The 144,179-nt window shown below is 42.8% G+C and overlaps 2 protein-coding genes across 2 annotated transcripts; one reads left to right on the top strand and one right to left on the bottom strand.

Moving 5' to 3' along the window:
* The first annotated feature begins 39,910 nt into the window (after positions 1-39,910).
* ZDHHC17 (zinc finger DHHC-type palmitoyltransferase 17) lies at positions 39,911-104,535 on the top strand. The gene is made up of 17 exons (XM_063446981.1): positions 39,911-39,991; positions 55,989-56,095; positions 58,312-58,434; positions 66,942-67,019; positions 69,022-69,166; positions 71,643-71,707; positions 73,161-73,323; positions 74,076-74,201; positions 77,398-77,540; positions 85,206-85,308; positions 90,482-90,604; positions 91,869-91,931; positions 95,610-95,703; positions 96,205-96,288; positions 97,261-97,418; positions 97,969-98,063; positions 98,852-104,535. Exons 1-17 carry the CDS (start codon positions 39,914-39,916, stop codon positions 98,988-98,990), a joined length of 1,887 nt encoding a protein of 628 aa, XP_063303051.1. The 5' UTR covers positions 39,911-39,913; the 3' UTR covers positions 98,991-104,535.
* Positions 104,536-105,926: 1,391 nt separating this feature from the next.
* Positions 105,927-142,909, bottom strand: CSRP2 (cysteine and glycine rich protein 2). The gene is made up of 6 exons (XM_063446982.1): positions 142,786-142,909; positions 117,906-118,024; positions 109,439-109,607; positions 108,154-108,286; positions 106,903-106,996; positions 105,927-106,225 (listed from the first exon to the last, which is right to left on the bottom strand). Exons 2-6 carry the CDS (start codon positions 118,015-118,017, stop codon positions 106,149-106,151), a joined length of 585 nt encoding a protein of 194 aa, XP_063303052.1. The 5' UTR covers positions 118,018-118,024; positions 142,786-142,909; the 3' UTR covers positions 105,927-106,148.
* Positions 142,910-144,179: the final 1,270 nt, after the last annotated feature.

Genomic DNA, 144,179 nt, shown 5'->3' with positions numbered 1-144,179 from the left:
TCAACACCATAAAGGAGAAGAGTAGTAGTGGATGCATGGAATAGCCTTCCGACTGAAGTGGTACAGTTTAACACAGTGAGGGAGTTTAAGAATGCGTGGGATAGGTATAAGGCTATTCTCGATACAAGAGACTAATGAAATTATTCATAAAATTGGGCAGACTAAATGGGCCGAATGGCTCTTATCTGTCATCACATTCTAAGTTTCTATGTTTCTATTCCATGGACAAAAGGACATATGCAACATATGCACAAAGACAAGCCTGCATATTCATTTACTTAAAAAAAAATTCAGGCAATGACAACCAACTTTTATTTACAAAGCAACACATACTCATATACAGGAATAGACATACATATTCATGCACAAGCACAAACATTTATTTAAAGACAAATTCAGACAATTATGCAAAGACAAACATTCACATACCCTCACACACTTCCTAATGACAACTTTAACAATATTTATTCAGATAAAAAGACACACCCATGTTATAAAAACAAACACATTAGTGGTAGCATAAAAACATGATTTCGTTATTTTCATTATTGCCAAATAAAATACAGAGTGCCTCCACCTGCAGAATTCACACTTGGCATGCTAGAACCACCATTGTTTTCCTAGACATATGTATTTTATATAGTGTTCATTTTATTACAACAATAAAGTCTGTTCTTCAAATTTACCTTGTTATACTGATGTTGGTTTGTTCTTTGGATGGGTTTTATTGCCAGGGCCGTTGCTAAGTTTAAAAAAATTCCTATAGATTCAGTCCATATTATATCTCACATACACCTTCCTAAGCACTACCGGGCAGTTGTAGTTATGGTGTCTGAATTTTCCTGCTCCCCTTACAGGGTAAGTAGTCAAACTTTTTGAGATTGTGCCCAAAAGCTCCTGCACTGAACCAAACCAGTATTCCAAGGCTTAGGTCATTGGTTGAGAGTGCTCACCTTACCATCTCAGCCAGCGGGATTAAAAAAGTGGAGTTAATGGAAGTTCCTTCTATCACTATTTAAGCTGCAAGGGCATTACTAGCACCATAACTACTGCAGCGTACTGTTATGGTGCTTCAAATATTCCTTTAACCCCTTAATGACGAGTGACGGACGACGTCCGTCACTCAGGGGATTGCCATAACGACGAGTGACGGACCTCGTCCGTCACTCGTTAAAATTAACCCCAGATAGCTGCAATCGCGGCGATCGCGGGGTTAATGGTGCTCCGGTCTGCCTCTGTATTAGAGGCAGACCGGGAGCACCGACTCGCGCTGCCCCAGCACATGTGCCCGCTCTGACAGCATGTCAGAGCAAGCGCATGTGCTGTGTATACTCACCTTCCGCCTCCCTGCACTTCTGGGTTCACTGTGAAGTGCAGGGAGATGGATCTTCACTGATCCTGCCCCCTGTGAAAAAATAAATAAAGTTAAATTAAAATCCCACCCCCCTTTAACCAGTTTAATAAAAAATTAACCCCTTCCCTGCCAATTGATCACTGACTACAGTGATCAATTGGCAGGGATTGTATTTTACTATGATCTGACTTTCCCCTGAGGGTTAATTCTTTTTTTTTTAACCCTCAGAGGTTAAATTTATTTTATTAATTAATTTAAATATTTTAAAATTATAAATTTAGCTAGCTGGGGAAGGTGGAAGTTAGTGGGGAATTGGGGGATTTAGTGTCATGCTAACTAGGGGTTAACGTTAAAAAAGTTTTAAAATAAGCTTTAAAAAGTTAAAAAATTAAGTTTAAAAAAGTTTTAATAACGTTTAACTAAAAAATAAAAAACACCCCCCTTTACCCAGTCCAAATAAAAATTAACCCCTTCCCTGCCAGTCGATCACTGCTTACAGTGATCAAAATACAGATCACAGTATTATACTGTGATCTAATTTTTTTTTTAACCCCTGACGCTTAACTTTTATTTATTTTTTAACCCACAGGGGTTAAATTTATTTAATTAACTAAGTTAAATATTGTATAATTAAGTATTTTGCTAGCTGGGGTGGGTGGGAGTTATGGGAAAATTGAGAATTTACTGTTAGTGCTGCTTACTGCTAGTTAGGGGTTAACGGTAAATAAAAAGCTTAGAAAAATGTTAAATCTGTAAAAAAAAGGTTTAAAAAAGTTTAGGAAACTTTTCAAAAATGAATAAGCAAAACAAAAGTTTAAAAAATAGTTTTAAAAAGTAAAAAAAGTTTTAAAAAGTTAAAAAATACATTTAAAAACGATCATTACCACTACACCTGGAACAAACTAGAGAAAAATTTATCCCACGCCAAGGTTCAAAATATGCCTTTTGAATTACCTCAGGGTGTATTATTTAATAAATAATATGTGTTTGTGGGGAAGTTTCAATAACCAACCATCTAAACTACTCCAAATTGGAACATGGACACAGCATAAAACCTCAAAGTTAGAACAAAACTGAATGGCTGCGTCTCAAATGTGCCCCTTCAACATCCACATATACCTGGCAAAGGTACATACGGGGGTATTTTTGTACTCAGCAGACATAGCTGAGCAACATATGAATTATTATACAGTGGTAGTACACATAAGGTTTGCTAAATATACTGTGCAAACTCACTTTGTGTGTCAAAAAGGCAGAAAAAAAGCTTATTACCACTACACCTGGTACAAGCTAGTGGAAAAATGATCCCACGCTAAGGTTCAAAATATGCCTTTTGAAATACCCTGGGATGTCTTCTTTAAGATATGGTATGGCTTTATGGGGTATTTAGATTATATAGCCTGGTAAAATACTCTAAAATGGGACATGGGCACAGCGTAAAAATTTAAAGTTTGAAAAAAATGGAATGGCTGTGTCCCAAATGTGCCCCTCCGATGTCCACATATACCTGGCAAAGGTACATACGGGGGTATTTTTGTACTCAGCAGACATAGCTGAGCAACATAAGAAATATTATACAGTGGTACTACACATAAGGTTTGCAAAATATACTGTGCAAACTCACTTTGTGTGTCAAAAAGGCAGAAAAAAACGCTTATTACCACTGCACTTGGTATACGCTAGCGGAAAAATGATCCCACGCTAAGGTTCAAAATATGCCTTTTGAAATACCCTGGGGTGTCTACTTTAAGAAATGGTAGGTCTTTGTGGGGTAGTTTGAATTTAAAACCTGCAAAGATGCTTGGAAATTGCACATAGGCCCAGCGTCAAAATTCAAAGTTCGGTAAAAACTGATATGGCTTGGTCTCCTATATGGCACTGTAGCTTCACAAAATAGTGCCAATGACATTCATTGGGGGTGTCTTTTTACTCAGAAGACTTAGCTGAGCATAATTTGGGGGTTTTGAACTTAGTGGTACATATGAAATATACAAAATGCCCAGCAAAAATGCAATCCGTATGTAAAAAAATTGCCCAAAATATTTTTTTACCACATACTTTGGCATATATTGGTGAAAAAATGGGGGCATGCTAAAGCACAATATGCACCTTATGAGATACCCTGGAGTGTCTACTTTTACAAATGGTAGGCCTTTGTGGCAGTGGCGGATCCAGAGCCTGATCTCGGGAGGGGCACTTGTAGATTATTTAAATAAATAATCCAGACACAATAACCACTACAGCTCAGTGTAGTGGTTATAGTGCCAATAATGCCAAGACCCCCTCCCAGAGTAAGTAGTCAAACTGTTTAAGAACTGTTTGACAACTTACCTGAGGTCCTCTGGGAAATGGGGCTGTAGTAGGGCAGAGGAGCAGTGGTATGTGTGAGTGGAGCAATGTGTGAGGGGTGCAGTGTGTGTGTGTGTGTGTGTGTGTGAGGGGGACAGTGTATTAGCAGTGTGTGTGTGAAGGTTGCAGTGTGTACGTGAGGGCGGCAGTATATGTCAGGGGTGCAGTGTGTGTGTGGATCAGTATGTGTGTGTGACAGTTACAGTGTGTGTGTGTATTGCAGTGTATGTGTGGGGCAATGTATGTGTGTGGGGGCAATGTGTTTATGGGGGGCAGTGTGTGTATGTAGGGGCAATGTGTGTGTATGGGGGGCAGTGTATGTGTATATGGGGGCAATGTGTTTATGGGGGGCAGGGGCAATGTGTGTATATGGGGGCAGGGGCAATGTGTGTATATGGGGAGAGGGGCAATGGGTGTATATGGGGGGCAGGGGCAATGTGTGTGTGTGTGTATGGGGGGCAGGGGAAATGTGTATATGGGGGCAGGGGCAATGTGTGTATATGGGGAGAGGGGTAATGTGTGTATATGGGGGGCAGGGGCAATGTGTGTGTGTGTATGGGGGGCAGGGGAAATGTGTGAATGGGGGGCAGGGGCAATGTGTGTGTATATGGGGGGCAGGGGCAATGTGTGTGCGTATGGGGGCAGGGGCAATGTGTGTGCGTATGGGGGGCAGGGGCAATGTGTGTGCGTATGGGGGGCAGGTGCAATGTGAGTGTGTATGGGGGCAGGGGCAATGTGTGTGTGTATTGGGGCAGGGGCAATGTGTGTGTGTATGGGGGGCAGGGGCAATGTGTGTGTATGGGTGGCAGGGGCAATGTGTGTGTGTATAGGGGGCAGGGGCAATGTGTGTGTGTATAGGGGGCAGGGGCAATGTGTGTGTATGGGGGGCAGGGGCAATGTGTGTGTGTATGGGGGGCAGGGGCAATGTGTGTGTATGGGGGGCAGGGGCAATGTGTGTATATGGGGGGCAGGGGCAATGTGTGTGTATATGGGGGGCAGGGGCAATGTGTGTGTATGGGGGGCAGGGGCAATGTGTGTGTTTATGGGGGGCAGGGGCAATGTGTGTGTATGGGGGGCAGGGGCAATGTGTGTGTATATGGGGGCAGGGGCAATGTGTGTGTGTATGGGGGCAGGGGCAATGTGTGTGTATATGGGGGGCAGGGGCAATGTGTGTGTGTATGGGGGGCAGGGGCAATGTGTGTGTGTATGGGGGGCAGGGGCAATATGTGTGTGTTTGGGGGGGCAGGGGCAATGTGTGTAAATGGGGGGCAGGGGCAATGTGTGTGTGTGTGTGTGTGTATGGGGGCCTGGGGCAATGTGTGTGTGTGTATGATAAGAATATAACAATATGCACCTTATGAGATACCCTGGAGTGTCTACTTTTACAAATGGTAGGCCTTTGTGGCAGTGGCGGATCCAGAGCCTGATCTCGGGAGGGGCACTTGTAGATTATTTAAATAAATAATCCAGACACAATAACCACTACAGCTCAGTGTAGTGGTTATAGTGCCAATAATGCCAAGACCCCCTCCCAGAGTAAGTAGTCAAACTGTTTAAGAACTGTTTGACAACTTACCTGAGGTCCTCTGGGAAATGGGGCTGTAGTAGGGCAGAGGAGCAGTGGTATGTGTGAGTGGAGCAATGTGTGAGGGGTGCAGTGTGTGTGTGTGTGAGGGGGACAGTGTATTAGCAGTGTGTGTGTGAAGGTTGCAGTGTGTACGTGAGGGCGGCAGTATATGTCAGGGGTGCAGTGTGTGTGTGGATCAGTATGTGTGTGTGACAGTTACAGTGTGTGTGTGTATTGCAGTGTATGTGTGGGGCAATGTATGTGTGTGGGGGCAATGTGTTTATGGGGGGCAGTGTGTGTATGTAGGGGCAATGTGTGTGTATGGGGGGCAGTGTATGTGTATATGGGGGCAATGTGTTTATGGGGGGCAGGGGCAATGTGTGTATATGGGGGCAGGGGCAATGTGTGTATATGGGGACAGGGGCAATGTGTGTATATGGGGGGCAGGGGCAATGTGTGTGTGTGTGTATGGGGGGCAGGGGCAATGTGTGAATGGGGGGCAGGGGCAATGTGTGTGTATATGGGGGGCAGGGGCAATGTGTTTGCGTATGGGGGGCAGGGGCAATGTGTGTGCGTATGGGGGGCAGGTGCAATGTGAGTGTGTATGGGGGCAGGGGCAATGTGTGTGTGTATGGGGGCAGGGGCAATGTGTGTGTGTATGGGGGGCAGGGGCAATGTGTGTGTATGGGTGGCAGGGGCAATGTGTGTGTGTATAGGGGGCAGGGGCAATGTGTGTGTGTATAGGGGGCAGGGGCAATGTGTGTGTATGGGGGGCAGGGGCAATGTGTGTGTGTATGGGGGCAGGGGCAATGTGTGTGTATGGGGGGCAGGGGCAATGTGTGTGTATGGGGGGCAGGGGCAATGTGTGTGTATATGGGGGGCAGGGGCAATGTGTGTGTGTATGGGGGGCAGGGGCAATGTGTGTGTATGGGGGGCAGGGGCAGTGTGTGTGTATGGGGGGCAGGGGCAATGTGTGTGTATATGGGGGGCAGGGGCAATGTGTGTGTATGGGGGGCAGGGGCAATGTGTGTGTTTATGGGGGGCAGGGGCAATGTGTGTGTATGGGGGGCAGGGGCAATGTGTGTGTATATGGGGGCAGGGGCAATGTGTGTGTGTATGGGGGACAGGGGCAATGTGTGTGTATATGGGGGGTAGGGGCAATGTGTGTGTGTGTGTATGGGGGGCAGGGGCAATGTGTGTGTTTATGGGGGGCAGGGGCAATGTGTGTGTATGGGGGGCAGGGGCAATGTGTGTGTGTATGGGGGGCAGGGGCAATGTGTGTGTGTATGGGGGCAGGGGCAATGTGTGTGTATGGGGGCAGGGGCAATGTGTGTGTATATGGGGGGCAGGGGAAATGTGTGTGTGTATGGGGGGCAGGGGCAATGTGTGTGTATGGGGGGCAGGGGCAGTGTGTGTGTATGGGGGGCAGGGGCAATGTGTGTGTATATGGGGGGCAGGGGCAATGTGTGTGTATGGGGGCAGGGGCAATGTGTGTGTTTATGGGGGGCAGGGGCAATGTGTGTGTATGGGGGGCAGGGGCAATGTGTGTGTATATGGGGGCAGGGGCAATGTGTGTGTGTATGGGGGGCAGGGGCAATGTGTGTGTATATGGGGGGCAGGGGCAATGTGTGTGTGTGTGTATGGGGGGCAGGGGCAATGTGTGTGTTTATGGGGGGCAGGGGCAATGTGTGTGTATGGGGGCAGGGGCAATGTGTGTGTGTATGGGGGGCAGGGGCAATGTGTGTGTGTATGGGGGCAGGGGCAATGTGTGTATATGGGGGGCAGGGGCAATGTGTGTGTGTGTGTGTGTGTGTGTATGGGGGCCTGGGGCAATGTGTGTGTGTATGATAAGAAGGATTTTTTTTTAATTTGTGTGTGTTTTTTTTTTATTTAATTAAATAAATGTTATGTCCCCCCTCCTTTCTTACCTTTACTGGGAGGAGGGGGGACATCTTTCGTTCCCTGGTGGTCCCAGTGGGGTTCATTGGTGGTCCCAGTGGTAGGACTGAACTCTAGCCCACGCTCCAGGGCTAGAGTTCACTCTCGCGAGATTTGTAGCGTTGCCTTTGTAACCGCGGCAACGCTCCAAATCTCGCGAGAGGAGGACCCGGAGGAGCTGCTGGTAACAGCTCCCGGGTCCTCTCTCCCTCCCCTGCCGGTCGGCTGTCAGTAATGTGCCTGCGGACCGGGGAGGGAGATCACTGATCTCCCTCCCCGGTCTGCAGGCACAATGCAGGGCTGGCACTTTGGCAATGTCAGCCCTGCATTAGCCGGCAGGGGAGAATCTCGGGGGGGCAATTGCCCCGTTGCCCCCCCCCCCGATCCGCCACTGCTTTGTGGGGGGTTTTTGAACAGTCAAACTGTTATAATACCCCAAATGGAAGCATAGGCTCATTAAATCCGTCTTTCAAAACTCTACTGTGAATACTGAAAAGGACAGGTCTCCTGTATGGCACTGTAGCTTCACGAAATAGTGCCATAGACATACAATGGGGGTGTCCATTTACTCAGAAGACTTAGCTGAGCATAATTTGGGGGGTTTGACCTTAGTGGCACATATGAAATATACAAAATGCCCAGCAAAAATGCAATCCGTATGTAAAAAATGCACAAAATTATTTTTTACCACATACTTTGGCATATATTGGTGAAATAATGGGGGCATGTTAAGGCACAATATGCACCTTATGAGATACCCTGGAGTGTCTACTTTTACAAATGGTAAGCCTTTGTGGGTTTTTTTTGAACATTCAAACTACTATGATACCCCAAATGGAAGCATAGGCTCATTAAATTCGTCTCTCAAAATTCGACTGTGAATACTGGAAAGGACAGGTCTCCTATATGGCACTGTAGCTTCACAAAATAGTGCCAAAGACATAAAATGGGGGTGTCATTTTACTCAGCAGATGTAACCGAATACAAAATAAAACGTTGTACAGGAATAGCACACACTAACTTTACAAAATACACATGAGAAGTTCTTTGTTATAAGTTTGTGTGCCAAAACCCCCAAAAAACACAATTTTACTCCAATATTTAGCAGAGGTTGGCGGTGAAATGGCTACGTAGAAAGTGTCAAAACAACCTTAGGTAAATAGCCTGTGGTGTCTACTTTATATAAATATATACTTTTGTGTGGCAATTTTGTTTTCTTTTATGGCTATTAAGCTTACAAGACAAACATACCAAATTCTAAAATCACCCACATTTAAAGTTTATTTTACTCCTTGTGCTTTGTGACCTGTAACTACCAAAAAAAACTGAAAATCCCAGACACATTATATATTCTGTAAATCAGAACAACTAAATGAATTTATTTTTAATTACTTTCCTTAACCTGCACTAATTGTGCACACATTATTATTGCAAAAACTGTAAAAAAAACTCAAATTTTTTCTTTTTTTTTTTTGCATTTTTCTGTATTTTTTTTATAATAAATAAGCATTTAAGTATATATGTTACATCAAATTAAAGCCCTTTCTGTCCTTTAAAAAACGGTATATAATATGCATCGGTGCAATAAATTAGTCAAATGCAAATTGCAGTTGAACGCAAACAGCAAAAAATGCTGTTGTCATTAAGTGAAAGACAAGCTTCTGAAGCTCTGTCCTTAAGGGGTTAAACCCTTTTAGGGCTGGGGTATGGTTAGTGGATTTTGGAGCAAAAAAGTGCACTGCATATCTCAGTCACTGAACGGGTTAAGCTCTGCAGGCTGTTGGACTATGTCTCCCTTGTTGTAGTCCAGTGGGCAATAATATGCACATATTTGCTACAAACTTTCAGGGTTATTCACTACAGTAGTTCTTTAAAGTTAACTTCAAATTTAAGGTCAAAATAGCCAAACTGGAAGCATAGCTGACTTGGAGAATTTCCATTTAATCACTTTGGCCTCAAATGTAAAATTCACTTTGAATTCCCAGTACTTTTTAAATTCATTGATAACCCTGAAAGGATCCATACTCATTGGCTGCCTGAGGACCATCTGTGTTTCATAAAATTATTATCAGCGCAAGATACCACACATGTATTTGGAGTAGCAATGCAAATCATAAATGTTTCAGGAGAAATACCCTTTAGTTACATACAAAGTCGTTGTTTTTCTTAAAGAATATCACTATATCAGAAAACATTTATGTTTTTTTTTTTGTTTTTTTTTTGTCAATCTGATTTTTATTAAGGCATATAGTATGGGGTACAGAAGAGAAGACGGAGGAAACGTTTAAGCGAGTTACATTATAGGGTTGGTACAACAATACACAAAGTTAAAGTACATTTCCAGATTTTCAATGCCTAATTTTTTTTTTTTATGTAGCGTAGTTAAGCTCCAATTTGAAAATACAAGCTAAGGATCGTAGGATCCGGATTAGTATCTCGCTAGGTTATGCTAGTCAGGCGACAGGTTACACATAAATAAAAAGAAAAAAACATTAGTTACTTATGCTAGGTACATGCTAACTTCAATATGCAAGCAGGTCTGGCTAGTTCAGCGTTAGTGGTACTGGTCAGGTAAGTTTAGCAAGGAACAACGAGTTTGTTACCGTCTAGGCATGCATATGATATTTCTAGGTTCTTCTAGGTTTAGAAATATATTTTGTGGATTATCGTTTAATCGTCAAGCTAGGACAACAACATTACTATCGTGTTATTAAAATTAGGTAGTCGCTGTGAAACAAAGTTAAATTAGAAGTGGTCAATAACATAGATACATTCTTACATGAGTGTCCGCTTCATGTTATGTTATAAACGACTTTGTGTTGTCAGGTTGAAAATGCCTATATAAAAGGTAGTGTAGAGTGTCAGTCGGTCTTAGTGACTGGCTAAATAGGTAAAATTAGGGAGCGTGGCTCGTTTGCCTTTGTCATGCTGTTGGGCCGTAACATGGGTCAATATAGTCGTGACAGTACTGTAAAGCTAGCACTGCGTTCATCGATAATATGTTCAGTGCAGCCGGGGGTACCTTGTCATGTGTATTAAGGTTATCTAGTGCCATACAGTGGCAGTAGTCAGTGGGTAAACTGATCTAGTACTGTAGTTAACCTTCCCCGGTACCCTCTATATTCTATGTAAGTTCTGTGTTTGTCTTTTGCTCCTTCCCAAGTGCCATTGTGACAATGATAAAACGTTCATATACAAAGTTAGCATTAAAGTCGTTTGATATTCGCGTGTACATATTGTATTTTGTGAAGTTCTCGGATGTTTTTACACCTGTCGTGTGACTGTTCGTGTGTTGCGGTGTTGTGAGGCGGTGTCAGTGTGCCTTCTCGGTGTCATATACTCTACCCGGTCGGTTGTATGCTGCGCCTTATCATTATAGAAAGTGTGGGCGACTGTTGTGTTTGGAGTGGTCGTTGGTCTGCGGTGCTCGGTATAGGGTGTCTCCAGTTGGCAGAGACTTGTGTGTGTGTGTGTGTGTGTGTGGGGGGTGTCGCTATAGTGATCCCATCTCTTGTCGGGGTTCCGTAAGGGTGGGTGTGAGGCCTTCTCGGAGTTGTTGCGACCTCCCGTGTAGTGTAGTGCATGAGTGTGTTGGTATGCGTCTGACCTGTGTGCATTGAGTGACCTATGTCCCCGTAATCTTTGTGGGTGTGCATTATGCCGCATCAGTGTACAAGTGGGGCATTGTAGAAGCAAACAAAGTTAAATAAACTTAACGTTAACTGATAATTTGTGAACGGAGTGTTTTTAGCTAGAGTTCAAATTTTGCCGGGTACTACTGTTCCCTGTTAGTGAGCACAGTTTTTTCAGGTTGGGGCTGCTGGTCGTTCGTTGTCTCTCGGGGTGAAGGGCGCCGATCTCTCCGGGTCCCAGGCATGTGAGCCCGAGGTAGTCGCTCTTTCCTCAGCTGGTGCAGGGAGACCCGTAGCTTGCAAGTACGTGGTTGCTTCTTGTAGGTTGGACAGTCTCTTCGTGTTTCCGTCTTTGGTGACTAGGAGGGTACGTGGTAGTGCCCACCGGTATTCCACACCAGCGTTGCGGAGTTGGCTGGTCACTGGGCCCATCGATTTGCGCCATAGCATTGTGGAGCGGGTTATGTCTTGGTAGAACGTTAACTGCGCGTTTTCAAAATTAAGCGGTGTTTTGCCCCGGATTGCTGTCATCATTTGGATTTTATCGGTGGTCGAGTGGCATCGGACTATCACGTCCTGTGGTGCTCCAGCTGGTGCTTGGCGTGGCGTCGGGATTCGGAAGAGGCTCTCAAAAGTAAGTTTCTTTGCCTGCGTGTGTGGCATTATCGAGGTGGTGAGCCTCCTGATGTAGTGGGGCAATTCCGTTAAGGTAACAGAGTCAGGGATGCCCCTTATCTTAACATTAAGGCGCCTGTGGCGGTCCTCGGATTGGTCTGTTCTAGTTAGGAGCGCGGTTTGGGATGCTTGCAGTTGATTCAAGGTTTCTTTTATGTCCTGAACCTCCTGTCTGAGCTCCAGGATGCCATCCTCGGAGGCCTGAGTACGGACTATAACCGCTGTGATTTCCTTCTTGAGTAAGTCCAGATCAGCAGCATGTAACTGCCGCATTTCGTGTAGTAAGTCCGCTATGTCTTGTTTCGTGGCCGGAGTTTGGTTGGGTACCAATGTCTGCTCCACTATGTTCAGTTCGGACTGTGTGGTGTGAGTGGGCCTTTCTGCTGGTCCCTCTTGTGCTTTCGGGCCCTCAGATTGCCCCTGAGCCGCCATCGTGGTAGCTGGGCGCTGTAACATTGCGCCTATGTCCTGGGTGTCTCTGGTTGTTGTCAGGGGGGCTTTGTGGTTCTTTTTGCCCATGACTTCGGTAGGCTTTGAGGCGTGCAGGGTCTGGTGTGGAGGGGAGTATAAGAAGGTCTCCGGCCACTCCGGTATTTCCCACGAGGCCCGAGCGCTGCGCGGCCCGGAGTAGGCCCCAGGCCTCCGGCGTGTCTTTCTGTTGGGTTGCGGGAACAGGAAAGGCATCGAATTGTAGCTCCCGATCGGGTGTATCAAGATAGGTGGCTTTCACTTTCCGTGGCGTATCGGGTGCGGTGAATTTCCCCGTCTTTTGTTCTCCGTTGTCGGAGCTCTAGGTAGTTGCGACCATTCCGTTTGAGCGCTTGGCTCCGCCCCCCAAAACATTTATGTTTTCACTCCAAATAATTTATTGTACTTTTTGCTATTATTAGTTTTCCTTCTTTCTTTTTTTTAGTAACAAACAGACTGACAAACTCACTGTGGTTTTGAACCATTACATGTTAGAGCACATGGGGGCTATAGATGCCCCACAGATGTGCTGGTGGGTTGGAAAAAATACTGCTGCTTGAACTTCAACTTATTGAGGGCTTGGCACGACTCTCTGTGTGTATAACAATAACCAAAACATAACCATAAATTAAAACTACTAAAATGTAAAATCTGCTGTCTATCTGCTAATGTGCAGCAAGTGCTGCGATAACATTAGGCCCTTCTTATAAGAAAGCATTGCTTTCCTAGGGGGATTTTACAGATGCTGGATGTCCTCATGCAGAGTGTGAGAACATCTAGCGTCAGTTAGGTGCCTAACAAGCAGGAAGTGCCTCTAGTGGCTGCTTGATTGACAGCCACTACAGGCAGACTTAAGCCTGCAATATAATTATTGCAGTTTATCAGAAACTGCAATGATTTACACTGCAGGGTTAAGGGGACAGGATCATTGTACCCAGACCACTTCAATGAGATTAAGTGGTCTGGGTGCCTGTATAGTCCCTTTAAATGTTTACAGAAATATATATATATATATATATAAAATACTTTTTTAAGATGTAAAGATATAAACATATTTTCTAAATATATATCACTTATTCAATTACTTGTTTTAGTCTACTTTCTACAATTATGTACTTCAGCTCACCTAATCATGACACATCTTCGGCCTTAGAACAGCCTATGAAAATATCCAACTATAAGTAAATGAGATTGCATAAGAATGAATGTGCGCTAGCAGTGTTATGGTTATTCAATAAACCGGGAATTGTGGAGAAGCCAACCAGTAAATAACATATTGTAGTCCAAAATACCTCCGTTGGAAAAATAGACATTTTCCATGATGGCTAGTTAGCTGAAAATTTGAAGTTCCCTGGTCAATTTCTAACGTTTGTTGGTTTAGGAAATGACCGTTTGTCATGGTGTTGATGAACCACATAATGCATTGTGAGTGATGTCACCTCTGGCTGTGCTTTATCCTCTGTAGTGAATAGTGTGAATGACACTGTACTGCACTGGACACCCTAAGCTTAGGGTAGAACCAGGGCATGCATGGCTGAGGATAGTGGGACTTATGATTTAGGAGGCAGCATCACGGTAAGTATTTATAACTACATTGTGTATGGGTCTATGTGTACACATGTGGTTGTGTGGGAGAGCGTGTACGTATGCCTGTTGCTGTGTTTTTTGTAGCTGAGTATTTGTAGCTGTGTTTGTCTGCATGTATGTGTTTACGGCTGTGTGTGAGAGTCTATCTCCAAGTGTTTGAGACTGTGTGTGCTGAAATGAGCGTAAGTGCGTGGAGCTGTGTATATGAGTCTGATTATAAGTGTCTGCAGCTGTGATTAGTGTGTACGGTTGTATGTAAATGTGTGCATCTGTGTATGTGAGTCTGTGTGCAAATATGTATGGTTGTGTATGACAGTTATCTGTCTTAGGCACTAGTCCGGCCACTCTAAGGACTGATACATGTTCCTTTACTGTTTCCTATGGGTTTGTGTGTTGCGGTATCTCCATTCCTGACATTACTACAGGACCATGGACGCTGAAAACCTAGGGTATCAAATTGCTTCCTGTGGGGCACTAATGGAAGATATGGATCACATGATGGATCAGTTTGCACAAGTGCTGCAATCCATCCTCATGGTGACTCCGTTACAGATGGCTTGTCTCCAGCCTGAGAATCCGTCTCCTCAGGTGGCAGCCCAGGTTCCTTCCCATCCTGTTTCCTCTTCTGCTCCTGTTATGCACCTCATGTCTTCTCCACATCACAATGGGAATCCAGTGTTTTGCAGGGGCTTCCTTAATCTAGTTGTATATTGAAATGCTTCCCTAGACATTTCCTTCTGACATAGCCAAGATTGGCTTTATCATGAATTTTACAACATGACAGGAGGCTTTGTATTTTGCATAATCTCTCTTTACTAACTCCACCCAGCAGCAAAGAAACACATAGAAAAAAAGAACCAATCACAAGCGAGTAGGATGTACATATAGCATAGTGACCTCATCACTTCCTCTTTCTTTGCTGCTCCATCAAGCAGACAGGTCAGAGTATTACTCTTCTCCATTACTTTGTATTTCTATTGCCTCTTCGGGACTGTTTTGGGATTGTATTTTAATAGGTTTTGCTATTTGTTTTGCTGTGCTTCTATGCTATGGGCATCTGGGGGTCTTGCTATGTTAATTTAACTTTTACCTTATTCTGGGTGCTTGGCCCTCTTCCCCTTTTTTATTTCTCTTCTCTAAGGGTCTCAAGGAGATTTTGGGCCTTGCTGGGGCATACTTCCTACCCTCCTGCAGGTTCCGCCGGTTTTCCAGGCGTTTGTTCCCCTTCCCTCTGGCTCTCCAGTAAATCCCGGCATGACCGTGGCCTTTCCCCCAGCGGCTGCGCCGCACTCTCCAGTTTGGTGCTGGCTGGACTCGCTGCCCCTCGCGATCGATCTGCAGCGGCCATCTTTAAGCTCGCATCTCGCGAGATTACAGGCGGCCATCTTGCTTCACCCACTAGCTGCGGTGGCCATCTCTAATCTCGCGTCTCGCGAGATTGAAGGCGGCCACCTTGCTACACCCGTGCACAATGATTTTGGTGCTCGGGAGTAGCTTATACTTGTGCTGCCAGCTTAGCCTTAGCTGCACTCACAGCTCAGGCTGCTCTGACACAGGCATTGGGTCCCAAGTTCGAATCCAGGCACAGGTAAGTATTCTAATCTGTTCTATAATTGCAATGTTAATGTTGCATTACTTCCCTGGCTAGGTCGTTACTACTTTGTCCTACTGAACAGAGTCAGACTATTGCAGCTGCTGAACAAGATTCCCAGGACATATGGCTTAAAGAGATATACCCTCTTGTTCTCCAGTAAATACGGCTTAAAGAGGTATTACCAGGACCTTCGAACATCTGTCTGAACACAGATCGGTGCACTCTATATGGCCGTGACCCACACTTCAAGGGGTCATACCCCGTGCACCTGGGGTGAACCACTGCTATATATACGCTAATCTATTCTGCTGAATAAAGAAAGGCTATATTAGCCTCTGTTAACTACTGGACACAATTTTCAGCATGTGGCGAAACCAACCTCGCCACTGGGCCCTGGAGAAGCCTGTTTGCTAGCCTCCTACCTACTGACTATGGCCCCTGGGTTATTTGGGGCATATTGTACTGTATATTGCTGCTACTGGCCCTTTTAACAGCATCTATGGACATATTGGGACTTTTGGGACTACTGTCCCTTTAAGACTGTGAAGCATATTCAAGTGTACTGCCTGTAATATTATATATGTATTTATAGATGTGTTAAGTTTATCCTGGGTGATTTGTATGCAGCATTCTGATTGTTCGGTAGAATCACTCCATTCAGTATATTGAGTGAAACTACCGAACAACCAGACCACCCAGGAATGAGTGTGCCTCCAATTACCGTTTGCAACAATGTTGCAAACAGGTAATTGGCAATCAGTGCAGTGTGGTCTTTGTCCTCTGGGTGGCCGCCATTCGGGAAACAAACACGTGGCGGCGGCCATCTTAAACTACCGAACAGCGGTGTTTTGCCGTCGAGTGTCTGGAACTAAAATCGGACACTTGACTAGGCAAACACCGCTGAGACCTCCATACTTCCAGAAATTCGTATGGAAACTACCGAATGACCAGCCGTTCGGTAGAAAGAACCCCACAAACAAGGGAATTCATTCAAACCCTCTCCAGGCTCTATAACACAGGCAATTCGCCTGTTTTCATTCCCTTGTTTGTGACCGACCGCAGGGCCAAAATGCATGGAACTGTTTTCGGATACTTTACCCATGCGGTCGGTCAAATCTTTGGAACCCCATATCTCACGAACCATTCATCCGAATTACTTGAATTTTGGATATGTTGTCCCCCTGAATAAGGGCTATCCAGCGATGCTGGATTTAAAGGTGTACCCCCGGGTTTTGGGGTACATCCAGAACTTGGCTGGAAAAGTGTACCGGATAATTGAGTTTAATGTTATCTGAGGGGAGGGGATGTGTGGGCTGAACCATGTATGTGATTGGTAATTTTATGCCTCCCCCTGGGTGTGGCCTGTATGTGGATTAGTGTAATAAAAGCCAGGCTGGATGAGCCAGTCCAGAGTTCCTGTTTTACCCTCAAAGTGATGTGTCGTCTCATTATTGGGGGAAGGATTTAATGTATGCTGTTCCAGTTGACTGCTAGGAGTACAAGCCGATTCGTATGGTTCCTATTCAATGGTCTACAGCATTCAGAGGCTTGAGAGGATTTATACGCTTCTCGGATTCGGTGATTATGGTGTCTGCCAGAGTGCTTGGAGTCCTCAGGAAGCGCTAGGAGCATCCATTAACGGAGGTACCAAGTCGGGGTGCCAGGTGATCCGTTACATTGGTGGCAGCGGTGGGATGGCGTCCTAGTGCGAGGTAAAGCAGCTCGGAGACACAGTTCGTTTGGATTACAAATTGAGGGCAACGCTAGCAGTCGTGCAGCGCCCCTGGGAGCAGACAAGTATGGAAGGTTCTGGCTCTGGAGATGATTGGCTGGCCGAGGTGAGGCAGCGAGTGGCCGAGTATGGGGATGATATACCCATGGAGACACGCCGGGTGATCTGGAACCAGGTCATGGCTGAGCGAAACACAAGGCTGGACCGAGAATTCCGGTTGGCAAAAGAGAGGAAGTATGCTCAGCAGCAGGAGCGGTACAGCAGCCGAGTAGAGGCTGCATCCGAGGAGGTTAGCCGTCTTTCCCTGAGGCGGCGGGAGGAACCCGAAGTGGGGGTCCTCATAGACTGGTCCTGTGAGGAACCACAACAGGCAGGTAGAGATGGGACCAAGGTCTCTCCACCGGGCCCTTACTCACAAATGTTGCGGGGCCTCACGGATTGGTCCTGGGAAGACCCACAGATGGCAGGTGGAGATGGGACTGCGGTCTCTCTACCGGCCCTACAGGGATGCTGGGCAGTCGGCCCAGATCCCCAGCGGCAGTGTGCGTTACAGGGAGCTGAAAGTGCCGTTCTTGCTCCCCAGCGGCAGTGTGATTTGTTGGGAATTGGGAGCCCAGTCTCCATTCCCCAGCGGCAGTGTGAATTGCAGGGAATTGGGAGCCCAGTCTCCATTCCCCAGTGGCAGGCTGAGTTACAGGGGACAGAGGTAGTTGGTCCTACCCCCCAGCAGCAGAGTGATATGCCGGGAAGGCAGTGTGAAGTGCAGGGAGAGGAGAGCAGCGTCCTCCCTCCCCAGCGGCAGGCTGAGTTGCAGGGGGCAGAGGTAGTTGGTCCTACCCCCCAGCAGCAGCGTGATTTTTTGGGAATAGAGAGCCCAGTCTCCGTTCCCCAGCAGCAGGACACTGAATTGGGAGGAGAGACAGTCGGTCTCCCTCCACAAAGACTGAAAGTAGGCATGGGAGAGGAGATTGTTACCTCCTCTCCCCAGCGGCAGATCATCAATGGGCAGAGTGTTCTAATGGGAGAGGAGATTGTTACCACCTCTCCCCAGCGGCGGATCATCAATGGGCAGAGTGTTCTAATGGGAGAGGAGCTGGTTACCACCTCTCCCCAGCGGCAGCTTAATGTACCAGGGGGAGACTGTAAGCCCCACACCTGTGCAGATGGGACCGTGGTCTCTGCACTTCCAGCACAGGGGGTAGGGACGGTCGGTCCTGCCCCCCCACAACAGGGCTGTTTAGCCAAAGGGGAGACAGTCTGTCTCCAGCAGCAGAGCTGTGTAACTAAAGGGGAGACAGTCGGTCTCCAGCAGCAGAGCTGTGTAACTCAAGGGGAGACAGTCGGTCTCCAGCAGCAGAGCGGTGTAACTCAAGGGGAGACAGTCGGTCTCCAGCAGCAGAGCTGCGCAGCTAAAGGGGAGACAGTCGGTCTCCAGCAACCAGGCTCCAACCAGACTACTCCTGTAGTAGTGCTGGCACCAGGGCAGAGTACCGCTGGTCTCTGCCCACTCAGCAACCCACCAAAACAGCCTACCAGTCCCCCACACAGCCGGGGTGAGGCACCTGGACCTGGACAAGTTTTTCCATTACTCAGGTGTAGTAACCATTCATTGTGGGTGGACTGTACTGCTGTTTCTGTTTTGTGGGTGGGCTGCTGGACTAACAAGGGCACTGACCGGCAAGAGGTCAGGTACCCTGTTAGTATGTTTGGAAAAGGGGAGAAATGTGGCGAAACCAACCTCGCCACTGGGCCCTGGAGAAGCCTGTTTGCTAGCCTCCTACCTACTGACTATGGCCCCTGGGTTATTTGGGGCATATTGTACTGTATATTGCTGCTACTGGCCCTTTTAACAGCATCTATGGACATATTGGGACTTTTGGGACTACTGTCCCTTTAAGACTGTGAAGCATATTCAAGTGTACTGCCTGTAATATTATATATGTATTTATAGATGTGTTAAGTTTATCCTGGGTGATTTGTATGCAGCATTCTGATTGTTCGGTAGAATCACTCCATTCAGTATATTGAGTGAAACTACCGAACAACCAGACCACCCAGGAATGAGTGTGCCTCCAATTACCGTTTGCAACAATGTTGCAAACAGGTAATTGGCAATCAGTGCAGTGTGGTCTTTGTCCTCTGGGTGGCCGCCATTCGGGAAACAAACACGTGGCGGCGGCCATCTTAAACTACCGAACAGCGGTGTTTTGCCGTCGAGTGTCTGGAACTAAAATCGGACACTTGACTAGGCAAACACCGCTGAGACCTCCATACTTCCAGAAATTCGTATGGAAACTACCGAATGACCAGCCGTTCGGTAGAAAGAACCCCACAAACAAGGGAATTCATTCAAACCCTCTCCAGGCTCTATAACACAGGCAATTCGCCTGTTTTCATTCCCTTGTTTGTGACCGACCGCAGGGCCAAAATGCATGGAACTGTTTTCGGATACTTTACCCATGCGGTCGGTCAAATCTTTGGAACCCCATATCTCACGAACCATTCATCCGAATTACTTGAATTTTGGATATGTTGTCCCCCTGAATAAGGGCTATCCAGCGATGCTGGATTTAAAGGTGTACCCCCGGGTTTTGGGGTACATCCAGAACTTGGCTGGAAAAGTGTACCGGATAATTGAGTTTAATGTTATCTGAGGGGAGGGGATGTGTGGGCTGAACCATGTATGTGATTGGTAATTTTATGCCTCCCCCTGGGTGTGGCCTGTATGTGGATTAGTGTAATAAAAGCCAGGCTGGATGAGCCAGTCCAGAGTTCCTGTTTTACCCTCAAAGTGATGTGTCGTCTCATTATTGGGGGAAGGATTTAATGTATGCTGTTCCAGTTGACTGCTAGGAGTACAAGCCGATTCGTATGGTTCCTATTCAATGGTCTACAGCATTCAGAGGCTTGAGAGGATTTATACGCTTCTCGGATTCGGTGATTATGGTGTCTGCCAGAGTGCTTGGAGTCCTCAGGAAGCGCTAGGAGCATCCATTAACGGAGGTACCAAGTCGGGGTGCCAGGTGATCCGTTACATTGGTGGCAGCGGTGGGATGGCGTCCTAGTGCGAGGTAAAGCAGCTCGGAGACACAGTTCGTTTGGATTACAAATTGAGGGCAACGCTAGCAGTCGTGCAGCGCCCCTGGGAGCAGACAAGTATGGAAGGTTCTGGCTCTGGAGATGATTGGCTGGCCGAGGTGAGGCAGCGAGTGGCCGAGTATGGGGATGATATACCCATGGAGACACGCCGGGTGATCTGGAACCAGGTCATGGCTGAGCGAAACACAAGGCTGGACCGAGAATTCCGGTTGGCAAAAGAGAGGAAGTATGCTCAGCAGCAGGAGCGGTACAGCAGCCGAGTAGAGGCTGCATCCGAGGAGGTTAGCCGTCTTTCCCTGAGGCGGCGGGAGGAACCCGAAGTGGGGGTCCTCATAGACTGGTCCTGTGAGGAACCACAACAGGCAGGTAGAGATGGGACCAAGGTCTCTCCACCGGGCCCTTACTCACAAATGTTGCGGGGCCTCACGGATTGGTCCTGGGAAGACCCACAGATGGCAGGTGGAGATGGGACTGCGGTCTCTCTACCGGCCCTACAGGGATGCTGGGCAGTCGGCCCAGATCCCCAGCGGCAGTGTGCGTTACAGGGAGCTGAAAGTGCCGTTCTTGCTCCCCAGCGGCAGTGTGATTTGTTGGGAATTGGGAGCCCAGTCTCCATTCCCCAGCGGCAGTGTGAATTGCAGGGAATTGGGAGCCCAGTCTCCATTCCCCAGTGGCAGGCTGAGTTACAGGGGACAGAGGTAGTTGGTCCTACCCCCCAGCAGCAGAGTGATATGCCGGGAAGGCAGTGTGAAGTGCAGGGAGAGGAGAGCAGCGTCCTCCCTCCCCAGCGGCAGGCTGAGTTGCAGGGGGCAGAGGTAGTTGGTCCTACCCCCCAGCAGCAGCGTGATTTTTTGGGAATAGAGAGCCCAGTCTCCGTTCCCCAGCAGCAGGACACTGAATTGGGAGGAGAGACAGTCGGTCTCCCTCCACAAAGACTGAAAGTAGGCATGGGAGAGGAGATTGTTACCTCCTCTCCCCAGCGGCAGATCATCAATGGGCAGAGTGTTCTAATGGGAGAGGAGATTGTTACCACCTCTCCCCAGCGGCGGATCATCAATGGGCAGAGTGTTCTAATGGGAGAGGAGCTGGTTACCACCTCTCCCCAGCGGCAGCTTAATGTACCAGGGGGAGACTGTAAGCCCCACACCTGTGCAGATGGGACCGTGGTCTCTGCACTTCCAGCACAGGGGGTAGGGACGGTCGGTCCTGCCCCCCCACAACAGGGCTGTTTAGCCAAAGGGGAGACAGTCTGTCTCCAGCAGCAGAGCTGTGTAACTAAAGGGGAGACAGTCGGTCTCCAGCAGCAGAGCTGTGTAACTCAAGGGGAGACAGTCGGTCTCCAGCAGCAGAGCGGTGTAACTCAAGGGGAGACAGTCGGTCTCCAGCAGCAGAGCTGCGCAGCTAAAGGGGAGACAGTCGGTCTCCAGCAACCAGGCTCCAACCAGACTACTCCTGTAGTAGTGCTGGCACCAGGGCAGAGTACCGCTGGTCTCTGCCCACTCAGCAACCCACCAAAACAGCCTACCAGTCCCCCACACAGCCGGGGTGAGGCACCTGGACCTGGACAAGTTTTTCCATTACTCAGGTGTAGTAACCATTCATTGTGGGTGGACTGTACTGCTGTTTCTGTTTTGTGGGTGGGCTGCTGGACTAACAAGGGCACTGACCGGCAAGAGGTCAGGTACCCTGTTAGTATGTTTGGAAAAGGGGAGAAATGTGGCGAAACCAACCTCGCCACTGGGCCCTGGAGAAGCCTGTTTGCTAGCCTCCTACCTACTGACTATGGCCCCTGGGTTATTTGGGGCATATTGTACTGTATATTGCTGCTACTGGCCCTTTTAACAGCATCTATGGACATATTGGGACTTTTGGGACTACTGTCCCTTTAAGACTGTGAAGCATATTCAAGTGTACTGCCTGTAATATTATATATGTATTTATAGATGTGTTAAGTTTATCCTGGGTGATTTGTATGCAGCATTCTGATTGTTCGGTAGAATCACTCCATTCAGTATATTGAGTGAAACTACCGAACAACCAGACCACCCAGGAATGAGTGTGCCTCCAATTACCGTTTGCAACAATGTTGCAAACAGGTAATTGGCAATCAGTGCAGTGTGGTCTTTGTCCTCTGGGTGGCCGCCATTCGGGAAACAAACACGTGGCGGCGGCCATCTTAAACTACCGAACAGCGGTGTTTTGCCGTCGAGTGTCTGGAACTAAAATCGGACACTTGACTAGGCAAACACCGCTGAGACCTCCATACTTCCAGAAATTCGTATGGAAACTACCGAATGACCAGCCGTTCGGTAGAAAGAACCCCACAAACAAGGGAATTCATTCAAACCCTCTCCAGGCTCTATAACACAGGCAATTCGCCTGTTTTCATTCCCTTGTTTGTGACCGACCGCAGGGCCAAAATGCATGGAACTGTTTTCGGATACTTTACCCATGCGGTCGGTCAAATCTTTGGAACCCCATATCTCACGAACCATTCATCCGAATTACTTGAATTTTGGATATGTTGTCCCCCTGAATAAGGGCTATCCAGCGATGCTGGATTTAAAGGTGTACCCCCGGGTTTTGGGGTACATCCAGAACTTGGCTGGAAAAGTGTACCGGATAATTGAGTTTAATGTTATCTGAGGGGAGGGGATGTGTGGGCTGAACCATGTATGTGATTGGTAATTTTATGCCTCCCCCTGGGTGTGGCCTGTATGTGGATTAGTGTAATAAAAGCCAGGCTGGATGAGCCAGTCCAGAGTTCCTGTTTTACCCTCAAAGTGATGTGTCGTCTCATTATTGGGGGAAGGATTTAATGTATGCTGTTCCAGTTGACTGCTAGGAGTACAAGCCGATTCGTATGGTTCCTATTCAATGGTCTACAGCATTCAGAGGCTTGAGAGGATTTATACGCTTCTCGGATTCGGTGATTATGGTGTCTGCCAGAGTGCTTGGAGTCCTCAGGAAGCGCTAGGAGCATCCATTAACGGAGGTACCAAGTCGGGGTGCCAGGTGATCCGTTACACAGCACTTCTGGCTTCACAGAATATCATGACAGTGCATTAATTATTGGAGGAGGTCTCTATCAGGCTGAAGGCCAACACTTAAGGGTTCATACAGGAGAGGAGTTTCAGCGCTCCCTGCTTCAAGGAATATCTCCCTCAACAGCAATTTTAATTGTTGGAAAAGTGATTGTTGGCCTCTATTGGAGCTGTGGCCAGCACTTGAGGGTTCATACCCTGTACACCCGGGGTGAGGCCCATAATATATGTGAGCCTACTATATATTCGGCTCTGTTAACCACTGTACAGGATTTTTAACACTTCCTGCTTGAAGGAATATCTCCATCGACAGTGAGCCATTGTGGAGAATACTCTATATCAGGGCTGTGGCCAGCACTTCAGGGCTCATACCCGGTGAGGCCCCTACTGTGCATGCTGAATGCTGAATGGAGGCATGCTGTTGCAGCCTCTACTAACTGCGGAACAGGATTTCAAAGCTGCCTGCTTAAAGGCATATCTTCCTTGACAGTGAATTAATGGTGGGAGAACTGATTGATGCTCTCTATCAGGGCTGTGGCCTGCACTTAAGGGTTCATACCCTTTGCTCCTAGGGTGAGACCCCACTATACGTGTGCTGCACTGTGCTGCTGAGCGGAGGCATGCTGTTGCAACCTCTATTTACTGGGTGAGCCCCAATCTATTTTATTTGACCACGATTCAGAGTACAACCTGCAGGGGTTTCTGTGAGCACTGCCTACTACTATGGTATGGTTTGCCCTGCATCCTGTACCTGCCTACTGGTTTGTGCCTTACACCGGAGTATCCCATACTACTATAAACTTACCTGCCCATTTCTTTCTGGGGGATCCCCAGGTAACTGAAGGTGACAGTGCCTTACACGCTACTGACCGAGAAGACACAGAAACGACGATGGACCCTACTGGTCACTGGCTGTGTAACCTACACATCCGTCACCCATATTCGAGAGACTGGTCCCCTCTTGATCACCTGGAGTCAGGAAAAGTCTCAGAGACACCCAAGACTAACTGCTGGACTCTATCAACCCTATCATGGGTGTAACAGATCGACGGGCACCCCGACTGGGTACCTCCGTTGAAAGATGATCCTAGCGCTTCCTGAGGACTCCAAGCACTGCAGCAGACACCACAACCACCGAACCGGAGAAGCATACGAATGCTCTCAAGCATATGAATGCTGTAAACTGCTGAACAGGAAAAGCATACAATCAGCTTACACTCCTGGCAATCAGCATACAATCCAGTTCCCCCAATAACGGGCCGACACTTCGTTTTGAGGTCAAGCAGAACTGCCTGTACTGGCACATACAGCCTCTTTTATTCACAATCCACAAACATAGTACTGCCCACGGGGTTTTGGAATACAACCAATCAATCCGTACAATACACACAGACACTCCCACACAAAATCCTCCCCTCTGCCTGTTATATGATTACTGAACACAATGGGTAATATAATTATCACAGGCAGAGAAATACAGTTTTATAAAACATATCAAAAGGACCCAAAACATGCAATAACCCCATAAAAATATCCTCGGAACCGGGGGATCTGGGTGAACCACATATCCAAAATTCACCCAGATCCGTTTAGTAGTTTGGAAGATACAGTTTAACGCAGATTCCGCAGAACATATACAGGCTATATGAAAAATAATTACTGTATAATGTGTCCCCTGTATAGTTTAAAACTACTGCACAATGTCTTTGTGCACTAAATACCGGCGAGATGGCACCGTGTAGAAAAGTCCAAACAGTGTCTGTGAGTTAAAATGGCCGTCATCCATTGTTCTCACCATGTGCTTCTGATACATGAAATGGTGGCCACCCAGTAACTCCACAGTATGTCCCCAGATGGTTCTTAAAGGGCCAGCAACAGCATAATAAAATACAATATGCCCAAATCAGTTCCTAGAAGGGCAATACATCCCAGGGCCACAGTCGCAGGGCAGGAGGCTGGCAAACTGGCCCCTCCAAAAACCAGTGGCGAGGTAACTTTCGCCACAATGGGTATGATGCCGGATGCCGCCAACACCGACCGGGAATAGGCTCACGATATTCGTCAATGGGCTCAGAGATGTTTCTGTTTTCGTCAGAAACCCCAGTGTTAGCCTCTCCTATGGGACGCGCATAGCAGCACTCCTCCGTATTGACGGATGGTTGGCGAATCTGGGCACCACATCATTGGGACACCAGGCACAAGGCACACCAATTCCTGAGGGAACTTATTACACACATTTATGGTCCCGTTGCCCTCATCAAGACCCAAACCTCCAGGATGAAGGTGGTATGTGGTTACCTCCATAAGGGGTGTTTTTTGGGACCGGTCAACAGTGGGGCTTGTCGCCAACCACTTCGGGGCAACTGACCCGGTACCCCACTATCACTAACTCTATTACCCATACAGAGTCAACCTCTGGTGCTCCAGATGATCGGACAGAGAACACAGAATGCACAGATGCGCTAGATACAGTTTTCCTCAGGGGAGCGCCCCTAGGGTACTATCGATTTACTTTCTACTACATCCACAGGAGATTCCATCGCATCTAGGTGGAAGGCATTTGAATCTAATAAGGACCCCTTTCGCGTAGACGACTGGCTTGCAAACCTGGATTTGAAGACACGTCATGGTGGTTGTTTTTTCCATCCCTCTTGGTGACGTTATCTAGGTTTTCTGTGACACGATCAACTTTGGCACTTCACCTGATCCCTCAGCTTGATTAATTACATGTGGGAAAGACGAGGCATTATCTTCCTGGACAGTCTCCTTCAGGTCAATTCGGGGAACTGAAGACTTCGTCAACACCCACGATTCTCCGAGGTCCGACTGGAACCATCATGTTTCGTAGTGGATGATCGGCTTTTAAGGATTCGTAAGCGACTCCGCCTTGCACATGAAAGCTTTCCCTCTTCAAATGTCTCTTCTATCCTCAAGGAATATTCACACGGTCCTCCACTGCAACACCGTGACCCTAAACGCATACCTAGAATTCTTCATGCAATACTTCACTATCCGTAGACTGGTAAAGAAGTACTCCATCTGTTGCATCCTACTACGGATGGACAGAGTCTGGTATACCATTCGCCTGGATGGAACCAACTCCCATCTTCTATCAGACATCATGAAAGGCATATTCAATTCCTGCCTTCCTCGCAGAACCCCAAGGTTGGACTGTCTCCCAGGGTTCTTCAATTGCCACAATGCACGACGGTGCCCAATGCTGATCGCACTCCGACCAACTGGGCCTCCCCGGGGGACGTATGCTTTCCCCTCCTTGCACTGTTTGCGAAAATTCTCCTTGGCCTTGGTGACAGAATCAACCTTGTTTCCTGGACCTTACAGGACTGACTGGTGAGGATCTCCTCCTTCTACATTCATATCCTACTATTTCTCACGGATCCAAAGGGAACCCACATCTTCTATTCCTGGAGGGTCGGCTGCCCTGGTGGCCTGGACTCTTTTTGGGGTTCTTGGCAGATCGGTGGACTATCGCAGGCTGCTGGGAACCTCTTGAGAGTCTCTTGGGCCGTGACGATGCTACCTCTCCATCTGGGTTGTTCTCTATTTTCTCTATGGGACTGGGCATCTGCTGACGGACTTTCATGCTTGGTCTGGTATGGCTTTCCGTCAGGTACCGGATGTTCGGGCGTTCGACGGAGAGGTTTCTTCTGTAGCCCCGACGTGCTAGGTCTCTCGTTGCACTTTAGGATTCTTCCTTACTTTTAAATTCTTTTCTCAGCGTTAAAAATGCAAAATACGAAGCCTCCTGTCATGTTGTAAAAGATTATGCTAGCTTTAGTGTACTAATAATCTTAATTTTGACAGGAGGCAAGTATTTTTCCTCCCTGCTTCGCTAACCCACCCTTTCTGTTCGTTTTCTTTGAATGTATCACGGGTCTAAGGTAGGTTTGGCTCTCATGTTTTGTGCTTACATTGATGATTGTATTTCCAATAATCTGGAATTCTCATTGGAGTTTTACATAATAGTTATTCAGTTATTAGATTGTAATTTACAATTTTCTTCAATGGAATGATGCATATGGTACATTACCTTGAGTTACATGTTCATGACTATGTGTCTAAACCTGTCACACAACCTCTTTTCAGTATGATTCGTCTCTGAAGACATTTGGTTGTTCGCGTGAAACTCTCTGGAATTTTAATCCCTCGGATTTGATTCGTCCCTGAATACTTTTTTGTTGTTTGTGTAGAATTCATGGGGAAGTTTGCTCCTTCTGTTGTTGAACTTAGGGGCTATTGTTATTGCTTGTTATATGTTTACTTCCGCTTGATGTCGCTTTCTGAAAGAGGAAGTGATGAAGTCACTATGTCTTATGTACATCCTACTCTCTTGTGATTGGTTATTTTTATTTGTGTTTCTTTGCTGCTGTGTGGAGTAAGTAAAGAGAGATTATGCAAAATACTCGCCTCCTGTCATTACTAAAATTAAGATATATTAAAGCTAGCATAATCTTCCATTCACTGGGAAGGCTTGGGCATGGACGAATTCTTTATGGGAATGGGATGATCTACTGCTGTTTGATTTCCCCAATTTCATGGTGACATTTAAGCATATATTTAGTCCCCCTTGGAGAGCTAGGAATACTGAGATGAAACCTATGAGAATTAAACCAAACTCTCAGTGCTTTACATAAGGAAAAGAATACCTTATGATTGTGCCATAAACTTACTCTCTGGTACTAAACCACCTAGGGGTAGGTTTTATTATCTCTCTATGAAGGAGAATCTAGTCATGGAAGACATCCAGAAGGCACTTCAAATTTGCATCATTAGATAGTTTTCTTCATTACCTGCAGGTACGGGGTATTTCTTTGTATCAAAAAAGGAAGGTGATCTAAGACCCAAGATAGATTACTGAAGTTTGAAGAAAATCATTGTTTAAAAACGGTTATCCAATTCCACTCATTACTGAACACTTTGACCATCTTCAGAGGTCCACAAAACTTGATTTAAAAGGTGCCTATGATCTGATTAGGATCAAGGTGGGTGATGAGTGGAAAACTGTTGGATCAACAGCAAAAACAAATATGAAAAAGGCTGCATTTGATGGACGCAAGTCTCTTTTTGGCTTTGTAACTATGTAATACTTGTAGTAGGTACTATGAGTACCTGGTCATGGTATTCGGGTTATGTAATGCAACTGCAGTGTTCCAAGATCTTGTAATATTGTAAACAATATATTTGTCAAACAAGTTAAAAATACAGACTTCTCACCAGTATGAGAGGTCGGTCTAGGAGAATAAAGGATAATCACCAGGATTAAGAGTGATGTTTAGTTGATAATCTGGTTAGTTTGAATATTATAGGGAAAATCCAGAAGGCTTTTTAAAGTCCAATCCGGTTTGGCAACAGTAAATCAGTCCATAGGAATATCCAGAAGAAAGGTCAAATCCAATCCGGTTTGGCAACAATTAATAAGCAAAGGAAAGAGAGTCCGAGAGAAGTGTCAAAGTCCAATCCGGGTCGGTAATAAGTAATAAGCAAATAATTTTAGCTGGGAATTAACTTTGAGGGGAATTGGAAGAGTCACGGGGACTTGGTAGAAAGGTACCTGTAGCATGGGGACTGTGCTTTCTCAAAGGTCCTCTCCTGGGTCTCCTCTACATTCTTGTGGGCAGTGGCGTACATATAGGGGTCGCAGCTGCAACCGGGCCCGTCACGCTAGGGGGCCCTGCCATGGATCAGTTTTGCACAGGGGCCCCATGGATTGTGTGTCCGCCACTGCATGTGGGTTCTTTTCGAGGAAATTGACATAGACAGAAAGGAACTATAGTAAAGGGAACAGTGAGTTTTGGGCTATAATTCTTGACCTGAAGGGTTCAAATATACCAGTCATGATTTTTACAGACCATAAAAATGTGTTTTATATCAGCGAGGGTAAAAGATTGAATTCTAGAAAGGCTTAGTGATATCTTATTTTATCACACTATAACTATGTGATTACATATACAGTATCTCACAAAAGTGAGTACACATATTTTACTATATCTTTTCACGTGACAACACTGAAGAAATGATACTCTGCTACAATGTAAAGTAGGAAGTGTGTCTCCAGACCTAAACCCTATTGAGCATTTGTGGGGCATCCTCAAATGGAAGGTGTGGGAGCACAAGGTATTTAACATCCACCAGCTCCATGATGTCATCATGGAGGAATGGAAGAGGCCACACAAAATATTGACACTTTGTGCCCAATTTGGACATTTCCACTTAGGGGTGTACTCACTTTTGTTGCCAACAGTTTAGACATTAATGGCTGTGTGTTGAGTTATTTTACAAAAATGTGAGGGTGTACTCACTTTTGTGAGATACTGTAGATCTGGTAATAGAAACATCAAGGCTGATTCCCTTTCCCAGCAACTTGATGCTTCTGACTCTGATGACCTAGACAAGACACCTGTTTTACCTCCGGAAAGAATCGTAGCTATGACCAGAACCGCTCTGTCTAGTAATTTACTGTAGAATATTCAGAGGGCACAAACACAGGCTCCCCCTGACACACCCAGAGGAAAACTGTTTGTCCATGTTGAGGAGAGAATTCATGTCCTTAAAGGAACACTATAGTCACCTAAATTACTTTAGCTAAATAAAGCAGTTTTAGTGTGTAGATCATTCCCCTGCAATTTCACTGCTCAATTCACTGTCATTTAGGAGTTATATCACTTTGTTTCTGTTTATGCAGCCCTAGCCACACATCCCCTGGCTATGATTGACAGAGCCTGCATGAAAAAAAAAAACTGGTTTCCAGAGAAAAGTTAAAGAGTATTATCACAGAAGCTCACATGCCGTAGCCTCCTGGAGAGGCTTAAAGGCTTGCCTACTGCCCACAGACTGTGGACCCAGTCCCCAGCTTTAAAATGAGGTATAGAATGTGGTGGTACACTGTGCTATTGTGAAGTTATTCTGTAAAATGTTGCACAGGAGGAAAACTTTTGAGTTCATTATTATATTGTGTAACTGATATTGTGTAATGTATCTTGGTGTCCAGCAGGTAATTACATTATCATGTCTTAACCTAATAATGTCCCAGACAGGATATGTTGTGCTATCATGAAATTATTGTGTAAAATAAGTTTATGTTGTAAACCTGTAGTGTGCAATGCATCTAGGTGTCCTGTAGTTAATTTAATTATCCAATACACCAGGGAGTGGCTTGCATTGTTGTGTGTAAGGGGTATAACTACAAGTGTTTTCCCTACAATCAACAGTTCTCTTGTTTTACCCAATACGACTGGTCTTGTCCACTATATTGGGGAATTTTACAAGTTACCATCACTATTTCTATAGCTCATAATCACTGTATGCTGCAGGGGCGGATCCAGAAGCAAATCACGGGAGGTTCAATTGTGGTAGGCTCTGGCGGGGTGAAAAGGGCTTTAGTGTAGGGAATAAGAGGCTGTACACATACGCAGCCACACATAGAGACGCAGAAACACAATAACACACAAATACAAACATATACTGTGACGGGACCAATCTCGCCACTGTGCATTGGAGGAGCCTGGTTGCCTGCCTGCTGCCTTTTGACTATGGACCGGCATTTAAATACTTTATTTTCCTATGCAGAAAGGTCTATTCATGTATTTCTGCCCTGGCGTTCGGTAGATTCTCAGATTTACTGAATTAACTCATTTAACCCAGATAGCTATGCCATGGAGCCTATTCGTGTAATAAAATACTTTGGCTCCATGGTGTGGGGATATTTATGGGATAATAATAGTAAACAGTTGAGAATTGCCCACTATTTCAATTCTCAGATCCCAAAGATCGTTATCGTGTAAGTGAAATGTATTCCATATAAATAAAATCACAATTTGTTATAAAAATAGATACAATTTATTGTGACATTTTAAATAATAATAATAAGTAACATGCGTGACAATAATCAATGAAAATTCAGTATAACATGAGTATGCAATACAATATGGTAATGTAAAAACATTTGTTCAATGGCTAACACAATCTTAATTGTCAAGAAGATTTATGACACTCCCCCAAGATAATAATTTTGGGCAGAATGGTGGCAAAAAAAAAAAATTAGATTAATTAAATGAAACCAGTATATTTACCAGTTAAAGAGATGTTCTCACTAGATGTTCTCAGGTAGCTAAGTGTCAAGGAATGTTTCTTTCTCACTCTGACTCTGCTTGCTTCTTACTTAGCCTGCTTCGGACTGCCTTGCATCCTTCTGCCTCCTTTTGCTTTCTCTGCGTTCTCTGCATTCCTCTCTCTTCCCTTTGTCTTAACTTTTAAAGGAAAATTCCCTAGGTGATAGACCAATAGGGACACTGGAGGTGTGGTTACCTTCCTTTTAACAATTTAAGTATTTGGTCTATAGAGGGCAGTCTCGTCCCACTAAACATACCTATCCAGGAAAGAGTTAACTTTTCCTGGTGGCTATTTTGACGTCTTTTACCTTATCTTTATAGTTGTCCATAACTTGAGTTTTCTGTCAGATCAAATAGTTTCTTTAAGTTTTGTCCAGACTATGTGTCTGGCAAATTCTGCTATAATTTCTAATATGACAGTTATAATACTAAATATGACCCTTAAATTACAATGGGACTCTTATACATTATCAAAAGTAAAATTAAATAATTTAATCTTCTCCGTCACAAATGTCTGGGTTTTAGAATTGATTATATTCCATTAGCATTTAGACAGTCTTCTTATCACTTGATTTGTTTATACTATGCATTCCTTTAGCTCTGGCAAAGTGGTTAGTTTTACAGAAAGGATAGAAATTTCGTGTCTCTTTGTTAACTTGAAAATAACAAAATGGAGTCTGTTCTGTTCAGATTGACTCTGACAATATACATTTTAATTTCTATCATAGCACAAAATGTCTGCCGATATAAATACCCTGACAATGGCAATTGAACTGCATGCGTGTGGTCTGAGCGCCATTCAGTAATAATGTGCGCTCAGAGCTAAGCTATCTGGGGATATGTTGCATGTCTGTATTTTATGTCAAAAATTTAACCTTGTGTATTTTATTGTATTTTACTGTATTTTGCTACCATGTGGCTAATGGAGTTTTGCCTCTGTCCTTGGAGATAATTGGATTACTTCCCAATTATTTTCAGGATAGAAGACTCTGTGGAACTGGTTTTGGGCAGAAAAGCCATGCTTCCTTTGGTCACAAAGGACTTCGATCTATCTTTTGAACCAATGGACCAATGTGGAAGATTTTGACATATGTTTGTATTTGGAGTATGCTGATTCTGAAAATGGAAGTTGTATGTGAATGTGATGCATTTTAAATGAATAATGTGGAAAAACTGTATTTTTCTGTCTGTGATAATTACATTACCCATTGTGCAAGGTAATTGTATCACAGGCAGAGGGGAGGATTTTGTGTGGGAGTGTCTGAGTGTATTGTACGTGTTTATTGGTTGTTTTCCAAAACCCTGTGGGTGGTACTAATGTGTTTATAAGAACAATAAACCCACAGCTCTGTCTGTTCCTGCTTGACCCTCAAAATGGAGCCTTGTCTCGTTCTTGGGGGGATCTATTGTATGCTGTTCCAGTTTGACTGCTAGGAGTGTAAACCTATTCGTATGTTTTTTCCTATTCGCCTGTTTACAGCATTCGTATGTTTGAGAGCATTCATATGCTTCTCCGGTTCTGTGTATTGGTGTCTACAGTAGCTGTGCCTGTGTCTCTGGAAGGGAAGATCTACTAAACGGCTTTTAACTCCTTTTTATGCCTATGGGTGCCGTTACATATAGCTACACAGACACACATACAGATACACGCATACCTACACTTACACACTCTGGCAAACACACAGATACACACACATTCACACAAAGACACACATACACACACTGGCACACAGATACACACACACACACACAGATAAACACACACTGGCACACAAATACACACAGATACACACACTGGCACATATACCTACACATACACACAACCCGTCACACACACACATACAGATGCTGGCACACATACCTTCACATGCACACACTGGCACACACACACAAATACAGCCTGACACTCACAGATACACACATACCTAAATATATACACACACAGATACACACATACCTACACACAGATACACATACACACATACCTACACACACACAGATACACACTGAAACACACATACACATACCTAAACATAAATACTGGCACACACACAAATTGCAATTTACATTTGCTACCTATCCCCTGCTTCCATACCTTTTGGCTGCATGGAGGTGACTTCCTGGGGCTGACTGTAGCTGATGGGAGTCTGAGCTGGCTGACTGCAGCGCTCCCTCCTACTCTCTAAATTGCTTCTTCCTCAGTCCTCCCAGCCCATGCACTTTGTATGCTGGGAGGAAGTAACAGTCTCTTCCTCCCACTCCCTGCTAACATTAAAGGTGCCCAGTCTGCCAACGTACTGCAGCACCGGACCGGGCCCCTGATGACTAAGCCATTGACTCATCTTTCTGTTGACTATTACCTCTATCCAGGAGTAACACAGTGACATTCATGACAGTGAATCATTTCAGTAAGATGGTTCATTTAGTACTCTTACCAAAACTGACCTTATCTGCTGACCTAGCCAATATATTTGCCAGTGAAGTATTCCTGTTGTACAGCATTCCTCAGGTTTTGTATCAGACAGGTGTTCATAATTTGTACCTAGATTTTGAAGGGGATTTATTTGCTGAAGTGGTAATCATGTTATCCTTTTCAACAACTGGGTGGACCTGTTTCCTTGGGCTGAGTTTGCTTGCAATAACTTGGATCATGAAGCTTCTGGTCACAGTCCTTTGCTAATTATGGCCTTCATGCAGCTGTTCTCCCGTCCAGCTCTTGAGTCCCCAGGACACGAGGAAAACAAAGCATCCGCCTGGGTATTTGAGGGCGGCTTTTTTTTTCCGCCCAAGGCAAATGCCTAGTTTACCTTGTGTAAGATATATTGTTGAACCTGTGTGTTTATGTGTGTACAGTGACAGACTCTGCGTGTGTTTATGTTTGCACATTGTGTGCTGTTACAGTCCCTGTGTGTGTGTTAATGTGTGAACACTGTGTGCTGTCACAGACGTTGCATTCCTGTGTGTATACTGTGTGCAGTTACACACATTGTATGTTTATGTGTGTCATTGCCAGAACCAGTATGTTTATGTGTGCACACTGCGTGCAATAACAGACCCTATGTAGTGATGTCGCGAACATAAAAGTTTCGGTTCGCGAACAGCGGACGCGAACTTCCGCAAATGTTCGCGAACGGGCGACCCGCCATAGCCTTCAATAGGCAGGCGAATTTTAAAACCCACAGGGACTCTTTCTGACCACAATAGTGGTTCAGGTGGGGGCCATAAAGATAATGAGGGGGAACCTACTGTCCTCCCCCTCTCCGGCCCCCACCCCTGGGCGGCGGGTGGGGGCCATAATGATAATGAGGGGGGGGACCTACTGTCCTCCCCCCCCGGCCCCCACGCCTGGGCGGCGGGTGAGGGCCATAAAGATAATGAGGGGGGGACCTACTGTCCTCCCCCTCTCCGGCCCCCACCCCTGTGCGGCGGGTTGGGGCCCTAAAAATAACAATAAGGGGGGGACCTATTGTCCCCCCCGGCCCCCACCCCTGTGCGGCGGGTGGGGGCCATAATGATAATGAGGGGGGGGACCTACTGTCCTCCCCCCCTGGCCCCCACCCCTGGGCGGCGGGTGAGGGCCATAAAGATAATGAGGGGGGGACCTACTGTCCTCCCCCTCTCCGGCCCCCACCCCTGTGCGGCGGGTTGGGGCCCTAAAAATAACAATAAGGGGGGGACCTATTGTCCCCCCCGGCCCCCACCCCTGAACGGTGGGTGGGGGCCCTAAAATTAACAATAAGGGGGGACCTATTGTCCCCCCCGGCCCCCACCCCTGAGCAGTGGGTGGGGACCATAAAAATAACAATAAGGGGGGACCTATTGTCCCCCCCGGCCCCACCCCTGAGCGGTGGGTGGGGGCCCTAAAATAAACAATAAGGGGGACCTATTGTCCCCCCCGGTGCCCACCCCTGAGCGGTGGGTGGGGGCACTAAAATTAACAATAAGGGGGACCTATTGTCCCCCCCGGCCCCCAACCCTGAGCGGTGGGTTGGGGCCCTAAAATAAACAAGAAGGGGGGACCTATTGTCCCCCCTCGGCCCCCACCCCTGAGCGGTGGGTGGGGGCCCTAAAATTAACAATAAGGGGGGGACATATTTTCGCCCCAACCCCTGAGCGGTGGGTGGGGGCCCTAAAAATAACAATAAGAGGGGACCTATTGTCCCCCCCGGTCTCCACCCCTTAGAGGTGGGTGGGGGCCCTAAAATTAACAATAAGGGGGGACCTATTGTCCCCCCCCCGGCCCCCACCCCTGAGCGGTGGGTGGGGGCCCTAAAATTAACAATAAGGGGGGACCTATTGTCCCCCCCAGCCCCCACCCCTGAGCGGTGGGTGGGGGCCCTAAAAATAACAATAAGGGGGGGACCTATTGTCCCCCCGGCCCCCACCCCTGAGCGGTGGGTGGGGGCCCTAAAATTAACAAGAAGGGGGGACCTATTGTCCCCCCCGGCCCCCACCCCTGAGCGGTGGGTGGGGGCCCTAAAATTAACAATAAGGGGGGGACCTATTGTCGCCCCAACACCTGAGCGGTGGGTGGGGGCCCTAAAAATAACAATAAGGGGGGGACCTATTGTCCCCTCGGCCCCCACCCCTGAGGGAAGGGGGGGACCCTAAAATTAACAATAAGGGGGGACCTATTGTCCCCCCCCGCCCCCACCCCTGAGCGGTGGGTGGGGGCCCTAAAAATAAGGGGGGACCTATTGTCCCCCCCTGGCCCCCACCCCTGAGCGGTGGGTGGGGGCCCTAAAATTAACAATAAGGGGGGACTTATTGTCCCCCCCTCCACGGCCCCCACCCCTGAGCGGTGGGTGGGGGCCCTAAAATTAACAATAAGGGGGGGACCTATTGTCCCCCGCCGGCCCCCACCCCTGAGCGGTGGGTGGGGGCCCTAAAAATAACGATAAGGGGGGACCTGTTGTCCCCCCAGCCCCCACCCCTGAGCGGTGGGTGGGGGCCCTAAATACAAAGGGGGGGGACCCTAGTCACCCCTCTCTCCCATCCAAAAAATTATCTCCCTACCTTAAAAATAATGAGGGGGGGGACCTTTAACTAAAAACCTGTAAAAAAAAAAATTAGATAAAAACAACTTACCATTCAATGTTTTCTTTCTTCTACAATCTTCTTTTTTCAGCCCCCAAAAAGGGCAAATAAAAAACCATAATAACCGACGCAATTAACAAAACAAACAAAAAGAAAACGAGCGCACAGAAAAAAAAAATCCATGTTCACCCATGGAGGGCTCCGCGACTGAGCTCTGCAGGGCAGCGGAAGGCTTATAAAACCTTGCCACGCCCTGCAATTAGGCTAAGAACACTCTGATTGTCTGGTTTAAGCCAATCAGAGTGCTCTTTGTCATTTTAAACAGCGTGGGAAAATTCCAAAGAGCTTTCCCACGCTGTGTAAAATGAAACAGAGCACTGTGATTGGATGGCTTGAAATCCATCCAATCACAGTGCTCTGTGTCATTTTACACAGCGTGGGGAAGTTCTTTGGAATTTTCCCACGCTGTGTAAAATGACAAAGAGCACTCTGATTGGCTTAAACCAGCCAATCAGAGTGTTCTTAGCCTAATTGCAGGGCGTGGCAAGGCTTTATAAGCCTTCCCCGCCCTGCAGAGCTCAGTCTGCGCGGAGCCCTCCATGGGTTAACATGGATTTCTTTTTTGTGCGCTCGTTTTTTTTTTTTTTTTTAATGGGTCGGTTATTATGGTTGTTTTTTTTTGGTGGGGGCCGGGGGGGGGGGGGGGGACAATAGGTCCCCCCCTTATTGTTATTTTTAGGGCCCCCACCCACCGCTCAAGGGTGGGGACCGGGGGGGACAATAGGTCCCCCCCTTATTGTGAATTTTAGGGCTTCCACCCACCGCTCAGGGGTGGGGGCCGGGGGGGACAATAGGTCCCCCCCTTATTGTGAATTTTAGGGCCCCCACCCACCGCTCAGGGGTGGGGGCCGGGGGGGGACAATAGATCCCCCCCTTATTGTTATTTTTAGGGCCCCCACCCACCGCTCACGGGTGGGGGCCGGGGGGGGGCAGTAGGTCCCCCCCCTATTGTGAATTTTAGGGCCCCCACCCACCGCTCAGGGGTGGGGGCCGGGGGGACAGTAGGCCCCCCCCTTATTGTGAATTTTAGGGCCCCCACCCACCGCTCAGGGGTGGGGGCCGGGGGGGACAGTAGGTCCCCCCCTTATTGTGATTTTTAGGGCCCCCACCCACCTCTCAGGGGTGGGGGCCGGGGAGGACAGTAGGTCCCCCCCTTATTGTTATTTTTAGGGCCCCCACACCTTTTTTTTTTTTTAACAGTGAGCAGCCACAGGCTGCTCACTGTTTAATAGACATGCCCCTACTCGCGGTATTGCGAGTAGGGGCACAATTTACTAATACTAAGTAATTTTTACTTAGTATTAGTAAATTAATAGGGGGCGGACCGAACATCGCATATGTTCGCCGTCCGTGGCGAACACGAACACGCTATGTTCGCCAGGAACTATTCGCCAGCGAACCGTTCGGGACATCACTAACCCTATGTGTTATGTGTGTCAGGGACAGAACCTGTATGCTTACGTGTGTAGTGACAGACCCTGTATTTATGTTTGTACACTGTGTGCTGTCAAAGACCTTGCGTGTGTTTATCTGTGTACAATGACAGACCCTGTGTGTGTTTATGTGTGTATACTGTGTGCTGTCACAGACCCTGTGTGTGTCTTTATATGTGTGTGTGTATGTGTGTCAGTGACAGACCCTGTGTGTGTGTTTATGTTTGCACACTGTGTACTGTCACAGACCCTGTGTGTGTGTTTATGTGTGTACAGTGACAGACCCTGTGTGTGTGTTTATGTGTGTACAGTGACAGACCCTGTGTGTGTGTTTATATGTGTCAGTGACAGACCCTGTGTGCTTTTTGTGTGTAAATTGTGTGCTGTCATAGACCCTGTGTGTGTGTGTGTGTTTATGTGTCAGTGACAGACCCTGTGTGTGTTTATGTGTGTACACTGTGTGCTGTCATAGACCATGTGTGTGTGTTTATATGTGTCAGTGACAGACTCTGTGTGTGTTTATGTTTGTACACTGTGTGCTGTCATAGACAATGTGTGTGTGTTTATGTGTGTATACTGTGTGCTGTCATAGACCCTGTGTGTGTGTTTATATGGGTGAGTAACAGACTTGTGTGTGTTTATGTTTGTACATTGTGTGCTGTCACAGACCCTGTGTGTGTTTATGTTTGTACACTGTGTGCTGTCATAAACCCTGTGTGTGTGTGTTATATGTGTCAGTGACAGACCCTGTGTGTGTTTATGTTTATACACTGTGTGCTGTCATAGACCCTGTATGTGAGTTTATATGTGTGAGTAACAGACTTTGTGTGTGTTTATATTTGTACACTGTGTGCTGTCACAGAGTACGTGTGTTTATGTGTCAGTGACAGACCCTGTGTGTTTGTGTGTGTTTATGTTTGTACACTGTGTGCTGTCACAGACCATGTGTGTGTGTTTATGTGTGTCAGTCTCTGTGTTATGTGACAGTGTGCAGTGCATGCAGTGTGTGTGACAGTGTGCAGTTAGTGTGACAGTGTGCAGGGCATGCAGTGAGTGTCTGACATTGGGCAGTGCATGCAGTGTGTGTGTGACAGTGCATGCAGTGGGTGTGACAGTGTGCAGTGCATGCAGTGACTGTGACAGTGTGCAGTGCATGCAGTGAGTGTCTGACAGTGTGCAGGGCATGCAGTGAGTGTCTGACAGTGTGCAGTGAGTGTGACAGTGTGCAGTGCATGCAGTGAGTGTCTGACAGTGGGCAGTGCATGCAGTGAGTGTCTGACAGTGGATGCAGTGAGTGTGACAGTGTGCAGGGCATGCAGTGAGTGTCTGACAGTGTGCAGTGAGTGTGACAGTGGGCATTGCATGCAGTGAGTGTCTGACAGTGTGCAGGGCATACAGTGAGTGTCTGACAGTGTGCAGTGAGTGTGACAGTGGGCAGTGCATGCAGTGAGTGTCTGACAGTGGGCAGTGCATGCAGTGAGTGTCTGACAGTGGATGCAGTGAGTGTGACAGTGTGCAGGGCATGCAGTGAGTGTCTGACAGTGTGCAGTGAGTGTGACAGTGGGCATTGCATGCAGTGAGTGTCTGACAGTGGGCAGTGCATGCAGTGAGTGTGACAGTGGGCAGTGCATGCAGTGAGTGTGACAGCGTGCAGGGCATGCAGTGAGTGTCTGACAGTGTGCAGTGAGTGTGACAGTGGGCATTGCATGCAGTGAGTGTCTGACAGTGGGCAGTGCATGCAGTGAGTGTGACAGTGTGCAGGGCATGCAGTGAGTGTCTGACAGTGTGCAGTGAGTGTGACAGTGGGCAGTGCATGCAGTGAGTGTCTGACAGTGGGCAGTGCATGCAGTGAGTGTCTGACAGTGGGCAGTGCATGCAGTGAGTGTGACAGTGTGCAGGGCATGCAGTGAGTGTCTGACAGTGTGCAATAAGTGTGACAGTGGGCAGTGCATGCAGTGAGTGTCTGACAGTGGGCAGTGCCTGCAGTGAGTGTCTGACAGTGTGCAGAGCATGCAGTGAGTGTGACAGTGTGCAGGGCATGCAGTGAGTGTCTGACAGTGTGCAGTGAGTGTGACAGTGGGCAGTGCATGCAGTGAGTGTCTGACAGTGGGCAGTGCATGCAGTGAGTGTGACAGTGGGCAGTGCATGCAGTGAGTGTGACAGTGTCAGGGCACTAGCCTCTCCCTCAGCTTCTCATTACCCAGCATGCAGCGCGATGCTGAATGCCAAGATGGCTGACACTATGGAGGAGTATGAGAAAGACGCTGGCTGCGTCCCGATCCTGCACCCCGAGGTGAGTGTGTGATCCCGGGCCGGGGTGGCTGGAGGCTGTCGGACCGGGTTCCCGGGGGCAGGGCCGGCCGAGGTCCCGGGTGATGGCAGTGGGATGCTGGGAGAGGTGGTTTGGGATGAGCGCGGCCCTCCCCGGGCCCGGGCACCCCGATAACGGGCGCAGTCCCCCCCCCCTGATACTGGGCTCAGTGTCCCCCTCCCACCCCTCTAATGGGCTCAGCCCCCCCCCCCGATAATGGGCTCAGTCCCCCCCCCCTGATAATGGGCTCAGTCCCCCCCCCCCTGATAATGGTCTCAGTCCCCCCCCCTGATAATGGTCTCAGTCCCCCCCCCCTGATAATGGGCTCAGTCCCCCCCCCCTGATAATGGGCTCAGTCCCCCCCCCTGATAATGGGCTCAGTCCCCCCCCCCCGAAAATGGGCTCAGTCCCCCCCCTGATACTGGGCTCAGTGTCCCCCTCCCACCCCTCTAATGGGCTCAGTCCCCCGCCCCCCCCTGATAATGGGCTCAGTCCCCCCCCCCCCCCCGATAATGGGCTCAGTCCCCCCCCCTGCTAATGGGCTCAGTCCCCCCCCCCTGCTAATGGGCTCAGTCCCCCCCCCTGCTAATGGGCTCAGTCCCCCCCCCTGATAATGGACTCAGTCCCCCCCCCTGCTAATGGGCTCAGTTCCCTCCCCTGCTAATGGGCTCAGTCCCCCCCCACCCCCTGCTAATGGGCTCAGTCCCCCCCCCCCTGCTAATGGGCTCAGTCCCCCCCCCTCCGCTAATGGGCTCAGTCCCCCCCCCTGCTAATGGGCTCAGTCCCCCCCCTGCTAATGGGCTCAGTCCCCCCCCTGCTAATGGGCTCAGCCCCCCCCCTGCTAATGGGCTCAGTCCCCCCTGCTAATGGGCTCAGTCCCCCCCCTCCTGATACTGGGCTCAGTCCCCCCCCCTCCTGATACTGGACTCAGTCCCCCCCCCTCCTGATACTGGGCTCAGTCCCCCCCCCTCCTGATACTGGGCTCAGTCCCCCCCCCTTCCTGATACTGGGCTCAGTCCCCCCCCCTTCCTGATACTGGGCTCAGCCCCCCCCCCTTCCTGATACTGGGCTCAGCCCCCCCCCCTTCCTGATACTGGGCTCAGTCCCCCCCCCTTCCTGATACTGGGCTCAGTCCCCCCCCCTTCCTGATACTGGGCTCAGTCCCCCCCCCTTCCTGATACTGGGCTCAGCCCCCCCCTTCCTGCTACTGGGCCCCCCCTGCTAATGGGCTCAGTCCCCCCCCCGCTAATGGGCTCAGTCCCCCCCCCGCTAATGGGCTCAGTCCCCCCCCCTGCTAATGGGCTCAATCCCCCCCTGCTAATGGGCTCAGTCCCCCCCTCCTGATACTGGGCTCAGTCCCCCCCCCCCTCCTGATACTGGGCTCAGCCCCCCCCCTCCTGATACTGGGCTCAGTCCCCCCCCCTTCCTGATACTGGGCTCAGTCCCCCCCCTTCCTGATACTGGGCTCAGTCCCCCCCCCCTTCCTGATACTGGGCTCAGTCCCCCCCCTTCCTGATACTGGGCTCAGTCCCCCCCCCCCTTCCTGATACTGGGCTCAGCCCCCCCCTTCCTGATACTGGGCTCAGTCCCCCCCCCCTTCCTGATACTGGGCTCAGTCCCCCCCCTTCCTGATACTGGGCTCAGTCCCCCCCCTTCCTGATACTGGGCTCAGCCCCCCCCTTCCTGATACTGGGCTCAGTCCCCCCCCCTTCCTGATACTGGGCTCAGTCCCCCCCCTTCCTGATACTGGGCTCAGTCCCCCCCCCCTTCCTGATACTGGGCTCAGTCCCCCCCCCCTCCTGATACTGGGCTCAGTCCCCCCCCTCCTGATACTGGGCTCAGTCCCCCCCCCTCCTGATACTGGGCTCAGTCCCCCCCCCTCCTGATACTGGGCTCAGTCCCCCCCCCTCCTGATACTGGGCTCAGTCCCCCCCCCCCTCCTGATACTGGGCTCAGTCCCCCCCTCCTGATACTGGGCTCAGTCCCCCCCCCTCCTGATACTGGGCTCTGTCCCCCCCCCTCCTGATACTGGGCTCAGTCCCCCCCCCTCTCCTGATACTGGGCTCAGTCCCCCCCCCCTCCTGATACTGGGCTCAGTCCCCCCCCTCCTGATACTGGGCTCAGTCGTCCCCCCCTCCTGATACTGGGCTCAGTCGTCCCCCCCTCCTGATACTGGGCTCAGTCGTCCCCCCCCCTCCTGATACTGGGCTCAGTCCCCCCCTCCTGATACTGGGCTCAGTCCCCCCCTCCTGATACTGGGCTCAGTCCCCCCCCTCCTGATACTGGGCTCAGTTCCCCCCTCCTGATACTGGGCTCAGTCCCCCCCCCTCCTGATACTGGGCTCAGTCCCCCCCCCCTCCTGATACTGGGCTCAGTCCCCCCCCCCCTCCTGATACTGGGCTCAGTCCCCCCCCCCCTCCTGATACTGGGCTCAGTCCCCCCCCTCCTGATACTGGGCTCAGTCCCCCCCCTCCTGATACTGGGCTCAGTCCCCCCCCCTCCTGATACTGGGGTCAGTCCCCCCCCTCCTGATACTGGGGTCAGTCCCCCCCCTCCTGATACTGGGGTCAGTCCCCCCCCTCCTGATACTGGGGTCAGTCCCCCCCCCTCCTGATACTGGGCTCAGTCCCCCCCCTCCCTGATACTGGGCTCAGTCCCCCCCCCCTCCCTGATACTGGGCTCAGTCCCCCCCCCTCCCTGATACTGGGCTCAGTCCCCCCCCCCTCCCTGATACTGGGCTCAGTCCCCCCCCTCCATGATACTGGGCTCAGTCCCCCCCCTCCATGATACTGGGCTCAGTCCCCCCCCTCCATGATACTGGGCTCAGTCCCCCCCTCCTGATACTGGGCTCAGTCCCCCCCCCCTCCTGATACTGGGCTCAGTCCCCCCCCCCTCCTGATACTGGGCTCAGTCCCCCCCCCCTCCTGATACTGGGCTCAGTCCCCCCCCTCCATGATACTGGGCTCAGTCCCCCCCCTCCTGATACTGGGCTCAGTCCCCCCCCTCCTGATACTGGGCTCAGTCCCCCCCCCTCCTGATACTGGGCTCAGTCCCCCCCTCCTGATACTGGGCTCAGTCCCCCCCTCCTGATACTGGGCTCAGTCCCCCCCCTCCCCCTCCTGATACTGGGCTCAGTCCCCCCCTCCCCCTCCTGATACTGGGCTCAGTCCCCCCCTCCCCCTCCTGATACTGGGCTCAGTCCCCCCCCCTCCCCCTCCTGATACTGGGCTCAGTCCCCCCCCCTCCTCCTGATACTTGGCTCAGTCCCCCCCCCCCTCCTCCTGATACTTGGCTCAGTCCCCCCCCCCCCTCCTGATACTGGGCTCAGTCCCCCCCCCCCTCCTCCTCCTGATACTGGGCTCTGTCCCAGCACCGGGTGTACTGGGGGCACCGACTGCCTGGGGGCCCCCTCACTGCCCTGCACCTGGCAAACAGCCCTCCTCTCCTGGGATTTGGCCTTGTTATTGGCCCCTTGTGCACCCTGATGGGGGCCCTGTAAATTATCACTGGGGGAGACCTGGATCATAATATGTTCATATAAACATGTCATTGGCTTGTCTTGCCACCCTACATGTTTTCAAACTACATTTCCCCTAATGCTCATCCGTTATTTACGTTGGCTGAGCATCATGGGAAATGTAGTTAAGAAACAGTCAGGGTGCCAAGTCTAGCCATCAGTGATCCAAAAGGACAAATCTTCCATGTAGCTTAATACTACAACTCCCATGAAGGTTAGCCTGCTTTTACAATGGCAGAGAATCATGGGAGTAGCAGTTCTTAAAGCATCTGGGGATATACATTTTGGCCATCACTTATTTAGCAGTATCTCTTGGTTCATGGCAGATGGCTTCCCAAGGTACTTATTGTTATCAGTCAAGGCCCTAACCCTCAGCTGTCATGGGGGTATTATTTTCTTAAATATAAGAAAGGACGTCCATTATAGGCTTTGGTGCATAGGAAATGTTTTAATTGTATGCTTCTTGCTGCCTCAAGCCACACTTTTATACTTAATTGATGTCATGGCCTTTTCACCAAACTGATCTCTCTTCCCTTTGTTTCGGATTGTGTTTTTTCTTTCTTACTGGGAATTCTAGTTCATAGAATAAACAGAAGTGAATCTGTTATTAATTAAATGTGGTGAAATCACTCCTATTGAATTTGTGGATCTGAAACTTTGTTGCAATGACAAACGTGATAAATGTAGGGAATAAGAGAGCCATTCTTCGAAACCTGTTTGCTACAATGTGTTCATCCTATGCCCCATAAAGGCATCCATCCATTCATAAAGAAATCTCATGTTCATAGATTATGTAAAATGTGCTAGGGAGGAACTGCAGGAAGGCTGTGTAAACAAATCCATTCATTCACCTTACATCAGGTGTACTGCTTGCACTTTAGACATTTTTAAATGTTTTTCATAGTTTGTTGCATATGTTAGTAATACATTTGCATTACTTTGAAAGTCATATATTTACAGTAAAGTGTTCAGTTTCTTCTAAATTTTCTAACATTGTATAGGTTGATATATATTTTAATAGAATAACAAAAACCAAGTAAAAAATGGCGCTGACGTAATATATGCAGTACAGTAAAATCTAAAGCAGCACTATATACTGTGAAAAAGCTCCACTCACACAAAAATAAAGTGCGCTGTGCCTTTAAGACAACAAGCAATTAACAGCCTATACAAGTGAATATTAATCATATAAATATCAAAAATACATAAAGTGCACTGTACGTTTAAATCAATAACTAAATATTATAAATATCACATACATGTGTGATAGCATAAGTGACTTGTGCTAATACAAAAACAAACGTTTTACAGTGCACTAGTGATAAAAAAAACCCATAAATATGTGAAAGATAGGGTCAAAATTAATAACTCACTTTTGAGAGAATTCTTGAAAATGCTTCTGCCAGTTTTTCTCAAAAGAAAAACAAAACAAAAAATTCATAGGGCAATATGCATAAACAATAAATATTGTGAATAGTGATTATAAACACTCACAAGAGTAGAGCAATTGAGTCTGCTCTGGACTATGTTGGCATCTCAAATAATGTATGTAGAAGCTTGAGGCTGTGATGAAAATGCAAATTCTTTATTAAATACTCCAATAATAAAAAGCAATTGCCAGGCTTGTAAGTCCTCTTCATATGTCTCCTCCTCACAACTGTAGCTAACTCCCAACTACTTGTGCCGATTATCTCCAGGCTCCAGGGGCTGAATACACTATCACTTGTTCCGGGAGGCGGGGCTTACGTTCGTTGAACGTAATAACGTGATGACGTGTTTCGCCGATGTGAACAAGTTATAGTGTATTCAGCCCCTGGAGCCTGGAGATAATCGGCACAAGTAGTTGGGAGTTAGCTACAGTTGTGAGGAGGAGACATATGAAGAGGACTTACAAGCCTGGCAATTGCTTTTTATTATTGGAGTATTTAATAAAGAATTTGCATTTTCATCACAGCCTCAAGCTTCTACATACATTATTTGAGATGCCAACATAGTCCAGAGCAGACTCAATTGCTCTACTCTTGTGAGTGTTTATAATCTATATTCACAATTAGTGATGTCCCGAACCGTTTGCCGGCGAACATAGCTTGTTCGTGGGAACATATTCGATGGTCGGTCCGCCCCCTATTCGTCATGGAGGTGGGAGGGTCTGGGAGGGAGGGTCTGCTGCTGATTGGCTGGAATGTGTCTGCTGACTGTGAGGTACAGGGTCAAAGTTTACTCAATGATGACGAATAGGGGTCGGACCGACCATCGCTTATGTTCGCTCGCCGCAAATAAGCTATGTTCGCCAGCAAACGGTTCCCGGCAAACAGTTCGGGACATCACTATTCACAATATTTATTGTTTATGCATATTGCCCTATGATTTTTTTGTTTTGTTTTTCTTTTGAGAACTTCTGGCAATAGCATTTTCAAGAATTCTCTCAAAAGTGAGTTATTAATTTTGACCCTATCTTTCACATATTTATGGTTTTTTTTTATCACTAGTGCACTGTAACAATTTTGTTTTTGTATTAGCACAAGTCACTTATGCTATCACACATGTATGTGATATTTATAATATTTAGTTATTGATTTAAACGTACAGTGCACTTTATGTCTTTTGATATTTATATGATTATTATTCACTTGTATAGGCTATCTGTTAATTGCTTTTGGTCTTAAAGGCACAGCGCATTTTATATATTTTAATAGGAATAGTTTATATGTAGTATTTATATTTGCTTAGCTATGACATTTAACTCATTTGTTTGTGGTTAATAAATTACTGCTGGTACAATGCAAAATTAGTGTGCAACAGTGATGGAGCTGGGGACTTGCTTGTTCCCTCCCCACCACCTGCTCCTGCCTTCATAGGTTGGCTGGTTAGATGGGGTAGTTTTATAGTGTGCGGTTTCTCCTATCTCAGCAGCTAGTGTGCAGCAGGCAAATCATTAATTGTAAATTTGGGTACTATTAGATTAGCTCCTAACCAGGAGCCAGTGTCAGTTAGAGTGCTCTGTTGGAAAGTGTCCCCTGATATTGAAATACATAATTGTGAGTCTAACAGTAGGCCAAAATGGAGACCTCCAGTAACCTGATACCTTTGAAATAATACTATAGTTGTAGTTTTGTCATGCCAAGGCTAATTTACAATAGCTTGTGAACCTTTTAGCAGCACATTTTTCAGTATTTATAATATAACAGACTGTCCAGAAGTTTTGTTTTGTCCCCCTTTTTATTCTACTTTTGGTGTAGGTAGGGAAACATTTATTCATCTTTTTCATGTTCCTTTTTTTTTATGAGAGGTCACAACTTGGGACACAAAAATATACATATAGTTTATACACACTTTATTCAAGATTAAATGTTAAAGATTTTTATTTTTATTTTTTATTAAAGGCACCCATTATATAAATATAAAGTCAAACACAGCACTACTGACAAGTGTGTTCTGGTAACTGTGCAGATTACAAAATTATTTGGTACCTGCATCAGAAGTGATGAGCCATTTGAGTTAAAACCTTTTCTATGCCACTATGTGGTCAACATTGTGTTTGGAAGAACGTTTAGGAGTGTCTGTTTCTTTTCCGTATGTAAAGCAGTCTGTATCTGAAAGTTTTCAGTCCCTATTATTATTATTATTATTATTATTATTATTATTTTATAATTTACATAGCTCCAGCAAATTCCATAGCACTGTACACTCAAACTCTTGTGAAGGAGAGCTGATGAGCCCCAATTGATGTTCTCTCAACTAAATTATATCTGACTTTAGTTAAAGGGACACTATAGTCACCTGAACAACTTTAGCTTAATGAAGCAGTTTTGGTGTATAGAACATGCCCCTGCAGCCTCACTGCTCAATCCTCTGCCATTTAGGAGTTAAATCCCTTTGTTTATGAACCCTAGTCACACCTCCCTGCATGTGACTTGCACAGCCTTCCATAAACACTTCCTGTAAAGAGAGCCCTATTTAGACTTTCTTTATTGCAAGTTCTGTTGAATTAAGATTTTCTTATCCCCTGCTATGTTAATAGCTTGCTAGACCCTGCAAGAGCCTCCTGTATGTGATTAAAGTTCAATTTACAGAGAAAGAGATACAATTATTTAAGGTAAATTACATCAGTTTGAAAGTGAAACCAGTTTTTTTTTCATGCAGACTCTGTCAATCATAGCCAGGCGAGGTGTGGCTAGGACTGCATAAACAGAAACAAAGTGATTTAACTCCTAAATGACAGTGAATTGAGCAGTGAAATTGCAGGGGAATGATCTATACACTAAAACTGCTTTATTTAGCTAAAGTAATTTAGGTGACTATAGTGTTCCTTTAATATCCTAAACAATGCTGGTAACAGGCTTTTACTGTGAAATACCATGCATAACGGAACACATAAGTATTTATTATTTACATAGCACCAGCAAATTCCGTAGCGCTGTACAATGGGTGGACTAACAGACATGTAATTGCAACCAGACAAGTGGACGCATAGGAACAAAGGGGTTGAGGGCCCTGCTCAATGAGGAGGTCTTCGACACTTAATCACCAAAGAGTCAATTGCCAGGAACCGACCTGTTAAATTTCAAATGTCAAAATTAGCTATACTGAAAAAGTAAAAATGAATGAAAAAATATCTAACTCACCCATTTATCAAGCTCACGTATTTTAGCTTAAAATATTACAAATCGGAATAACCTTGCTTGTGCGTTCAGTTCCTCACTTATAATAATAATAATCATAATAATAATAACAACAAAGTATTTAACCAGGAAAGGTACAGTTAGATTACTCTGGTTTCCAAGTATGTCCTGGGAATGTTACTACATATAGTAGGATCTCTAAATATCAGACTCCTGAAGTTCTTTTCAAATTTTGTACCAAGAACACTTTTCAGCCACCACAACTTTCATTACTTTATCCTTCACTTTGATAGACGGGCTGTTTTCAATGTTCTCTTTAAAATTCAATGCCTGAGCCAGAGAACATGTCCTGCAGAAACTAACAGTACAATTGATCTGTAAGGAATTCAGAACACATTTACCCATGCTATAGACAAAAACAGAATCTGATTTCCTATTGGTTTCTGCAAATGATTACACAAGTTTCTCTACTGATGTCTGCCTCAAAATGTTCTTTTATGTGTTAGACCTATTCCTTGAAGGCATGAAATACTGCCATAATGGGAATATTAGCAAGAGCATTTTTAAACTGCTACATACTTCTTAGAAATTTTTATTTTAGTTCTTCTCTCCTCTGTATCTTTCCATACTTGCACTTTGTCCGTATGAAAGCCCTGGTCTTGGGGAAAAAAGTGACCTTTGCAATTATTTTTTGAAGGAGAGATCCATCACAGGTCTTCCTCTGGTATTATAAGATAAAGATATGAAATGTATAACATATATTTTTTCTCTTTCACTCTAAAATCAAAATATTTTTCACCTCGAAGTTAATCAGAATTATAAGGACATTCCTATGAGTGATACAATAATTTTTCTATTACAAAAAAAAAAAAGAAAACTGAAAGTGGATGAAATGTCCTCTTTTATTCTGTCTAGTGGTGTGTGTGTGTATATGTATTGTAACCAAAGACAGACAAAAATCTTTCCCAGTTGTCTTTGAGAAGTCTTTTTACGATCTTCAAGAAAACTGACCCGATGTCCATTTAATAATATAGATCCCTCTGGACAAATGAAACCTCATGCAAATGTTATTTTTCCACCTAAGTACATAACTATTGTACTCCTAGGAAGATGGAAGTGAGAGTTCTGGAGAGAAATCTATGCAGGGCAATATGATGAAGAAAATGGGAGATTAAGGGTTGACCCGGCGTTAAAGGCACAGTGCCTCAATCACAGTGGGAGGTATAGATATCTCCCACGTGTGATTGTTAATTCTGATTGGAAATTATCCAATCAGAATTAATCAATGGGGTTATATACTTACCTTTCCTGTCTCTCTCTGCCCTGTTGTGGTCTTTGCTTGCTAGTATTGCTACTGAATTTGTGTTACTCTCTGGTTACGTACTCTCTGGCTTGTTTATCCGACCTTGCAACTTTCTCCTACCCTTTGTCTCTCGTTATTCTGTCTTCTGGTTCCCCTTACTCGGCTTGTCTCCTGAATATTCTTTGTGTGCTTAGCCCGGCCACTCTAAGGTCCGGCACTGCACCTTTTCTGTGTGTGTGTTTGTTTGGTTCCCGGAATCGTGACAATATGTTTACGACACTTTTTGGAAATTCAGAAATTAAAAATTTAGTAACTGAATCAAAGTATGCCTTTTTAAACAAGTTAGCTGTCCTCATACTGGAAAGACCTCTGTCATCTCCATCTCTCTTCCAATCTTACATTTCCTGAATCTCACATGCAGTATCATCAATAAAAAGAACAAGCCTCATTTCAGTATTCCTTCATGTTCTAATAGGCTTGATATTTCATTACCTTGTAGCCATTACCTGAGGTATCTTTTATATGAGGTGTGTTGATTCATTTTCAGTAATTAGTAGTTTGGGCGTCATAGAACATGCTGCAATGCAAATTTGACTAGTACCCATTTTATAAACCTTTCTCACTAATCCTACCAATGGATCTAAGTGCCCATCAGTGGTTAATGCCTTGAGCTACTGCTTGCTGAATATATTGAACCAATTCTAAGGAAGAGGCAGACATACTTGCCAATGCCAGTTAAACAGCTGGCATAATATTTTTTCCCAGGCATAGCATCAGCATCAAAGCTTGCACATCTGGCAGTTTGGTTTCTTCTTTTTCCTGGAGGATTTAGATTCTGCTCTCTGACTGAAATCCTAAAATAATGATATTAATAATTTAATAGCCGGAACCATGTGCAGCTTTAGTGAAAGTAAATCAAATACTGACTCCTCTTAGAATTCCTAGATTGTGATCTTTTTAAATATTTAAACTACATAACAGATTAGTAGCGTTGACATTTTGACTCATTTAAAGGGGCATTTTAGGTTACATTCCAGTTAGTTGTGCCGCGTTCTATTTAAAAAAATAAATAAAAAAAGTTATACTCCGAGATTACACATAAGCCACCTCGATCCTGGAGTGCCCATTTAAGAAAGGCATAGGCGTTTAATGTAAGAATAGGGGGGGTGGAGGAAATACTGCATTCTTAAATAAAATTGGTTTGAAGTGGCAGCAATTTGTTCCTTCTCTTCCTTCTATTTTGGGATCTTCCAGCATCTCATTTTTTTTTTTTTAAATCTCAGCTTTGTTAATTTTTAGACATTTTTTTAAAACAATCTTTATTTGTTAGCTTTTCCATATTTGTTGTACATTGTGAACAATCATAAGAAATGGTAACAAACCCAGGCTTGAACAATGTAGTAACGTCATGTGTTCTGTGGTTATACTGTTATCAATTAGTCCCTCAACTGTTGCCCCCTTCCCTCCTGTCCCCTTAATCATGTTTTATAACTGTGTGGTTCCCATAATATTAAACAAGGTTATTTGAAATTTTCATGGACAAGAAGCTTTCCCTTGGCCCTTTTTGCCTCTCGTGTTCACCAGATTATTACAATAAGTATCATACAATGACCTTTGAAAGTTTCCTTTCTCCTTATATGCAATTCTTTTTTTCCAAAACTATTTGTACTATTTTCTTGTATTTCACCTTTTCAAATGTGAAAATCTAGTAAATAAAAATCATCCCCCCCCCCCCCCCAAAAAAAACGTAACAAAAACATTATTTTGTCACATGAATCAAATACTTGGTGAAGAGACTTGATTGGTAAAGTTACAGCAAGGAAGGCATCTTTATGTGAACTGCGACATGTGGTTTCTTTAAGAGGAAGTATCAATGCTACATGCTTGAGTGACATCTAGATATCTTGTAAAACCAGTCCCTGCTTATTCGCGTACCATATACAAGGGGCACTCCTTTTGGGTTATTCACTAAAGTGAGCATTAAAAGTGAATTTCAAATTTAACCCCTTAAGGACATATGACATGTGGGACATGTCATGATTCCCTTTTATTCCAGAAGTTTGGTCCTTAAGGGGTTAAAGGGACACTATAGGCACCCAGACTATTTTATCTCATTGAAGTGGTCTGGGTGCAGAGCCCCTGTCCCCTTATCCCTGCAAGTGAAAACATTGCAGTTTCAGAGAAAATGCTAATTTTACATTGCAGGATTAAGACAACATATAGTGGCCACTAGAGGCACTTCCTGGCTTTCCTCAGCGTTTAACGTGATCGCACTTTGCATAAGGACGTCTAGCGTCTTCAAAGTCCCAATAGGAAAGCATTGATTCAATGATTTACTATGGGGAAGGTCTAATACACATTGTCACGAACGTGGCCTATTGGCCCAGCCGAGACAGTGGGGAGAGTGTGGAAGTGAAAGGGTTAATGACACCAGACCCCTGGTTACCTGTTGCTAGTCTCAGCAATCACTAAATTACCCCTGCAATCCCTTCTACACTAACACCCTAGTCCACACTTTACTGCCACCACCAAGACTTTATATCCAGTCGTCTTAGGTGACCCCACACACAGTAGAATTATAGTATCACAACCTTACTTTACTGATCAGACATATATGATTAACCCTTTTGGTAATGTGTTTACCTGAGCTTTCCTCAAAAGAGTGAGCTCATAGAGAACAAAGACACAAGCTGATTAAGTAAACATTTAATCTGACAAAAAGGATTCACAGTGCTGGGTACAAAAATACAAAAATAAATGACATTCAGAAACACAGATAAATTGTAAAACAGTCCATAAAATAGGAGGAAACACGAGATTCTCACATTTACCGCTTATATATAATTATAATGGGAGATTCGGATGTTAAAGTTCTCCAAGTAGTTGTTAAAAAGAAAATCTCTCTCTGGATAGTCTAACATCCTCAATATATACCTTAAAACTAGTTGTTTCTCAGTGGGTTCACCCCTGGGTGGAACAGAGGGGTTTGGCCTGGAAGTTTATTATCCACTCCATATTTTCTTAAATTATGTTGTCCTTTGAAGAACCAAAAGTCAGAGCATACGCACCAATACCTTTTACGATGCCATATGTCCAGCTCTGGTGATGGTTGGCTTAGACCTGGTGTAAGATCAAATTCTACAAAAAAGGTTATCCAAACATGTAGAAAAAAAACAACTCATTACATATATCAAATGCCAACTCATGATTTGTCATGACACACATACCGATGAAAATTACCCTTTCATTGTCGAGGAGGGGGGTGTACCTAAACCTAGAGACATGGCCATACTACAGTGTTAGGAATACAGTTTTGTATTCTTAATGTTATAGTGTTCCTTTAAGGTTAAAACTTTTTAAACTAGGAAAAATATGAAATCCAGCTATGTTTCTAGTTTTTCTATTTTATCCAAAAATTTTAAGTTTTCTTTGAATTCTCACTTTATTGAATAACTCTGGCTGTCAGATCTACTCACACACGTGTTCAACAGACAAAGCACAGGAAGATCACTAAATGATGGAACTGATGTCTTTAAAACTGATGTGGGCTTGTTACGTCTAACATCTTCCCCAGCAGTCATTCCCTGATATAGTTGAATTTAGTTTCTTTCCTAAAGTGGACTCTGTCATCTTCCCACGTGCCTGACACTATGCCTGTTTTCAGCCATTGTCAGCTGTTTTGAAAAGTTGTTGCCAGGACACAAAGTTGTTGCCGGTGGAAAGATCAGAAACTATTGCTTATCTTCTAAGTGAACAGTGAGGGGAAAAAGGGTGTTTGGCTAAACTATCTCACGCGTTGGTCACTCCTCAAGAAACATGAAAATAAATATACGGTAATCATTTTTTTTTTTAATAATTAAAAAGAAAAAATACTTTTAAGATTTTCAACAGGGGGACATCACTGTCCTATCCAATCAACATGACACACATATATTTAAAGATGCTCAAAATTTTAGTAATTTGTATGGATAATGATACAGTGAAACATCTGCATTATCTCAGCAGCAGATCTGTTGATTATAATGCTAAACGTGTCCACTTAACCCAGAATATAGTGCTTACGGTACCTTTTTAATGTTCCTTGCTAATATCTACAGGGCATTAAAAATGTATCTTGAAATCATAATTTTAATATAGTGTTGTGCTTTTAAGCATTTCAGCAAGATGAAATGGTTTAGGGGTTTGGAGTGATCCTATAGGAAGCCAATAGTGGTGACATGTTTGGTGCAACGTTCTGCAACAGTAAGCAGGAACATTCTATTTTAAAGCAATGGCTTCTGTTTCAGAACATTACTGTAGAGCAGTGGTTTCAAACCCAGATTTTGAAGCATACCAACAGTGTGAGATTTCGGTATTTCACAATTCTGTTTCTATGGGGGTACTGACAAACCCTAGACAAGGCATAGGCAACCTTCGGCACTGCAGATGTTTTGGACTACACCTCCCATGATGCTTTGCCAGCATTATGGGTGTAAGAGCATTATGGGGGATGTAGTCCACAACATCTGGAGTGCCGAAGGTTGCCTATCCCTGAGACTGTTAGTGTGCCGTGAGCAGTTGTTTGGGAATCGCTGCCTTAATAACTTGGTTGCATAACTCATGTGTACCCACAGAAATACATCATCTCCCATGGCCTCTAGAATTGTGGTCTATAGACTCATACTATTCTTCTGTGGATTAATACAGCAGGTGCATTTTCATGTGTGTTAGAGTACTTCATGAGTGAGGCAGCAAGCAGATGTAACCAAACCTTGAGTAGGTTTTGTGCATGAACTCGTAGCACACAGTCTTAATGTTCTCCATACTTAGACTGACCAGGCTGCAAGACAATGATGTATGGTGTCCTTGGAAGTTCTTAAATGCAACTGCATGGTGAGATGAGAAAGTATCATGAAATCCATTTGAGACATGCCGGTTGCCATTGCGGAAATAAAACCAGTGGTAGAAAGAGTCTGTGTTTGTTTGGCACGCACATATCTCTGAATGCTGTTTAGTGCTGTACTGGCCATACTAATGGAGGAGACCGGAATATATGGTCTTACACCTCTCATCTCAAGCATCCACCCTCTGTTATTACATCCTCCGCATAACTAGGATGGTCCACATGGGCATCTGTGAGCTTTGTATTTAAAAAAGGCCAATAGTTTGTAATTGTTCCCCAGGTTAAAATTTGCCCGATAACCCTCTTTTTTATCATTCAACATTTATTGAACATTTGGATTTGTAGTACAAAACACTTCATGTCTCTGCATAACAACAAATATACTGATTATACAAATATATGGGAAGCATAGTGTCAGTTAAGTAGGGATACTGCAAACGTATTCCAAATTAAGATTAAAAAGTACATTTTTAGTTGAATATACACCAAAAAGCATATATAGCTATATAAAAGTAATGTACCGTACCTTTTTTTTCTTAACCATGGTGTCATGTAGTTGAAGCCTTTTCTTTTATTTTTTTGACGTGTCTTGAGAAACGGCTGTTACTAACTAGAGTATCGGAATTAATCCTATTTTCTTGGTCTGATATAAAAACCCATTTGCATTACTTTTAGTAACTTGCTTCTCTCACCTCTTTGTTGTGAACAATCATTGATTTTTGGAAAATACTTTCACAGCCAAAACTTCCTCTTATCTTTATTACACACGTAGCCCAGGCACACCCTAATGCATGGCCACATTGTCCATCCTGTCTCCTGTTTTGGTATCTATGGGCACTTTACCATGACTTTGTTAGCTTGTTTTATTTTTAAAGGGGAAAAAAATCATGACTACCTCGATATACACCTGGTTATCACTGCAGTAAAGCAGTTTTTTTTTTTTTTTAACATAATTGTTTAAATTTAGTATTTTTAAGTAAATCTTGGATGGTAATTTTTCTCTTGATGCACAACCAAATATAGTGTGTGGCACACACATGATAAGGACAGACCACATTTCCGCTTGTATTTTTGATTTTTAAAAGTACGCATCTAGCTTTTTAATATATTGTAAGAAGTGAAAACTTGACTTGTGCATACCTCTGCACCATTCACAAAATTCCAAATATAATTTAAGTTCCAGATTGTAATACTTTCTTTTATTACTGCTATTTTTATCTTAGTCTCTGTTCATTTGCTTGTTAAATGGGATATGGAAATCACGAAGGTTATAGGCCATTAATTTCAAATTAAATCTTTTTTCACTAGCTGTAAAGTGCATCACCGGGGATGTATCAAAAAGTCAAAGTTTATCCTTGTGGAAACTCCTGACTATTACGTTCTATGCTTTGCTATTTGTGTGGGAAATCTGTAAGATAGAGGCTTCAAGTAGAAGAATGGAGCAATGTGTCATCTCTTGCCCCATAAAATACCCAAATGCCAGGGGGTTTGACCGTTCCTATAGTACAAATTGTCACTCTTACTTCCGCAATGTTCATTGCAGGGAGGAAGTGCAAAGTTACCAAGTTGAATGGTTAAAGACAGAAACTGTTCTATGATGCTTGAATAAATCTGTATTTATGGGTCCTCAATGACCAGAAATCTTTATTTTGCAGGAAATCAAGACGCAGAGCCATTATAACCATGGTTACAGCAGTGAATCTCTCAGTCGTAAAAACCACATCGATGACTATAGCACATGGGACATCGTCAAAGCCACCCAGTAAGTATTTTGATTTATTTAGTATTGTGCTGCAAAAAGTTATGCACACACATACACCTATGTATACCTGCCTCTATTCCAAATCTTTATTAGAATGTATTATTGGGTTATTCATGCAGAACCATGGACATTTTATCTTCGTGTTTTTAGAGTGCTTTTTTAGAATGTAACGTGTGACTAATAATATGATTGTGCTGTTACACAGTGCTTTATTGTTATACAAAGTATAGTGAAAAGTATACCAGCAACACTGCCGTTCCAGGGGTTAATTGCTGTCTGGATGGACACTTGGAGAGGGGCATTACGATACATTGTGGTCAATATGGTGGCAACAAATAAAACCAGAGTCTACTGCTTAAAACTTAGAGCACCTATGCCCAAAATAGAAAATGTGGGGATGCACCAAGGAGGGTGCGTGGACAAAATGGAGGATTATTGCCGGAGCATGTTGATTGGGAGGATATGGTTGTGGCTGCAGTAGGGTGGTTAAAGAATCGGGAAGCAGTGAAATTTGCATCTCGTCTGAGGTAGGGCCAACTTAAAAAGTAAAATATGGAGCAAAATAATGTTTCCATCTATACTGTTAAAGATGTTAGTGATGCATTCTATTGGTGTGGGTTTAGAGGGTATGATTTTGGTGATATTTCTTCTTTAATACATTTATTAATAATTGTAACGATTTAAGCAATAAAATCTTAGGAAAATTCATAATCCGAGTAACACATTTTCTTTACTAATAGAGCTAGCTCCAATATGGCATAATAATGCCTTGATACAGTTGTGCTTGGTTGGATCCCATTTAATGTAGACTGTAGGATATTTTTGGACATTAAGGGTCTCTCAAGACCTTGTTAAAGCACAATGAGTCAGTGCTCAGGTTCTCCATCCCAATAAATACCATTCTTCCGACTATTGTGTTTTGCACAATTTATAAATTGCTTTCCTCAAGAAAACACATTACAGATGTGTCTCTATCAGTGGTTTCCCAGCAGTGTGTAGTTCTGGAGAGGAATTAGACTGGTTTCAGGCATGTCCTTCAAGTATTTGTAATATGTATAGGGGGTGGGTGCAGTGTAGGAGATTTTAGCCAGTTAATGTACAGAGTGAAGAGGGTCAAGAACAAGGGCCCCCTTGCAATTTTATGAAAATACCTTGTATAGGAATCCAAAGTCTTCTGTGGGACTAGTTCAGTACAAGAGGAATTCACAATCCCATAAACTGGATCTGCCTGTTTTTATTTAATTTCTACACTGGTTATCTTTATTTCTGCATAATGATTCATGGACAAATATGCCCCCTTAAAACTATTTTTTAATATGCTAATCTTCTCATGAAGTTTTGAAAGGAAATAGATTCTTTGTTAAATGAAGTGTATGTGTGAAAAAGGTGTAAAACCTCCTTCCTACCTTTTAGTGTGTGACAGAATCATTCAGCCATATACATACACCTTGGGTCAAACTTTAAACTCTATAGTCGTCCCTGCATCAGTGCAAGGAAGACCACAGACTGTTTTTTTTTATCTTAAACACCGTCTGGTCCAAGGTGCATGTAAAGTATATGGCTAAAGAATCCTGTCATATACAAGTGTTTTTTTTTAATCATATACTTAATATTTACTTACAAACCTTGATAAAAGGATTACTATATTTAAAAAAAAATGTTTTGAGTTGATCTTTTTTATTTAAGTGATCTTGACAGGTGCGTGTGCTCTAAATGATGGACTGACTTGTTTAATTTCTTGTGGATTCCTAATATGATCAAATTTACTTTTTTTTTACATTTAGATTTTTATTTTATTTTTCTAATTTTCACTTATGTAGAACTGGGGTACAGATGTTACCACCCAACTCAATGTTTTCAAAACCTAGTAAGGATGTAGGACTAACTTGGCCCTTTTAGGAATCAAACCAGTGAACCTGAAATGTAACTCTTTCACTACATAACAATGATATAATGACCGTTATAGCGCGTCAAATGTCATTAAGGGGTTAAAGAAAGTATTCTAGCTGGTACCGTAACAAAGTGACAATGTGACATGCAGATACTGATAGGAAACATTATGATGGAACACTGTGGGGTTTCCCAATAGTCCTTGTCAGTTTGGCATTTTGTATTCACAAGATTAACATCCAGAATGGGTACAGCGTTTCCCCCTCGTAGAATCATCCATTGATGTCTTCTAACGTTTAACCTGCTTATTTGTGCTCTTCTTCTAGGTATGGAATTTATGAACGCTGCAGAGAGCTGGTGGAAGCCGGCTATGATGTTCGACAGCCTGACAAAGAAAATGTTACACTACTTCACTGGGCTGCCATCAACAATAGGATAGACCTGGTGAAGTAGGTATTATTGTGAGATAATTGGAACTTAAAGCTTTGATGTGCATCAACAGTGTCGTATTAAACAGCAGCAAGGGAATGTTATGAGCATACAAATGGTAGACATCCAATGTTTAGATATCGAAGAAGCCAAGCCCTGTAGTAGTCATATTTTTTTTTGTGATTTTGCAAGCAATATAACAAAATAGCTGGTAAACAAAAAATGTGATGCCGAATGGCACACGCATGATTTGTAGTGGGGTAGCAATGTGTAATGTGCTCATGCAAATGAAAGGGAAGCTATAGTGCCAGGAAATAAAAGTTGTTTTCCTGGCCCTATAGTGTCCCCTCTCCCCCTACCCCCCCATAAAAAACACTTCTGTCACTTGCCTGATTCCAGCGCCGATATCCCTCTGCACTGGTTCAGGCACTGCATCTGCTCCTCCCCCGCCAGATGATGTGACAATGGCCGCACTCGCATTAGGACTTGCCCCCTAGGAAAGCATTGTATATTGTTTTTCTGTGGGTTTTTGGGTGACACTGGACGTCCTAATACATAGCGTGAGGGCGTCCAGCTTCAGTTAGGCGACCAAAAGTCGCCTAATGACCCAGAAGTCCCTCTAGTGGCCGTCTGGTAGACAGCCACTAGAGGTGGAGTTAACCCTCAAGGTAATTATTGCAGTTTATTACAAACTGCAATAAATACCTTTGAAGGAGTTAAGGGACTTGGGATTCTGCACCCAGATCACTTCAATGAGCTGAAGTGGTCTGAGTGCCTATAAGTGTGCCTTTAAACAACACATTTGTGGCTTTAATTTGTGTATAAGAATTACTTTTCCTTATTGCTTACTATTTCGTTGAACATGGAATTGGAGTATGACGTCACACACGTGCCCTTGCTTCAAAATTCCCCCTGTTCTTTTAATGTGAGACCAGGGGACCAGGGATTGCCTGAGATTTCTCCTTAAACTGTGCATCACTGGGATGAGTTAGATTCCCAAGAATTGCTACCTGAGCCATCTATTATATGGTGGGTATCTTTATTAATTTGCTAAATGCATTTGTCTGTGTTCCACATGCTTTTTCTATTTTTGTATGACCAGTTAGTTTTCATAGCAGTGATTTCTAAAAAAATAACCAGTGTCCTGACAAACCGTTTTACCAGATGTGTCTCTTTTGTTTTCTCTTATCCCAGTTTCTCCACTTTTCACATCATGTAAAATTTACAGGTGTCCATTAACAGTTCAGCTATAAACTATTTATACTTTGATTAGAGTGTACTATGCCCTTATTTATTTTTTGATTGTAAGCCTTTTTGGACAGGACCCTCACCATCTCTTGTTTCTGTAAGTCAGACATTGTACAGTGCCGTAGAATAGGATGGCATTTTATAAATGGTGATGTTCATATGTACCCCATATTTAACACCTGTCTATATAATGCATTAAAATGGGTGGTATAAGGAGATATAGTGTCTCTATAAAGCCTTGAGGACCAATGACCGAATAAGTCCGTCATTACAATCTAATATATACAGATATCTAGATGGAGTATCCAATCAATGTATTGGCAGCCAGTCTGTATAGAACTGCTAATACTAAATAAGAAGAGCATTTAATGCTGTTATGGTGCCTGGGTGACATTAATTAATTTGTCATGACGGGGTTAAAACCAACGATCGCTTCTGCCATAGCACACACATTCCGTGCTGTATTAGTGGTTTACATTACATTGTCACCTGAAACTCAGATGCACAATAGCATAAAATGTGTTGATATCAAATTCTGCATTATAGTTTGAATGGCCAGCGCTGCAATTCTTAACCTTTTTGACTGTGGTCCAAATTATGTTCATGCTATTAGCCATTAGGCAACACATTTTCCAATGGTAATACAATACATGTGAAAAAAATGGTTAAATTGTTGCATTAATCTTTATCTGGTGCCACAGGGTTTCTCTGTTGCACCAAAGAAGACAATGCTATTACAGAAAACAATTTACTGCAGACAGTTGCCTGGAGCTTGCTGTATAGGATGCTCCTTTTCCAGCTAATAGGGACCCCAGGGGAATAGACTGATGACCTAGTTTGAGGTCCTAACCTAAGGGGTACAGATACTATCACCAGGAGATATGCTCTAGTTGGCATCCAGACTGTGAATTGAGACGTTTATAATTCATCTTTTTTATGAACACCAGGCTCATTCAGTAATTTACAGACCCATTTACTTATTTTAAATCCTTACATAGGCCTTTCATATTAAATATTTGAATACATCACCAGATAAGTCATTTATTTTAGCTGATTGTACTTAACCTGTTGGGATTTCTCCGTTATGGGCATAGTTATTCCTAAAATAAAATTTAAAGTGTGTTTTGCCTTTCATGTTAAATTAACTAGGATTGCTTTTGCAATGAAATTCCTCAATAAAACTTGATTAAACTTTTGGTAGAACTTATGTTCACGATGGAGAGATCTTCCTAGCAACATGGTTTTGTATGGATGGACTAAGACTCTACTCCATTAGACTCTCACCCAGTCTCAATTCCTTCAAAAATTCATTGAAAAATCACTTCTTCAGGAAAGCATATCAATTAACTGTTAAAGGGACACTGTAGGCACCCAGACCACTTCTGCCCATTGGAGTGGTCTGGGTGCCAACTCCCACTACCCTTAACCCTGCAAGTGTAATTATTGCAGTTTTCTATAAACTGCAATAATTACCTTGCAGGGTTAAGTCCTCTCCTAGTGTCTACTAGACAACCACTAGAGGGCACTTCCTGCTCCATAGCATAGGTTTTCACGCTATGTGAGGACCTCCAGCGTCGCTCAATTCCCCATAGAAAAGCATTGAGGTCTCCTCAGCCGGCGGTCGGGATCAGTCTCGCCCACCGGCTGACGTACGGAAGAGGAGGAGCGGCGGCGAGCAGAACCACCGCCGAGGGACATCGGCGGGGGTCTCAGGTAAGTGACTGAAGGGGTTTTCACCCCTTCAGCAACCGGGGATGGGGGGTGGGAGGGAGAGGGGACATGCAGTGCCAGGAAAACGGATTGTTTTCCTGGCACTGGAGTGTCCCTTTAATAGCTTTCCCTCCCGCACCTTGCTTCCTCTCCTACAACTGTCATCCAAAAATAAAAAATCTCTTATTGGAAACTATTTTAGCAACCTACTTTTCTATCTTACCCTTACCTTTCGTAGTTCTTTGCCCACTCCCTCTAGAATGTAAGCTTGTTTGACCAGGGATTTCAGCCCGACCTGTTCCTGTGCGTCAAACCTGTGCTTTATAGATATTAATAGTAATAATATGCAGAACTCAAGTGAACAACTAAAACTATGTTGAAGCGCACTGGGAAGCATCAAAACAGAGCGCGCCCAGCATGCGCCGTGACAGGTTCTCACCAATAGGAACAATTCATGCCACTTCCCAAAAATAAAAATCACCCTGCATCCACAGAGAATTCTTCACTAAATCTAGAATTACGGAGAAATAACAAGAGCCAGAAAATCTAGGCCACTTAGTTGAATTTTAACATTTTTAGACTGTTACCGTATATACTCGAGTATAAGCCGACCCGAATATAAGCCGAGGCCCCTAATTTTTCCCCAAAAAACTGGGAAAACTTATTGACTCGAGTATAAGACTAGGGTGGGAAATGCAGCAGCTACTGGTAAATTTCTAAATAAAATTAGATCCTAAAAAAAATATATTAATTGAATATTTATTTACAGTGTGTGTATAATGAATGCAGTGTGTGCGTATGAGTGCAGCGTGTGTGTATGAGTGCAGTGTCTGTATGAGTGCAGCGTGTGTGTGTATGAGTGCAGCGTGTGTATGAATGCAGTGTGTGTGTGTATGAATGCAGTGTGTGTGTGTATGAATGCAGTGTGTGTGTATGAGTGCAGTGTGTGTATGAATGCAGTGTATGAATGCAGTGTGTGCAGGGCCGGTGCAAGGATATTTGCCCCCCCATATGTCCTGACCTCCCCTCCTCCTCCCTCAGTGGTGCTTACCTCCCCACCCCCGTGTTCCTTCACCCCCCTCCCCCAGTGGTCCTGACTCACCCCTCCCCTAGTGGTCCTTACTTCCCACTCCCCTCCCCTAGTGGTCCTTACTTCCCCCTCCCCTCCCCTAGTGGTCCTTATCCCCCCCTCCCTCCCCTAGTGGTCCTTACCCCCCCCCCCTCCCTCCCATAGTGGTCCTTATACCCCTCCCTCCCATAGTGGTCCTTATCCCCCTCCCTCCCATAGTGGTCCTTATCCCCCTCCCTCCCATAGTGGTCCTTATCCCCCCTCCCTTCCTCCCATAGTGGTCCTTATCCCCCCCTCCCTCCCATAGTGTTCCTTTTCTCCCCCCCTCCCTCCCATAGTGGTCCTTATCCCACCCCCCTGCCTCCGATAGTGGTCCTTATCCCCCCCTCCCTTCCATAGTGGTATAGTGGTCCTTATCCCACCCCATCCCTCCAATAGTGGTCCTTATCCCCCCCCTCCCTCCCATAGTGGTCCTTATCCCACCCCCTCCCTCCAATAGTGGTCCTTATACCCCCCCCCCCCCTCCCACAGTGGTCCTTATACCCCCTTTTTTTAAATTATTTTTTTTATTATTATTATTTTTTTTTTTTATTATTATTATTATTTTTTATTATTATTTCTTATTTTATTTTTTTTTCGTCCCCCCTCCCTGCTTGATACATGGCAGGGAGGGGGGCTCCTTCCCTGGTGGTCCAGTGGCAGTTCAGTGGGGGGGAGAGGGGGGCTGGCAGAGCTGTACTTACCTGTTCTGCAGCTCCTGTCAGCTCTCTCCTCCTCTGCGCCGTCCGTGCAGCTCCTTCTATCAGCTCACACTGTAAGTCTCGCGAGACTTACACTGGGAGCTGACCGAGGTGCTGAACGGACGGCGCGGAGGAGGAGAGAGCTGACAGGAGCTGCAGAACAGGTAAGTACAGCTCTGCCAGCCCCCCTCTCCCCCGGTCTGTATTATGGCAATGCAAATTGCCATAATACAGACCTTGACTCGAGTATAAGCCGAGTTGGGGTTTTTCAGCCCAAAAAATGGGCTGAAAAACTCGGCTTATACTCGAGTATATACGGTATATTTTCAGTCTGATTACTTTGGTCTACCATTGCAATTAAATTGTCATTTCTAGCCAGCAGGTGCTATGCTTTGGCTAACGCTAAATAAGGTTAATTTTAAGCTTTCCAAATCATATATTTTTGATTGATTTTTTGACATATTAAAATCTCAAAAATATATTGTATATAAAAAAAATCAGTGTATCAAAAACGATTAAAATATTACAAAATTTAAATATTTTCCAAAATATTAAATAATTTGAAAATGATTATCCAGAAATATTAAATTATTTGGAAAGTTATCCAACAATATTAAAGGATCACTATAGTGTCAGGAAAACAAACTTGTTTTCCTGACACTATGTCATCCTTGGGGGATCCTCACCCTCAGGCTCCTCCTCCCGCCTGGGCTGAAGGGGTTAAAACCCCTTCAGCCACTTACCTTAATCCAGCGCCAGGCTCCCTCGGCGCTGGTGACCTCTCCACCCCTGCCGAAGTCGCCTCCTGAGTGGAGCGGAATGCACATGCGCGGCAAGAGCTGCTTTCCTATAGACGTTCTGCCATGTGAAGGGTTAAAACATGAGGACCTGGCATCCAGACCACTTCATTGAGCTGAAGTGGTCTGGGTGACTATAGTGTCCCTTTAAATCTAGGCCTATGTCTCGCTTATCTTACCTTCTATACATATGGCTCTCTTAATATAAATAAAATATACACTGATCAGCCACAACATTAAAACCACCTGCCAAAGCTCTGATGCATCAAGGCATGGACTCCACAAGACCATTGAACGTGTCCTGGGGTATCTGGCACCAGGACATTAGCAGCAGATCCTTTAAGTCTTGCAAGTTGCGAGGTGGGGCCTACATGGATCAGATTTGTTTTTACAGCACATCCCACAGATGCTCAATCGGATAGATCTCTGGGTAATTTGGAGGCCAATACAACAACTTGAACTCTTTGTCATGTTCCTTAAACCATTCTTGAACGAATGTTTGCAGTATGGCAGGGTGCATTATCATTTCTGAGAGGCCACTGCATCAGGAAACACCATTACAATGAAGGGGTGTGCCTCCGCCAGCCAGCCTTCTTTCCACAGTGCATTATGCTGCCATCTCTTTCCTGGTAAACGACACAGGCGCCTGGACATCTACCTGATCTTAAAGAAAACTTAATTTGTCAGATCAGGCAACCTTTCTGATGCTCACATCCTCACTGAAGGCCCTTTTGGCTGTGTACAGGAGTCATCATGGGCCCTCTGACCTGTTTGAGGTTACGCAGCTCCATACGCAGCAAACTGCTATGCATTGTGTGTTCTGACACCTTTCTATCATGGCCAGCATTATGTTTTTTATGCAGTTTGAACCTTCGTAACTCTTCTGTTTGTTCGGACTAGCCTTCCCTGATGCTGGTTCACCGGTTGACATTTCTTGCACAACTTTTGGTAGGTACTAACCACTGCATACTGAGAATACCTCACACGACTTGTCAGAATCACTACGATCTTTTAACTTCCCAATTTTCCTGCTTCCAACACACAAAATTCAAGAACGGACCGTTCACTTGCTGTCTAATATATCCCACCCCTTGCAGGTGCCATTGTAATGATATAATCAATGTTATTCACTTCACCTGTCAGTGGTTTTATTGTTGTGGCTGATCAGTGTACATTTTGATGTATAATCTTTTTTTTCAGTTTAACAAAAAAAAAAAAGGACTTGGACAGTTATATTGTGTACAAAATAAACAGAAGAATCTAATTCTTTGTTTTAGCTATTTTATTCATTTACATGTATTTATTTTTGACATTCTGCACACCTTTCTGTTAGATAAAATAAGTCATGGATAATAATGACGGAGGAAGATCACATTATGAATACCGCTCTGTAATCCCAAGCTCTTCTTTCTGTAATATGATGGTTAACTGGCATGACTTGAGTTAGCAAGGGCATAAGTTCACTGGGAGCTTACTCAATTAACATCCCATAAATCTCCGTTATTTAACAATTACACTGACAGCCCGCTCTAGGGAGTCTACTCATTTTCTGTGTAAAATAAAATTGGAATGGAAAAAAAACAAACAAAGAAACCAAGCCTAGTCAGGAAGGGTCACACTGTGTATTAACAGCATGAAAAACAATACAAAGTATTTATTTTAAAAAATCGGTAATGTCTCTATATAACCGTAGTACATTCAGTATTGTGGAATAAACTATTACTACGCATGTAACAAGTCATTGCCAGCTTCAAGATTTGAGCATCATAGCGCAAAGAGGAAGTAATCCAGTTGGGGAAATTTATTGTGAAATACATTTTCTATCTCTACAAGAGTTATGAACGAAATTGTGCTGACTCTTCTAATTGACACTGACAAAGCTGTAGTGATCTGTGCAATAAGACTGCTGTAATATTTCAAATTAGAGCTCTATAAATATTATAAACTGTGCTTATTTTACAATGTTCCCTTTAACACTATGAATAACAGAACAGTAGCCAACACACTTCAAGACCTATCCAAATAGGGTGGCCTGTAAGCTTTTATTTTGTATTTATTTTAGGGGGGGGGGGGGGGGTTAAAATGCTGCCCTGGAGTATGTAGAAACGATATTCCCTCATGTGGAATAAATTAATCAATCATTGTAGTTCCTGTGAAGTAACAGTTGTTATTTTTTGTGATTTTTTTTTTTTTAAATGTTCATTCATGTTATGTGTGAAGTGAGTGAATGAAGGCCCCTGTTAAAGGGGCAGTGACAAGATGGAGTTGAGTCCAGTCTGTGAATAACTACAGTGCACTTTTAACTGAAAAGTTCTGGTGATATGTAGCAGTGCCTTGACTATAACCACAATCGTCACGCAGTTTTAAATATTCAAATAGCATCTTCTAAAAGTACATTTATTGAGCTCAGTCTCATATTAACACACAGTCATTTTGTTGATTTATGTAGTATCAGTGCCCTCTATGACTGTATCAAAACACGATCAAATCACACAACTCCTATTGTAAAATCCCCCACAAGGGGGCATTATAATTGAAATTCCACAGGTCATGTACCCCAAAGGCTGGCTTTGGTTTTTTTTTTGTTGTTTTTTTGTTTTTGTTTTGTTTTTTGCAATCTTTATTTGTTAAAAAAAAAAAAGTTGTTTTTAAACAAAGAAATACAAATATTAGGAGAAAAGGATATTGCACAAAGGAAGGGGGTTAACTCCTAAACTGAAGAAAATGGTAGGCTGGTACATTGAATAATATCTCGATCTAATATATAAAGCATACGTACTGTACATACTGTATTTAGATTTGCCTGACCATCACAGTGACACATTTTTTCTCTTTCCACTGTGAACATGTTTTCCTAAACAATCCTTTGAGAGCTGCAAACCTGTCACAGCCAGTGAGTTTCTATTTTATGTAGTTTTATGTACACACATACCTTTAATGTTTATTTTTCTTATTTTTTGCAGGTTCTACATATCGAAAGGCGCTATTGTTGATCAGCTTGGAGGCGATTTAAATTCTACCCCACTTCATTGGGCAACAAGGTGACTTTTTAAACTTTGAATTTTAAATTCACTCATTTTCCTGAATTTTATTTTCCTGTGAATTTTATTTATTTTTTTTCCATCCTTGTTCTACACAATGTGGTGGTAACTCGTCACTCTGAGAATTAGGGAGAATTGACAATACAGGGCAATTTTAAATTTTTGGACAAAATAGATTAAATGGAAATAACAAACTTTTTTAAAACTTTGGCCTAAATTTGTAATTCCCTGGTCTGTTATGCAGAGTTTGCAGTTTAGTGAGTAAACCTGATTCTGTACCATTCTCTTTGGACCACAGTACATCCAATTTCTATCAACCTTCCCAGTTTTTAATTTTTACACCAGGGGTTTTATTTACAAAAGTGAGAATTCGAGCTGAATTTCAAATCTAAGGTCAAATTAACCGAACTGGAAAAATTCTCAGATATGGTTCAGGTTGGCTACCGTGGCCTATAATTTGAAATTGACTTTGAATTCTCTCGTTGGTAAATTACCCTGTAAGTATAAATCTGAAAATTGTTATAACCATTGATTATAGAGAAACTGCATAATTATTTTTTGTTATTTTTACTTTGTGCTGTAATATTAGGATTATAGAGTTATTAGGAATACTTAGATGCCTTAACTCATGCTTCCTCAAACTCCGGCCTCCCAGATGTTGCTGAACTACAACTCCCATGATTCTATAAATGAAATAAATAGGCTGAGACTCATGGGTGTTGTAGTTCAGCAACATCAGGAGGGCCGAAGTTTGGGGAAGCCTGCCTTAACCTATGAAAGTGGTCAAATATGCTATAACTCATACAATCTGTTTACACTCCCAGTTTAAACCTGTACTATAAAGGACATTTTATTTTTACATTTTTTGTTTTTGTTTTGTGTCATGTAAAGTACACAAATAATTGTAAGTTTTGCTTTTTCAACCATCATTTCCTTCTTTCTCATCTGGTGTGTATAAATATATATATAGTGTGTGTGTGTGTGTGTGTGTGTGTATATATATATATATATATATATATATATATAATTTTAATACAATTTAAGGATAATTGACAGACTATTGAACATACAATGTCTTCTGTCTCTCTTCTACTCCAGCAAAGTGCCAGTGGAGAGAGAGACGGTGTATTAAAACCAACTGTGTTATCAGTAAAGCCATCCATTTAATGTGATTCACTGTCCCAGTGATCGCGGGGCTGGTGGTAGCCATGTATTGGCTTTTGCAGGACTGCCTGACTCCCACTGCTGCCCAACAACAGCCCTTACTTGGACAAAATGCCATGCACAGATCCACAGGCACCCCAATGTACTTTGTCCCTTGTTCACATCACACCTTAAATTTTAAATAAATATCACTTTAAATAAAGTTTACATGGTAGTTTTGTGTGGGTGTGCACACCTGCACACAGAATCCTGTGCACCTGTTTTATTTAAAGAAACATTGGTGCATCATATGTCAAAGCAACTGTATCATCTAAAAATACAAACAGTATATTTAGAGTCATACAGTTCCTTTGTCTCTGCTTAATTGGATTAGTAACCTACAATAAAGGCAGCCTTACAATACGAGACATATTTCTGTCAGAAGGAAAATCTTATTTTGGTTTGATAATTTTAAGTTATAGCCAATTATAAAAAAGTTTGATTTGCGTTTCATTTGTGTGTGCGAATATATGTAATTTGCGTTACATATACACACAGACACCACCCCCTCTTAAAATGTAAAGTCCTACACTACTAGTCATGTCTTAAAGGTTACTCTCCACTGCAATTCTTGAAGGTCCATGACACACTCACCAGGGGTGATTTTTTACTGCCCATGGCCACTCACCTGTCTGTCTATATCACACACATTTAAATAAGTCAAGAAAGTGCGGAAAAAACGTATCAGTTGAATCAAAGCAATGGTCTTTGTTGTGTGTTTATTGCAGTCCAGTTACTGTCCTGTTATTAAATCTCTAATGATGCAATTCTCTCTCTCTATCCCCACTGCTGTCATTAGACAGGGACATCTGTCCATGGTTGTTCAACTCATGAAATATGGTGCTGACCCTTCGCTCATTGATGGAGAAGGCTGTAGTTGTATTCACCTTGCTGCTCAGTTTGGACACACGTCTATTGTTGCATATCTCATAGCAAAGGGACAGGTATGGATCAATTTTCAGTAATACTTATCATTTTTAAATGAAAACAGATGTATGAGCACATTATTTGTTGGAAACCCTGTGAATCAGACAAATTATATTTATCCCTTGGCATCTGTAGCTACTTGCTGATTACATCCCAGGATTTTCTTTATATGGACAGGTGGGTCAGTCATTTGACTTCTCATCTGTTCTTAAAGGGACACTCCAGGCACCCAGACCACTTCTGCCCATTGAAGTGGTTTGGGTGCCAACTCCCACAACCCATAACCCTGCAAGTGTAATTATTGCAGTTTTTATAAAATGCAATAATTACCTTGCAGGGTTAAGTCCTCCTCTAGTGGCTGTCTATCAGTCACTAGAGGGAAATCTGTGTTCTCAGAACACGAATGCTGGACGGCCTCACGCTATGCACGAGGACCTCCAGCGTCGCCTGAATCCCTGTAGGAATCCCCATTGGAAAGCATTAGGTCTCCCCCGACGGCTGACATTGATGGGGGAGGAGCGTGAGCGGAGCCTGACCTGCCGCTGAGGGACATCGGCGCTGAATTCAGGTGAGTCACTGAAGGGGTTTTAACCCCTTCAGCAACATGAGATGGGGGGGAGGGGGAGGGGTCCTTCAGTGCCAGGAAAACAAATATGTTTTCCTGGCACTGGAGAGTCCCTTTAAGTGTTAATTGAGCCTCATAGCTATTTCTGAATGCTGAACGTGCTCACAACTTATCAATGCAGATATTTTATCATAATGGACCGTATATATTCTGATCTAAAAAAATGTATCTGGAGTCTAGAGTGGCAATAGCTTGCAAGGATCACTTTGAATGTTGCAGTTTACCATGTTCTCCCTCCTACTGGGATTTGTGTCTCTTAAGGGATACTATAGTGCTAGGAATACAAACCTGTATTCATAACACTGTAGATTCCCTCTCTCCCCCCCCCCCCCCCCGGCCAATAAAGGGTTAAAAAGTAGACAGCCACTAGAGGCTGTCTTAGCACTGCAATGTATACCTTGCAGTTTCTCTAAAGCACATTGTACTGAACTATGTATTGGGTTCCTCCAACATTAGACCATGAACAACCTATATACCTATTAATCCTAACTCGTACGGAATATCTATAGAATAACAAGCATATGCATTAAAGCACTCTATACGCAGCATAACCATTACAGACGTTTGTAGTGATTATGGTTCTAGAAGGCTGGAAATGCTGTATTTCCAGATCTAAACCTGTGTAAAGATGTGCAGCCGGATATGGCAATATGTGTCTCCCTGTTACCATGTTATGTCAGCAGATGGCGTCATTGAGCTGTAGCTGCAATTATCATTTTGTATTCTTCTCCTGGGGCAACAGATTACTCTAAAAACTGATTTCAACATTTGTACATTTTTGTTCTTTTTATTTTATTTTTTTAGCCAGAAGCTGAGCACAATCAGCTCTTCTTCTCTTTGTTGAATATATTAGCCAATTATATACGAGAATACATTTTTTTCAAATGCTAAGTAGAATTGTTTTGTATGTCTCATTTTATAAGGTTGTGATTTATAGGAAATATGTATTTTTTTTGCAACTGTAGTTTTAATTCAATTTAGTAAGCACTGAAATTGCGTGAATACACAAAATACAGACCACAATGTTATGCCATGATAATATACATTCCGGTGCAGTAAGAGAGTATATTCCTGGTACACTAGAGTAGAAGGAGCATGAGACTGCTCCATCAAACAGCTGGGTGGAATCATTTTACATTTCTTTAAAGAACTGATATTTGTCTGGGATTATTTGAATCCTCTCACCAGCCACTGCTCACACTCTAGAGCTAAGTAATGATGAATCCCACAACTTCTATATTGGCTATTCAATATTCCATCAACAGGATTGTACACAAAAACTTATCCAAAATTCCAATAGTGAAATAAAGAATTGTAACTTAAAAATTACAAATTATCTGTGACCACCCCCACCCCCCTCAAAAAAAAAAAAAACATTATATATAATATCATTGGATACATTTTTCAAATTATTTAATGTTATTGGATAAACTTTAAAATATATATTTTTTTTACATTTAGATAAAATATATAAATATATCAAAATAGTATAAAATATTTTTTTCAGAATATTAAACAATTTTAAAAGCTTATTAAAAAATATTAGCATTTGAGAAGCCTATCCAACAATTTTAAATTGAGGCCATAGTTCACAGACTGACTAACTCCAATATTATGAAATGGTGTTAATTGTACCTTTCCAAAACCTGTTACATGACATGTAGCACTTCTGCTTACAGAGGGAATTGTGATGGGGGTGATCTTATATTTGTATTGCGGCAATGTGAGCTTCACACAGTTATTCTAATGCAGGAAAACAAATTGACTTTGTACCTGTCTGTAAAATATTACATAGACTGTTTATTTTTATCAATGCTACTTTATTATTGTGCAGGGAGGAGATAACCCACTTAACATTTCTCTTACAGGATGTAGATATGATGGATCAAAATGGAATGACCCCATTAATGTGGGCAGCTTACAGAACGCACAGGTAATATAAATACAAAAGATCCTCTCTAAATATAGCAGGACAGTTAAGGTGAATAACATTGATTATATTGTTACAATAGCACACATTTATTGTGGCCAGCCTAAGGCACACCTGTGCAATAATCATGCTGTCTAATCAGCATCTTGATATGCCACACCTGTGAGGTGGATGGATTATCTCAGCAAAGGAGACGTGCTCACTAACACAGATTTGTGAACAATTTTTGAGAGAAATAGGCCTTTGTGTACATAGAAAAAGTCTTAGATCTTTGAGTTCAGTTCATGAAAAATGGGGGTAAAAACAAAAGTGTTTTGCGTTTATCATTTTGTTCTGTGTTTATAGCGTTTTTCTCTATATATATATGTGCACCTGTGCCCTGTGGGCCCCCAGCTAACTTGTCATAGCAATGGGGGCCCGCAGCACACTCCATCTTCCCTTCCCAGCAGCTCCTTTGTATCTAACTCTCATGATCACGGCGGCCTTAAGAGCTTTGCCCCGGGTTACCATGGCAACGCTCCGCACAGCACAGCATGCTTCTCTCGCGAGAGTTAGAGACAGAGGAGCTGCTGGGAAGAGAAGATGGAGTGTGCTGCGGGCCCCCACTGCTGTGAACAGCACTTCTGGATGTGATCTCTCCTTTTCCTGACCTCACAGGTAAGAAGGAGGGAGGGGTAAAATAAAATGGTTTTTTTTAAATGCTCTCCCTCCTCCCACATTAACTGCACACACTACATCCCTACACAAACACACACTATACAGTCACTATACACACTACCTTTACTACACAAACACACAACATATTCACTTTACACACACTACCTCTACTCCACAAACACACGCACCCTGCATTCACTTTACACACTGCATCCACTACACACACACACACTGCATCCACTACACACACACACACACACTGCATCCACTACACACACACTGCATTCACTATACATACTACCTCAACTACAGAAACACACTGTGCATTCATTCTACACACACTACCTCCACTACACACACCATGCATCCACTACACACACACACACACACACACACTACATCCACTACACAAACACACACTCTGCATTCATTCTATACACACTACTTGTAAAGAAACACACACAGCATCCCTGTGAGCGGAGTCGGGGGTGGGCCCTGGGGGCTCAGATTTTAAGCTGTGTCAATGGCCCCCAAATGTCTGATGGCAGCCCTGTTGACAAGGGTCAAATAGTGATGGCTAGACAACTGGATCGGAGCATCTCCAAAATGGCAAGACTTGCTACTGAAGCTCAAATTGCTGAAAAATGTAATGCTGGCCATGATAGAAAGGTGAAGGAACACACAGTGCATTACAATTTGCTATGGTCTGCGTGTCGACAGACCAGCCAGAGTGCTCGTGTTGGCCCATGGTTTGTTTGGTGTTCTTGTCTCTGCTAGTAACTCATGCTTGTATTTACAGTGTGGATCCCACCAGGCTGCTCCTTACCTTTAATGTATCTATTAACCTTGGGGATAAGTACCACAAGAACACTGCACTGCACTGGGCCGTGCTAGCAGGAAACACTACTGTCATCAGCTTGCTACTGGATGCAGGCGCTAACGTTGATGCCCAAAATATAAAGGTAAGGGGATTTTAAATAACTCATTTTGGAGTACTTGTGCCCTCAGTACTAGTGTCCATTAGTAGTTTATTATTATTATTATTATTATTATTATTACTATTACTAGCTTTTATCTGTCACTTTCCTCTTTGTTGTAGCAAAATTCTTAGTAAAAAAAAAAAAAAAGGCTTTATTTATGTGATTTTTTTTTTTTTGTAATTTTTTTTTATGACGGTATCCATTTTTAAAATGAGGTCTAAACGTATGGGCTATTTAAAATTATAAACCTACCACTCTGTGTTTGACGGAAGAGTTGCATTCTCTAACCCCATAACCACCCATCCTCAAATGACTTCTGCAAGCCACTATCCTCGTTCTTTAAATGTTTGTAAAAGAGACAGAGAGGAGCTGTGTAACCCGTGCACTTTAACGTATGAGTGCAGTCATTGCAAGAACACGGAAGATGAGATATCAGTAGAATCTTCCACAGGTCTTGATGCGAGTTCATAACTATACCCTAGGCATCTATTGCGCAAAAAGAGCTGCCTCTTTTTTTAAATGTATTTAGCTGTATTTAAGCAGCTTCGGTGCAAACTACATTTCAGTTTGAATTTGTTTAATGGCTTAGTGCAAGGTATGTCTGTAGGAGACACTTACTGTTGTGAACATTGTTACCTTGTTTGTAAAAAATATTGTTTATGAATGTGTGCAGTGATGCTGAGAAAAAAACGTTCATAGATTTCTTTGTACTGTTTGTCTCTGTGTTCTTTAAGGGAGAATCACCACTCGATCTAGCAAAGCAAAGAAAAAATGTTTGGATGATCAACCATTTGCAAGAGGCAAGACAAGCCAAAGGATATGACAATCCCTCATTCATCAAAAAACTAAAGGCAGATAAGGTATAATGCATTCTAGAGCAAGTGAAGTGTGCTTATATATTTGTGAGTAATTTAATGTGTGCATGCATGTATGTGTGTGTGTTTCCAGAGGCGTACCTAGGGTCTCCAGCGCCTTTGGCAAGGAGCTGTATCGTCCCCCCTGTCCCATAAAGAAAGGAATTGAAAGTTCCTGAGGTTTCCTGCAGTCACTCAAAGCCCTCGACACTATATGAAATCACTGCAAGGAGATACACATGAAATAGCACAGCTCCATATACACTGCTTTCCCAACCTCAAATCGAAAATATATATATTTACACACACTTATTTAGACTTGTGTGAGGATGTGGCAGAGAAATGCTTGTCACCATATTGCAAGCATAGTAGAGGCACATCACACCTTATGACAAGCACAACACAGGCCATAACACATTATTGCAAGCACAACATTGATAAAACACACCTTTTTACAAGCATAACACTGGGACATCACACCATATCAGTGCCAGACTGGAGATAAAAAAACAGCCCCTGAAAAAGTTTTATACCAATTCACAGTACTTGCCCCAGGACTTACATCAGCAAAGAGATTGCACTCACAGGACTTTCCCGAGCACCCATAACTTACCCAACACTGAGATTGCAGTCACAGAACTTGCTCCAGGACTTACCCTGGCATTTAGATTGCACTTATAGGACTTGCCCGAGGACTTCAAACAGTCTCCTGCATGTACCATGCAGAAAGAAAAATATGCCGGATATGAGATTTCCAGCGACATCACATTGGCCGTGAGAGTATTCTCACACACTCTTATGGCCACATCTGCATCCCACCACTGCCAAATTCTTAAAGGTCACATCCCACAGCGACCCCAGGGTAGTCCAGCCCTACACCCTATTACAAACAGAAGTCTTTACTGGTGTCATGTGATGTATTGGGGTGTCAAGGTGTAACGGGGACTGCGTGTTGGGCTGTCTCAGTGTAATAGCTACAGTTTGTGTGTGATATAGTTGACTGTAATGGGGACTGCATGTGATGTATTATATTGTCTGTGTTTAAAAGGAATAGTTTGTATGTGATGTTATTGAGCTGTGTACATATGATGGAAACTGTGTGTTAGCATTGGGCTGGCTGTGTGTGATGAGAATGTGTGCAATCATTTTGTGCTGTCAATGTGTGATGGGGACTGCTTTTGTTTATGAAGGTTTTGGGCTGGCTGTGTATGGTGGGAATTACTGTGTTTGTCTTTGAATGACCGTAATAACCATTGATGAGTAGATAGCATCATGTAAACTGGTCATCTGTGACCTGTATAAAAGTTGGTGAATCCTAGAGCAACACAAACTATAATTACGTGTTTCATTCTCACAATATGTAATCCTGGGTACATACTTCGTTACTTATTGTCTTAGTAGTAATGCCACTGTCTGGAATGTCCACTGCACGCGCTCCCTCAGTCCATATGCCAACTGCAGTCTCAGCCAGGTAGGTAAGGTGTCAAACCTTAGGTGTAGCCGCATTTTCCACTTCGCTCGCTCCCTCCCTTGTCCCTCTGCATTCTCCAGGCTAGGTAAGATGTGACTGCACTCTCCGCTCACTTCTACCCCTATTCCATCCATGTCTCTTCTACCCCCCTCCCGTTCTCAGTTCTCCTCTCTTCCATGTCTCTCCCCCCCTTCCATCTATCTCATCTTCTATCCATATCTCCCCCATTTTTATCTCCCTTCCATCCATGTCTCTCTCCCTTATGTCTTCATTCGATCCATATTCCCCCTCCTTCAGCGTCTCTTCCATCCATGTCTCCCTCCCCCTTCCATATATATTTCTCTCCCCCATTCAATCCACATCTCTTCCTCTTGCCAACCTCCCCCCTTTCATCCATATCTCCCCCCCCATGCCAACATCCACCCTTTTATCCATATCTCTCCCCCCTTGCCAACCTCCACCCTTTCATCCATATCTCTCCCCCCTTGCCAACCTCATCTCTCTCATCCATATCTCTCCACCTTGCCAACCTCCCCCTTTCATCCATATCTCTCTCCCCTTTCATTCATATCTCTCCCCCCTTGCCAACCTCCCCCTTTCATCCATATCTCCCCCATGTCATGTGACACCCGGCACTCCTATGCAGACTGTGAGGTGGAGGCAGTTCCCCTTGTGCACTGAGCGTGCGGTTCCTTGATGGAGCCGCAGGCTGCCTGAGGTTGCCGGGGTCACAAAAATCAAAGCTCAATTGCCAACCCCATGGTACGCCCCTGTGTATTTCTACCTTGGAAGTACCTACCATTACAACAGAGACGCTTACTAGGATAGATGCTGCTCAACATTGTTGTGTTATTGGATATGAAAAACTGTTACAAAAGTCCTTCAAAGAATGGCACCACATATATTTGGTTCTCTGGAGGATCCAGACGTCTCATAGGATTATTCAAAGATTGACCGGACTTATGCCATGCTATCAAATCCACATGGATCAAAATCCCTAAACACTGTGTTCTGACTGTTTGTTGAATCCACTTTTCTAAGAATTAATGGTTTTCTTGTACTTATGTGGTACTTGAGTGAGTGTGTGTGGATGTGTTCTCGTTAATGTGCATGCGTGCATTCTTATGACAAATTCGATTTGAGTCTTGGCACAATTATTCTTTTTGATAGCACTGCAGTGACTGTCTATTTAGATAATTTTTTACATGATTACAAGGGTTAAATTGAGTTTTTACTTTGAAAAGTAGTCATTGTGATTTTGCTCTGGTTTAATAGGTTAAAGCCTACATAATTTTTATTTTTTTAAATTTATTTTTTAATAATTAACCGAACAGAACTTTGAAAGTTGTGTTGCCGACCTTAGTTGACATGTGATGTTTCCATTTCATACTTTTTTTTTTTTTTTATGGAATTGTATGTGCATTGCTTACATCACATGGTTATTTGCTACATCTTACTAGACACAGCACGCCCCACAAAGCTTAATAATGTTAGGCTTTTTTTTACTCGGCTTTTCCTAGAAACCTGAAAAGATCAGTAGCACAGCGTGTGTCTTATGATGGGTTTGTGACTTTGAATTACATGTTCAGATGTTCATTTTATTAGCTGTTGTTGATTATTGATTCTATAAAGTAAGTTTGTCACACGTCATGTGCTGTGTTGCAATGATTGAATTGAATGAAAAGTATTTTATATACAAGAAGATCACAAGCCTTGTATTTACTGTTGCAGGAGTTTCGTCAGAAGGTCATGCTGGGAACACCATTTCTGGTGATTTGGCTGGTTGGTTTTATTGCTGACCTTGACATAGACTCCTGGCTGATCAAAGGCCTCATGTACGGTGGTGTTTGGGCAGTGGTACAGTTTCTGTCAAAGTAAGTGGATTTTAATTTTCATGAAATCGTTTATTATTAGAAGGCATGCCCTTTCATAAGCTAGGTTTCTGTCATTTGAATAGATATTTTTACCTGAACAGTTTTGTGCTAGCCACATTGCTCGCAGGTATATAGGTGAAAAATGATTTCACTATTCAGGCTTTTTAACCTCTCTAGTCTTTTCTGCGGTGAGTTAGACATAGACGATTAGAATATGATAGCTAAAAGTTGCTTAGAGTTTAACCCCTTAAGGACCAAACTTCTGGAAAAAAGGGAATCATGACATGTCACACATGTCATGTGTCCTTAAGGGGTTAACTGCATTGGATCATATGGCACATTTCCCCCGCACCAAGTGTAGGCATTAGGTATAGCTACCTGTAGGGGATCTTGTCATCCACACATTTTGTTACGGAAAGGTTCACTTCAAGGGTTAAATTAAAAATGATGCTGACATTAAAGAATATGTAAGGAAGTACAAAAATGAGTATGAGATTCTCACAGAGAACAGCTTAATAATTTACCATATGCGATGGTGGCCGCACGGGAGATTCTCATTGTAATGCCCTGTGTTTAAACAATAATGTACTGTACCATCTGTGTCTGCTGAACACAGAGTTCACATGAGGTGATCATTACCATCCACATCATTTAGCCACTTCTCATCGTTCTCCAAATTCTTTAATGCTCCGGCTAATGTTTGTACTCTGCACAGCTGCTCAGCTGTAATGCATTGAGTGAAAAGTGTGTCATTTATGTATTACATCCTGGAAAAACCAGACTGCTTGAGCCTGGAGATTATTCGCTATTGTAAACATGTGCAACTTTTAAAGAACAGTCTCTTTGTGGTTCCACACACACCATTTCAAACAATGAGAAGGCAGAAAGAATGTCAAATGGTGAATGACTTGCCGTCTGACTCCGATCTTCACTTGTGCCTCATCAAGTGCTTGTTTGAGTTGGTGCTGTGATCAGTTTTCATTATGATAGAAGATTGAGTCCAAACATAGAACATTTTGGCACTTTAACCCTTTGTCTGCCAGAGCACCCTTGTACATTGATAAGTGTACTCTCGTTAATTGGAAATACAGAATTATCATTAAAGGTTAATAGGATGAGTACTTGTTCCAGATAAATTGGAATTGTGCTCATTACTGCATATTATGCCAGGTACTCAATATTTAGATACTCATGAAGATTGTGTTGGTTATATTGCGAGAAGATGAATTTTATAGCATAGGAATTCCATGTTCGATTTGTTAACCCATAAGCACTGTGTCTGTGTTTTAGAGATGTTCAGTGGTGGTTTAGGCTTAAAAGAAAACCAAAAACTCTTTAGTAACTTGGACACATTAGTAAGTTTCTTGTTGATCTAACAAACCCCCAAATATCACACAAGGTATTTAATCCTAGCCAGTGGGTCCCACAGCAGTATGGGAGTGTGTTATAGCCAGTCTGATTGGGGAAGTGTATGAAGCAGTGGGAAGTCATGTCCCAATAAATAGATGGTTCTCCAGGTGCACATTAAATAGATATTGCATTTCAAAAACATGCAAAAGCAACCAATCCAAAGTTTAAAGCATGATTGACAAGATTCCTAGAACTGATATTGCTGCACTTGCAGTAAATTCCCAGGCTTGACAAAGCTATAATTAGTACTTCTAGAACAGCAAGTGATCAGCCAGTAAGCGTGCCACAATAACTCTGAGCATGGATTTCTGGTACTTCTAGTTCACTTACTTACCATTCTCTGTATGAAAGCTGTTTGCTGAACTATACCACCCCCACCAGAAACCTTTTGATGTGCTTACTGTTGGTACTGTTACACATCATTAATGAGGGTTTTTCTTTTGCCCCGTTTGGTTCTTACACCAAGTAAGTAATATATATAAATTATATATATATTATTATTTTTGGCATTAGCCTTTCTGCTTTAATATCTCTATATCCAGCCCTCTTTGGAAGGATTTATTATTTATTTTACTTACTTTTTACCACTCTTTAGTCTCTATATAGCATATGTGTGTGGTCAACTGGAAAATATGATTGGAACTTAATACCAATGTTGATTTTTGTATTTATTTATTAGGACTTTTTTATAACCCCCTCTTCCTTTTGTGTCATACAATAACCTTCTTTCCCCTTATATGGCAGTCTATCTAGCCATTTGAATGTAACCATAACTGTCCACACATTGAGTAATGTGAAGGTAACCATATAAATGCAACCATATCTGTCCATACACTGAGTAATTACAAAGTGGCACTCTTCTCCACAATTAGAATAAGATGAATCGGTACAGTACTCAATTTACGTACTAAGTCCCCGCGCATGCGCGTCCTGCCGGCGTGTGGACATGCGCACTAATTAACACCCTGTTGGACATACGTACCACGGGGTTTATTGTATGCGCATGCGCCGTGTTTCGTGACATGCGCTGTCTTTTTGCACGGTATTTAATTAACTTATACACTAAGTCCCTGCGCATGCGCGTCTGCTGGCGTGCGGACATGCGCACTAATTACGCGTTGGCGGATATGCGCACCACGGGGCTCTCTATATGCGCATGCGCCGCGTCTTGTGACATGCGCTGTCATCTCTGCCCACCCCTGTTTGAGACGGACTCTCTGTATGGACGGGTGCTGACCAATCACACGGGGTGGGAGGTATGATTAAGCATTTAAATGGATTGAGCGGGGAATGTCTCTTTTGGTTTACTTTAATTTTCTTTATTTTTTGCCCTTGAGAAAGGCGGTTAACCCGCCGAAACGCGCGTTTGGCTGCTCATGTATTTAGTAGATCTCTTTTCCTACAGTGTGGTTTATGTTACTTGAGCTGTTTTTTTTTTGGCTCTGGAAATTCTGTATGAGGGTGGTTGAGCTGTTTATTGGGCTATGTGTAATTAGACCTAGTTTACTATTTACTCAGATTACCTACTAGGTCTCTTTCCTTTATTGTTTCCCTCCTCTCTTTATTCCCTTCTCTATCCTTTCAATTTCCATTACTATTGTAATCCTGTAGGCTTTGTTGCAGGATTTATGGCTTTTATTGTTGCATGTATCACTATTTACTACTCTACTACTTAAGAGTTTGCTACACTTTATACATGTGCAATTTAGCTATACTTCTGCATCCATTAAGCTCAATTTATTCACCTATCTACAGGTGTTTTCCTTTTGGTTTTTAATCAGGTTTTTTCCAATAAAGTTTTTTATTATTTTTGAGACGTTGTTCTGGGGTGGCTTGAAGGTGACCAGCCCGTTTTGCCACGGGGTGATCAATCCTTCACTTTTTTATTCTCCTTTTGTGCTTAATGCAGGGTTATGCCCCTTTGCCACCCCACTAACCCCTTTTCTTTGGTACTCCCAGTTAGTTTGCCTAATTAGGAAGTACTGTTTTTCTATGTTACACATCATTACTTTATGCACAAAAAGTCAAACACACCCGTTTAGTAGTCGCGGACAGAAAAAGGTGGGATTATGGAGAAAAACTAACAACAACAAAAACCACAGTAAATAACTGATGGCAACAAAAAATGAACAGCATTTGGCCATTATGTCAGATGATTAGAAATGTAGTCAGTCATCAATGCAGTTTTGAAGCAAGCCTTTAGTGGCAGGAATAACATGATTGTTGTTAGCTAACCAGATCCTAAAACCTCGTCTGGAATATTATGTGGAAATCATTTCTGCGCAAGAATATAAACAAGCTAGAAACTGTGCAAAGGAGGGTTCTAAAAGAATGGTTTAAAAAAAAAAAACTTACAAAGATATTTCATGACATAAAGAGGAGAGTAGATGGAGTGGATATGATATCATATGATAGAAACTTTCAAGCATATTCAAGGAACTATAGTGTTTATGATGTTTAGGGGTGTTTCTATAAGGGAATTAATAAGTTAAAGGGACTCTATAGTCACCATATAAAAGCAAGAAAGACAGGTCCCCCCGCCTTCCTTCTTGCTTTTATATGTACTTTCATTCATTAAAAAAAAAAATTCGGTGTTTTTATATTAAAAACTTACCTCCGTTCCAGCGCCGAGCTCCCCGCTAGGCCGCGCCTCCTTTTTCGTCAAAATGACGAAATCGCGGGGCCCAATGGGACGGCTTCGCGCTGCACCAATCGCGTTCTTCATAGAGCGGCATTGAATGCCGCCCTATGAAGAACCTGAGCGCTTTACCGCGCATGTGCGCGGAATGCGCGTTCGCGAGCTGAGCTGTCTGACTGACAGCTCAGCTCGCTTTCTAAAATTATCAATAAGGGGGGGGACCTACTGTCCTCCCCCGGCCCCCACCCCTGTGCGGCGGGTGGGGGCCCTAAAATTATCAATGAGGGGGGGGACCTACTGCCCCCCCCGGCCCCCACCCCTGAGCGGCGGGTGGGGGCCCTAAAATTATCAATAAGGGGGGGACCTACTGTCCCCCCCCGGCCCCCACCCCTGTGCGGCGGGTGGGGGCCCTAAAATTATCAATAAGGGGGGGACCTACTGTCCCCCCCCGGCCCCCACCCTCTTTGGAATTTTCCCACGCTTGTAAAATGACACAGAGCACTGTGATTGGATGGATTTCAAGCCATCCAATCACAGTGCTCTGTGTCATTTTACAAGCGTGGGAAAGTTCTTTGGAATTTTCCCACGCTTGTAAAATGACACAGAGCACTGTGATTGGATGGCTTGAAATCCATCCAATCACAGTGCTCTGTGTCATTTTACAAGCGTGGGAAAATTCCAAAGAACTTTCCCACGCTTGTAAAATGACAAAGAGCACTCTGATTGGTTTAAACCCACCAATCAGAGTGTTCTTAGCCTAATTGCAGGGCGGGGCAAGGCTTTATAAGCCTTCCCCACCCTGCGGAGCTCAGTCTGCGCGGAGCCCTCCATGGGTGAAGATGGATTATTTTTTTTGCGCTCGTTTTTTTTTTTTTTTTTTTTTTAATTGCGTCGGTTATTATGGATTTTTATTTGGCCTTTTTTGGGCTGAAGAAAGAAGATTTTAGAAGAAAGAAAACATCGAATGGTAAGTTTTTTTTATCTCTTTTTTTTTTTTTTTTTTTTTACAGGTTTTTAGTTAATGTTCCCCCCCTCATTATTTTTAGGGTGAGGGGGGTAGGTAGGGAGATAATTTTTTTTTTTTGGGGGGGGGGGGGAGGGGGTTAACTAGGGTCCCCCCCCCTTTGTATTTAGGGCCCCCACCCACCGCTCAGGGGTGGGGGCTGGGGGGGACAGTAGGTCCCCCCTTATTGATAATTTTAGGGCCCCCACCCGCCGCTCAGGGGTGGGGGCCGGGGGGGGACAATAGGTCCCCCCCTTATTGATAATTTTAGGGCCCCCACCCGCCGCACAGGGGTGGGGGCTGGGGGGGACAGTAGGTCCCCCCCTTATTGATAATTTTAGGGCCCCCACCCGCCGCACAGGGGTGGGGGCCGGGGAGGGGGACAGTAGGTCCCCCCCCTTATCGATAATTTTAGGGCCCCCACCCACCGCTCAGGGGTGGGGGCCGGGGGGGGACAATAGGTCCCCCCCCCTTATTGATAATTTTAGGGCCCCCACCCGCCGCACAGGGGTGGGGGCCGGGGGGGGGGGAAGGAGAGTAGGTCTCCCTCCCCCCTTCAACCACTATTGTGGACAGTAAGCGTCCCTGTGGGTTCGGGCTTCAGCTGTCAGCTGAAGCTGAAGCTGTCAGCTGAAGCCACGCCCACAGCAGTGCTGACAGGCTATCAGCACACAAAGCGCGTTCACAGTGCTTTGTGTGCTGATAGCCCGTCTGATGCATTCACCCAGAATGCATCGGACGAGAGGCCTTTTTAGGGCCTCTGAACTCGGAAGTCCCTCTGGTGGCCGTCTGATTGACTGCAACAAGAGGTGTTCCAAGCTTCCAATGTAAACACTGCATTTTCTCAGAAAATACAGTGCTTACAAGAAAAAGGCTCCGGGTAGCTGTAGCACTCACCTGAACAACCTCATTAAGCTGAAGTTGTTCAGGTGACTATAGTGTCCCTTTAAGGCTGAAGTTAAGGCATTGTTCATGGAAGCAGCAACAACTGATCAAAGGGGTTGTGTTATCAAGTTGGAGTGTAACAGGTTAATGGGCAATGTGCTTCAGCTCTTCATTATAGAAATGATGGGTGGTCCACGGAATAGACTTCCAATGGAGAAGTCTTGGACTGCAAGAGAGTTCAAGATGGCATGGAATACACACATCTGCCCTACTAAATATTCATTTAGTTTGCTATTCACTTGTAATATGGGCAGAATTGATAGGGCTTTAGATTCTTGTCTGATAGAGAAGACTATTTCTACGATAATTACAATTTTATTTAGCATGTACCTGGTTTACCCATTTAACGCCAAATTAGTATAGAACGTGACAGACTGAGACAGTGGATACAGAGGGCTGTTGTGTATGTTTTGTTAAAATGGTGCTTTCACCTCTAGTCACTATCAGTGCTGTAACTACCATGTTCTGACATGGTGCTGTAACTACCTAAGTCCTGACATGGTGTGTTGCTGTACTGTGAGCAGCAAGAAGAATGTAATTGGAATTATTTTATTATGGGCAATGTGTGACAAAGGAGCAGATTTTAAGATCCAGTAAGCAGCAAAACTAAAACACACAGCTAATCATTTAGGCTAAGCAATCAAATATCAAAATGCATACAAGACTGTCCCTCCAAGTGATTTGATGCTTTCCTGAATTCTCAATATGTAAAGTTCTTTGCCAGTTTTTCAATTGATTAATTTACTTGGTATGAATGATCTGTGACACCGTGCTCTTTTCTGAACAAGAAAATATGCAACTCACTAATGACTTCAATCTGATATGCAATTGACATAAGGATCTTAATCGAACAAGTCTGCATGCTATGCAATTTATCTTGTTAGCAGAGTTCCACTTCGATTTTTCTTCCCTGTCTAAATCCCGCTGTCGTAGCCATAACCAGCAAAACATCCCATGTTGCCATGTCCATCCTTTGATTATTGATTGCTAACAAGTCACATGATTCATGATGTAAAACATAGAATAAGTGGCCAGCATTAAATTGTATGGCAATTTGTGAACACCTTAAAGGAGTTTGACAAATGCAATGGATATTTGCTTTTTACCTCCAACTACATGTTCAGTGTTATAATAAAGACAGAGTAGCACCAAGTTTATCTTTTTTCAAATTTTTTGTTTGTGTGTTTCAATTATTTATTATTGTCTAATTTGTGAGAACATTTGTCTCTAGAAAAACCTTTTCCGTGTCTGTTGCATGCTGGATAATATTGTAATATATTTCTGTGCAAAGGAGACCGTAACGCCAGTTCAGATGAGCTTTTACATATCTTAACTGTGCTGTTCTCTAAACATAGTTAATATCACATTTAGACATTGTCAAGTCAATTGTTTCAGGTGTGGGATATGTTTTCAAGAAAACCGATCGTTACCTTGAACTACTCGCTGGCTTTCAAGCAACTGGGGGAGGCACATTTTTCATTTATCGTGGGGGGATTCTTCCTCTGAGGGTCTACATACAGATTTAAATTGCTCTCCCAGTTTGCACACACCACACTTTCCAAGTTTATAAAGTAATGATTTAATGCCTTCAATACTGCACACCATACAGTAATACAAATGCACAGTTAATGTAGGTCTAAATTTATGTTCACCTCTTCTTCTCTTCCAGGTCTTTCTTTGATCACTCGATGCATAGTGCTCTGCCACTTGGGATTTACCTTGCGACCAAATTCTGGATGTATGTCACCTGGTTCTTCTGGTTTTGGAATGATATCCTTTGCTTAATCACATAGACACAGGCTGATTTGTTCGTTTATTCGATTATTATAAAACCTTGGACCCTTCATAGATACAAAGGCTTTGAGATTTACTGGCTTGATTAAAGGACCACAATAGCGCCAGGAAAACATACTCGTTTTCCTGGCACTATGGGGTCTCTAGGTCCCCCCCCCCCCCCACCCTCTGGGCCCCCCTCCTGCCAGGCTCTAGGGGGTGGAAGGGGTTAAACCTTACCTGTTTTCCCCCGCCGGGCTCCCTCGGCGTGGGGAACTCTCCTCCTCCTTTTCGCCGTCATAGGCTGAAAGAGCATGCGCGGCAAGAGCCGTGCGCGCATTCAGCCAGTCATTGTTTGAACGTCCTTCATTGCACAGTCTGTTCCAGTGTAGAATTTCTTATATCCTGCTCTGTTAATAACCTGCAGGTGCCTCATTTGTGTGACTATAGTTGAATTTACTAGTTAAGAGTAAAGTAAGTTAAGATCTGATTGAAAATGAAAACATTTAACTCCTAAATGGCAGAGAATTGAGCAGTGCAACTGCAGGTGAATGATCTGTACACCAAAACTGCTTCAATACGTTATTTAACGTATACCTAAAGTGTTTCTTAAGATTCTTCTGAAAATGCAGAACCTCTCTAGATGGATAGAGATATATATTTTGTTCATGTGTACTTTAAAAAAAAAAAAAAAAAATTATCTTGGTTGTATTGTTTATTTTTCAGGTTGTGTAGTTAATATATTCTAAATCTAAAACCCATGGTGTGCAAATACATCTTGTATGATATCCATGGTACTGTTCTGTATATTGGGAATAATAATATTCGTAACTGATGTACTGCAGTACTGTAATTAAATAATATGGTTACTATAGCTAACTTTGTAAGTGATCAGCACATGTATCTCCAAATTGATTGTCACACTGTATATAATTATCTAGTATATTCTACTAATGAATGTGTCCACAGATAACTAATTTCCAAGTAAATTGTAATGAGTATTTCCTTCCCTGACTACAGACTGCCTTCACTGTTACAATTTTGATTAAGAACATTTAAAAAATTCTTCATCATTTAATTGACGTCCTCAGGCTGCTGCTTGCTCTGAAAAGAAGCCGGTTTAATTTTCTGTAAAGATTAGTCAATTTACTCAAGATGAAGGTTAAGAATGTGCAGACATAAGCATGTATTATTTGTCAGGGAATTAATTGGTATACATTCACAGTCTAAAGACCCATATCAACAAAGTAATAAAGTAGTGGCATTAGAAAACAGCAACTTAAAATTAGTGTAGTAAAAAAAATAAACAAGATTCAAGACTAGTCTAAAATGTTGATACCTGATATACTTCTAAAGTAAACGCTATATTATAGTATGAAGCTTTATACATGGAGAAGGCATGAGTCTCACTTTTTCTTTTGTAATAGAGCACATATTGCTCTAGTTAGATGGTATTTGTAGTATGATTACCATTTACTACCTAGTTATAATCAGGTCGTAAAGGTAAGAAAGTAAGAAAAATAAAAAGCCACATGACCGTAAAACCCTTAAAGGGACCTTATAGTCACCCGAATCACTACAGCTTTGTGTAGTTGTTCTAGTGTCTATAGCCTGTCCCTGCAGACTTTTCAATGTAAACGCTGCCCAAAAAAATAAACAGTGTGTACATTGGTGCCTAGTAGCACTTCTAGTGACAGTCACTCAGACGGCCACTAGAGGTGCTTCCTATGTCAGTACTGCACTTTGTCCCTCATTAAGCTGGTTTATGTTAAAATGTGTGTCGAGTTTAAGCAAGATGGAGAATACGGGAGAATTCATTGCATTATGAAAAACAAAACATTAAAGTAACACTAAAGGGTCAGGAACACAAACATGTATTCCTGACCCTGCAGTGTTAAAACCACCATCTAGCTCTCTGGCACCCATTGTCTCCCTAAATATAGTAAAATCTTACTTTTATTCTGGCCTGCTGCTGGCTCTGCCTCTGATCGGCCCGCTTGGCTGACATCAGAAATGGTGATCTGAGCCAATCAATTTCCTATGGGAAAGCATTGGATTGGCAGAGACTGTTAAGGAGGCAGAGCCAGTACAAGCCAAACACACCTCTGGCCAATCAGCATCAGAAAGTTCAGTGTCTCCATGCTTTGCTTTGCAAAAAGCCTGAGGGGAATGATTATACTTACCAGAACAAAGTTAATACGCTGTAGTTGTTCTGGTGAATATAGTGTCCCTTTAACTACAATAATATGTAGATACTGAAACATATTTTTATTTTGTTCATGGATTGGTACATGTGAAGTACAGGCAAGCAAAATCATCATAAGAACGGACTTCTTTTATAGTTTTTTTTTTTTTTTTTTAAGAAAATATTGATTTGCGACAAAGTCAGTTTGTTGTTACATTCCAACCTAACAGTTGTTGCGCAGCATCACAGTTAAACAGTTTACTTTGTGAAAAATATACATGCCAACAGAGATACTCAGTCCCTGACAGGCTGCAGCAAAGCCCCAATTACAATATGGAAGTTATATAAAGGTGGTGTTATGCCCTGCCTCACGCCATACCAGCTCATACCAGGGATTGCGGAGAGTTCTCAGTGCATATCAGATGTATTAATATGTTTTGTAGAATGTTAATGGTTTAGCTAAGTACGGTATTCTTTACTGCTGTCAGTCTGGAAGTTCAGTTGTTGCAATATCTCAGTTGTGGGGCTTGTGCAAACCTCTGAATCACAGGTTTAGCTACTGGCAGAGTTGGCTTAATCTCTCTCCCAACTTCAATAAAACAAATACTATTCAACTGGATATTCGTAAACTTAATCTTTCTAATCGTCTCACAATCTGTTTAAAATGAGATAAACACAGAAACTGTATGAAATGTGATGACTGAGGAGTGAAGTCTCATTAACACAAGGGTGATCTCATTGTCTGACAAGCCCATGTTTAGTCATTCAGAATGATAAAATTGTAATCCCAAGCATCGTAAGAAAATAGGTGTTTCCTGTTTAGATGTCAAATATCAGTTTGCAATCATTCTTGTGACATATTTAATTTGTGATTAAAAGGGACTGTTACAAAACAGAAAATGCTATGCAGATTGCTTGACATGGGAAAACAACAACTAATGGAAACAGGGTTGGCTCAAGACTATGTGCTATCTGGGACCAAGGACCTGGTGCTGCCCGCACCTGCTCGGCTTAACATAATTTCACCTACTGAAGTCATGTCCACACGATGCATCTCCCATTCTTATTACCACTTAAAATTGAATCACTCCCAGCCACCCCCCCCCCCCCCATATATCACCTAAACTACTTTAATATCCTCTTCTATTCATGTCTGCCAGCCACATCCCCCTCCCTTATTCCTACTACATGAGTCGCCATAACCTCCCTAAACTAGCCCCTTCCCTTCAGATCAACTTCCCACCTTCAACAAAGGCTCCCCCCACACACACATCTGACCCCCAGAAGATCGTGATTTCTACAGTTCATATCCCCACAACACACCAGTATATACCACACCCTCATACAAACTTACATACAGATTTGAACATGTGGGGGTTTATCAAGGTGTTCTGTTTTTAAAAATGGGGCAAAACTTTACAAGGGAAGGAGTTATCAGTGGAATGTGCCTGTTTGTTGCATTGGTTTCCATGGTAATTGACCCACTTTTTTTTTAGTTATTTTTGCTAATTTGTAAAACAAAAAACTTTAATTATATCCCCCCAGTTTTCATACTTACATGCTCCTAAGAGCATGATGTGAGTAGGACAGGGAGGGTCATGACAAAACATGCCCTGTGTATGCCCTGGTGTGGCTGCACCGGCCGTAGTTCCACCACTGTATTTTTTTTTTTTTTTTAAATGATCAATTTAAATTAAATTATTAATATCAGGCAAGCAACAAAACAAACGTTAAAGCCAGTGGGGGATACAACTGCCCATGTTACACATTACTTTCTGGAAGAGATGGAATTATGGGAAAAGAGGGCAGATTTGTATTAAGATCATATTCACAATGTCAGGTTATGTCTGCGGAGAAATTGATTTATTAATACTTATGCTTGCTATTTCGAAGAAATGTACATCCACATTTTTGTGGGTGGCATTTTGTGATAAGAATGCAACTTTTTCTTTTTCTCTAGAAGCACAACAGGATTATTCATAAAAGTAACTTTTTTTTTTTTTTTTTTTTTTTTTTTTAATTCAAAGAAAATTTTTTATGTTGGGACACTATCAGAATTTTTAGGGTTATTCACAGAATAGCAAATGGTATCCAGCCCACCTCTATTCACAGCATGGTTATTTTAGCCTACTTTTTACCATTCACATTTAGTTTGCTAAAAATGCAGTTTTTATTGAATAACCCTTATAGAGTTAAAAAGTAAAAACTGCAGTCCCACATCACATACAGGAATGTTGTTTTATTCACATGGTTGTCTCATGACTAGAGCTGGTGAGTGAACTGGCCGTTTAACACGTCATCCCTTTACACATCTTGGGTCAAATTCCAAAAAGACACACACACTGTCTGTAAATGTTAATGTTATGGATTCTTGCATTACAGGGCAATACCTTATATTTTTGCAAATGTTATTTTGCAGTGAATGAAACATGTTGGTGGCTTATTGATCTCTGATATATGTACACATTTTGCAGATTAAAAAAAAAAAAAAAACTACTTTACATCTCTCTACACAAGACACGCCAAATTAGGAAAATAAATACAAATACAGAAATATAAGTCCTGCGCTCACTCCCATCAGTCCCGGGGGCAGCTTTGTTACAAAGCTGCCGCCCATCCCATGTGTTCCCTATTAAGGGTTAATAAGTATATAGGGGTGAATAATAAAAAATACCCCTCTCTGTCTCATTAGAGATATCTTTGCCAGAAGTGAAGGATCCGCTTAGGGGGGGGTCTGCCTTGACGTTGGCAGGCGGGCATTCCCTTCAATGGCCATTGGAGTAACTAAATGACCTCCATTTGTTTAAATATACTTAAGGAGAGAGCGCAGGTAACTTGTTTTGTTTTTCTTAGGAAAATTCATGATGGGATTTTCTTAATATCTTGTCATGGAGGTGTTAATGGAGAAACGTAGTTCTACTGTTTGAACTTTATAGTTTATTTTGTTTGCATTCCACTGTCTGTTACTTCCTTAATTCCCAGCACATCTGAACTTTTTGTTCATTCATCTCCCATTCCTGGCAAACAGTGTTGCTCTATTTTACAATTTTGGGAAATCCTGGAAATCTGATCCTGGCATTATTAAGGCCACAGAAGAACAAAAGAAAAAGGTAAAAAAAATTAAAAAAAATTTATGGGCCTACCATATGTCCTATTCAGTCAACATTTGCTCCCATTGACACATATTGCCTCTTATAATATCTCTAATCAATTTGTCACAATCTATGTTTTTATCGAGTAGAGGCAGGGTTGCCATGTCCATTAACTTTTTCCTGAACACACACACACAACTTCTATGTGGGGATGGGAAACACATGGTAAATGCTGCCCTACAATATGTAGAATTCACTTGAGGAAGGTAGGGATTCAGATGGACCAGAGCAATCTCAGATGAACTGCCTTGATTAGTTAATTGAATTCTCGACTGTATCATGTGAACTTTGTATACTACAGGGCATAGGTGTCCCTTTAGTATCAAGGTCCAGGAAACCTGGTGGGACCTGGCCGTACCACCTAGAGATCTGCAGGAAGTCACAAAGTGTTGATGAGTTGTTAAACATTGTCTGCTATCTAATGGAGGGAGATGTCTTCCTGTGGATCAGGGGGGTAATTTAATTTATACTCCTTCCCATATGATTTTGACAATTGTGTAGAGTGCTGTAAAATTCTGAAAATGTATTTTAAATGGAAGTGGAGCGTTCAACATGACACAATTTGGGATTGTTTCTAACTATCAGTTCTCTGTATACACAAAATTGCTGGTTGTGTTTAGAAACTTTAGAAATTTGTGGATTTTACTTCAGTGGTAGCTTTTTCTCAAAGACGGGTTTTAATCCTTTCTATTAGGATTGTGAATAAGGGCAGTATTACTGCAAGGTGTCTTCATATATTGACACAGTCAGAATTCATCTCTGTTTGAAATGTTTCAATGCCCCTGGCATTTGCCATGCTGCTCTTAAAAGTCTGTGTGCAATGTAACACTAGTCTATTTATGTATTTTGTTGCCTTGGCACTATTTAGATTGTGTTTGTAAGATTAATTACTTATTCTACTTAACAACAGGGGTGGGCAACACAAAAACAATCTAACTCCTTCAATTATTCTCTGGGAGAAAGGAGTTAAATAGCCAATATTGTTGGGGTAAGGTAATGGATATCCCTGTAATCATATGTTGAGGGAAGGGGGAGCATTTGTAGCCAGATCTTGACAAATCCCTAGTGCATGGGTTTTAGCCAATTGATTGGGTATTCCCTGTGCCTTTTTTATTTTGAAGCCTTTGTCTTATTTAGGTGAACATATATTGGGTATACTATTTATGCTGTGTGTTATGCAATATATACATATTTTTAACATTCTTTACTTTGTCTTTACTAGACAATAGTAGAACTTGCTGAAACAGGCAGCCTGGATCTGAGTATATTCTGCAGTACCTGTTTGGTGAGTATGCTTGTAACCGCCGCTGAATTATGAAGCCACACAGACAAATACAACATTTTAAGCACAATAAATAAATATATATATATATATTAATGCTTAATGCTGGTCAGCAAAAAAATAGAGAGCACTCCTAAGACTTCAACAACAACAAAAAATATACATTAATGTTTATTCCAGATTTGTGAAAAAAAAATATCCTATAGACAACATTCCTTTCTTATTCTAGAATAATTAATTTACTGATTACCAGTTAATCTAATTACCCCACCAGCAACAAGCATATTATGATCCCCTGGTCAATTAATGATAGTTTAGATTAGTTCAGCAACAGGACTGGCAACGTTTGGCCTGAGTGGACCAGTAAAAATTAAAGATCTGTCTTTTTGAGCATGAAACTCACAGATCTCTATGTGGATGGTTCTAGTCACACACAGCATTCAATAAATAATTTGTCAGATGGAGACTGCAACTTATGTCAGTATGACGTGTATTGACAAAACATTTACAGTAATCTGTACATGCCCCTGTGTCTCGATTGCCACCATTGACAGCCTGTTTGAAAACTCACAGTGGACCATTGCAGTCCTGAAGAACACCGAGCCATCAGCCTTTGTACAAACCCAAACAGTGCTGGGCTTACAAACATCCTGCTTAAATCTTTCCTGCAGCATTAGGCTTGCAGTACTTTGGGTTCATCTGTGCTTATTGAAGGTAACCCTGCAAATCGGAGTCCCCAGAACTGACTTTGACAGTGATTTCTGATATGCTATCCATATGAACATGCATAGGAGTACTTGTCAAGTTTGTTGATTGACTGCAAGTCCAGGATTCATTTGAATATATTAAAATGAGTGCTTCTTATTCTATTTTGTGATGAACCAAAATAGATCCATGTGCCATTTCAGTAGGTCCCAATGGATGGGATGGGAGCAAGTTTATAATATTTGTTGGGTCCCAGGCAACTGCCCACAATAGATGGTTCATTGTAGCTCTACAACAACATATAGAGCCCTTTGACACTACGGAGGGAGAGTCTAAACAATTTGCTGTTCTGAATTTTTATTTTTTCAGATAAAAACTAGAGTGGGTAATTTTTCGATACTTTGACAGTTGTAAAGTGAGTTGCTAATACCATGTAGATCATGTGGATTAAGTTTTAAGAACCACGGTATTAAACCCATTAAACTAATCCATGCCAGTGAATTGGCCCAGCTGAGTTCTTGCAATGCCATCAAGCCAAAATAGAATTGTGTGTGTATAAAAACACATCTGTCTGGTGCAGTTTACAAAGGACTTTGCGACTTAAAAGGCCATGTTTGTTATGAATCTTAAAAATATTTTTTTTGTTATTTTAAAACTTATTTTTCTTAATTAAGAATAAATATTGCCTCAAAATACTGAAACTCAGGATGGATGTCATAAGCTCCTATGAGCGAATGGCTAGCAGGGTCCAGGGTCAGGGGAATAAGCACGACAAGCTGAAACCTTAGGCCATGAGCTCCCGCACCTCGTAGAGTACCCCATGATTCAGACACTACCGACCACAGAGTAGACCCGTCCAACTGTAGAAATAGCAACTAAGGGAAGAAAATTGACAATCACAAGAACTCTAACCTGAACGTAAAGACGCTGGGTAGCAAGGCTGGGGACTCTAAGTCTCCACTCCCAAGTTATAGTTCCCCCCCTCCCCCCCAGTGTTCCTGTTCTCCCCACAAAATGCCAACACATTATGTAATGCACACAGGTCACATCACGGTGCGAAGCCATCATAGCCCAGGTGCGAAGAGCTAGCCCATATTTGTATGTAACAAGATACAATAAATGTCGAAAATTGGAAATACTGAATACAATGAAACAGAATAATGGCAGCTGTACCCGTATTGCAATGACATGTATACCCTGCATAAACAACTGAATGTAATGTACGATTTTTCATGCTGTTGGCGAAATAAAGATTCTATATGGGAGAAAAAAAATACCGAAACTTCCTTCACAAAGGTTTTTGGCAATGACTTTTGCAGTTTAGCTATCGGAGGCATGATGGACTTTTTACAAAACTTCTAGAGATAAATGTTACTTATGTATTCCTGGCACTATAGTTTTAAAAGCACTGTTTAGGTTCCAGTCCCCCTCCTTACTTTAAAAAGGTGATTTTACTCTCCTCTTTTACAGTGTCGCACCGGTCTCACCGAGGCTGGTTCTGTTCCATCTTCACATCTGTGATCAATCTTGACGATTTCAGCCAATCCCATGCTTTCCCACAGGAAAGCATTGGGAGGCTATTTTGCATGGGTGACAAAACTTCGCACTGCACCTATCAGCATCTCCTCATAGAAATGTATTGAATCAATGCATAAACATGGGGAACATTCAGCATCTACATGCAGGGCATTGTGCAGCACTGACCCAAGAAGCAACTCTAATGGACATCTAAGAGACTGCTGCTAGAGGTGTTAGTAGGTAGTAATGTCAGCCTGTAGGGACAGGCTATAGACACCAGAACAACTACATTTAATGTAGTTGTTCTGGTGACTATATGGTCCCTTTGAAAGGACACTCCACTGCCCAAATACAAAATACATAAAAATCACTGTTTAGTAGATATTCCCACACATGAAAATCTGCATGCATTTAATTGTGCATTTTTATTTTCGTTTTGGATATATCTAAAAACAGCTTGCAAAAGCTGTATTTTTCATGTCTGAAGCCTTTGCAAGATGTTACCTTCTAACCTAGCGCAGACTTTCTGTGGCTGTCCAATCACAGACTTCCCAATACAGCTCAATGAGAAGTCTGTTTGATACAGATGCTCTGGGCAATTGCTGCCTCTTGAGCTTAGCTCCACTGAGGTAACCAAACCAGCAAGTAACAGAACCTGTTATCTTCTTGATCGCCAGAAGGGTGAAACCAGGTTAATTCTAAAAAAGTCACTTGCTATTGAAATCTGCACTTTTGCACAAAAAAACAGGACATACTTTTCGTAAAACAAAGCTTTTTAGTAAGCAGGAGATAAATTCTAAATTAAACACACTGTGTAGTAGTGGCTATATAAACAAACTGATTTAACTCCTAAGTGACAGAGAATTCAACAGTGAGACTGCAGGTGCACAACCTATAAACCAAAACCTCTGCATTAAGCTAAATGTGTTTTGGTGCTATGAGTTTCTCTTTAATGGATTATTTTAGAGAGATGTCCCTTTGAGCTGTCCCGGTTAGCATTGAACTGCCTTTGCCTTAGTCCATATTTAGTTCAAAGTGGATTTGGCTCACTGGCTCACTCAACTGGTTATCACTTACATTCAGTATTCTAGACACCTATTAAGTTGGTTCAAATGACTTTCTTCAGAATAATCTGAGAAGAAAATTCTTGGCGTATAATTACCTAATCCAATAATCTCAGAAACAAAGTATTAGCAAGTCTTCTTGTTGGTTAAACATAAACTTAATCCTTGTAGTTTCAAAAGTGAAACCTATTTGGCTTGCTTGAGCAGCATAGAGATTAACAATGTAAAACATACCATCAATTCAATTCTGTCTGACAACCTAGAAGATACTAAATATTTTTGAAGTTAACGAATATAGCCTTGTCGACATTATTCTTGTGCTTTTATTGCCTCTGCTTAGCTCAGTGTTTTCCTCATAAAAATAAACCTATAATTTTCTGAAATGTATTTACAGATAAGAAAGCCAGTGAGGTCCAAGCATTGTGGCATCTGTAACCGGTGTATAGCGAAGTTTGACCACCATTGCCCTTGGGTTGGTAACTGTGTGGGTAAGTATATAGCGCTGTGTGTATGATCTTGACTCTGTTGATGCTCTACGTACTGGACCAAAGCAGACATGTTTATTATCTTAGAATGATAGGTGAAACGCATGGGTACAAACAGATTGTTCTATATTCTGTTTGTAGTTTAGGAGATTGTATAGAAACCCATTTTATTCCTTTCAATTTGGTCTCACTGTAGCTGGAGAGAGCACTACAGATTATAAATTTTTTAAGTCCTTTTTTTTTTTTTTTTTACAAAGGTGGGAAAAAGTACCCCCACACCTTAACTGTGGAAGAACTACTTGATGCTTTCACTGCCATTTGAGTTTTAGCTGTGCCAGTGACGGAGTGCCCTTTTGGTCACCCTGAATTTTTGGATTTTATTTTCCCCTTCTTTTATTAGTATCTGCATTTGTGGTATGACCATATTCAGTTTTATTATTCAACGGTAGTTAAAAGTGACGTGATTTTTTTAGGCAAACTACATTTTCTTTTCTCCAAACCTAGGTGCGGGCAACCATCGTTATTTCATGGGGTATCTTTTCTTCTTGCTATGTATGATATGTTGGATGATTTATGGATGCATCTCCTGTAAGTATATTAGACTTTTAGATTATGCTTGTATATTACTAAATACAAGGAACAATGTAAGATATATCAATTGAACTGATTAGTCCTCATGTTAAAGCCCCTTTATTTTTCATTTTTTCCCTGATGTCAAGGTGATTCACAAAGGTTTAAATGCTCTTCAAATGGTTATAATAATCGCTAAATATCATTCAAAATTTAATTTTGGATATTTATTCAGTGCTATTTAGGGGCATATTCAGAGATAAGTTGTAAATGTGCAAATCTGTCTAATTTAGAGGCAGATTCTGAGATATTTGCTAGCCTGTTTTTCTCTCTTTTTTTCCTTTCAGTAGATTAAACATCGCCAGAGTATATAGAGATAAAAATAAAGGAGTTTTATTAGTTCCTACGACCATTCGCTTCCATTCATCTCTCACCTTATATGTGGGTAGAAATGTGTGGTTATCCCCTGGTCTCTATTTTACAGTTTGCAGCATTGTCCAGGTACAGGTATAATAACATGGGAAATAAGAGAGTGAAAAATTAAACATATGGGGATGAGATCAAAGAAGAGAAAAATAGGAAAATGAGACCGACATTAGTACTGGGAACCAGAAAGCAAACAATATATATCATGAGATACGAAGCAGGGCAACTAGTGGCCACTGGTACCTACAGCTTGTAGAGGTCAATGGACCACAGAAAGAATTGAGTTAGGAGACAGAAGGTGACTACAAAATGGAAGAGGTTAACGAAATGAATAACACAAGGGCAGGTAAAAGGGCCTAAGAGAACATAAGCGCTACTACATGCGTGTGTATTTTATTAAACTGATTCGTAGACAGAACCTCATCTGTGCCTCTTCTGCATATCTGTAGTGCCAATAAGTGCAACGTTAGACATGTCATTGTATTAAAGTTTGTTTTTCTCGGGCATAGAAGGTTAGATCTATTGGTTTTGTAGTAATATAACCTATTCCTTTCGGTTTGCCAGATTGGGGAATACACTGTGATACAACGTATGCTAAAGATGGATTTTGGACATACATCACACAAATTGCCACTTGTTCACCGTGGATGTTCTGGATGTTCCTGAACAGTGTATTCCATTTGATGTGGGTGGCGGTATTACTCATGTGTCAAATGTACCAGGTGGGTGGTTATGAGACTCATATTTCAGATGTACCTGGGGTGTTAAATATAGCTACACTATAAAGGCTCTGGAATCACAGTTTGCATAGACCTGTATTTTAAACATTTAAACCTTAAAATTAAGTAAAAAATCAACAACAAAAAACGTAATTAGTATTTTTACCCAATTTCTTTTAAAAACTGCAATATTTATCTATAAAATCTTTAATCATCTATCGGCATGTAGATCTGAATTAAAAAAATATTCTGACGATAGCTTGTTGTATATGGAGTGTGTTGTATTATGCAAGTGGTGCGCACAGTGTTTCTGTTTTAAAGGGTTCAGAAGGCTTCAAATGTGACCCATGGAAACATATAGTTCAGTTACTGGAATCCATGGCAGTCCGGTCACTTTATAATATGGGCCATTAGTTCCTCGAGCTTGATATCTGTGTAGCTGTTTGAAGTGTTCAAAACCAAACGGACACTTTCCTGTAGCCACAAGTTATAGGTTGCTTATAGGAAGGTGGCCTAGATGGTGATGACGATGACAATCTTTTTCTTTCCACAGATTTCCTGCTTGGGCATTACTACAAATGAACGCATGAATGCAAGAAGATATAAGCACTTTAAAGTCACTACCACATCCATTGAAAGCCCCTTCAAGTAAGACTGTACAGTGTTTGTAGCCCCTCCGTCTAGGAGGAAGCTGTGTATTACTCATTACTGCGCATATAGTTTCCGTTTGCAAATGAAGGGACATCAAGTAATGCAAGTGTCCTGAAGAAGTAATTCTAAAAAACTAGGCAAAGTGTTGAGTGGCTTATGAATGTCTCGAGAACATGGAGATGGTGTTATTGTTGTAAGGGTTAAGGCATGGTGTTGAGTGCTGCCTGAGATTAGTGGGAGTTGTAGTCCTGGATGAATTTTAGTTACCACCATTGGTCCAGTTTAGGAACAACTGATTGAAAATGGCAGCAGCTGACTCTCTGAGTGTAAGTTCCACTAATCTGGGACAAGGAAGGTGATATGAGGTTCTCAAACATACCTGCTCTTTCTCTCTTTTAGATGTGAAAACAGTGAAGTGTTTAAGCCGTTACAACTGGTTCATACATTAAATAGGTTTACTGTAAAAAGCATGGGGATAGAATATAAGAAGGAAGTTTAGAGATAGTGTGTCTGAAAAAACATGTCTTACATCTCACATCTTATCTCCTAACACTTAGGAGAAATGTATGAAATCCAAACATTTTCTGGGACAGGGAGAGGGCATGACCTGCTGGTCATCACTAGGGAATAGAGATATGTGGAAGCCGGCATATCCAAAAATGGCTTGTTGCCCCAAAGTATAAGGATGTCATCCCAGAATATAGGAAATTGCTATTTTAGATAGGATAATCATTGTTCGGTTAATAAATGAAACTCTAACAGTGTTTGTTTTTTTCCATTTTCAGTCACGGATGTATCAGAAATATTATAGACTTCTTTGAATTCAGATGCTGTGGCCTCTTCCGCCCAGTAACCGTGGACTGGACAAGGCAGTATACCATAGAATATGAACAATCTTCAGGCTCAGGATACCAACTGGTGTAGCCTACACATGCCCACCACTCTATGACATGTTGCTCTCTCCGAGTGGTGCCTGAAAATGTCTAATTGTCTCTTGCGAAAAAAAAAAATTGCCCCTTGAACTGTAGCATGCTGTTTGTAGGGCTAATGATGAATCTTACAGTACCTTCTCTCTGTCAGCATTTTATCAATGGGAGTAATTGTGGATGGGACCTATAACCCACACCGATTAAAGAGAAAGAAGATGGAAAATGGATTTTAACAGATCCTAGCTTTGGGATTATTTTGAACAGTGAATCTGAAATCTGTGTTGCTTTTTTTGGGGGGGATTATTTATTTGACATCATTCACGACACAGCATGCCGTTGCGCTTTTGACATCGTTCAATCCTGTCCTTCAGAGAAATCTATTCATTGCCTCTCCCCCCCCTCCCACCCCCCTCCTTTCTGAATAAATACCGTGGAGTGAGGCTTTGTAGTACATGACCATAATCCCTAATACGGGCAAGGCTTGGTCTAAAATACTGTGGCATTTTATTCTTGTAATGTGATCTTCCACAGTTGTGCTCTGTTTTTGTGTCATTGAAAATGTGAATCTTGATACTAAGCTTAAAAATTCACAGTTTATTTTTTTTGTTTATTTTCATTGTTTTTTTTGTTTTTTTTAGCTTTATTTATATTGTCCAGCTGGTATGTTGGGTTACGTTGATGAGATGGGCTCACTAGGGTAATGTTTTCAACTGAATGTACGTTTTCTACATTTTATAACCATCAGCTGTTGCTATCTGCTTCTGGAGCTACTCAAGTGTTGTTTTAACGCCTTTTTCTGTAGTCCAGCAGTTTAACGCGGGTACTATTCTGAAAGGTATGAGTGCATGCTATTGACGGAGGAAATGCTTATGGAGAAATACAAAAATAAGTTGTTTGGTAATTAACTTTGGGCTGAAAGGGATCCTGTAATCCGTACTCGGATCTGGAGTATAGCTTTGCTTCAAATTACCGGGATAGCACTGAACTTGCAGAGCCAAGGACACACAGCAGGTTCATTGTTTTGAGAACCTTGATGTTATGCACAAATGGTATACTGTTAAAAAGTAAACCCTTTTAGAACACAAGTATATTCCACAAAAAAACTACTTTGTAATGCTGGTATTTTTACCATTTTCACTGTTGTTAGTAAGTGTGCTTTGGTCACCCAAGTCCTTCAATCACAAATAGGGTTAGTGCAAGTAATTGGTGTTTTAACTTCAGACATTTCTGTCCAAACATGTGAAGATCATACGTGTTGGCTGTTGGTCTAGCCAGCCGATCTCTTTATGTTGTGTGAAGATCAAAAACAAATCATAATATCCAGACACATCTAAATTATGTAATCCCTGCTCAGTAATTCATACTCTATTGAAAGCTAATTCTTTACACAAGTGTTTTTCTGGAAGTAAAAAGCTCAATGGCAACATTATTTGCAAATGAAATCTTTTCTGATAATCGTTCTATTACTGAATATAAATCTGTTTTCATTTTTGGCTCTATGACTTTGTACTTTGCAAGTCTGGCACTACTTATATTTTACTTTATGGTAGGGGCAAAATCAGGCATTTCAACAGTATATATTTACCCAATATGCATTTTATGGAATTAATAGGTATGAGTTTTTCCTAAAAAGTTTTTTTGGCAATATTTAAGTAACTGATCCAAGATTTATGTCAAACTGACCAGAGGCTTTCAAATGTAGGCCAATATACCCAAGTGGGGGGAAATAGCAGAAATAGAAAGGTTTTCTGGTTTGGCTGTGTTTGCAATGCTTTTGTCAATTCTCCATAATGCCTAGGCGTTGTTGAATACATGCCAGTATCTTTATTTTAGTCAATAATAATGAATTTAAAAATACAGCAGTTCTGGTAATTTGGCCTTCAGTTTAGTCTGTGTATTACATGACACTGCAGTATAATGCTACCATGGCTGGCTATAACATTTGATTTTGTGCTAATGAATACTAATCCATCTTATGGTCCATAGAACCCTTGGGTGCCTTTTTATAGGAAAGCTTGGAACAAATTGCATAGATCTCATCCTTTTCTTTTCTTTTTTTTTTTTTTTTTTCTTTTTTTATTTTACTATTACGTCTTATTGTTTATTGATTGCACTGGCCACTTGTCTTGTGTTAATTTTATTGAATAGCCCTGCAAATGTTAAATGGCTCAGAAATTGAGCCTTTTTTTTTATTATGTTTTAGTATTTATTACTTGTCTTCCTTTCAGTACGTTAAATAATACATTATAAACAAACTAGATTTAAAAGTTCAAATACGAACGAATAGCTCAAATAAAGCAGGGAAAATGCTTCTTAGATCTACATTTTTTTTGATCTTAGAACTGATTCCTACATTTAATTTTTCCCATTGCTTTGATTTTGGCATAGGGTCTGCTGGGTTTGGAAGTCGTATTAATTTGTATTTGTGGACGCTTTGGAAGTTCGCTAAGACACATTTCTCTGTATAGATAATTTATCTCTTTATTTTATTTTTATTTTTTTTCTGTTGTCGTATATTAGTGTATTTAATAAAAGCTGATTTTGTTGTCATTCCATCCACTAAAAATGTATATCTATTGGGCCTTATCCTGCTAGCCTATTTTGTGATGTGCACTCCTGCTATCAATCTGTACGCTGTTCAGCAAACATATGCTGCATGATTAATGCTTGGCTACCATAGGATTTGTCTAATGCACCCATTAACCCCTTAAGGACCAAACTTCTGGAATAAAAGGGAATCATGACATGTCACACATGTCATGTGTTCTTAAGGGGTTAAAGTCATTATTTTTATACCCCCTTCTGTCTTTGTAGAACGAGTTATATCAATGTAAATAATAGATCAGTATTTAAGAACAAATTTTTTTGTATGTACATTTCTTTTGACCCTTAATTTGCAGTCCCCATATTTATCTAGTTTTCTTGCAAAATCAATTTTTCTCCTTAGTGGAATTGTTCTCGTCTTCTGGCTTATAGTCAATAAAGTTGTATAACGTGTCTCAATAGTCCTAGATTTGACAGGATAGTCCATGTTCAAAGGTCCTGACTTGCCATCCAGATGAATGACAACCGGGAAATGTCTATAGAAAGCACAGTAGGCACATCAGTAGAGGTGCAATGTTAAATACGGTGAGGGCATTAAATGTGTATTGTGTGCTGTACGTAGGGCTGGATAGAGTGGTTTGTCAGTCTGGCTTGCAAGACCCTTTGTGGCTCCAGTCCCAAATCCATAGCTACCTACACATGGGGTGTTAAAATGCTGCCCTCCCCAGCTCTCGTTGAATTACATCACCCATAATTCTATTCTAGCCTGTGGCTAGATAATTATCAGAGGTGTAATGAAAACACTGACTGTGCTTCTACAGTTCTATGCCCCTACACTATACATTCCCAGTTTGTTCTACGTTATGTGGAACTAAAATATTTCTGAATGTTTGTTTTTTGTGTGTGTGTTTTGTTTTTCCATTATCCTGTTAGTAAATCAGAGGTTTGTACAATATGGCATGCCAAAATATCACTAGCACACTGCTTGCCGTGACTTTTAAAGAAGTCGATTTGTACGTCATTAAGTGTTCCAGGCAGGTGTAGGTGCTCTCTCCTACATCAATGTTTTATAGGAGTTAATTTCTTTATAGCGACTCTGTCAGGTTTGTTTAATTTTCCTAATGCACCTCTTTGCCACTTTCTTTATTATTTTTCTTCCTTGCTCCAGATCTTAATGCCCGATGTTTTCTCCTTTTGTGGGATTGTTTTGACTGATGGATTGTGGATAAATTAGGTTAGCAATTTAAATGAAACTTTGCTTAAGCTCCATTCCCAATATGTTCTAAAGCCCATACTCCCCATGAGCAAAAGAAGTTCTTTTGTCTTATTTTAATTTTATTTTTTTGTTATACATAAGGAGAATAAGAGGGACAAAAAAAAACAAGCCACTTTTACATTTCACAGCTATACCCTTGTTACCTCAGAAATATCTTGTCTCTCCAAAATTACAAATTAAAATAGAGAATGTTAATTACTTTTAGGGTCTGATAATTATCTTAACTTGGTTATTGTAGCATGTCCTACTTTCATTTTGCTGCGCAGCTTTGTCACCAACCTCTTGTCCTCCTCCAATCTAAAATCAGGTAATGAGTATCATTCTGTTATTTAGCACCCTTATCTAGATTGCTTTACGATGCTGGCAATTAGTTATATAGCTAGGGTTAGAGACAGTAATATATTGTCACAATAATAGCAGAGAACCTTGTTCTGTGTGCTAGAATCTCACAAATAGTAAAGCCATGACCTAAGATGCCCTGTTCACTTACAATCTAGAAATGCTAGAAATGACAATAGAATTTCACATTTTATGTCTAAATAGCTCAGCTGGGAAGAATAAGTTGGATCATTTTTCAGTTTTGGCTACTTTGACCTAATATTTCCACTTCTGCAGGCTTTCCCCAATTCTGGTTTTGTGAAAAAACTCTGGTCTGTTTTATGCTTTAGATATCTGCCAGTTTCTAGCAAATTAGTCTGTTAAATAAAATGTACAATTAGTGAAAAATAGGACAAAAAAAAAAAACCTGCATTTTTGAGGCTAGCAATTTTGACTTTAGAAGATCATGTTCACATGCTTTTTGTAAGCTAGTGGTGATGATGTAATATAATAAAAAACAACAATCAAATGTTGTGGAATGTCAATTCTGCCCAGTGATCTCAGAGTACCAAAAGGCATGGCTTTCTGTTAAGCAATTGTGCGTACACTTTTCAAATATGGCTGATCTTACAAAATGTAGTACATATATAAAAAAAACACAACCTTTTTCTAGTTAAAAATCACAGTATTCAGACTTCGAAAAGTGATTTGGAAATTCAACATTGTCCAGGATTTTATTTCATTCATACGTACTAAAAACCACATTGTTTTGTTTGTTTACCTGTGTTTGATTTTTATTCTAGCTGTACATTTTTTTATGTTTTCAACTATTTGCACATAAATGCTATTGTCTATTCTTGTTCCTAACTATAGATTTTTTTATTTTATGAAATAAATGGAACTAAACAGTTTAGACGATATTTATATAAATATATATGCACTGATAATCTGTATCGATAGTCGTCTGCCCTCAAGCAGTACCTATTATACTAGGAGAAAAGGGCGCTAGCTTTTCAAGGAAAACATATCTGGAATTAAAATGTGTTTAAGAAAGCTAACCTAGTTAGGAAAGTGCTGTATGTGATGGGGTTTAACTAGGTTCTCTTTTTTTATGTTTGTTCCAAAATTCTGACTTTTGCCTCATGATTTCCAATTGTGCGCCAACCTTCAGAATACTGCAATACAGCATTGTCCTGTTTAAAGCTATTCAATTTGTATGTATTTTTTCATTTTGTATTTATTTAACTGTGCCAAGTATTATTTTACTACTGTCTGAGTCTTGATGTACTACATTGTGAGCGACCGAAATTGTACATTTTCATAATTTAGCTCTCCTCACATAAGTTAATGCCATCAAATTTTTGTAAGTTATTAATCAAATAAATATTGACAATTCGGTGTAGTGTTTGTCTCATCAACAAATATATTGAATGCCCTTTCGTAAAACCACAGAGTGGATTACCTCCTTCAACTTTATTTTTCTTTAAGGTCTCCAAGTACGACCATCAAGTTTTCAAAGGAGATATTTTCTTGACAGTGTCTAGGTCAGGGGTGCCCAAAAGGTATCTCCTCACATGTTGTAGAACTACAACTCTTGTGATGGTTTGCATGCCTTTAGAATGACAAAGCATCAAAGAAGCTGTAGTTTTGGAACATCTGAGGATCTACCATTAGGCCACCGCTGACCTAGGTGGTGGGATGTAACCTCTACATCTTGGGTATTTACGGTTATTTCTCAACACTGGCTATTGTTCTGGTAGATATTTTAGCCGTCGTCAATCTATTTATTTTTAACCATTCATTTATTCCCAGGTAAAGATATCTTCTGGTGGGATGATGTTTCATGGGGGACCAGTTTGTATTCTAATGCCTGGAAGAATATAGTTTTGAGGAAAGTGGTAATGTCCAGAAATCCAACTATTGACAGACATGGAAAACAGAGTAAATGGCGGTTTATTTTATACAATTTTTAATTGTAACCTTTTTTACCAGTGTGTAAAATACAGGACGGCAATGTTTCTGTTTTTGAACGAGAGCGTTAGAAACGTAAGCACTTTGATAGCCAAACAAACATTCTAGAAGGTGTATTTTATTAGTTTATTTTTTTTCTTTAGGAGCGGGGGACAATCTAAGCACCATCACTACTACACACATTGTAATTATGGCGTTCGTAGGCTGCAGGCACCATCTCCTGATTCAGAGTCAATTTGATAAAATTTACCAATCCCACAACCCAGCCTACTGGCAGAGTGCATCTGCTGACTGATTAAGCCTTTCACTACTGTCCAAATATGGTCTAAATGATATTCGCAATCCAATACTAGATTCCACAATAGCAATCTGGTAAGTAAAAGGCTGCAGCACCATATGTGCATCCACAGCATGTAGTAGTTATGGTGCTTAGACTGCCCCTTTAATTTGCTAGATTAAAATATGTATCTAGAGATATATATTCTATATTCTAAGATCACCTGCATTCTGAAGAATGGACAGGTCCTCTTTGGAATCCAAATTACTCTGGTTTTGGATGCATTTAATATCCAAGGATAGGCTTAGGGGACTAATTAACATTCACTAATACCATGTTTTAGTTTATTAAATACCGAATTCCAATATATAAAGCCGTGACTAACAGATTTAGAAAGACAAAATTCACAACCTCTAAAATTTGGTTATCAATTCACTATAAATTGAAGGTTGGTATATAAACCCCTTCAAATACCATGACATACATATCCCCAATTATTTTATCCTTTTAACTTGTATTTGCTACTCAATTTGCACAGGAACAAATAGCTTTGCAAAATCCTTTATGAGAAATCCATAAATTCCTATAAAATGAGTAATACACCAAAAGACGTAAAAACACGAAAGTTTGAAGAATCCAAAGGCTTATTAGAGTCAAGAAATGCAGTTATTTCACAGTGATTAGTAGCGCTTTGAAATATCACTAGGTCTAGTTCCAGGGAAGATTTTTAAGGTGTAGTCACATCTCTTAAAATCGTTTCATTTTGTTTACTGAGCATGCACGAGGGCTCCTGCTCCTTGGCCATATCCAAATCCTTTTGGTCCAAAATTCTTGGCATAACATGCTGTATGGAGGGATTAAAAGAAAGAGTTATAAACAATAGTGGGACGTTTAAAGAGATTAATGTATTTTATATAAAAATGATTTTCTTTGTAATAAAAAAACAAACAAACACAGGAACTTGTTAGTTTATAAAAAGGGGAAGATTTAGAAAAGTGCTCCTTTAAAGTTCTAGAAGTGGAACAATTCCTATGGAAACTCCTAAACCAAGGGTAGGCAATCTTTGTCACTCCAGATGTAGACTACATCTCCCCCGATGCTTTGCCAGCATTGTGACTGTCGGAGCATTATAGGAGATACAGTCCACAACATCTGGAGTGCAGACAATGGTCTGCCCTAGACTGATTCTGCAGACATCACAGGTTGCCTTCGCCTACTTTCTTTCCTGAAAATAGATTGGGGAGGTTCAATCCTACATTAAAAAAATATTTATAAAATCTGTTTTACATTTGTATGAATATACTTTTAGTTGTTATACTATCAGTAAATTAGTAAGAAAAAAAAAGTGCAGCATGAGATTTGTAGTTCGAAATAAACTTGGGATCTGCCTTTTGGCCTTTTCTGTCCTAAAAACTTACTAGTACACATGAGTAGCTGTTAGCAGAATAACAGTGGAGGTCAATTGAAACAAAGCTTCACACATATACAAATAGAATTTGTAATTCTGGTACACGGACGTACCTTTGCAGTAGATTTCTCCCTCTTTCTCGGTTAAGGTGGTCGATTCTAGACTTTTGCCACACTTTGCACACCTGAAGCAGTTCTTATGCCATGCCTAGAATGTGACAAATAAAAATCCAGAACTGAAAAATGTTAACGTTCCTTCCATTCCTGGCCAACATGTGGATGGCAATGAGACATCATGTACTTTATGTTGCCATAGAAGGTTATTAAATCCACTTTTTAGGATACATCATGGGGATCTGAAAATGTTATACAAGTCCTAATGTACTTTATTTAATGACTCGTGGAATTGGTTTAATTTCTGATGTTTTACCAATTTAGGTTCCTAGACGGTAAGACAGTGGGACACAGTAAAATATTTAGGTGGCCATCCCAGGTTAATTATTAATATTGCTTGGGCGCTGTGTGTATCTAAGTTATACAGTAACTAGTAAGGTCAGCCATGTCACCAGTACAGTTATCCAGTTGCCAAACCCGTGTTGTAAGGAGCAGAAAAATAGAACTATGAACAACAAGAAAATTATATGCAATGACTCAAAATGTATTTTAACGGACTAAAACCCACCAACGGCATGTCAGCCGCAGAATAAAGACTTAAAAGCACACTCCAAGCACCATAACCCCATAACCACTGCAACGCCCTCTACTACACTAATTCCTTCCCATTGTAATCAGTCAAATGCTTTTATGACATTTTGACATCTTAACTTGGCTCTGCTGATTGCCACCCCCTGCCAGAAATGTTCAGCTTAAACTAAAGTTCTACGGTGCCTTGCTTCGCTCATTTGCAGAGAGAGATCAACGAATACTCTCAATGAGCCAACCGTACGCGGGAGCTTCCGATCTTTCTGGCTGCTGAGAGTAGGCAGAGAGCGGCACCTGGCAGCACCCAATTAAAAAGTCAGCTCATTCTAAAAACGGTTTGACTACTTACATTTGAGGAGTGCCAGGGTATTCCTGGCACCATAACTACTACAGCACACAAGTGGTTATGGTGTTTGAAGTGTTCCTTTAAATAACGAGGGCGTATGTCTAGGCTTTAATCATTTGCCCTGTTACAGTTACCATCATGGTTCAGTGACAAAAAAAAAATTCAAGTTCAGAGGCAGATCTTTATCTAATAAAAAGCATTCAAAATGCATTATTTGTAAAAATCATTAGAATTTCTAGTAAAAAGCAGCACAGATTAGAATTGGGTTTCCAGATGGCTCATTATATGAAAATCGCATAGGATTGTCACCAACTTACTTTTCCGGCCCCCATTACTTTCTCAGCAGCGTACACGGATTCCCCACATCGGGGACATTTTTCAGTTCCTCCAAATTTCTGAGCAAACTTTGAAGGGTTTGATGTGGTGTTGCTGGGGCGTGATTGTTGGGTTCTGAAATAAAAAAAAAAAACAAGGTTTTATTGGGGATTATTCAAGCTATAAAGCATTTACTCGGGAAACAAATCAAACGTGTAATTGACATGACAGAACACAACGGACATTGAAGAAGAAGGAAAAAAAAAATCTGCAAAGCTTTCCTAAACCTATCTGAGCATTTATTATATAAATGTTTCAGAACTAAATGTCTGAAGTGTGTTTTAATCTTAGAATAAAAGGTTTTTTGTGCAATGTAAAAAATGAATCCGTCTTTGTCAGTGTCCTTTGGACACACATGCTTCATATAGAGCAACACTGACAGTCCTCGGTCCCGGACTACTCTTGACCAGTCGACCTTCTAGTGTCTGTCTCACTCCTGTATAGCTGTTCTCTTTTCTCCAGTCATCCTTTGCTTTCTCAGCCTTCATCTGAACTCTCTTGCCCTTCTCCTATAGTCTCTTTCAGGATATCTGTTCGCGACAAACTACCAGTGCACTCTTCAACCTTTCCATGTCCTCTTCTCTGCCCACCTTTGGTCTTTAAAGATCCTTACATAATTCTCAAAATTAATCTTTCCACTCCTTTCCTCCTTCTCAACTCCTTTCTGTTCCTGTGTGTTTATCCATCGCTGGGTGCTGTGGCACTCCTGGGCTCAGTAGCCCAGATCAGAATTGAAAGGATTTCTGCTCAGAGCCCCAGTTAGTCACACTGTTGCTTCACTACAAGATAATCAAATAGAGTTTGTTACCAGAGTGAAAATTCAAAGTGAATTTCAATTGAACTTTAAATTTAAAGGTGAAAATATCTGATCTGAAAAAAAGTCAGCGATGCTTTCAGTTCCAGTACTCTGGCCCTTAAATGTGAAATTCTCTTTGAATTCTCAATTAAGAAAAAAAAAAAAAAAAGAAAAAACACAACCTGTTCTGTATTCCTTTCCCAAGACTTCTTGTCTTTAAGAACATTCAGTGCAGCTTAGAGACACAGTCTGGCAAGCCTAGATGGGATGCAGGCAGGACCTCTTGTTGTTGTCTTGTAAATGCTTAATTAATGAATAAAACTTGTGTTTACCCTGGGATCACATTACACCAGTAAAAAGTGGAAGCCTTCTGTAATTATATTATGTTGTTGTCTAAATGTATTTGGTAATCTTTTATTACAAAAACCTACTCTTCTGGTTTAATGCCAAGTCTTTCTCCTCTGTCCATATTCAATGTGCCGGCTCCTTGGCCATAGCCATAGCCCTTAGGCCCGTACTTCTTTCCATAACACGAGCGACAGTAAATCTCATCGTCATGTATAGCCATGTTAGTACTGTCCAGATTTTTTCTGCATACCACTATCAACATAAAAAGCAAAAGAAAACAAACACATTAACATTAAAGTGGTTATTAAAGAACAAAAAAAAAAAAAAAATATAGAAAATAAATAAAATAAAAAAATGTGTTTAGGGCTGGTATTTTATCTTTCTAAACGTAGACAAAATGATACTTTATAATTTTGACATTCAACGAGTGGAAATAGTGTGTGGTTTCTAAATGTGGTTGCAGAAAAAACGTTTTGCAGATATCAAAGCATCGTGCCATTTCATCAAGCATGATATTTCCAGTTAAATTCCAGAGTTATTAAACAAAAATATGATTGTCCTTGGTCGAGGCCATGGGCTTTCTATGATCTGACATTCCATTCTCTCTGCACGTTCTGTATTCACAGGCTGGTTTGTGTTTACAGCCCACAGAGAGCATGGCCACTAAGGGTCAGAGAGAATGGTAGGAGTCCAGATTTATTTTTGCTGTAAATTAATACAAATATTTAAAAAATAAACACCCCTAATGTACCAGCAAAGTGACTGCCGTGCACGTATTGGACTTTCTCCGTAGGGAAGGACACTGAATGGCATCATGCACATGAGGACGTCCAGGGTCCTTTTTACGGAGTTTAACTCTGTAAAAGAGCAGGAAGCACCACTAGTGACTGTATGGTAGACAGCCACTTAAGGCAGTCTTAACCCTGCAGAGAAACTGCAATGTTTTAGATTGCAGGGTCAGTGCATCCAGAACACTTTAATGAGATGGAATGGTCTGGGTGCCTATAGTGACCCTTTAATATGTCTGGTACGAAAAGATTTATGGAGTCTTCAGAGTATGGCAGTGAAGCTAGCCAAACGGTCAAAACCCTGGCATTCACACAGCAAGTTCCCACGGGCTGAATGTATACTAATCAGTGGTATTAACACCCCACCACTAGCCAAGTTTGTGCAATATCTCCAATTGGAAAGAACTAAACCAGGATTGTGGATGATGGACAATTGGGCCTGCCTCTTTAGCCACACACCCTCACTCCAGAAAAATACTTCCTTATATGGATGTACACAGTTCAGCCACTGACAGCACTGAGTGATCTGAACTACAAAACAACCTGTATTAGAAGGAGAGGACACCCAGAGAGACATATAGTAAGAAGATCACCACCTGTTTGTCTCTCATCGTCTCTCAGGTTGTGAATAACAAAACAGCTCACTCAGTGCCATTGTGGCGGAGACTGAGCATACCGAAGATAAGGAAGTCTTTCTGTCATGAGGGGGTGTGGCTAGGGAGGCAGGTTTATGGTGCAACATTCTGCAAAACATTTATTTAGTTTTTTCTGTGCAAAAACTATAAAAACTTGAGCATGTTAAAAGAAAAAACAAATACAGCAATAAAAGGGCAAAATCTGTCAAATGCATTAAAGTTGTATTGGTCCCTTTCAATGGGCAGAAACATTTCTTTTTGTAGGGTTCCATTTTATTTTGAGAAAACACTAATGAACAAGAATGAACATCGTGAAAGTTGGAGAACCAGACGTTGTCTTTTCATGCTAAAAACCCAACTTACGAGGGGGCGTGGCCTAGCAGCGGAGCGGAATGGCTGCCTAATCTCTGAGCTCCTCCGTACTCGCCCTGCAAATCGCTAGAAAGCTGCCCCAAACGCAAATATGGGGAAACACACTAAGGCTGGGGGTACCCCCAAACCAGCGGCCACCCGCCCACCTGCAATCCAGGCATCGGTCAGGCAATACATGACCACACAGCCGGACCCATCTTCCCAGGCCTCCGCTGAGGCCTTCCTGTACTCGGAGGCCTCATCCATGAGCCCGAACTCCCAGGTCGGCGACGCGAGCGGAGAACCCACAGAACACCCGCCGGCAGACTGGATGGCCCTGCTGAGAGCACTGCCTACCAGAGCTGATCTGACCCAAGCCACATCGGCCCTCCATGCCTCGATCCGGGCCGACCTCCAACTGATGAGAGCGGACATGCAGGGTATGGCGGACCGCATGGCGCGGCTGGAAGAGGAACAAGACAACCTCACTGTGGCCCACACAACCACAGAGTCCACGCTTCTCAGCCACACTGCCCACTTACAAGCCATGGCGCGCCATGTAGAAGACCTCGACAACAGGGGCCGCAGAAACAACCTGCGGATCCGAGGCCTACCTGAAGGCGAAGAACCCTCAACCCGGCTCACCGACACACTTACCTCCTTATTCAACGACCTTCTAGGCCGTCCTACGGACACGCCGATTGACTTTGTCCGTGCACACAGGGCATTAAGACCCAGAGGCCCTGAAGGAGCGCCGCCAAGAGATGTTATATGCTGCTTAACTATCTTCTCCCTCAAAGAAGACATACTACAGGCGGCTCGTAATGCGGGATCCATTACCCATGAGGACCACCCGATCCAGATATTTCCTGATCTCTGCCCGGCCACATTGGGCTACCGCAGGGCCCTGAAACCCCTCACTCGAGCCCTGACGGCTCAGAAGGTGAGATACCGATGGACTTTCCCGACCGGCCTAATTGCTCACACCCCTAATGGTCCCATGCCGGTACGCAACCAACAGGACCTGCAAGATCTCACCATTGAGCTCCAGCTACCACCTTTAAACATGCCTTGGCCGGACCCATTGGACTTCTACATAGGCCCACCGAGGCCGGCACGAGACGACCCACGGCCACAAAGAAGAACCAGATCTAGACTGGAGACGGCGCGACCAGTCGGCAACACCCGCTGAGTTCTACGGCTCCTAAGAGACTTTGAGACCCACAGTTTGAGGTACCTGCCTATGAACAATGACCCGCTGGGGAGCTTCCCATAAGGTATCTCGCAAACCACACTGAACTGCCGGACTCCCTCTCTTGTTACACTTTTGGGTGGGGGGCTGAAACGGGGGATTTGATGACTCTGCGGCTCACGCTATGCCCCGACTGCCACTCAGAAGGGGAACATTCTCTTAACCGGCTGCGTTGCCATAGAGGGATTGACATTGCCACACCACCAAACACGAGCCGCAGAGACGGGGAGACTCGGTGCCACCGGCACATTTTGTGACTACTAATAACGGTGATATAGGGTCTTTGTCGGAGGGCCCAACCTCCCCCTCTATTGAAGTGGATGGGTATATACCATGGGGAAGGATAGGCAGGAGGGAAACACAACCACCACACACACGCCTGACGCTAGAGCTCAGGGCCACAACACGACACGCCACCCAACTAGACACGCCATGATGCTCGCACACACGCACGACTCACGAGGCTCGAAGCCTGGTCCACACGACATGCATAATCTTTACGATACCCCACTCACAAGATCACAGATAACCTAGGGGCTAGAGTATTTTTTGGGCGGGGCGGGTAGGGGGTAGCCAGAGGGGCCTTCCACGTGGGAATTTTCCTTTTTTTTGTTGTCACCGCTGTAGGTGACCCCACGGGGAAACACCTCGTTTCTTTTCTCCTTTTTATCCTTTCCTCTCCCCTCTCTGAACCGGGACCCCGGAGAGAGACCGGGTATATCCGAGAGGCATTCAGTAACCAGTAGGCCACGTTCCCACCTGGTCGGGGTGTCAGGTAGAAAGGCAAGGGGACTCGACCGAACCGCTAGTACGGACGGGACGACTCCACCTCGGCCTACACCCGAGCCATTATTCTGTATAGTGTTGTTTTATTGTTCATTGTTTACTTATTGGTTACATAGTGTTTATTTTATTTTTCTTTTTTTTTTGTTGTCTCTGTATCTAATCCTAGGCACTCAAGGTCCGGCTGCGGTGTCCGCGTGGGGACTCGGGAAGGGGCCTCATCAAGGACCACCCGTCCAGGTAACACCCTTTCCCTGTACCTCTGACACGCTCCTTCCCTGAACCCACCCACCACCTGAGTGGTACTGCAAACCGTAGGCCCACCATTTATCTGCCCGCACTACCCCTCCCAGAGTAGTCCACAGGTACTCCATCATGCAGAACCCGAAACCGGTAACCAGAGCAGACATCAACATTATCTCTATTAATGCCAAGGGCCTTAACCAACCTGAGAAACGGTCACAGGCGCTCCGCCACTTTCACAGCCAAAGAGCCCACATAGTATTCATACAGGAGACACATTTCAAGGAAGGTCTGACACCTAGAATGACTGACAAACGGTTCGCCCAATGCTATCTCAGCAACAACCCCTTAGGAAAATCCAAAGGCACGGCCATCCTTCTTCATAAATCCCTACATTTCACACCCACAGCAACCATGAAAGATGACTGGGGAAGGTATATATGTGTTAAGGGAACGATAGCTGACCGTACGTACACGCTAGCCAACCTGTATGCTCCCAACACTGCGCAACACCGTTTTATGACTAAATCACTGAAAGCCATCATGGCCTTTACGGAGGGTTGTCTGATCATGGGAGGAGACCTAAATGTGGCCCTACAACCGAGCCTAGACACCTCTACGGGCACCTCGACGATACCCAGACATGTGTTGACCACTATCAACAAAACCCTTAGAGACCAACGCCTGACCGACTGTTGGAGAGCGACACACCCTGATGACAGAGACTTCACCTTCTATTCCAATCCAAACAAGACGTACTCCAGACTTGACTACTTTTTCCTACAACACTACTACCTGACAGATGTTAAGTCTGTGACGATTGGGACAGCGACATGGTCCGACCACGCACCACTCACCATGACGCTAACGTCTCCCCTCTATAAGCCGACGTGCAGCAATTGGCGACTGAACGAAGCCCTACTTAACGACCTAACAGTAGCCACGGAATCCCGAACCGCACTTACTCAATACTTCACTGACAATGTTACCCCAGATGTGACACCCCTCTGTGTGTGGGAGGCCCACAAATGCGTGATACGAGGCTACTTCATAGCTAAAAGCGCAGCCCTGAAAAAAGCAAAGGCTGCCAGACTGGCGACCATAATCACGGAGATACAGGTGGTGGAAGCCAGGCACAAACTTACACGGCTCCAGAGCGATGGTGCCAAGCTACTGACATTACGCAGGGAACTGGCATCCATCATGAATGCCTACCACCAAAGGGCGCACCTGCGCACCAAAGCCTTCTTTCACACACACGCCAACAAATGCGGGACCTTGCTGGCCCGTATGATCGCCAAAAAGAGAGCAGAATCCTACATACCTAAAATTCGTGATAAAGAAGGGCGACTGAAACATCTCCCGGGAGACATGGCGGCGGCTATACGGGAATATTATGCGGAGCTTTATGCCATACACCCCGACAGGGAGCCACCACGCCAGGGTGACGCCTTACCAGAGACTAGACAATACCTACGCACACGCATACATAACCGACTTCCCAGGGAAGCTACGAATGCCCTTGACGAACCGATCACGCCTCGCGAGTTAGCCTGGGCCATAAAAGAGTCGAAATTGGGCAAATGCCCGGGCCCTGACGGTCTCCCCACTAGATACTATAAAAAATTTGCTGACGTGTTATCCCCACATCTCTTGACTGCCCTTAACACCTTACGTGACGGAGCCAGCCTACCCACACAGACTCTAGAGGCCAACATCTCCCTAATCCCAAAGGAAGGTAAGAACCCGGAACTCTGTGCGAGCTACAGACCTATCTCCCTACTAAATTGTGACCTTAAATTCTTCACAAAAATACTAGCCCGCAGACTACAAACCTACCTCCCTGATCTCATACATAGAGACCAGGCAGGGTTCACGCCCCAGAGAGAAGCAAGAGACAACACCATCAGGACACTAGATCTCATCCACAAGGCACAAGACAGTCGGGAGGGCCTCCTCTTGCTCTCCACAGACGCGGAGAAGGCCTTCGACCGCATAGATTGGGGCTACATGCTGGCGGTATTGGAAGAGATAGGTCTGGGCCCGCACATGATGAGCTGGATACGAGCACTATACTCCAAACCCACAGCAAGGGTATGCGTGAACGGACTGTTCACGAACCCGTTCCCCATCCGGAACGGCACAAGACAGGGATGCCCCTTGTCCCCATTGCTGTTTGTACTGGCACTGGAGCCCTTTCTTAACTCTGTCCGGGACAACCAAGCCATAAAAGGGATACAGATAGGGCAGACGAGACACGTAGTGGCTGCCTTTGCAGATGATCTGCTGTTTTATGTCACTCAGCCTGAAACATCAATGCCAGCAATTATGGCAGAGTTCCAGCTCTACGGCCAATTATCGAATTTCAAAGTTAACCTCGCCAAATCTTCGGTTCTGAATGTCTCGATCCCACCCAATAGAGTTGCAGCCCTGAAGCACACGCTCCCATTCCAATGGTCTGACACTACTATAAGATACTTAGGCACCTCCATACCAAGAGACCTGTCACAAATATACACCGCTAATTTTCAACCCCTCCTAACCACAATACGTAGAGACCTGGAGGAATGGACTAAAGTTCGCCTTTCCTGGTTTGGACGCATTGGAGTGTTAAAAATGAACATTCTGCCCAGGCTGCTCTACTTGTTCCAGACACTGCCAATTCACATACCTGAGGCATACTTCTCAACGCTGCGCTCCATGGCACTCAGATTCACATGGCACAACCTACAGGCACGGGTCAAACACGACACTCTCACATTACCAAAACGGAAGGGCGGCCTGGCCCTCCCAGACTTCCAGGTTTATTACAAGGCAACCCATCTCCAGAGGGTGATGGAATGGTCCAAATCGGAGGTCCACAAGTTATGGAAGGAAATAGAGTCAGACCAAATATCCAGACAAATAGAGCTCCTACCGTGGCTAGATCACCACCAGGGCAGACAGCTGGCTAACCCACACCCGCTAATTAGAGCGACCTTAATGGTTTGGCACAAAGTGGGGACACCCTCCTCCCTCACCACGCCCATCTCACCACTCTTACCCCTGACGCATAATGACGCCTTCCCACCTGGACTAGACGCTGGCCCGTTCCAACAACTGTTAGGAAACCCACTACCCAGACTCTGCCACGCTACCACCAATGGCACGATACGGACTCTTGAGTCCCTGCTGCCCGTGGGGAGACCGACGTTCATGCTGCAGTTCAGATACAAACAACTATCCGCTTACCTACTAATAGTCACCAAAGACATCCATGCCCACAGGCCGCTCACAGACTTTGAAAGGCTCTGCCATGACCCAAGCCCACTGGCCAGGGGACTGTCCACACTCTACAGCCTCCTCATGGACGCAAAGAGACTTCCCCCACCGAGCTTCATGAGTAAATGGGAAACCGACCTGGGAATTACACTCTCGCCAGCCCAATGGGAAAAGATCTGTACCCTGTCCCTTCACTGTTCAACATCCAGCGGCATACAAGAAACGGCCTATAAGGTACTGTCTCGCTGGTACCGCACGCCACTGGCCACCCATTCCTACGACCCAACCGCCACCAACAACTGTTGGAGATGTGAGAAAGCCCTAGGCACTCTCTTCCATATCTGGTGGACGTGCCCCCTGATACGACCCTACTGGGCAGCGATCCACGCGATCATCACCAAATTTTCTGATACTCCCCCCCACTTAGACCCAGCAGCCTTTCTCCTGCACCACACCTCCACCCGTAGCTCAGCTTACAAAAAATCCCTAACGATCAGGATCTTAAATACAGCCAAGAGTCTCATTCCCTTATACTGGAAACAAAAGACCCCACCACCTGTGTCGACCTGGTTTAAGCGCATGGAAGAGCTAAGGGCACTAGAGGAACTCACCTCACACGCAGAGGGGAGGGAACAGTCGTATATGACGACCTGGACACACTGGATACTGACCACGACGAAACCCGACTTCCAGACGCTTATCACAGACTGAGTAGACATCAGAGGGGACATGACCCGAGACGATGGGTAGGGGTGACAAGGAAGGACCGACAAAACAGCGCACGTCATACATAAAGCTACCACTGACAGAAGTTAACTCGACAATTCTGGCCCTGACAGAGACGAAGGACCACATAAACCTAAAGGGAAGGGAGGACGCTTTCTCAAACGCTGAGGGATCCCCCCCCCCTCTCCCCCCCCACCCCCCCCCCCCTTCCCGGGTGGACTTGCGGGCCGCGCAGCCGGACCAGGATACAGCAGACCACAGGTATGCCATTAAATGCTCAACTACGCATGTTCCGACCTGGAAACCTGCGCGTTTCCCTGCATTACTTTACCGACACCTCAGAATCGCTAACAATGTGCCTTATTACCTGTATCTGCCAGTTGTTGGAAACCTGCGTGTTTCACTGAACCACACTTGAGACGTTTACCTTTATTGTTATTTGCAAATTTATTCTTGAAAATCTGAATAAAACTTAATTCACAAAAAAAAAAAAAAAAAAAACCCAACTTACTGCACAGAAAGCAGCACTTGTGGTAGCTCTTTCCATCGCACTGCACCTCCTCAGCATGGTATACGGTCCGACCGCATGCACTGCATTGGTTTCCACCTCCCCAGTTAGGCATCTTGAAGCTGTAGGAATGGGAAACCAAATCTGTTAGAATGGAAGTATCTTGGTGCACGAATTGTTCAGAAAAATGGAAAATTGTTCAGAAAAATGGACTAATGCATCTGTCGAGTATCAGAGCTAGAGAAGGCCACGTGGCCAAGTCATAGGGCAAAAAAAACACACAGATTGAATAAACATAGCTCTACATTTCCTGCATAGAGTAAAAGGACAATCAGGACATTCACAATGGTAAATTAGCATGATTATTATATTATTATTATTAATCCTTCCTCCTGGAACTCGCTGCAGTACAAGGTTAGAAAGGGCCCTGGCATGAGGCACGTGTGACAAGGACGGGTGCAATTCCATGAAGTTGGCTTGGACTCCATAATATATTTACGTACAATATGACTGCACTCACCCCAACATGCATACATTCCAAGGGTGCTATATCTTAGTTATTTCCATGATCCGATACATGCAAGTATGGGCCAGAAATGACCTATAAAATCCCATTGGGCTGCCTTGCTATATAAATATGCTTCATGTAACACTCCATAACAACCAGAGTTATTACCCATTACACTTGGACTATAACAAAAACGGGATGAAGCAAAGTAAGCGGCAAGAAAATGGGACAAAAACTATGGAAAACACAAACACTGCAAAAATACAGTAAATCCGGGAATGGTTTCAGGAATAAGGATCTAACAGAAAATATTCCAACAGTCCATGGGAGACAATTAACCCATGCTAGAGAATTTTACAAAGGAAGGCCTGCTTTATTGGGATTTTACAGTAAGATCTAATGCAAGCACAAGGTTATAAATCTTATGAATTAGTTCATTAAGAAAAGCAAGTGAGCAAGAATAAGGAGAATAGACTGCATGAGGTTCACGTATTGGTTTGCCAATATAGGTTACTTCAGAAATTGGGATTTTTAAAAACATTTTTATGGGTTTACGTCAAGCACCATGACCACTTCACTGACTGACTTGAAGTGATGATGGTGTTTGGAATTGTCATTGTTTCAGTATGAAACGCTGCACATACAGAGTTAAAAGGTGTTTGCTCCCAGAGGTGTAACTTGACCACCAGTATGGTTATTAGCCAGCCTGGAACAAAATGTCTGGGCCTGGCTACTGATTAATCTGTGCACACTGTGTCTGTTGTCAGCATGCATGGCATACTGGTAACAGATGACGAATGGCAGCATTCCTCCCCCCCTGCCCTTGTGCGGCTCAAGTCCCTTCCCTTCGACATCCCACCCAGTGGAGGAGGATTAGGTAGCAGGGAGAACTTAGCCTCAGCATTGGATTGTAGGGTTTGGGTTTTTTTTTTTTGCCTCTCCCCTCCTTTTTTCATCAGGTAGGACCATGCCAGTAAAGGTTATTGCAACCCAAAACAGTGTATTATTAAATCATTGTTCCTACTGAAGAAGCTTTTTAATTTCTGTGTAGCAAGAGGCTGGTAGCTTCGGGTATCACAGTGAAAAAGAACATCCCGATCATGTTGCATTTTGACAAGCTATGCAAAACTTCACAAAATGCAATTTAAAAACAAACAAAAATAATCCCACATTGTACGTGACACGAGAAACTTCTCCACGATTAAAAATAGAGGTTATCAATTCCCCCTCCCCTTTTCAGATCAAGGTTACTAGAAACCCATTATAGTTTCATTCAGACATTTTCATACGCTTTAGCCAAAATGGCTTTTTCCTTTAATTTTCTGTGGAATAAAACGAACACCATGTTAAAATCTCAGATTACGCTGCTGAACAGGAACAGATTGGGCTGCAATTGAGGTCTTTCCAGACAATATCAGATACCTGGGACAAGCATGTTCACATCTTAATATGGAATGAAGGCTTCCTCATTGTGTGAGAATAGAGCATAAAACATACAGGACAACAAAAGTCACCCAGACTATTTCAGATCAATAAAGTGGTCTAGGTGCAGAGGTCCTGTCCTTTTAAGACCATGTTAACATTGCAGGGTTAAATCCAAACTCTAATGGCAGAGTTCCTTACAGCCACTAGAGGAGCTCCCACTGCTCGGACAGCAAAACTCAGAAACCCCCACAGGACAAGTTTAATTTAAAGGAACACCATAGTGTTAGGAATACAAATACGTATTCCTAACGCTATAGAGCCCTGTCCTGCGGTGAATAAATGGTTAATTAACAATTTATTTGCTTACCTTAATCCAACACCGGGCTCCCTCGGCACTCGTGTCCTCTCCTCCTCCATCGACATCAGCTTCCGAGTGGAGCTGAATGCGCATGCAAGGCCAGAGGCACGCACGCATTCAAACCCACCTATAGGAAAGCTCAATGCTTTCCTACGGGGATCTTTTTTGACGCTGGACTACGTGAGGACGTCCAGCATCAAATAAGTGTGATTTACTCCGTGTAAATCGCGAAAGCGGCCTCTAGTGGCTGTCAGGAAGACAGCCACTAGAGACTGGATTAACCCTACAGTGTAAACATAGCAGTTTCTCTGAAACTGCTATGTTTTCAGCGCAGGGTTAAAACTAGGGGAGCCTGGCACCCACACCACTTTATTGAGCTGAAGTGGTCTAGGTGCTTATAGTGGTCCTTTAATGCTTTCTTATGGGAAAACTTGGATGCTCGGATCAGGGTTACTTAAAGGATTAGCAGGGATAATGCAGTCTGACCCCAATAACGAAAGAGCTATGTTCCACTTCACGCCATACCGTGGGTATCAGGTAGTGAGACAATTACTGACGAGTCCCTGGTATGACATAATTCAGCTTCCGCCATAATGTAATTTAGCCAGCGATGCGGAACCCAGTACCTGCAGGCTCCAGGTACAAAAAACACTTCAGTCAGTTGGGGTGGTTATGGGGCCTAGGGAGTGCCATCAGAGGTCGGTGACGATCATGGAGCAGTATTATTTAGTAAATATAGAACTATATAGAATGAAAGTATACATTTGCTAGCCATTCAGACAGCACAATGCAGAATTAAAACTCCATCTGTTAGTGGATGTGTCCCATTTCCGCTAAACTCCTTGATCTATGGGTACCCCTAATAAGAGATGGGAAAAATAAATTCTGTCCATGTTTTGCAGATTAATCAAAATGTTGAAATCCCCATTAATTGTGTTAGAACAGAGTTCCTCTAATCTTCGTCTTCCGAGCATGAATCCACAGAATGTGATTTATAATGGCCATTTATTAGCTGAACCAGGTTTCCAGAACTGTTCTTCAGGATTATGGTTTCATTTTACACATATTTGTTATTCTAAAAAGGACGATCTTAATGAACTAGATTTGTTGTAAATCACTTCCCTCTGACCACCAGAACTTCTCTGCTGGCCTTGCGAGAACTTGAAAGTCAAATAGTAAGCACATTTAATTTTACAACTTTTTTGATGACGTGATCCAGTATTAGTGTATCATTTTTGGCAGCTAAACAGAACTCACGGATTAACATTCTTTTTCTTTTAAGCAAGTTTTTGGCTAATTTACTGAACAGCAGCTGACATAGATCAGGGCAAATTAATTTGCTATGAACAAACCCAGCTGAAATTCAGAAAAGAAGCAGAACCTTATTCATTGTGCTTAGATTATTCTCCATACAAAGCGAGTCCTAATTCTCAAGGCAATCTCCTTAAAGAAAAAAAGTCCTTGGCCTACTCCTGTACTCCATCTTTCGTTCATGGTGAGGGAACATCTTCCCATCTTTGGCTCAATGCACATCCAAGATATTACATTTATTGGAATTGTGGATGGCCACCATAAAACAAAGGCTACATTGTTTTTAGAACTGTGTGAATGTTTGTCTCAGTAATACCCAGACTTCTACTGCAGGGAACATGTTCTTCATTGGCCTCTCTCAATACACTGTTAAAATTTTCATTTCACAGTCTATCCAATATTCTAATTCTCTGCCGAGCCCAAATTATGTATTTAAACTACATTACAGAGCACTGCTTAGTTATTTTAACAAAATGTATTCCTGTAGTTAGTAGTACAGCATTTTGTAGCAATAATGTATTCAGCAGTCAACATTTATATTTTAAAATATCTAATAAAAACGTAGACATTACAGGTATAGCAAAAGGGTTACACTAATCCTTTTAAGGAAGGGTATCTTTTCTGTGTAATATGCCCTATTGGGCACTGTGGAGATGGTCTCTCTCCGATCTGTAGTATATCCTGCAAAATAAAATGGTTTGCTTAGCTCCTGGCGCTGATCTTTCTTGCCCCTCCTCACCCCATGCGCAAAATCTGGGCTGGTAAGGGAGGAAGGGTTTTTAAAACAAAAACAGCAAAAAGAACCTCCAAAGTTAATGGCGGGAGGCAGGAGGGAGCACACGGTGCAAGGGGTCATAATCATGTCTGTACGAGCTGATGACAGATGTGTTTTATGCACAAAATTGATATTAGTCAACCCGGAACACAGTTCCTTGCTGCCTCTAGCACACAAGTGCATCTATCTTAGCATGTGCAATGTTTAACCCCTTAAGGACACATGACATGTGAGACATGTCATGATTCCCTTTTATTCCAGAAGTTTGGTCCTTAAGGGGTTAAAGCTGAAACACTGTACAAACTGACTCCTACCACCATAACAACTTCACACCACTAAAGTGGTCATTGTGGTTGGAGTAACCCTTTAGCGATATATTACAGCATTTAGAAAATGCCATTTCAATCTGCAGAGCTTTACAATTATACAAAAAGGATATTAAACAGCAAGTAATTAAAAGATGAAATACAAGCGTGAAGAGCTTGCATTTGAAGTGAGCTCCTGAGAATTGCAGTAGTTCATATAAAAATTCATGTGATGAAACATCCCATAAAAAAAATAAAGCAATTAAAAAAACAAAAAAAAACACTTTTCACGCAAACAAGATGCAAGGTTTTTACAAAGCAAGCAACAATCTTCTTGCACCACAGCTGCAGAATTTGTGTCTCCGGATTTCAAGTGAATGTGATAAGATGTGTTAGGTTTACTATAACCCCATAAAACCCTTTTTTCCCTTATCATTTCATTTATTTCTCCACACCTAACAATATTCTATGTATTTATAGAACAAGAAGGGCTGTGAAGTTACACAAGTTAAATATGAAGCTGCATAGTGAACTTTGCTCAGTGAATACAACCTTTTAAAAAAAAAAAAAACACATTCTACTAAATTTAACATTATATGAAAAGGTTACACATTTTACGACTGTGTTTAAGTAGAATTATAAAACAGAATTAGTGATGGAAGAATTTCAGATCCCTGCCTGCACAATATCTGTCAGTCACTTTTAGGCACGATAGCTGTACAATTCTGGATAAGATTGGAAGATTATCATATTCCTTTTGGTCTTATGTAGAATTCCAGAAAAATACCACAGCTGTAAACTACTCAACCTCATTCCATGAAAACACATTCTCTGAGGCGAAACCTGATCGTCCAGCAATTAGTGGACAGCAGAAAAGTGTTATGGGATCTAATCATTATTAAAAAGGGATCGATGTGAATACTGGACCCAGTCAGCAACAGAGATGTTGGGCCAGACCGCTAGAAATGTATCCAGAGATATGAATTCCCTTTAAAACAAATAAAGACGAAATTCTAGAACCTTCCACGGTTTATTACACTTAAGCTGTTGCAATATAGAGTTTTGTGTTGTTTGGCCACCATTTCTACATATTTATCAAGCATACAGCATATATAATAGTCTATGTTTTACTCAGCATCCCCTCCCTCTCCTGGAGTCTATTAATTCATCTTTCTCTTACTGGAGTAAAAGTTGATAATCCTGGAATATCACCGGTATGATACAGATTGTTTGCCTTTAAGAGTTTAAAACTAATTTGCTCTGTTACATAGATCAGGGTTAGGCAACCTTTGGCACTCCAGATCTGGACTACATCTCCCTTGATGCTCTGCCAGCAATGTTCCTAAAAGAGTTATGGGAGAAGCGCTGAAGGTTGCCTACTCCTGCCATACACTATCAATGGCACGAGAAAGGAAGGCGCTAAAAGCATGTCAAACAGGGCAACATAGGTAATCTCAGGGTTCCAATATCATGTATTTTGGCATAAAATATAGAAAGAAAATGGAATCATGCCAGAATATTTCCGTCATGTGTCCTTAAAGGGGTTAAATTCCTGACAATTCACACTTTATTGAATAACCCTGTATAACAAAGTGACAGAAACAACATACCTGGATAAACTGCTGCACTGCATATTTTATTGGGATTGACCAGAGACCTGATTATAGGCTTCCCAAGATATGGGGGAAAAATAATTATGGCAGAGTCCAGTACCCAGCACTGCAGCATGGGACATACACATTGGCATAGTACTTCTAATTAAAGAACACATTTATCATAAAAACCCAGGGAACCCATTTCCTCGAATTATCCCATGGTAAAAAAAATATAATAAAAAAAAAAAACGGTAGACAAGGAGAGAACACAGAAAATAAAAGTTCTCTTTACATAAGAATGATGAGACGCAGAGTACAATCCCAGCCAATTGACATATTTAATAATTTGATCACAGAATATAACAACACATTCATATAGAAATAAAAGGACAGATCCATGCATGGATGCAGCACTATGGTTTAACACAAACCGGATTTGTTAAAGGAAAGTGTAAGAGGGAATTTGGGATTAGATTTGGAAACATCCAGTGAATAAGCCAAGGAACAGTTAAGATGCACAAAAATATTACGGATATAATATTATATATATATCTCCATTAGTACAGTCTGTTTTTGTTCTTTATGAATACATGGTACCATAGGGATACAGAGTTTCTTTATAATGTCATAGAATGACTGGTTGGATGAGGGTATAAAAATGTCCACTAAGAATGTCCGTAGACAATATCTTGCCGTCTTATTTTGCAAGGAGCGTAGGTGACGGGAATACTAAAATCATGTTCACTTTGTTATTGAAAGCCCAACTGAGAACAGAATGTCTTATACCCGTGTTGTAAACAGGAAAAAAAAAAAAAGTTACTAGTAAGAAGTACTGAATTAGCTACTTGTTAAACAGAGTATATTACGAGTATGTTGTGAACTGGCTGTTGTTATTTCATGGGATGCATCAGATTTTCAAATCATGTACTTATACCTCCCAACAGTCCTGGTTCCAGAGTGGCAGTCCCAATTTCAGTTTCCTATAACACCACATATGTGTATGGGGATTTCATTTGCTAAAACCCAGAGTTAATGAATAGCCTAGCCGTGGGTGACATCATCCATGCATTATTTTCCTGCAATACACAGTTTTACTGCCATCATGTCCCTAATCTCAAGGCAGCTGGGACATGTTTTGGTCTTCCAGAAATTAGTGTGAGTTAAGCTTCGGAATGGCAGTCACATTTTAATTGAGCACTCTCCCGTGCGGACTATATGGTGGCGGTTTCCTCCTGGGAGTGTGAGGCTGATAATCTCTGGAAGACTGGGATATGCAATGCCACACCATGCTGATTACATAAGTAGCACAGGTATTTTTATAAAATCATCCTGAAAAATATGGCGATTCATGCATCCTGGAAAACCAAGAAAGACTCATATTTTAATTCCATTAATAATGTCCTATCCAGCTGTATACAAATCTGTGTACCATAATGACAATTACTAGCCAATGCATTGGCTTAGATCAGGGGTCTTTAAACTGTGGCCCTCCATATGTTGCTGAACTACAACTCCTATGATTCTTTGAATTACATAGATAGCCAGAGAATCATGGGAGTTGTAGTTCAGCAACATCTGGAGGGCCACAGTTTGAGGACCCCTGGCTTAGATGGTCCATAGTAAAATAATAGGGGTCCAGGCACTCCTTGGTTCAAGACAGGCACTTTATTGAAAACCACAACAGCAAAGTTTCGACCCCAAAAGTTCTTTGTCAGCTTGAGGTACATCGGCGCTGGAATAAGGTGAGAGATTAAACTTTTTTTTTTACCTTTTAATTGCCAGGGGAGGGAGGCATAATGGGGCACTATATTGTTAGAAATACAGATTTATATTCCTAACACTATAGTGTTGCTTAAAGGGACACTATAGTCACCTGAACAACCTTAGCTTAATGAAGCAGTGTTGGTGTATAGAACATGCCCCTGCAGCCTCACTACTCAATCCTCTGCCATTTAGGAGTTAAATCCCTTTGTTTATGAACCCTAGTCACACCTCCCTACATGTGACTTGCACAGCCTTCCATAAACACTTCCTGTAAAGAGAGCCCTATTTAGGCTCTTTATTGCAAGTTCTGTTTAATTAAGATTTTCTTATCCCCTGCTATGTTAATAGCTTGCTAAACCCTGCAAGAGCCTCCTGTATGTGATTAAAGTTCAATTTAGAGATTGAGATACAATTATTTAAGGTAAATTACATCTGTTTGAAAGTGAAACCAGTTTTTTTTTCATGCAGACTCTGTCAATCATAGCCAGGGGAGGTGTGGCTAAGGCTGCATAAACAAACAAAGTCACTTACCTCAGGCAGCGACATGTCCCACGTCGCTGCCTGCTCCTCCCCCGCTGCTCCACCTTCTTCCTCCATCGGCCGGTGGGCGAGACTGATCCCGCCCACCGGCCGAGGAGACCTAATGCGCATGCGCGGCAATGCCGCACATGCGCATTGGCGCACCCCATAGGAAAGCATTGAAAGCAAATTTCAATGCTTTCCTATGGGGAATTGAGCAACGCTGGAGGTCCTCACACAGCGTGAGGACATCCAGCGACGCTCTAGCACAGATAATCTGTGCTATGATGCAGGAAGTGACCTCTAGTGGCTGTCTAGTAGACAGCCACTAGGGGAGGACTTAACCCTGCAAGGTAATTATTGCAGTTTATAAAAAACTGCAGTAATTACACTTGCAGGGTTAAGGGTAGTGGGAGTTGGCACCCAGACCACTCCAATGAGCAGAAGTGGTCTGGGTGCCTGGAGTGTTCCTTTAATGGATAACTTGAAGAAGTTCACTTCTGATTAACAAGATCAATCATTATTACAAAGTGTGTGAGCGGAACTTTAATCATTAGAGATTTCAAGTTATGCAGATATAGTGATAGAGAACAGATACGCTAGGAGAAATATACATTTAACCTTTTAAATGAAATGTCTCATTTATCAAAAACACCAATGCAAATGAATCAGGGGACCAGTAGCGTGTGGCCTTGGGGGCTAGTACAACAAATGGCCTTTCTTTGCACACAAATCTAACTGGTCTCTTTGTGGATGTCCTGCCTGACGTGGCACGTGATGTATGGATCTAAAAGATGGAGTCTCAAAGTATGACATCATATATTCCTATAGCCGCCCCCATTATAACCTGCACAAAATAAGGGAGCATTCACAGAGAATATATTCTATTTTCTGTGACTCCACTGTTACCAAGGACAACCAGCTTGTGTTATGAATGTCTTGAGCTCTGTTTAGCAGCCTGGTCAGCCCAGATTCTAGAGTCAGACTAATGGTGATGTGAAGGTCCAAACAGCATTGAGATAGCAGGTTAGTAGCCCAAGTACATACCCACCCAGTGCTGGGCTAGAAAGAGGCCAGTTTGTGCCTGCTGATTCACACTCATATAGTTCTAAGTCAGATATCCCAACACACCTCTCATTACATGTAATCAGCAGACTAATGGCTCTGTGAGACAGCAGCCAACACTCCTGTATGCCAATATCCTGGTGGCCAATTGTCCTCTAGTCCCCTGGCAAGTCCTTGTTTAGAATTGGACAAGAACAACAAGTTGTCATAGAGATCAAACAGCAAAACACAAACAAAAAAACAAGCAAATCCACAACAGCAAGCAAAAACCCCAACTGGTGAACTAGTGTGGGCTGCAAATCCTTTGTCTTGCAGACAGCACGTAGTACACCTTGGATTTTCCTGTAGTGGCAATGTGTCCTACCAGGTTTAAAGACAGCTTCTGTCCACACAAACATAACAATCAGCTTGGGAGCTCAGGAACCAAACTTCCTCTCAGCCCATTATAGCTTCTCTGGTATACACAGTCACATGTGAGATGATCTTACAGTTTTAGTGGCTACAGGTTTAATAAACCATTCAGATCCTCTTTTAACTAGATTTCCATTAATTGCAAGTCTCAGACTCACTGTACAGCAGACCACCCCATCCCCCCCAAATAAATACATATATAGACACGACATTCCGCTTTGAAAGTTCTTTCATAGGCTCACATGTTTGCTCTGATAAGTTTTAGTTCCTCCAGGCAAAATGTTTTGAATACAGTTTCCTTTTTTTTTGTCACAGCAAGACACCGCATAGAATGTGTGTCAGAGTCTCAGAATATTGTTCATAGGACAATTTCTACAATTACAAAATATGGTGATCCAGATTTAGCAAAAACAACTTATTCCTCTCTCATGTAAACACTATTTTCTGAGAAAATACAGTGTTTACATTGAAAGCTAGGAACACCTCCAGTTGCAGTCACTCCAGTGAACCAGAGGGACTTCGGAGTTGATTGAGGCATAATATGCCTCCATCCACTCAGATCTGCTGGCACGAGCATCCTGTGATTCAGTATCTCCTCCCACTGCATGCAGGCACTGAACTTTCCTCATAGAGATTCATTGATTCAATTCATCTCTATGAGGAGATGCTGATTGGCTAGGGCTGTGTTTGAATCATGCTGGCTCTGCCCCTGATCTGCCTCCTTGTCAGTCTCAGCCAATCCTATGAGGAAGCACTGTGATTGGATCAGGCTATCACATGTCAGCAGACTGCTTGTTTTTCCTGAGTCTAACAGCATGCAGATTTACAGCTTCTGGCTTGAATACAGTAAGATTTATACTATATTTATGGAGGCGTGAGGGGCTAGATGATCGTGTTAACACTATAGGGTCAGGAATATATGTAGTTGCACTGGTGACTATAGTGTCCCTTTAAGCAAGCACTCTATGCACCATTACCAAGAGCCTCTGGGTGTTATCCCCTAGTTTTTCGTCAAACCATTTAAGAAATGTTTGACAAAATCTGCGCTCTTCCCTGCACTCAAAAAGAGCACCCCCCTCACCCCCTCTCTGATAAATCAGATGTTACACATCTACATTATCTATATCCATTCCGTCCAACCAGAACAATGTTTGGCTGGGAGCTTTAGGGTCGGTTACTTGACTGCTTATCAGCTTAACACTGCCATCTAGGTTGGACGGAATACAGAAATTATTATTATGATTTATGTAGCGCCAACAAATTCAGCAGCGATGTACAATGGATACATCGGGCTTTCAGCCTCTCTTGAAATATATTATGCAAACTATACTCTAAATTCGTACTGCTTTGTTTTTAGTTTTTTTCCTAGCTTAGTTTTAGACTAAAACTAGACACAATATTGTAGGCAAACATATATTTTTTTTTATTTTATGCTGTTTTTTTCACATTGGTTGCTTACCTGGAACACAGCCCTTTCAGAGTTAATGTTCCAGAAAATGTGTATAGAATATCTACCATTAGAAGGACACACCAAGGCTGGGACATGTTTCAGGCATATTAACGCTCAAGGCATAGTAACAAACTTTGCTTAACCTGCATGCTGGAAGCTGTCCAGTTATTGCAAAAATGAATAAATATATTCTGCAAGATACAACTGTTGAAGGAAGAAGCACGCTTCTTGGTATTTGCATGATGAATGCTACAATGCATGCAAGCAGTTGTGGAACCATCGCTTGCCAAAATTCCGACCGTTGGAAAGCATTAAGCTCTAGCGTGCACATGTGTATAGAATGGCAGATGTACATACTGTGTGTTACTCTACAAACAATGGAAGAAATCGGATTGAGGGAACATTGGATTTAGAATGCCAATCATTTTCTTGCATTTTAATTCATAACTAAGTAGCTCATTAAAATTGATGGGTTCAGCCCCAGCCTCGAGTTACCCTAGAATCATTTTCAGTGTGTTTTCTGCTCATTATTCAGAGTTCACTTTTCTCTATAACCTGGATAGCTTTGAGAAATTAGATTACAGCTTTGATTAAAACAGGTCAGTCAGGTTTTTAGTCACCCCTCCACCATCAGCACCCCATTTTCCTTGGACTTCTTTTCTCTATAATGTAGAGGTTTCATCAAACGTCTAACACGTAACAGGCAAATTTATTAACATTTTAGCTTTTACTGTAGGCCGCCTGCATGCCTTCTGTGCCGGTGCACTGCCCAGGTGTCAGGTAGGAGCGGAGAGCTGTGCTGTGCTGCTCCCCACCTGCCTGTGTGTAGCCTGGCCTAGCTGTCTGACAGGAAGTGCTCAGTGAGAGAGCACTTCCTGTCAGACTGGGAATCGCAGCAGCGAGCTAGTAGGGGGGAGAGAATGACACACATGGAGGGGTGGAAGTTGGAATAACACACGGAGGGGTGGAAGTTGGAATAACACACATGGAGGGTCTGGGGATGAGACACAAAGTGGCTATGGGGGTTGGGAATTACACACAGAGGTGCTGGGGGGAGTTTGGAATGAAGCACTTGGAGGGTGGTAGGGAATGATACACATTGAGGGGCTGGGGGGGAAATGAGATGCATGGAGGGACTAGGGAGGAATGAGACACATGGGGTGGCGGGGAGGGGGGAAAAGCAGGGTAATTCTCTCACCTGAGCCCAGTGCTTTCTAGTTACATCTCTGAGTATATACATAGAACTTTTTGTAGCTGTAAGACAGCCCACCAGAGCGGTCGATCAAGCAGATGGAATTCTCACAGAGCATCATGGAAATTCTAGTGCTAGAACCTAAATGATCTACTTTTTGGGCACCCTGTCTTACACTGTCATATGAAAGAAATAGTTCCAATGGTCCATTGAAAGGGGTAACATTACACATGCAGATTAAATATGGGGTAAGAGGCAGAAATGTATAGAGCAAACACCATGTAAACAAACAAACAAACAGTCTCCATGCAGGGCCGGATTAACATAGGGGCTGATGGAGCTGCAGCTCCAGGCCCAGGCCCATGGAATAGGCCCATTTAAAAAAAAAAAAAATATATATATATATATATTTTTTTTATTTTTTTTTTACACACACACACTACTCTTAGGTTTGCCACCTGACTGGTATTTTACTGGCACAGCCGGTATTTGAGGTTGCCTGGCTGTGCCGGTATTGCAGTAATACCAGCAATACAAATGCATGTATTTTTCTCAGAGTAAATGAGAAAATAAATAGATTACTCTGCAATACCAGCACCGGCCAGTAGTGTCTCACTGTGTGTGGAGAGAGGCTGGGATAGGAAGTTACAGCATATCCCTGCCTCTCTCTACTACTCATTGATCCGTGGGGGAGCAGCAACACAGCACAGAGTCCAGACAGCAGCTCTACAGCTCAGGTAAGTGAGGGATGGGGGGAAAGGCAGCAGGGACACATGGGGACACTGAGACACTAGGGGACATGTGGGGACACTGAGACACTAGGGGACACAGACACTGGCAGACCTGGGAACACTGAGACACTTGGGGACACTGGAAAACATGGGGACACTGACACACTAGGGGACATATGGGGACACTAGGGGACACATGGTGACACAGACACCAGAGGACACTGAGACACTAGGACACAGACACTGGGAACACAGACACTGGGAGACATTGGAAAACATGGGGACGCTGGGACACATGGGGACGCTGGGACACATGGGGACGCTATGTCTCCCAGTGTCCCCATGTCCTCCAGCCAGTGTCCCTAGTGTGTGTCCTCAAGTCTCCCAGTGTCTGTGTCCCATGTCTCTCAATGTACCTAGTGACCCCATGTGTCCTCATGTCTATGTCCACAACTGTCCCCAAGTGTCTGTCACCGAGCCAGTGTCCCCTAGTCTCCCAGTATCTGTGTTCCCATGTCTCTGTGCCCCTAGTGTCTTAGTGTCCCCAAATGTTTCAGTGTCCCCATGTCTCCCAGTGTCTGTGTTCCTAGTGTCTCAGTGTGCCTAGTGTCCCCATGTCTCCCAATGTCCCAGTGTCCCCATGTCTATGTCCCAACTGTCCCCATGTCTCCCAGTGTCCCCAAGTGCCTGTCTCCCAGCCAGTGTTCCTTAGTCTCCCAGTGTTCCCTAGTCTCCCAGTGTTCCCTAGTCTCCCAGTATCTGTGTTCCCATGTCTCTGTGTCCCTAGTGTCTTAGTGTCCCCGAATGTTTCAGTGTCCCCATGTCTCCCAGTGTCTGTGTTCCTAGTGTCTCAGTGTGCCTAGTGTCCCCAAGTGTCTGTCTTCCAGCCAGTGTCCCCTAGTCTCCCAGTGTCCCCTAGTCTCCCAGTGTCCCCTAGTCTCCCAGTGTCCCCTAGTGTCCCCTAGTCTCCCAGTGTCCCCTAGTCTCCCAGTGTCTGTTTCCATATCTCTGCGTGCCTAGTGTCTTAGTGTCCCCAAATGTTTCAGTGTCCCCATGTCTACCAATGTCTGTGTCCCAAGTGTCTCAGTGTCCCCATTTCTCCCAGTTTCCCTAAATGTCTCCGTGTCTCCCAGTGTCCCCATGTTTCCCCGGTTCTCTCAGTGTCCCCGGGTCTCACTGTGTCCCCTGTATCCTAGTGACATGGGGACACACTGAGACATTGGGAGAAATGGGGACATAGACACTGGGAAACTAGGGGACTGGGCGACATGGGGACACTGACACTGTGATACATAGGGACACTGAGACACTGGGTGACTTGCGAGACTGAGAGACAGGGAGACACTGGGAGCAATCCATCTATACAGCAGAATAAAACTGTGAGTAGTTTGTTGGTGATTTTACAGAATTTTCTCTGATGTCACTCCTTGTGATTTTCATGTGATGTCACGCTTAACTATACTAATTAATTATACAAATGATTATGGCTGGTATATTTTTCCAAGAAAGGTGGCAACCTTAACTACTCTTCACATACTCTTGCTTAAAGGAGCACTATAGGGTCAGGAACACAATCATGTATTTCTGACCTTATTATGTTAAAACCACCACCCTGGCCTCTTCTTGCCTCCCTAAATATAATAAAATATTACTTGTATTCAAGTCTGCAGCTGCTGGCTCTGTCTGTGAACAGACTGTCTGCTGACATCATCAGAAATGGTGGTCTGAGCAAATTACAATACTTCCCCAATAGGATTGGCTGAGGCTGTCAACTAGGCAGATCAGGGGCAGAGCTAGCACAAGTCCAACATAGCCCTGGCCAATCAGCATCTCCTCATAAAGATACATTGAATCAATGCATCTCTATGAGGAAAGTTCAGTGTCTGCATGCAGAGGGTGGAGACACTGAATGGCAGTGCTGCACACTAGGCAGTACTGCCCCAGGAAGCACCTCTAGCAGTCATCTAAGGAGCGGCCAGTGGAGTTATTTTCTCTGAAAAGACAGTGTTTACTGCAAAAAGCTTGAATGGAATGATTCTACTTACCAGAACAAATACAATAAGCTGTAGTTGTTCTGGTGACTATAGTGTCCCTTTATGTTTGAAAGCTTGAGAGGGATGTATGGGAACAAAACTTGTGTGGACTGGCTGACAATAAAATTAGTTTAGGTAATGCAGACGTTGGTCTCTCTAACACTGTGGCATGTCCCCTTTATTCTACATTCACCTTTTCTCTGTCTCAGACTATATACCAGGAACTTCTGCCTGCTAGTAAGAAGGTAAGCAGACTAGTGGACCAGCGAGTGCTAGGGTACAGTCCTTAGAAAGCATGGAGTGAGCGCATGATTAGACACATTTATGTCAAGCTCATGGTGCTGCCTGCATAGTATGCCCTTAGTTGGACAGTCTGCAGGATTGGCGGGCAGCCTGACATGCATTCATGCCAGGCTGACCTTCCAATTCTTTGGACAAACATGCCCCCTTTCTGGGCATGTTCACCCCTTTTGGCAGGTCTGGTCACATGATTCGCGCCAGTGGCACACCCTTTTACCGCGCCCATTGATTTCCTGCTTCACTGGACACTGCTGTTAGGGGGTATGGATTTACTTATAAGATGAACGCATAAACTAGAGGGAGATTAGCATAGAGTATGTGTTTTCTTTTAGCTGCATCCTTTGAGTTTCCCTCCAGCACCATCTCCATCAGATACATGATGCTTGGGAGGTATGACTGTTTTAGTGTTTTTGGTCGATAAGATTCCGTAATTAGGCCCATCATAATTGTCAGCTCCAGGCCCACTGGGCTCTTAATCCGGCCCTGTCTCCATGGTTCTCGCTGATTAATCTATCTTTTAACTCAAACTGCTCTTTATTAACTAAGAACTGAAAAGCTGTATCTGGTGAGAGTCACAGGAACTCCTTCACCCTGACCTAGTTTCCTCCCTGTATGTCACTGACCAATGTTTAGTATTCCTCACCAGGCATTCATTTACTCATCAGAAAATAGGACATTTTCACATCTCCTCAACTTTGTATTTTATGCATTTTTTCCCACTGGATGAAGGCGGATATGAAGGTACAATTTGGCCCATGACCCAACAGCTTCCTCTCAGGCTAATACGGGCATCATGTAAGCTTGACACATCACGGCCAGTTAAACGAGGGTGAAATGGAAAAATATATAAACAAAACAATACTATGAAGTGGAATGTGTGAAAGCTTTCTGTTCTCCTCCTGTGGAGATTCTTTCTGTTGAGACAGGTGAGCTCATACAGAATTATTAACTAAAGTGAGAATTCAAAGTCAACTTAAGAGATTCTAAAATGTAAGACCAAAGTAGCTGAATGGAAAACAGAGCGGAATTTTTCCTGTTCGGCTAGTTTGACTTTAAAATTTAAATAAACACATTTAAAAAAATAAATAAAATGGGAATTACATTGGAATTCACCTTGAATCTTCACGTTAGTGATTACTCCTGGTAGTGTTTACAGAGCCAAGTTTATTTTCATACTGATATTTTTTAACGGAACTAAAGAGTGAATTTAGTGTGTAGGGATAAAAAAAAAAGAATACATTTTAATATGATGATTAAATATGAAGATAAAAAAAAAAAAAAAAAAGAAAGATACTCGCTTTATGTGGCAGATCTATAGCGGCAGCAATTTTTGCCAATTTTTATTGTTTATTTTTATTGTTGCACACAAATGTGTCAGAGGGTCTTCTTGGACCACACATTATGCAATTAGCATGTTGCTATGGTGATTTTCAGAATGTATCCCTTTTGTCACGATAAAGATTTTAGTTGTAGAACAGTCACAATGCAAGCTACACTGACTGCTCCTCATTGGTTGCCATTTTAATTGTGACTCTATAGGAATTTTATATCACTATGGCGGATACCACTAAAACCACCTGAAAGACTATGACACTCCCCTGGCCCTCTCTTTCTCCTCCCCTCCATAGGAGCCCAGCAAGCGCCTTTCTCTGCCTGTTCTCAACCCAGCTCTTGAGCCGGAGTAGCCTAAACGCGTCAGCTGGACTTATGTGTGGTTGCCCTGGAACTTCAGCTTGGCCACAAGTACCACGTTGTCCCAGTCAACATGCTTACTGGTTCTTGCCCCTTTCCCAGTATCCTATGAGAGCGAGCTTTGGAGGAGAGCTGCAATACTTTAGGAGGAACAATCGCTACCTATGAGCCAGAGAGCCCCCCTTTTCCAACCATTCAGAGACCCCGTTAAAGTACCGGCAAATACCTGTACCTGCCTGGAACTATTTTCGGCTTAGACCACGCTAAACTTTAACGGGGGTTGCGTTTCTCCAAACATCCAAGGATCAGTTATTTGGCTATCTGGGGATATAAGACTTGTGGGGGTTCACACTTGTTTTTCAAATGTATGAATTGTGCTACTGGAATAAAGGAATATCGAAGAGTGCGGACTGCTTTGTCCCTCCAGCTGTTGTCAGGCAGTGATGTGGGCAAGGAGCCACTTTCCCAGCACAGAAACCCTGAGAGGACCAGGATTTGATATCGACAGACATACAGACACACACTGTATTCACTCGATGGCAACAAACTGCTGGGTTGGCAACATGAAAATGACAGTCATTAAAAAATAATAAATAGCACATGGGGGGGGGGGGAAGGTGTGGATCTGTCAACACACAAGTCTTCGTGGATAAATCCATAAACCCAATTTTTCTGAAACAGGTTTTCATGTATTTAGAGCAGACATGTGTTCTTTATTAGATAGGAATTAGAATTTCTGCAAGCTGTAATATTGAGTATTTCACAGATCCCTTCTCATCAACGCCCAACCTTTCACAGCAGAAGATTCATTACTCATAATATTGTATTAAGATGCATTCTAAAGTCATCGAAGCATGCCAGGGCTGCAGCCTGATTTCTCTACACTGCGATGTGGGCCTGTCTGAGAAAACCAAAATAAACATTATGTGTTAAAATAAAGAGAAAAACGCTGGCCTTGGGTCTCCCACATGTACCACCCAGGGAGTGTGCTATTCTATAAACAGCTCAGGGCAGCCATCACTATCCTGGGCACTCCAGATGTGTCTGAAATATCATTCCCATGAAGCAGACCAAGCAATCACACGAAACGTAATTCTAAAATGCCTAAGATGCCCAAGACCGCCATCACTGCTATAGCTAGTAGTGGAGAAAGAAAACAAAATCCCCCAAAAACAGAAATTAAAAAACCCACAAAGAGTATGCACGTATAGGTGGTTGGCAGCTTAGCATTATATTTAATGGGAAATGTTATCAGTCCCGTAGCTCCACAACTAATTAGAAGTCCTTACAAATACAGCAATAAAGCCGCCAATATGCCGTGTAGATAATAAAGTCCAACTGATGGGGTAATTCACTAAGGTGTGAATTATGGAACATTCATTACGGGATAACACAGTTTAGGCCACAATAACCAGGCTTTAAATATAAACAAGTTAAGACATTTTTCCAATTTAGTATTTTTTGCCCTTCCTCTCTCTATTTGCTACAATTCAGTTGTGAAGAATTACATTGCCAGTTAAACAGAATTGATGCTTCAATATAAGCAATATATGCAAACAGGGGTTTGTGTCTTTGTAATTTGTAGAGTAGATTTTTTTTCCCCCTAGAATCATAATAATAATAATAATAATAAAAAAAAAAAAAACAACAACACACAAACAAGCAAACAATAAAATACAATAATTGTAACAATAGTGAATTATAAATAAGTGCTGGAATAGAGTCTAATTCGGTCTCAATGATAAACAACGTCTCTGTGTCCATGACAGATTACATTGTATCGCTGTCAGTTGATGCTCATTTTGTAGTTGATATCTGTGTACTAATGACATTGAAACACGAATAGAATTAATGAAGGCTAAGAAACAGATACACAAAGTTACTGTTAACAGTCTTCTAACAGTGAAAAAAACCCAAGGTAGAACAGAAACTACTTGTAGTGGGCTGAAGAGATAAGAATCGAACACGATCATATAAAACTATAGCTTCCACTAAAACAATTGTTGGAGTATGTAAAATGCCAGCTGACGTGGTAGGTTGCAGAGACACCTAGGGCTGGAGTCCAAAGGAGAACTCAATGACCATTACACTACCAGAGAGATGGGGAATATACCATGACCCTCAACCCTCTCCTTTTTAGGTTGTGTCCCGTCCCCTCTACCCATGAACAATCATCACACTACCTAATAGAGGGCCGTGCAGCACAGTTCTGTTCTCTAACACCCCTCTCCACAGTCACCTGGGGGCACCACCTCCTGCTCCTAAATGGCCTGCAGAGCACCACACATCTGAAATTTATTATTACAAAAGGTGGCTGCTTTTAAAATAACAAAACAAACAAAATCTTCCATATGGCCTGCTGCCCACCCTCTACCAATTGTAGAAATATGGTGTTAAAGTGGCCAACACACGAGACTTTGGTCCCCAAAGCCCCTGACCAGCAATGCCTATGGTAAACACCATTAGAAGATCAACGTAAAACACATTTATCCACAGTAAACACGTTTTAGCATTAAAAACGATTAGTTTATTATATTATATCTAATTAATTCCCAGTTGACACCCCGTAGGGTATATAATAAGATGTCTTGATGGGCATGTACTGCTGAGCAAAAATAAGGAAACAAATCTGGGCTTCTCACATAGATGTATTCACTAACTTGTGAATTATTGGGAATCCAAAGTAAAATGTCAAATTTTTACCTAAAGCGAAGTAGAAAAAATTCTCCAAATTACTTGTGTTCCCCATTCGTCTATTTTGATCCTTAAAAGGGACACTATAGTGAGTTCTGGTGAGTATAATAGCTCCCTTCATGCATTTTCATGTAAACACTGTCTTTTCAGAGTAAAGGCAGTGTTTACATTGCCCCTAGGGACACCTCCAAGTAGCCACTCCTTAGATGGCCACTGGAGGTGCTTCCTGGCTCAGTGCTGCACAGTAGGCAGTTCTGCCATTCATCATCCCCACGCTCTGCATGGGGATGCTGAATTTTCCTCATAGACATGCATTGATTCAATGCATCTCTAGGAGGAGGTGCTGGTCGGCCAAAACTGTTTGGCACCGCCCCCTTTCCCCATGGCAAAGCATTGGATTGGTTAAAAATCTGCAATTTTGATGATGTTACCAAAGGGGCGGGACCAGCATCGGCAGACCCGTGGAGAGCTGGAAATAAGATAGTTAACCCATTCTGAGGGGGCTTAGAGGGGGGCAAGCCACCTAAATGGTGGGTTTTCACTATAGGGTCAGGAATACATGTTTGTGTTCCTGACCCTATTGCGTTCCTTTAAGGTTTCCAATGCAAACAATTCACCCTTTAACCCCTTAAGACCGCAGCCAAATGTACAAGTTGTGATCCAAAAAAAACGTAAACAAAACCTGGCATTTGCGCTACATGTCTGTCCAACCGTAATTCACCTCTTTCATATTAAATGCACCCACACTTATTATATATTCATTTTATTCAGGGGAAACAGGGCTTTCGTTTAACATCAAATATTTAGGTATGGAACATAATTTAATATGAAAAAAATATTACAAAAATGAGAGAAAATAAGATTTTTTAAAAATTTTTTAGTTCTACGTGACATTCTAACTGTGAATGTCATAATACTGTTTGCTTTTACTGCAATATAATACACATATTTGTATTCAGCGATGTCTCACGTGTAAAACAGTACCCCCTATGTACAGGTTTTATGGTGTTTTGGGAAGTCACAGGGTCAAATATAGCATGTTACATATTTCAGTTTTTTCACATTGAAATTCGCCAGATTGGTTACGTGCCTTTGAGACCATATGGTAGCCCAGAAATAAGAATTACCCCCATGATGGCATACCATTTGCAAAAGTAGACAACCCAAGGTATTGCAAATGGAGTATGTCCAGTCTTTTTTAGTAGCCACTTGGTCACAAACACTGGCCAAAGTTAGTGTTAATATTTGAAAATGCAAAAAACTAATTTGAATGCAAATTTTGGCCAGTGTTTGTGACTAAGTGGCTATTAAAAAAAAAAACCATACCCTATTTGCAATACCCTGGGTTGTCTACTATTGCAAATGGTATGCCATCATGGAGATAATTTTCATTCCTGGGCTACCATACGGTCTCAAAGGCAACCTGGCGAATTTTAATGTGAAAAAACTGAAACGCAAACCTTATATTTGACTCTGTAACTTTTGAAAACACCATAAAACCTGTACATGAGGGGTACTGTTATACTCAGGAGACTTCGCTGAACACAAATATTAGTGTTTCAAAACAGTAAAACGTATCACAACAATTATATCGTCAGTGTAAGTGCCATTTGTGTGTGAAAAATGCAAAAAATGTCATTGTCACTGACGATATCGTCGTTGTAATATATTTTACTGTTTTGAAACACTAATATTTGTGTTCAGCGAAGTCTTCCGAGTAAAACAGTACCCCCCATGCACAGGTTTTATGGTGTCTTGGAAAGTTACAGGGTTAAATATAGTGCTAGCAAATTAAATTCCCTATAGTTTCAACATGGGTTGTCAGGCAGGTCCCGCTAATTGTAATTAATAAAATGACCTAATTATGTAAAATTATTACATAAATATATGCGTAGAATTATTATATATATATATAGAGATATATATATATATATATATATGTGTGCATATATATGTATATAATTTTTTTTATTATTTTTATTTATATATAGGTATATATTTAGTGATATATACGTATATACTTATGTATATAGATATATATTATTTCGTTCTACATGTATTTTGATATCAATATATATATATTAATTTTAAAATACAGTTAGAACGAAATTTCGCATGTTTATATATTTTTTATCTATTTATTTTGTATTATTATTTTTTTTAACGTATTTATATATTTATTTATTTTTTATAATTTATATATTATATATTATTTTTTATTTATGTGTATATGTGTATATATATATACACAATAAATATATATATGATCTAAGTATATATAATCTTATTTTTACACTGTTTTAACGGATTTTATTTGAATTTCAGACAGCAGGGGGAGTACCTGTCATTACAGGCACTCCCCCTGCTGGCATTGACATGGACGGCTATGCCGTCCATGTGATCGCGGGGTCCTCGCGATCACATGGCCCTGGGGGGCCGAAGAGGACGGAGGGGGACTCCCTGGGCTCCCAGGTAAGTCCCCCATACCGCGATCGCCGGCGTGGGATCGCCGGCGACCGGGTAAGTACATAAGACCGCAGGACGTTCTATGCCGCCCTGCGGATTTTAGAGCCATCTAAATAAGGACGGCATAGAACGTCCTGCGGTCTTAAGGGGTTAACCCCTTAAGGACACATGACATGTGTGACAGGTCATGATTCCCTTTTATTCCAGAAGTTTGGTCCTGAAGGGGTTAATGAACAACCCGGAGTGTCAGCAATCCAATCAATCACTCCGGTGAAAGAAGGGACCATAAAAGCAGCTCATATTGTGCAAACGCTTACATTTTATCTGGAAAATGAACGGGTCGATCACTTTTCTATTGTGACACAAACTCTGCTACTTGTTTCCATCATATTATACACGAGTCATAGAAACTAATTGCGTCAGAATAAGTCAATTCTTTCAGGCTGCAATGAGGCTTATTCCCTACACATGAAATCTATTGAATTGAAAACCCAATCACAAATGTGAGTCCAAAAGTTACATTGGGGGAAAAAAAAAAAAATCCCCAACTTTGAAAATTTTTTGCCTAAATTTGACAATTAAAGTGACACTTTAGTTACAAGGACAACTACAGTTGATTGTAGTTGTTCTGATGAGTATAGACCGTCCCTGCAGGAATTTTCATACATTACAACCTAGGTATACCTCCACTGGGCACTGCCGTCCAGCGTCTCCACCCTCTGCATGGAGACACTGAACTTTCCTCATAGAGACGCAGTTTAGCCTGGCTGCCATTTTTCCCGTCCCCAAACCTTTTAACAATCTCAGCCAATCCATAGGGAAAGCATTGGATTAACTGAGATAATCAATTCTGAAGATGTTGGCCAAAGAGGCATATCAGGGACGAGGCCAGCACAGCACTGGGAATAAGGCAAGTTTTAACCCATTCTAAAAAGGGGTGGTTAACACTAAAAGGTCAGGAATACAGGTTTGTGTTCTTTTAAATTTTCAATTCAGTACAATTTGGTGTTTAGTTAATATCCCCCCTATAGGACAATAGCCATCAGTTGACCTATAAATAATAGATCATTGAGTTTCCACGGAACTAACACCACTTCAAATAACCATCCTGAACAATTCAAGGGACAGCTAAACAGAGTCAGAGGTTACATGATCAGTCAAAACAAAATCTGTCTGGACACCACTTCACTCAACACTGCCACTTGTCAGGAAGTTCAAAAATCAACAGGATGGCCACATTTTCTATATATCCATTGTCTGAGTCAGGATCACTCAACCAAAGTAAGAAGAAGGTGTGTAGGTCTAATCATACCCTGTATACAAAAAACATTCAGGTATATTCTATTGGAGAACATCGTGTGACATTTTTCAGATGACTGAAAGTCTATTGCACTTACACCCCACAAAAGCAACAGTACACACCTTGAGACAGATGATAAATCGATTGGACATGACTGTAGACTAGCAACCCCAGACATTTGTTATCAAAGAGGTTAATATTTAATGACCACAACAGGAAATGTATTAGGGATAATCACTCCCAATACACAATCACAGAAATCAAACACAGGTTTCCTTGGACACATTATTGCTTCCTGCAGATGGTCAGGACTTGAAAACTGCTGCCCTGCCCAGAATTCATCTGCTGCAGGATTCCTCTTATAACAAGCTGATTTATAACCTGCAGCTTTGAGGGACAGAGATTTCATGTACAGCTCATCAACATGCTAACATTTTTCCAGAAAAAAAAAAAAACTTGGGGTATCTAGCAATCCCAGCTCAGTACTTCTCAGACAGAACCAGCAATCAGACAACCTGCTAAACAGGCTGATCTCCTGACTGCAATAAATGATTAGAATGCTGGGCTGTGATACATAGTTATCCTCTCCTTGTGGAACAAGGGATCATTAAATAAAATATCAGAGGCACCATCTGTTAGAACAGCTCCCCATGTTTAGTTATTTTACATTTCCCCTGCAAACAGGATTCTATTCACCTGTAAAGCTGTTTAATAAATCCATTCATTAAGCCCTATTTTTTGTGATTGATTTAAAACAAAAAATGGAAAAAAAAGCTTATATTTTAAATCAGTAATAGCAATCACAGGTAACAGCTGAATACAGACATATCCATCATTGTACAGTGCTATGGAATCTGATGGCGCTATATAAATAATAAAATAACAATACAATACTGTCTAGCAGGTAAACACATGGGTTAATGCACACACAGCCCCACAGTGAGCACAGCAATAGGAACCTGATCTCCAGCCCAGGATCCCACACTTACCAGGGAAGAGAAGAGATCGCTGGCCTGTGTCTGTCTGAGCCTGGGTGGGAGGCAGCTTCTAGGCTGTGTCTGAAATGCTAGTGGTAGGAGGAGACTGGGAATACAGTGTAGCAGAAAGAAATCATTTGTAAATGAAGAGGTGGAGAGAGAGGACTGCCACATACTCTTCATTCCAACCTTCACAAATGACATCACTCAGTGCAAGCGTCCTACTCACTATTTAACCCCTTCTAGCACTACCAGGGGCATCACTAAAGTTGGAAAATAATTCAAAGTGAAATTTTACATTTTAGGCCACAATAGGGAAATTAAAATGTTCTCCAATGCAGCTAATTACAGCTCTGCTCCTTTAACATAAAATGTGAATTCACACTGAATTTCCAGCAATTCATTGTTTATTGAATAATCCAGTAGTCCCAGATCAGGTAAGGATGTAGGTATATGGGATTAGAATCTAATGTAAGTGGTTGCCTGGGCAACAGAACCTTGTGTTACATTCCTTCTGGTTTCCCAGGTGACCACTTACATTAGATCCTAATCCCACATGGTTAGTAAGAGCACATATTGTTATTTTATTATTTATATAGCGCCAGCAAATTCCATAGCGCTGTACATAGGAGATGTAAACAGTGCATAGCAATAAATCATGAAAACACGTTTCAATACTTGGATCTGGATGGATAAGTTAGAAATAGTGTTATTCATTAATATGTGAATTATTAGACAATGAAACTGAATTTGAAATTTTAGCAAAAAATAGTAGCCTTCCTGAAAACAGATGACTTGGATAATTTTTCCGGGGTGGATATTTTGAAGTAAATTAAAATTTTACTGAAGTTTTTTTTCACTAAACTCCGAAATGTAATAAATTAAGAAATGAATTGAAAAAGTGTGCCAAAAAAAAAACTGATTTAAAAAAATTCTTCAACTCCACTGTAGTCACAGCATATGCACATTAACCTAAATTTTGAAATACACACTTCAATAAGCTGCAATTTTAATGAATAAACGCTTTTGAATTCACTATGAATTTCTGACAATTCACACCATGGGTTGTCAACCTGGTCCCTACCGCCCACTAGTGGGCGTTTCAGGATTCCAGGTGGGCGGTAGGGATTTTCAATTTTTTTTTTTACAGGATTGGGTGAGCGGGCGGGTGCGAGCCGGGGCCGCATATGGTGGGGTCCATCAGGTGGCCCATGCCGTCAGGGCCACCCAATGGATGTTGATTGTGAGGGGGCCTGGTCAGCGCTGGGCGCTTTAACAGCGCGACCGGGCCCCCTGTGATGACATCATCTCTGCTGGGAGGAAGTGATTCCCCGGTCACTCCTCCCAGCATACAGAGAGCCCGCACGGGTGGAAGGAGGAGGAGGGAGTCAGAGTGGGAACTCTGA

The sequence above is a fragment of the Pelobates fuscus genome, chromosome 3 (assembly GCF_036172605.1).
Source record: "Pelobates fuscus isolate aPelFus1 chromosome 3, aPelFus1.pri, whole genome shotgun sequence".
Taxonomy (NCBI): Eukaryota; Metazoa; Chordata; class Amphibia; order Anura; family Pelobatidae; genus Pelobates; species Pelobates fuscus.
The sequence above is the reverse complement of the archived record's forward strand: the minus strand, read 5'-3'. Positions and strand labels throughout refer to the sequence as shown.

What these genes read in the sequence shown, in the direction of transcription:
- ZDHHC17 (XM_063446981.1), top strand. Translation starts at nt 39,914, where the DNA reads ATGCTGAATGCCAAGATGGCTGACACTATGGAGGAGTATGAGAAAGAC. An exon ending in AATAGGATAGACCTGGTGAA is followed by an intron (nt 58,435 to 66,941) that starts GTAGGTATTATT and finishes TATTTTTTGCAG; the next exon opens with GTTCTACATATCGAAAGGCG. An exon ending in GCAGCTTACAGAACGCACAG is followed by an intron (nt 71,708 to 73,160) that starts GTAATATAAATA and finishes TTGTATTTACAG; the next exon opens with TGTGGATCCCACCAGGCTGC.
- CSRP2 (XM_063446982.1), bottom strand. Translation starts at nt 118,017, where the DNA reads ATGCCTAACTGGGGAGGTGGAAACCAATGCAGTGCATGCGGTCGGACC. An exon ending in CTTGGCATTAAACCAGAAGA is followed by an intron (nt 108,287 to 109,438) that starts GTAGGTTTTTGT and finishes TTTTTATTTCAG; the next exon opens with AACCCAACAATCACGCCCCA. An exon ending in AAGTAATGGGGGCCGGAAAA is followed by an intron (nt 106,997 to 108,153) that starts GTAAGTTGGTGA and finishes GTCACATTCTAG; the next exon opens with GCATGGCATAAGAACTGCTT.